At 45.8% G+C, this 144179-nt stretch overlaps 2 protein-coding genes across 3 annotated transcripts; both read left to right on the top strand.

The window, feature by feature from the left end:
• Window positions 1–14811: 14811 nt before the first annotated feature.
• On the top strand, window positions 14812–42777 carry PARP1 (poly(ADP-ribose) polymerase 1). Its single transcript, XM_040430589.1, has 23 exons — window positions 14812–15087; window positions 20468–20630; window positions 20788–20903; window positions 23266–23483; window positions 30091–30187; window positions 30379–30495; window positions 30772–30948; window positions 31989–32124; window positions 32207–32347; window positions 33606–33833; window positions 33990–34058; window positions 34275–34407; window positions 35089–35284; window positions 35478–35606; window positions 36139–36222; window positions 36349–36471; window positions 36560–36688; window positions 37014–37112; window positions 38310–38462; window positions 38583–38710; window positions 39793–39854; window positions 40027–40141; window positions 42321–42777. The coding sequence occupies exons 1-23, from the start codon at window positions 14968–14970 to the stop codon at window positions 42403–42405; spliced, it is 3018 nt and encodes a 1005-aa protein (XP_040286523.1). The 5' UTR covers window positions 14812–14967; the 3' UTR covers window positions 42406–42777.
• A 30077-nt stretch (window positions 42778–72854) lies between these two features.
• On the top strand, window positions 72855–137261 carry LIN9 (lin-9 DREAM MuvB core complex component). Of its 2 annotated transcripts, XM_040430587.1 has the most exons (15): window positions 72855–73086; window positions 81564–81596; window positions 82536–82618; window positions 89877–89981; window positions 92148–92281; window positions 92535–92660; window positions 110748–110905; window positions 111591–111724; window positions 115148–115267; window positions 115972–116073; window positions 117654–117734; window positions 121724–121849; window positions 122409–122588; window positions 122680–122777; window positions 136650–137261. In XM_040430587.1, exons 1-15 carry the CDS (start codon window positions 72987–72989, stop codon window positions 136753–136755), a joined length of 1686 nt encoding a protein of 561 aa, XP_040286521.1. In that variant the 5' UTR covers window positions 72855–72986; the 3' UTR covers window positions 136756–137261. The 2 variants fall into 2 exon arrangements, with proteins under 2 accessions (XP_040286521.1, XP_040286522.1); XM_040430588.1 differs by lacking the exon at window positions 89877–89981.
• The last annotated feature ends 6918 nt before the right edge of the window (window positions 137262–144179 follow it).

Below are 144179 nucleotides of genomic sequence, written 5' to 3'. Positions count from 1 at the left end.
CAAAAGGGAGTTTATAGTGCAGACCGTTGTCTTCCTCAGCCGTAACCTCACCCCAGCTGAGACCAGGTACAGTATAGTGGATAGAGAGTGCCTGGCTATGAATTGGGCACTAGAATCTCTCCGCTATTATTTATTGTGGAGAATATTCCGCCTGGTGACCAACCACTCCCCTCTCAAGTGGATGAGCCAAGCCAAGGACAGAAATGCCCGGGTCACCCGATGGTTTCTCTCCCTACAAAACTTTACTTTTCGGTGGAACACAGGGCAGGCCGGTTACAGGGAAACGCGGATGCCCTGTCCCGGGTACACTGTCTGGCGTGTGTCCACCCTCTCAGGGATGAACAAATAGGGGGGGGGGGTATGTGACACAGTGAGAGGTTTGGTCTGGGAAAACAGGTATTTTTCTCCCAGCATGTTCTGCTGGGCTGATTTACAGCCAGGTGAGGTCAAATACCGGACCGGATTTTAACTGGGTTTTGGCAGCACCTGGCTGTCCTTAAATAGGCAGCTGGTCTCAGAAGCGAGGTCTCTGTGTTGGGATCTGGGAGCCTTGTGTCTGGATGAAGGCTTGCTACCTGTTTGGCGTGAAAACAGGTTGGTGCTGCTATGGTCAAGGACTCTCTGAGGCAGAATTGCCGCATGGTGTGAATTACCACCAACACCGCAAGGTGACTTTTTGCTTGTTTATGACTGCTTGGCACCGGGGCTGTCAGTTATAGGGGCAGCGGGACCGTCAGTTGTGGAGCACCGGGGACGTCGGTTATGGGGGCACCGGGGCCGTCGGTTATGGGGGCAGGGGGGCTGTCAGTATATTATATTATTCCCGGCTCCGTTCCCAACTTCGTCCCCGGTTGCTCCCTGCATTTTATTGGCTTCTACTGGTTTGACCTTTGGCGTGGACTTGACTTCTCTTTGATTATCCTTTTGTACTTTAGCGACATCCTGGTTCTGACTCAGCTTGCTGACATATCTGTTGTTTGTCTTGTATGTCCCTCCGCACTTACCCAGGCTAGGGAACGTCGTCCAGTTGTACCTCGTTGCCTAGGATGAGTGGTGCAAGTAGGCAGGGACAGGGGTGTGGGTGGAGCCAGTGGTCACTACCCTCTACCCTTCTTTGTGACATTACATAGACCAAGTCGCGCAAGCGCGGCCACCTTTCATTCACCTCTACAGGACTTCCGAAAATGTTTGAGCACTGACCCGGCGATTTTGTGAAGTCCCATAGGGGTAAATGGAGTGGTGACTGCTCTTGGGCTGCTTGTTCTCCGCTCACTGCTACGGGACTTCTGAAAATAGCAGAGTCCGCTTGTTATCCAATAGCAATGAATGGAGCGGTGGCCACACGTGTGCAGCGTGCTCGCCATTAATTTAAGGGCGCTATTCCGGATATAGGAGCGGGTTCCAGAGCTGTATCCAGCACTTATAGGACATTTATGGCATTAATGTCACAGATGGAAATTTTAATTCCTTGATAAAATCATGTGTACACCCCTGAAACCAACTGCAAAGAAAAAGGGGGTCAGTCAGCACATCCCAATGAGCAGGGGCACGTTGCTATGGCTGAGAACAACACTGTAATACAAAACATGCAATGCAACAGCTCTCTGCAAACCAAATAAAGTACAAAAATGCATAATAATTGCTAGTGCTATACTTATAAATTAGAGATGCTTGGCAAATCATTTTGTACAAAATTATTTCCAGTGATAAGCCGCAGCTCAAACCAAAGCCAGCACAAGCCTCAGAGACTACACCACAGTTAAACGCTCATGCAACATCATTTTACCCTGGTAAACCTCACCCTACATCACCAGAGAACTTTCACACCCAAGGGGTTCCACAAGTTACTTTCACACGAAGGAGTGAGAGACCAGACATGAATGACTTTGCCAGATACATGGTACGCCGTGAGCTCATTAACACCAGCCTCTCAAGGTTTGACGACTGTCCAGAGAGCTACAGGGCCTGGAGATCAACCTTCAAGGCTACTATTGCCGATCTCAACCTTACTGCTAAGGAAGAACTGGATTTGCTCATAAAGTGGCTGGGACCAGAATCTGCAGGTCGTGTTAAAAGACTCAGAACAGTACACGTTGACCACCCAGATGCAGGTCTTGTTGCTGCATGGGCAAGACTTGAGCAAGCCTATGGTAGCTCCGAAGCCATAGAAAGCGCTCTATTCAAGAGACTGCAAAACTTCCCAAAAATAGGGAACAAAGACTACCGCAAGCTCCAAGATCTAATTGATCTCCTCATGGAGCTAGAGTTGGCAAAGACTGACCCACGTCTACCTAGACTAAGCTTCCTGGACACCACTCATGGTGTCAACCCAGTGGTGTCTAAACTGCCATACGGCCTACAAGAGAAATGGGCACAACAGGGCTCAAGATACAAAAGAGACTATAATGTATCCTTTCCTCCATTCTCATATTTCTGCAGGTTTATTAGTGATCAAGCCTGGATGAGAAACGATCCCAGCTTCAGTGAACCCAACTTGCCTGCTTCATCCTCACCATCATCAAGGTATGATAACATAGCAGCTAAACGTAGAGACTTAAATAGAGCTATATCTGTTAAAAGGACAGACATCTCACCCTCCACAACCTCACCACTGATCAGGGCGTTGTGGATGACAGAGATAAAGACCCTGTCCTATTCACAAGAAGCCTCACCCTCTTAAGAAATGTCGTGGGCTTAGGGCGAAGACTTTACAAGAGCGCAGGGAGATTCTCAGGAAACTTGGCATATGCTACAAGTGCTGTGCTTCTTATAGCCATTTTGCTAAAGACTGTAAAGTTGTCATCAAGTGCACAGAATGCAGTAGCGACAGACATGTTACTGGTATGCATCCTACTCCACTTCCAGACAACCCACAACAGCTTCCTACCTCCACTCCCGTCTCAAATCATGGCGGGGAGCAACAAGGTCATGCACCAACCAAGGATAATGTCTCTTCTTCATGTACAGAAGTCTGTTGAGAAGGCAAGGACCACAAATGCTGTGCCAAGATCTGCCTAGTCAAGATATACCCAAGGGATCATCCTGAGAAAGCTGCTAGGATGTATGCCATAATAGATGAACAGAGCAACAGATCCCTGGTTAAGCCTAAATTCTTTGAGATCTTTGGCATAGAGGGTCACGCAACACCATATACTCTCAGAACCTGTTCTGGTCGTGTAGAGACAAAAGGGTTGATGGATTCATGGTCTCTCATATCAACGAGGGAGAGGGCAAACCCCTACCAACGTTAGTCGAGTGCAACCAGATACCAGACGAAAGGGAAGAGATTCCCACTCCAGAAGCTGCGTATCAACATCCTCATTTAAGGCACCTTGTAGATGAGATTCCTGCAATGGACAAGAGTGCTGAAATCTTAGTCCTGTTAGGAAGGGACATTCTCAGAGTACATAAAGTACACGATCAGTGCGATGGGCCTGACAACGCCCCTTATGCACAAAGACTTGACCTAGGCTGGGTAATAGTGGGCGATGTATGCTTGAACAGGATGTGTACGCCATCTGAGATCCACTCTTTCAAGACTTACGTGTTGGGAAACGGACGTGCATCCCACTTCAAACAGTGCCCTCACCATTATGAAGTAAAGGAGAAGCTTCTTGACATCATCCAAGTACCTGATGTTACTCCTGTCCTTTGTGATGACAACCTAGGTACCACAGTGTTTTGTACTACAAGTAAGGGAAAACAAAATAGCCTTGTCAGTTGAAGACAGAGAATTCATCAAAATAATGGATAAGGAATTCTTGAGTGCTGGTATCTGCCTTTCTTCGGAGTGTATCATCCACGTAAGCCAAAACAAATCAGGATAGTATTTGACTCCAGTGCCAAGCATCAAGGTCTATCCCTTACGATGTTCTTCTCACTGGCCCGAATCTAACCAACAACCTTGTAGGCGTACTCATGAGATTTAGAAGAGAACCAGTTGCCATAACTGCTGATATTGAACAGATGTTTCATTGCTTCATTGTACATGAAGACCATAGGAACTTCCTAAGGTTTCTCTGGCACCGTGACAACAACATGGACAATGAGATTATTGAATACATGAAAGTACATGTTTTCAGAAATAGTCCCTCATCTGCTGTTACAACATACGGTTTACGTAGGACTGCCATTGATGGAGAAAAGGAGTATGGCATGGATGCTCGACACTTCGTTGAGAGAGACTTTTATGTTGACGATGGACTTAAGTCTTTACTTACAGACGAAGAAGCCATAGACCTGCTCTAAAGGACACAAGGTATGCTTTCTGAGGCAAAATTGCCTCAAATAGTGTTGCTGTTATGAAAGCCTTTCAACCTGGCGATCATGCCACAGGATTTAAGGACTTAAATCTGGGAATGGACATCCCACCTATTCAGAGATGTCTGGGCCTACAGTGGGACTTATTAAAGGACACTTTCAGCTTTCAAGTCAGCTCTACAGACAAGCTATTTACCAAGCGTGGTGTTCTGTCAGTGGTGAACAGCCTATACAATCCAATGGTATTTGTGGCTCCCATCACCATACAGCAACGTTTCGACACACAGGTCTTTCTCAAGCTACATGTAGCTTGAGAAAGACCTGTGTGTCGAAACGTTGCTGTATTTTTCGGTGTGATTAAACACTAAATTCGGATTGAAGCTCTAGAGTGCCGTGACTTTTTCTGAAGCTTTTTCTACGTTTGAGGGGTTCCTGAGGCTAGGACCTGACGCCACGAGCACCGCCGCCATATCACGAAATATTTTTTTAAGTAAGTGGTGCTGTCCTATTCCATTTTTTGTCCCATCACCATACAAGGTAAAGCCTTACTTAGACAGCTCTCAGAGTCTATTAAAGATTGGGATGCCATACTGCCATCTGACAAGCTTTCAAAGTGGGAGTCCTGGAAGCAATCTCTACACGCCTTAGATGGAATCCATATACCACGCTGCTACACCTCAGCTTTCCTTGCTACGAGCCAGAGAAAATAGCTTCACATCTTCTCAGACGCATCTACTTAGGCCACTGCGGCTGTTGCCTACCTCAAGGTGAGAGACTCTTCTAATCAAACCCACATAGGGTTTCTGTTTGGGAAAGCTAAGTTAGCACCTAAGCCTGAGCACACAATTCCTAGGCTTGAACTTTGTGGGACTGTGCTAGCTGTAGAAATCGCAGATTTCATATTACGCGAGCTAGACATTCAGATAGATGACACCAAATTCTACACAGACAGTAAGGTTGTTCTGGGCTACATATACAACCAGACTAAACGTTTCTATGTCTACGTCAGCAACCGTGTAGAAAGAATAAGGAAATCATCTAAACCTGAACAATGGCATTATGTCCCATCTGAAATTAATCCTGCAGATCATGCTACTAGGCCAGTGTCTGCAAGTGTATTTGCAAATTCTTCCTGGTTAACAGGTCCTGAATTCCTTCTGGATCACACAGAAGAGACCACGGCTGACGTCTTCAAGGATCCAGAGAACCCAACTATCCTTACCCCAGCTACCCTGCTTACCCAGAAGCTTGGGTCCGTTCCTGTTCCACCTGGAAACTTTAAAGACGGAAATCTGTGCTTTGATCAATGGAAGCGAGTACAGAACCTTGCCAACCGCTTCTGGAATCGTTGGAAGATGGAGTATCTTTCCACTCTGCAATGACACAGGAAAGGGCAACGACAGTACCCTAACATACAAGTTGGAGATCTAGTTCTGCTCAAGGACCAGCAAGCCGAAATAATCGAGTGGCCTATGGGACTTTTTGTGAAGAGCCTTCCTAGTGAAGATGGCAAGGTACGCAAGGTGGAGGTGAAAGTTGCAAGACAAGGGACTGTAAAGACTTTCCTCAGGCCTATCACGGAACTTATTCTGCTCTTGCCCTTTGGAGAATGAACTTATTTGCCTAGGCTGCTGAATCCTGCCTGAAACTTCAAGCAAGAAGTGTTTGAACTTTAATTGATTCACTTGAAGCCTTACATTTAGTTGTTGCATTATATGCCTGTTCTCTTTGTGTTTTTCAGGTCCTCGGACATCAAGCAAATTGCACTGTTTATTTGCAATTATATAACTACCCTTATGGTTTAAATAGTGACTCTTTCAATGCCAGACGGGGAGTGTGCTGCTACGCAGTTAAAATCTATGTAGTTTAATTCATATGATATTCTATATTTGGTTATATGCTCCCATCTAGTGGCCGTTTTGGTAATGCGCTTGTTTTTCGGTTAGTGAGATGTCATTCATTTCATTGCTCCACCCATTCTTCTGTGTATCTCACTTCCTGTTTCTCCATACTGCTCCGGGCATTGAACAGGTACACATGTATTTTCATGTAAGCTTACAAAAGCATCATCTTTTGACCGCACAATACCAGAATCCATCTGTTCTGCGGTACTCTGTCATCTGGCTTACAGAATAAAGCAACTTACATGGATAAACTCGGTGTTGGCGAGTTCAAGCTATCTGATAAGGATTGTCCGCAGTGATTATATCTGCTTATACAAGCCAGGCATAGAGGTGTTCACTAGGGATAAATCGCTATTACAACAATCTAAGTCAGAATACCGTGTGCATTCCATTTCCGTATGTCCGTTCTGCAAAAAAAATAGAACATGTCCTATTATAGTCCGCATTACGGACAAGGATAGGACTGTTCTATTAGGGGCCAGCTGTTCCGTTCCGCAAAATACGGAATGCACACAGACGTCATCTGTATTTTGTGCGGACCCGTTTTTTGCGGACTGCAAAATACATATGGTCGTGTGCATGAGCCCTCACGGAGAGTCACCTTCCAGCACTCAAGAGAGGAAAACCCCTGTGGAGAAAACCTCTAGGGGACCATAGCTGGATGGCCGCCCTTCCCTTGGGCCAAGAGGGTAACGCCCCCATGTGGCTGGCACACTTATAGAGGTGCAGCAGCCAGGCTAATCGGGTTGGCTAGGCGGAAGTTTCTTATTTTCCTATAGGCTTCCCCGCTAGAACCTCCAAATTTCCTCAAGGTACGGGGGAGGGGGGTGTATATGATTGGTCAAGCTCAAGACCCTCAGGCCATCAAATATGGCACCGAATGTGCGGTGCGCCCTCATTTTATAGGGGGTCTCCTCTTAGGACACGTGTTTGTGATGTCATGGTGACTACAGGCATCCATCACTAACGTTCATGATGTCATCTCAGTGTTCCGAAGGGTTAACCCTTTAGTGACCGTCAATGTGCCTTGCTACAGAGGCCATTAACCCCTTCCCAACCGGTACACCTCAATATACAGCAGAATATTTATATATAGCACACTGTATATTTTCGGTCCCCTGACGATCGCAGGGTTTCCTGCTTCGGGAGGTGGGGGAGCAGGTATGTTCTGTAACAGACAGCCACTGATCCAGATGCCAAAAACTGGAACGGTGGCTTTTATTTAACCCCTTCCAGGCTGCACCGTGCAAATGAACAGACCAACGGCAACTCTGAATCAGGAGGGAGATCTGCAGTTGATGCGGCCTGTGATATTCCAGTAATCTCGGTGGGGGCTGACAGGCTGCAGGGCGCTATAGGTCCTCCTGTCCCCGTGTAACTGTACATGACCCCGGGGAAGAGGTGCGGCTTGGTTCACAGTGGTATTTTTATTTCCATTTTTCTGCTCCATTATAGGAGCAGAACGACAAAAATAATGGAGGCTCTTCCATCAAACGACACCTGAAGGACCCCACTGACTATAACGGGATCTGCTTTCCATTACAAAACCCGGCGAGCTGCGCCATTATGTCCCATATTTTTGATGCAATCTGCCATGAAGGCTCCTCGGATCCTCCGATACAGGTGTGAACGCGGCCTGATCAGTCACAGCTCTGTTTGTCACATACGGGGGTCTTTTTGTGAGAAGTTGATCGTTCGCCCGTCTAATCCCTTCTGCACCTAATTAGTCTGTTTTATTGGTGCCGTGACCCAGACATTTACCAGTGTCCGGCTCACAGCACCTGCGGAGCACTTCTCTAGCGATGCCGGTTACACGCCACAGTAATGGCGACTATAACTGTGTTATTGGCACATGACTGGGGGGCTCTTGTTACTGGCACATGATTGGGGGGTTCTTGTTGTTGGCACATGATGCGGGGGGGGCTCTTGTTACTGGCACATGATGGGGGGGGCTCTTGTTACTGGCACATGATGGGGGGGGCTCTTGTTACTGGCACATGATGGGGGGGCTCTTGTTACTGGCACATGATGGGGGGGGCTCTTGTTACTGGCACATGATGCGGGGGGGCTCTTGTTACTGGCACATGATGCAGGGGGCTCTTGTTACTGGCACATGATTAGGTGGCACTATGGGGGCATCTACTGAGGCAACAGTAGCATTTTATACTGGGATACATTTTGGTGGGTATTATGGGGGAGAGGGGAACTATGGGGTCACCTACGGGGGGCATTAAGAAGGGGTATTTTATACTTGCAAATTATGGGGGACACTAAGGGCATCTACTGGGGCACTATATATGGGGCATTTTATACTGGTACATTATGGGGGACACTAGGAGGAAGGGGGGAGAGGAGCACTATGGGGGCTTTACAGGGGGCACTATATAGGGGTATTTTATACTGGCACATTATGGGGGCACTATGGGGACATTAGCTCAACTGGGGGCATTACAAGGGGGTATTTTTGCACTGTCACATTATAAGGAGAATTATTTCTACTGGGGGGGGGGGGGGCATTATGGTGGGCTTTATTACTCCCCCATGGTATAACCCCCTAGTAGTAGCACCAGCCTCTCCCCGCTCTGCTATCCCTCTGCCCCTTCTCCAAATCCTTATTATGAAATCTTTCTCATTAGGATAAAACACAACATCAGCTCCGCTGAGCCCCCGGCCAAGTAACTGTAAGTTACACTGTGCCCCACAATATACAGTATACCTCTACACTGTGCCCCACAATATACAGTATACCTCTACACTGTGCCCCACAATATACAGTATACCTCTACACTGTGCCCCACAATATACAGTATACCTCTACACGGTGCCACACAATATACAGTATACCGCTACACTGTGCCCCACAATATACAGTATACCTCTACACTGTGCCCCACAATATACAGTATACCTCTACACTGTACCACACAATATACAGTATACCTGTACACAGTGCCCCACAATATACAGTATACCTCTACACTGTACCACTCAATATACAGTATACCTCTACACTGTGCCCCACAATATACAGTATACCTCTACACTGTAAAACACAATTTATAGTATACCTCTACACTGTGCCCCACAATATACAGTATACCTCTACACTGTGCCCCACAATATACCTCTACACTGTGCCCCACAATATACAGTATACCTCTACACTGTGCCCCACAATATACAGTATACCTCTACACTGTGCCACACAATATACAGTATACCTCTACACTATGCCACACAATATACCTCTACACTGTGCCCCACAATATACAGTATACTTCTACACTGTGCCCCACAATATACAGTATACCTCTACACTGTGCCACACAATATACAGTATACCTCTACACTGTGCCTCACAATATACAGTATACCTCTACACTGTGCCACACAATATACAGTATACCGCTACACTGTGCCCCACAATACACAGTGTACCTCTACACTGTGCCACACAATATACAGTATACCTCTACACTGTGCCACACAATATACAGTATACCTCTACACTGTGCCACACAATATACAGTATACCTCTACACTGTGCCCCACAATATACAGTATACCTCTACACTGTGCCCCACAATATACAGTATACCTCTACACTGTGCCCCACAATATACCTCTACACTGTGCCACACAATATACAGTATACCTCTACACTGTGCCCCACAATATACAGTATACCTCTACACTGTGCCCCACAATGTACAGTATACCGCTACACTGTGCCTCATAATATACAGTATACCTCTACACTGTGCCCCACAATATACAGTATACCTCTACACTGTGCCCCACAATATACAGTATACCTCTACACTGTGCCACACAATATACAGTATACCTCTACACTGTGCCCCACAATATACAGTATACCTCTACACTGTGCCACACAATATACAGTATACCTCTACACTGTACCACACAATATACAGTATACTTCTACACTGTACCACACAATATACAGTATACCTCTACACTGTGCCCCACAATATACAGTATACCTCTACACTGTGCCCCACAATATACAGTATACCTCTACACTGTGCCCCATAATATACAGTATACCTCTACACTGTGCCTCATAATATACAGTATACCTCTACACTGTGCCCCACAATATACAGTATACCTCTACACTGTGCCCCACAATATACAGTATACCTCTACACTGTGCCCCACAATATACAGTATACCTCTACACTGTGCCCCACAATATACAGTATACATCTACACTGTACCACACAATATACAGTATACTTCTACACTGTACCACACAATATACAGTATACCTCTACACTGTGCCCCACAATATACAGTATACCTCTACACTGTACCACACAATACAGTATACCTCTACACTGTGCCCCACAATATACAGTATACCTCTACACTGTGCCCCACAATATACAATATATCTCTACACTGTGCCCCACAATATACAGTATACCTCTACACTATGCCACACAATATACACCCTGTACAGAATTATTAGGCAAATGAGTATTTTGACCACATCATCCTCTTTATGCATGTTGTCTTACTCCAAGCTGTATAGGCTTGAAAGCCTTCTACCAATTAAGCATATTAGGTGATGTGCATCTCTGTAATGAGAAGGGGTGTGGTCTAATGACATCAACACCCTATATTAGGTGTGCATAATTATTAGGCAACTTCCTTTCCTTTGGCAAAATGGGTCAAAAGAAGGACTTGACAGGCTCAGAAAAGTCAAAAATAGTGAGATATCTTGCAGAGGGATGCAGCACTCTTAAAATTGCAAAGCTTCTGAAGCGTGATCATCGAACAATCAAGCGTTTCATTCAAAATAGTCAACAGGGTCGCAAGAAGCGTGTGGAAAAACCAAGGCGCAAAATAACTGCCCATGAACTGAGAAAAGTCAAGCGTGCAGCTGCCAAGATGCCACTTGCCACCAGTTTGGCCATATTTCAGAGCTGCAACATCACTGGAGTGCCCAAAAGCACAAGGTGTGCAATACTCAGAGACATGGCCAAGGTAAGAAAGGCTGAAAGATGACCACCACTGAACAAGACACACAAGCTGAAACGTCAAGACTGGGCCAAGAAATATCTCAAGACTGATTTTTCTAAGGTTTTATGGACTGATGAAATGAGAGTGAGTCTTGATGGGCCAGATGGATGGGCCCGTGGCTGGATTGGTAAAGGGCAGAGAGCTCCAGTCCGACTCAGACGCCAGCAAGGTGGAGGTGGAGTACTGGTTTGGGCTGGTATCATCAAAGATGAGCTTGTGGGGCCTTTTCGGGTTGAGGATGGAGTCAAGCTCAACTCCCAGTCCTACTGCCAGTTTCTGGAAGACACCTTCTTCAAGCAGTGGTACAGGAAGAAGTCTGCATCCTTCAAGAAAAACATGATTTTCATGCAGGACAATACTCCATCACACGCGTCCAAGTACTCCTCAGCGTGGCTGGCAAGAAAGGGTATAAAAGAAGAAAATCTAATGACATGGCCTCCTTGTTCACCTGATCTGAACCCCATTGAGAACCTGTGGTCCATCATCAAATGTGAGATTTACAAGGAGGGAAAACAGTACACCTCTCTGAACAGTGTCTGGGAGGCTGTGGTTGCTGCTGCACGCAATGTTGATGGTGAACAGATCAAAACACTGACAGAATCCATGGATGGCAGGCTTTTGAGTGTCCTTGCAAAGAAAGGTGGCTATATTGGTCACTGATTTGTTTTTGTTTTGTTTTTGAATGTCAGAAATGTATATTTGTGAATGTTGAGATGTTATATTGGTTTCACTGGTAAAAATAAATAATTGAAATGGGTATATATTTGTTTTTTGTTAAGTTGCCTAATAATTATGCACAGTAATAGTCACCTGCACACACAGATATCCCCCTAAAATAGCTAAAACTAAAAACAAACTAAAAACTACTTCCAAAAATATTCAGCTTTGATATTAATGAGTTTTTTTGGTTCATTGAGAACATGGTTGTTGTTCAATAATAAAATTAATCCTCAAAAATACAACTTGCCTAATAATTCTGCACTCCCTGTACAGTATACCGTTACACTGTGCCCCGCAATATACAGTATACCTCTACACTGTGTCACACAATATACAGTATACCTCTACACTGTGCCACACAATATACAGTATACCTCTACACTGTACCACACAATATACAGTATACCTCTACACTGTGCCCCACAATATACAATATACCTCTACACTGTGCCCCACAATATACAGTATACCTCTACACTGTGCCCCACAATATACAGTATACCTCTACACTGTGCCCCACAATATACAGTACACCTCTACACTGTGCCCTACAATATACAGTATACCTCTACACTGTGCCCCACAATATACAGTATACCTCTACACTGTGCCACACAATATACAGTATACCTCTACACTGTGCCCCACAATATACAGTATACCGCTACACTGTGCCCCACAATATACAGTATACCTCTACACTGTGCCCCACAATATACAGTATACCTCTACACTGTGCCCCACAATATACAGTATACCTCTACACTGTGCCACACAATATACAGTATACCTCTACACTGTGCCACACAATATACAGTATACCTCTACACTGTGCCACACAATATACGGTATACTTCTACACTGTGCCCCACAATGTACAGTATACCTCTACACTGTGCCACACAATATACAGTATACTTCTACACTGTGCCCCACAATGTACAGTATACCTCTACACTGTGCCACACAATATACAGTATACCTCTACACTGTGTCCCACAATATACAGTATACCTCTACACTGTGCCCCACAATATACAGTATACCTCTACACTGTGCCTCATAATATACAGTATACCTCTACACTGTGCCCCACAATATACAGTATACCTCTACACTGTGCCACACAATATACAGTATACCTCTACACTGTGTCCCACAATATACAGTATACCTCTACACTGTGTCCCACAATATACAGTATACCTCTACACTGTGCCCCACAATATACAGTATACAGCTACACTGTGCCCCACAATATACAGTATACCTCTACACTGTGCCACACAATATACAGTATACCTCTACACTGTGTAGTCTGTTCTATAAGCACCCTTGTTCTGTGGCGGCGGACAGAAAATAATCTGGAAGGGCCCCTCCCGAGACCAGGCTCTGGATCCGCCACTGCAAACCAGCCAATCAAATCTCCTCCAAAAAATTGAGCTGTCCAAAAAACCAATGCATGCTGGGAGTATTTATATGTGTTTGCAGTAACAGGTGAAACTAGAGGATGGTTCAGTTTTTTTTCACGTGCGTTGAAAACGCATGCAATCACGTGCGCGGAAAAACGCAATAACACAACACAGTCGCATACAAAACGGACAGCACACGCAAGCAAACTCGCCCGATTATCACTGAACGCATCCGGAACAAATCCGTCACGCTCGTGTGCAAGAGGCCTTATAGTTCCCATAGGGAACTATAACAGTCATCAGATTGCTTCTGTGCCTATAGAGCCCTTCCCACAAGCCGGGGCTCCATAGAAACTAATATGTCACACAGGAGGACGGGGGCTGCCGCATACACGCTCCCTGGCAGGTGGCGGTTGGAGCACACCCAGAGGCGCGCGCTTCTTGGCTTTAGGGCATCTGCAGGGTTGAAATTCTGAGACTGGCAGTTGTGCCAGGTACCTGCTGTTTTACGGCCATGGCGCGGCTGATCATGAAAGTGGGCGCCATTTTTAAATGCCGATGTAAATTTACTATTGGCAGTCAGAAATGGGTTAAAATAAAAATCATAAGCATCGCTGTGTCCAAAAACGATTCAAATATAAAAATATTTATCCCATACGGCGAATGGTACAACAGGAAAAAAAAAAATTAAATGGCTGATTCGCAGTTTTTTCATCACTTCATCTCCACTAAAAAATATTGAATATTGAATAAAAAGTGATTAAAAAGTCACAATAAAAACTACAGATCGTCCTGCAAAATACGAGCCTCACACAGCTCCATAGACAGAACTATAGAAAAACGGACGGGGTCAGAACATGGCGATGCACAGAAAAAAAACATTTTTCCCCAGTTATTGGGAAAGTACTTGACGCAGAGAATAAAGGGAACAGGTCAGTTTTACCGCATACGGAACGCCGTAAAAACAAAACCCGTGAAACTGTGGAGGAATTGCGTTTCTTTTTTTCCAGCGTCCTACTACATCGTATGCAATATTAAATGACGCCAATAGAAAGCGCAACTTGTCCCGCAAAAAAACAAGTCCTCCATGCTACGTGAACGGAAAAATAAAAAAAAATGTAAAAAAGTTATGGCTCCAGGAAGGCGGGGAGTGAAAAACGAAAAAAATAAATAAATAAAAAAATAATGAAAATTGCTGTGTCAGGAAAGGGTTAATGTGGCCACCCTGTCTATACCTGACATATGTAATGGGTTCTCTCACCCTGGGGTGGGCTTTTTCCCAGTGGGATAAGGAACCCCTCTGACCAAGAGAGAAAGAAGGGGAGGGGCCAAGACAAGTCACGTGGTTTTGAAGAAGGAAAAAAAAAAAAACAGCAACAGCCCAAGTAAAACCAGACCACGTGACGCGCCCTGTCCCAGCCCCGTTATCTTCTCTACCTAGCAGGGGGGAGTAGTCGATGACCGATCCCTCGACAACTGTGTGAAGCGCCGGGCTGGCTCGGTGCTCGTCTTCTTCTGCCTGGTTTGTTGTGTGGCGGGCTCCTGGCTCCACGCCGCTGGTCCTCCCTGGGCTGTGAGTGAGTCTTCTGCCCGGTCATCTCCTCTCCTTTCCTGCAGTCATGGCCGACGCCTCCGAGAAGCTTTACCGGGCCGAGTACGCCAAGAGCAGCCGGGCCTCCTGCAAGAAGTGCGGGGACAACATCTCCAAGGAGTCGCTGCGGCTCGCCATCATGGTGCAGGTAAAGCATGCGGCTGCGTCTGGTTGGGTAGAGGCCTCCACATAGCAGAGCTGTGTGCCCCGGGGGATGACTTCCTGTGCAAAGTGCCAGCTGCCCCTTTAAGACATGGTATTATGTAATTATAGCCTGGGTGCTAAAACTTTTGCATGGGGACCAATGCAGACCCATTACTGTGCACTTAAAGGGGTGCTCCAGGTGCCATATATAGGGTCACTGTATGGACAAGGGTGTGTAAACTTATGCAGAGGGGTCCATACTGTGCTTTTCCTTTGATCTTGCCCCCCCCCCCCCTTTGGACATTCTCCTCTAAATCTCGGTGCATCCCTACAGCACGTTATACGTTCCTGATCCAACAGGAGGCGCTGAAAGGGTGTTTAGACTTAGACAATTTTTCAAGTGGCTTGAGGCTCAGGGAGAGTGATGGGGGGAGTAGTACGCAGCCTGTCCATAGGGTCACTGTGCGTGTAAACTAATGCAAAGTCCTCTGGAAACTGGGTTAGAGAGCGCAGTTTGCAACTGAAAGGGGGTTTGCAGGAGCAATGGTATGGAAGTCATCCCCCATAGGATTACAGCATAGACAGGGGTGTGTAAACTAACGCAATGGCACCTAGAAAGCCCACCAGAGGGGGGGGGGGGCGTTTGCATCCCAGGTCGTATGTGCTTAAAGGCAGTTTCCAAGGGTTTTAATACCTGTTCATCCATGGGCGTGTAAACTAACGCACAAGCAAGCGATCAGGACAGGAAGTAGATTTGTTTCCGCTTACACGTTGGGAGTTGTAGTCTCACAACAGAGAGCGAGACGGTGCACTGTATTGGGCTCTAAATATAATTGCAGCTGTTTCCGTTTAACACCAGTAAGCGGAGATTTTGAAATCAGTGACCAGGGAGACGACTGAATATGAATGGGCTGCTGACCCCAGGTTATAATCGAGGGGGGCTGATGTAGACACACATGGAGGTAACGGTCTCGGGGGGGGGGGGGGGGGGGATGGGATTCTGCACTTCCTATCGCTGTCCCTCCAGGTGGCTGATAACAGAGAACAATAGCCTGAAGTGCACAGGATGCAGGGGGCGCTCTGGTCATTCCTGGACCCCTGAAGCTGTGGGGGGGGGGGGGGGGTATATGACCCCCCTCCCTGTGGGACAGGGGGTTGTGTTATCAGATCTTCCTCAGGGATCTGGTGATCCCGATCAGCAGGACAGCAGGGCTCATCAATCAGTGTTGGCCTGTCTGTAATTAGCAGCTCCTCCTGCTGGCTCTATGGACTATTACCCCCATCATCCTACACTCGTCTCTACTCTTCATTTCCTGCAGATTGATTAGCATGACAGGATATAATGCACCGGCTCTTTCCTCTGCTGACAGGTCTAATACACTTGCATTATCCTGGAGCATCTATTATGACTCTAGGTTGTGACATTCCTCTATTATTCCTTCTAGAAGTTAGGAATGAATTACCAGCAGTTTGCCAGTTGTTACCAGTTGGGGGCGTGTCCCTGCATAGTCGGTGTTCTCCGCGGACAGCACACGTCCCCATTCATTTTAATTGTGTGTATTCACACTTGAGTTTTTTTTTTTTTACCACGGTCGGTGGTTTTAGCGTGGACGCATGCTCTATTTTGCCCGTCTATTGGTCCGTGATAAACACAGATGCAACACGGACGCCATTCGTGTTGCATCCGTGTTTCACGGATTATTAGGAAGAGATGCTTTGAAAATAATTTTTCAGCTGTGCAGAGTCAGTGAAACACGGATCCATCACGGAGGCGTCACGGACACGGACATGTGAATGGGGCTTTACACTGACGGCAGTGACTGGGTAGATTCAGACTGTTGCAAACGTCACTGCTACTAGAAAAAATATACCAGGTATACGTCTCAATGGTAGGTCCTGTCACGGACAGGGTGGAGGCGCTAAAATTAATATACTTTATTACTGTGGCGGCCGCGTGAGCTGCCGGTATATATGGGGGAATCGGACTCGCCCCCAGGAGGAAGGACGTATGGCCGATGACCATTAGACGGGGAGGATCTACGCTCATTAACCCATAAGTGTTGCACAAGACAAGTCCAACATCCTCCTGACAGAAGGACAAATAAAAGGGGCCAACCTAGGCGGGAGGGGGGCGTAACAGTGGTATACGAGAAGGTGACGGCAACGGCGATCAGACCTAAGACTCGCCGTTACCGCATGGTGACATATGTTATCAGGGTACTTTCACACTAGCGTTTTTGTTTTCCGGTATTGAGTTCCGTCACAGGGGCTCAATACCGGAAGAAAACTGATCAGTTTTAGGCTACATGCACACAAACGTATTTTGTTTCCATGTCCGTTGCGGATAGGATGCGGACCCGTTAATTTCAATGGGTCCGCAAAAAATGCGTGTGGTATTCGCATCAGTATGTCCGTTCCGTAGCCCGCAAAAAAAAATAGACCATGTCCTATTCTTGTCCGTTTTAGGCATTGTTACAATGGATCCACACAAAAAAACGGATGGCATACGGATCAGTTCAGTCCCTCTTACGTTTTTTTGGGCTGGAGAAAATACCGCAGCATGCTGCAGTCTTCTCTCCGGCCAAAAATCCTAAACAGATGCCAGATCCGGCATTAATTTCTATTGAAATGCATTAATGCCAGATCCGGCCCCAAGTGTTCCAGTTTCAGACTGTTCAGGGACCCCCCCCCCCCCTAAACTGGTAACACCCAGCTGGACCTGCATTGCAAACTTCTGGTAATTCATCCGTAACTTCTAGAACATGTCTCAGCAGACTCCGGCACTCCAGCAGAATCCTCCTTTAACTTCTATGGGAGTTGCAAGAATAGTGTGGAAGTGTGCATGCTGGGAGTTGTAGTTGGAGTGCCGAAGGTTGCTGATCCTTTGTTCTAGAAGGAATAATAGAGAAATTGTACAACACAGTCCAGTCATGGCCAACCTGCGGCTCTCCAGCTGTTGTTAAACTACAACTCCCACCATGCCCTGCTGTAGGCTGATAGCTATAGGCAGTCTGGGCATGCTGGGAGTTGTAGTTTTGCGACAGCCTCAGGTTGGCCATCCCTGACATAGTCGATGCTCCAGACTAGTTATTACACGGGGAACGCAAGTAGTTAGTAAATAGGACCTGTCAGGGGAGGGGACGAGTCCTTGCTGCTTTGGACGCTGTAACAAAATCAAATGCGCCGGATGTAAAATGCGGTCAGTAGTGATAATTGGGGCACTTTATTTGACTGGACAGATGAGGTCCAGTTTTTGGATTGTAGGATTTCTTCGTCAAGAAGATAGGATAGGTCATCAGTATCTGTTGGGGGTCCGACTACTGGATCCCCCGCCGATCAGCTGTTTGAAGAGGCCTCGGTGACCACCACCTCTTCCTCGGCCAGTGAAGTCCCGTTCATTGGTCACATGATCTAGGCGCAGTGAATGAGCTGCAATACCAAGAACAGCCACTACCAACGTATGGCGCTGTGCTTGGAGAGCTGTGAGGAGGCCGCAGCAATATCCGGCCTCTATAAAGAACTGATCCGCCGGGATGTCCGAGCCCCACCGATCTGATACCCATCCTGGAGATGGGTATAAACTACTGGAAAACCCCTTTTAAAGGGAACCTGTCACCAGGATTTTGTGTATAGAGCTGAGGACATGGGTTGCTAGATGGCCGCTACCACATCCGCAATACCCAGTCCCCATAGCTCTGTGTGCTCTTATTGTGATAGATATGCAAATTAGACTGAAAACCTCTACAGGCCTAATACCTTTTCACAGCTGAGGGTTTGTTACTACTGTATCCAGTCTAGACCCTCCTGTAAGCTGAACTGATACATTGTATCAGTCAGGACAGCAGAGAGGAGTGTGCTGCCCATGTGACTACTTCACAGAGGATTAATAAGGGCTCTTTCACACCTGCGTTCTTTTCTTCCGGCATAGAGTTCCGTCGTCGGGGCTCTATGCCGGAAGAATCCTGATCAGTTTTATCCTAATGCATTCTGAATGGAGAGAAATCCGTTCAGGATGCATCAGGATGTCTTCAGTTTGCTCCGGCCAAAAATCCGGAACACTTGCCGCAAGGCCGGATCCGGAATGAATGCCCATTAAAAGGCATTAATCCGGCCTTAAGCTAAACGTCGTTTTGGCGCATTACCGGATCCGACGTTTAGCTTTTTCTGAATGGTTACCATGGCTCCCAGGACGCTAAAGTCCTGTTTGCCATGGTAAAGTGTAGTGGGGAGCGGGGGAGCAGTATACTTACCGTCCATGCAGCTCCCCGGGCGCTTCAGAGTGACGTCAGGGCGCCCCACGTGCATGGATGACGTGATCGCATGGACACGTCATCCATGCGCATGGGGCGCTCTGACGTCATTCTGGAGCGCCCCGGGAGCCGCACGGACTGTAAGTATACTGCTCCCCCGCTCCCCACTACTACTATGGCAACCAGGACTTTAATAGCGTCCTGGTTGCCATAGTAACACTGAACGCATTTTGAAGACGGATCCGTCTTCAAATGCTTTTAGTTCACTTGCGGTGTTACGGATCCGGCGGGCACCTCCGGCAAATGGAGTGCACGACGGATCCGGACAACGCAAGTGTGAAAGAGCCCTTAGACTGGATACAATTGTACCAAACCCTCAGCTGTGAGAAGTACTAAGTATTGGCTTTCCCAAGTCCCTGAATGTCAGGTCCCCCCCTGGCTGTGCAGCAATACCCCTCTCCTCCTACGTTGTGGTATTAGTCGGATCTGCCAGTCAGAACCCTAGGAAAGCTGGAACGCTGCCCTTGTATGGGAGGTAACGGCGGCTGCGCAGTTCACATCACGGGGTAGTTCCTGGCAGCTCTGTGGTCGCTCCCCATTGTGCTGTGTGGAACACAGGAGAGCAAGTGGTTTCAAGGACTGGGCCGTCCCCAAAGTTGCAAACTACGGGATACGGTTGCTTGAATCAGAGGTGAACCAAAACCTTCGCCGCACAAGTCTGGGGACGTCAAGGGTTTAGAGGGGTATTCCCATCTGGCACATTCATGGCCTATCACTAGGACATGCCATCAATGCCAGATGGTTGCAGGTCCTTCTTGCTAGGACCCATCGCCATCTCCAGAACTAAAGTGAACAGAGAGCACACTGCGCATGTGCCACCACCCTCTGTTCACTACTAGAGCCTATTTCCGGCAGCCCGTAGAGGTGAATGGAGAAGGGGCTGCACTTGCTCTGCTATTAGGTGAATGGAGCAGCGCTTGCGCTGTTCACTTTCCATTCACCGCATTGGGACTTCCAAAAACAGCCGAGCATGCTCGCTCAGCTGTATCCGGAACTCCCATAGCTATGAATTGTGAGCACGCTGTTTAAACCTACAGAACCGATGTGATTGTCGTTGCTTTCTTTCCCCCGTAGTCTCCCATGTTTGATGGGAAGGTCCCGCACTGGCACCACTACCTCTGCTTCTGGAAGCGGGCGCGGGTCTTATCTCAGGCGCAAATCGATGGCTTCACCGAGCTGCGCTGGGAGGACCAGGAGAAGATCAAGAAGGCAATTGAGACCGGGGGAGCTGCAGGCGGTAGGTTGTGAATAAAGCTGGAAAGTTCTGCAACTCTTTAAAATATTTTGTTTCCTTTCTTCTGACTGTCAGTGAATGACTTCCCTTCCTTCCTTAATGTATTGTCATTACTGGCATGTTGGCGTGTTTCTGACTGATTACATGTTGATCCCCGCAGGACCTGGAGGTGATGGCAAAGGCGGTAAAGCGAATATGACACTGAATGATTTTGCAGCTGAATATGCAAAGTCCAACAGAAGCACCTGCAAAGGCTGCGAGGAGAAGATAGAGAAGGTAACGGGCGGATGATTTAACATGTTGTCCCATGACAACGGTCAGATAGGGCAGGGATGTCAAACTCGTGGCCCTCCTAAACTACAACTTCCATCATGCTCAGCCTACAGCTATTAGGGCATGCTAGGAATTGTAGTTTTGCAACCACTGGGGGGGGGGGGCCACGAGTTTGACCCTTGGGATAGGGGATAAGCGCCCAATCATCGGGGGTCTGATCACTGGGTCTCCTGCCGATCAAGAGAACAGATGCCCCATGTTCCCCATTTTAATGTAGCAGCAGCCATGCACGTGTGCTTCTGCTCCATTCATATCTGTGGGACTGCCGGAGATCGTTGAGGGCTACCAGAGGCCTCGCAGAGTTCAGTAGACTGGCAGCACACATGCGGGACTTCTGCCCCTACTGGGGGAGCTCGCAATGTGCAGTTTACAGTATCTCCTCAGCTCCCTCTAGTGGTGGCAGCAGACAGACCAATGCATCCTTAGTGTCCATTCAGACGTCCGCGGTGTTTTGCGGTACGCAAAACACTGACGCCGCACATCGCCGGTACTAAATAGAGGATTCCTATTCTTATCCGCAGCTGCGGACAAGAATAGGACATGCTCTATTTATTTTGCGGAAATGCGGCACTGGCCAAAAGGAAATTAACAACTTGAACACTTTTTTAAAAATATTGATTTAATGTTTAATTACTGCACAGGTTGCAGGAGGGTGTCAATGGGGAAGGCTGGCAGTGGTTGCAGGAGGGTGTCCATGGGGAAGGCTGGCAGTGGTTGCAGGAGGGTGTCCATGGGGAAGGCTTGCAGTGGTTGCAGGAGGGTGTCCATGGGGAAGGCTGGCAGTGGTTGCAGGAGGGTGTCCATGGGGAAGGCTTGCAGTGGTTGCAGGAGGGTGTCCATGGGGAAGGCTTGCAGTGGTTGCAGGAGGGTGTCCATGGGGAAGGCTTGCAGTGGTTGCAGGAGGGTGTACATGGGGAAGGCTGGCAGTGGTTGCAGGAGGGTGTCCATGGGGAAGGCTTGCAGTGGTTGCAGGAGGGTGTCCGTGGGGAAGGCTGGCAGTGGTTGCAGGAGGGTGTCCGTGGGGAAGGCTGGCAGTGGTTGCAGGAGGGTGTCCGTGGGGAAGGCTGGCAGTGGTTGCAGGAGGGTGTCCGTGGGGAAGGCTGGCAGTGGTTGCAGGAGGGTGTCCGTGGGGAAGGCTGGCAGTGGTTGCAGGAGGGTGTCCGTGGGGAAGGCTGGCAGTGGTTGCAGGAGGGTGTCCGTGGGGAAGGCTGGCAGTGGTTGCAGGAGGGTGTCCGTGGGGAAGGCTGGCAGTGGGTGCAGGAGGGTGTCCGTGGGGAAGGCTGGCAGTGGTTGCAGGAGGGTGTCCGTGGGGAAGGCTGGCAGTGGTTGCAGGAGGGTGTCCGTGGGGAAGGCTGGCAGTGGTTGCAGGAGGGTGTCCGTGGGGAAGGCTGGCAGTGGTTGCAGGAGGGTGTCCATGGGGAAGGCTGGCAGTGGTTGCAGGAGGGTGTCCGTGGGGAAGGCTGGCAGTGGTTGCAGGAGGGTGTCCGTGGGGAAGGCTGGCAGTGGTTGCAGGAGGGTGTCCGTGGGGAAGGCTGGCAGTGGTTGCAGGAGGGTGTCCGTGGGGAAGGCTGGCAGTGGTTGCAGGAGGGTGTCCATGGGGAAGGCTGGCAGTGGTTGCAGGAGGGTGTCCATGGGGAAGGCTGGCAGTGGTTGCAGGAGGGTGTCCGTGGGGAAGGCTGGCAGTGGTTGCAGGAGGGTGTCCGTGGGGAAGGCTGGCAGTGGTTGCAGGAGGGTGTCCGTGGGGAAGGCTGGCAGTGGTTGCAGGAGGGTGTCCGTGGGGAAGGCTGGCAGTGGTTGCAGGAGGGTGTCCGTGGGGAAGGCTGGCAGTGGTTGCAGGAGGGTGTCCGTGGGGAAGGCTGGCAGTGGTTGCAGGAGGGTGTCCGTGGGGAAGGCTGGCAGTGGTTGCAGGAGGGTGTCCGTGGGGAAGGCTGGCAGTGGTTGCAGGAGGGTGTCCGTGGGGAAGGCTGGCAGTGGTTGCAGGAGGGTGTCCGTGGGGAAGGCTGGCAGTGGTTGCAGGAGGGTGTCCGTGGGGAAGGCTGGCAGTGGTTGCAGGAGGGTGTCCGTGGGGAAGGCTGGCAGTGGTTGCAGGAGGGTGTCCGTGGGGAAGGCTGGCAGTGGTTGCAGGAGGGTGTCCAGTTTGCACTTAAAGTATGAAGCACTAATGTATAAAGAAACCGATCCTTGGACAGATATATATTTTTTTTTGGGGGGGGGGGGCAGGGAATACAGAACAACCCATCTCCTATGTGAAGAGGTGTGTGCCCCCTCGGGTTCATGGTCGCTGACCTGTGTGTTGCCTTTGCAGGGTCAGGTCAGGTTATCTAAGAAGAGCCTGGATGTGGAGCGCCCTCAGCTGGGCATGATCGACCGCTGGTATCACCCGGACTGTTTTGTGAGCCGCAGGGAGGAGCTCGGGTTCCTCTCTATCTACAGCTCCAGCCAGATGAAGGGCTTCAGCATCCTCAGTGCCGAAGACAAGGAGACGCTGAAAGCCAAGCTCCCGGCAGTGAAGTCTGAGGCCGGGTAAGTGTGTGCCACCTGTACACAGTGTATCTCCACAAGTCGTTACAGTGTGTCATGGCTCATGTTTGACAGATCAGTAGAGACGTTCTGCTTGACAACCACAATCTATTTTGCATTATAGGAGATCTAATCGGTTAGGGGGTGTGCCTTGATAACAAGCTTGTTGACTGCTTCCAATAACAATCAGCAGAATAGTGAGTGCAGCTCTGGAGTATAATACAGGATGTAACTCAGGATCAGTACAGGATAAGTAATGTATGTGCACAGTGACTCCACCAGCAGAATAGTGAGTGCAGCTCTGGAGTATAATACAGGATGTAACTCAGGATCAGTGCAGGATAAGTAATGTAATGTATGTACATAGTGACTGCACCAGCAGAATAGTGAGTGCAGCTCTGGAGTATAATACAGGATGTAACTCAGGATCAGTACAGGATAAGACATGTAATGTATGTACACAGTGACTGCACCAGCAGAATAGTGAGTGCAGCTCTGGAGTATAATACGGGATAGTAATGTACTGTATGTACACAGTGACTGCACTAGCTATTGAAAACTGTCTGACAATCCCAGTGGTCACTGTAGTGGCTGCCATAAGAGGTTGTCAACATTGAAACAGCTGAATCAAATATGTGATTATTTGGAGATAATGATTCCTGCTCGGTGCTCAGATCAGTGATGAGAGCGGCGTGTGCGCTGTGAAGTGCATGCTCCAGAAACCAGATATTATGAGGTAGATTATACAGGCAGCTAAAGTAAATTCTATATTTATGGGTCTTGGGATGCGGCGATGCAAAGAGAAAATTTATTTATAAAAAAAAAAGGGGGGGCTTTCATTTTGTAGTAAAATGTAAAAAAAAATGTATTAATAGTTATTGAGTAAAAGTTATCATGGTATTTGTGCCAAAAAAATAACTGCAAAATCTATAACCTAAAATCTCAACATAAATAGTTAATACAAGCTAATGAATAGGTTGTGTACCCCAAAATGTTGGCATTAAAAAAAAAAAAAAAAAAAACTTGCTTGATCATTAAGGCTGGCGACCAATGGGTTAAAGTTTTTTTTTTTGTTTTTTTTTGTTTGTTTTTTGTAGTTCTCTTATATTCAGGATGGGTCATTAATACCTGATCGTTGGGAGTCTGACGATCAGCTGTTTTTGAAGGGGCTGGGGAGCTCTGGTGAGCGCCGCCACCTCTTCCTAGGCCAGTGATGTCAGGGGATTGACCTGCAATACCAATCACAGCCACTATACAATGTACGGCGCTGTGCTTGAAATGATATGAACATCTGATCTGTGGGGGCGCAGAGAAACTGAACTCCAACAAACGGATATCGATGACCTAGTCGTCTACGTTGGAAAAAATTGCAACAAACCCTCAGCTGTGAGAGATATTGGGTTGGTCCAAGTTTTCAGCCTTCTTGAGTGTAAACAAGAGTGGTCTTTTTCACTGCAAGCAAGCAGAGATGTTAAATTGTGAACACAAAGGGGGCAGATTTACTATAAAAAATGTTCCACACCAAAATTGGAAATATTTTGATGCATTTTTGGTGTGAAACTGCAAACTTATAGATGGTGTCACCTTAGACCAGACAGGTGTTTGATTTTTTTGGCGTAATGACGGAATTCTAGTGTAACTCTGGCGTAGGATTTACAATACACCAAAATTTATAAAGGTCCATGCGCCAGATAATTAAATTTGTCTAATATTAAGGTTGCAACACGATTAAGAAATCTGCCCCAATGTATATGGAAAAAAATACATTCTTGCACAACAAATAAGCCTAATTTACATAAAACCAGAGGACCCCTTTAAAAAAAAAACTTGAATGAACAGAATGCCATTGGCGGGTTATAAAAGCAGCAGGGGGCGCTCAGTGCAGACGAGCAATGGAGGTCTCCTTGTGCCGTCTGGTCGGGGTGACTGCAGCCTTGCGGCACAGGAAGACTTTCTTGAAGGTGTTTCTGAAGGACTTGAGCTTGTACACGTACATGACGGGGTTGAGGGCGGAGTTGGCGTGGGTGAGGATGATGCCGATATCCAGGATGACGGGGGGGATATAGCACTGCGGGCAGAGCAGGCTGATACCATTCATGACGTGCAGGGGAGCCCAGCATAACATGAAGAAGAAAATGATGGTGAAGAGGGACGTGGCCGTCTTAAACTCCTTCATCCCTGCTCCGTGTTTGCCCGCGTTACCCAGGTGCACGCCCACCGCTGTGCCATGCAGCTGCTTTCTTACTGCCGAGTAGATCTGGGTGTAGATCACAAGCATAATGATTACAGGTAAGTAGAAGAAGACTAAGGAAAAGAAGTACACCAGGTAAGTCATGTCAATGACGTGGACAAAGAGGCAGTAGCCGTGCGGGGGCGGGGGCTTATGCCAGCCCATGAGGGGCATCAGGCCGCTGAGAAACGCCACGATCCAGGCTGTGACGAGGAGGACGAACGTGTTGCTGGGGGTCATTAAGCTCTTGTACCTCAGCGGGTTGAGAATGGCGATGTAGCGGTCCACCGAGATGGCCAGGAGGCTGAAGGTGGAGCTCATGGTCAGCATGATTAGAATGGAAAGCATCAGCAAGCAGAGCTCCAGCTTGTATCGGGGGATGCCCATGGAGGTCAGGATGGCGCAGGGGATGGCAAACGCCCCCACACACACGTCTGCCACGGACAGTGACACTAGGAAGTAGTTTGTCACTGTCCACAGCTTTCGGTCTTGCATGACGGCAATGCACACCAGGGTGTTTCCCAATGCGGCCGAGACGGCGATCACAATCTCCCCGGCTGTGTAAGGGACGTTCACGGTGAATACGAGGTCGGTGACTGCCGCGGTGCTGACGTTCATTGTGCTGGAAGCAGAAAGGAATGACGTTACACGATGTGAGTGTGGGCTCAGTTCACACCAGCATCATGGCATCTGTTTAAAACGGAGCTGGCAAATAGAACTATACTGAAAGGTGATGGTCATAGCGTATTAGGGCAAGGCCAGGACTATGCTTTCCAAAACTGGGACTGGATCTGAAAAAAAAATTGTAAAATTGCCCCCTAAGTGGAAACCAGTATCTGGGTCTGGGGTGTCATTCTGCCCCTTGACGCATAATGCCGTACATGTACAGCATTAATATGCTCCTGCAATTGTATGGAGTAGGTTCCAGCGGGTGCCGGCTGTATCATACTGCAGGCTCCCGGTTGCAATAGCTGGGAATGGCGATCATGCCAAACGCGGTCATTTTAACCCCTCAAATGCAGAGTTCGATGCCGATCTCTGCATCTGAGGTGAGGCAAAGGGAGCCTCCGGTCAGAGCTTGCTCTTCGGAATTGTGAGGCTCCGATCGGTTACCATGTTAGTCTGGACGCTGCTGAAAACTTTTCCGGCCTGCCATGGTAAGCTGTCTGCTGTGCTGTGCACGAGGCACAGCTCAGCAGGGAGAGCTTCAGAATCCTATTCACCCTAATAGATCTCTATTAGGGTGAATAGGACAAGGGATCAAAAGATCCTAAGGGGGCTAATAGTTATTGAATGAAAAGTTAATATTTTGGCTTTTTGAATATGAAAATATATAAATAATAAAAAAATAAATGTTAGGTATCACCATGTCTAAACTATTAAAATATTTTTAAAAAAATTCCTTTGTGGTGAACGCAGTAACGGAAAAAAAAATGACTCCTACAGGATTTGACGTTTTTAATTATCTTTTCCCAACCCTAAAAAAATTGAATAACGGTGATCGAAAAGTCATACGTACCACAATGGTACCATTAAGAACAAAAGTTCGTTACGCAAAACACAAACTCTCATGCAGCTCTGTAGACGAAATATAAAAAAAATTATTACTCAGAAAATGGTGATGCAAAGAAAATGTATTTTTTTTTCCCCCAAAAGGTTTTACCAAACTTATATAGATTTTTTTTATTACCGTATCGCTGTAATCATATTGAGCACACAGTGAATGCTGTGATGTCAAAACCCCCAAAAACCTTGGCTGAATTTTTTCTTTTTTTTTCTTTCAATTTTCCCCCCAATACAAGACATAGTAAATTAAATGGTGTCATTAAAAAGTGCATGTTGTCCTGCAAAAAAAATAGGCCCTCATATGGCTATGTGAACGGAAAAATAAAAGTTATGGCTACTGGAACGTGGGGAGAAAAACTCAAAAATTAAAATAGACCCAGTCTTTAAAGGGTTAAAACTGTTAGTCCACCTTTAAACATGATTTTACAGTTTTAGCCTCATGTTCTGTAAATGTAATGTACAAAAGAAACTTGTATTACATTACTTATCCTGTACTGATCCTGAGTTACATCCTGTATTATACACCAGAGCTGCACTCACTATTCTGCTGGTGCAGTCACTGTACATGCATTACATTACTTATCCTGTACTGATCCTGAGTTACATCCTGTATTATACTCCAGAGCTGCACTCACTATTCTGCTGGTGCAGTCACTGTGTACATACATTACATTACTTATCCTGTACTGATCCTGAGTTACATCCTGTATTATACTCCAGAGCTGCACTCACTATTCTGCTGGTGGAGTCACTGTGTACATACATTACTTATCCTGTCCTGATCCTGAGTTACATCCTGTATTATACTCCAGAGCTGCACTCACTATTCTGCTGGTGCAGTCACTGTACATACATTACATTACTTATCCTGTACTGATCCTGAGTTACATCCTGTATTATACTCCAGAGCTGCACTCACTATTCTGCTGGTGCAGTCACTGTGTACATACATTACATTACTTATCCTGTACTGATCCTGAGTTACATCCTGTATTATACTCCAGAGCTGCACTCACTATTCTGCTGGTGGAGTCACTGTGTACATACATTACTTATCCTGTCCTGATCCTGAGTTACATCCTGTATTATACTCCAGAGCTGCACTCACTATTCTGCTGGTGGAGTCACTGTGTACATACATTACTTATCCTGTCCTGATCCTGAGTTACATCCCGTATTATACTCCAGAGCTGCACTCACTATTCTGCTGGTGGAGTCACTGTGTACATACATTACTTATCCTGTACTGATCCTGAGTTACATCCTGTATTATACTCCAGAGCTGCACTCACTATTCTGCTGGTGGAGTCACTGTGTACATACATTACTTATCCTGTACTGATCCTGGGTTACATCCTGTATTATACTCCAGAGCTGCACTCACTATTCTGCTGGTGCGGTCACTGAGTACATACATTACTTATCCTGACTTACAGGGCTGGTCCATGTGCGGTTCACGTCCTGGGATGATCCTCCTGTGTTCTCGTTGTCGGCGGGTCCCTGGTCCTCTATTTATCAGTACCTTCCCTCCTTGCAGCAGATGCTCCTCGTTATCATTAGTGAAGGTGTTGAGCGCTGATTTGATGAATTACCTCAGTAATTAGACGCGGAGGCTCTAATGTCCCCTTATGTCCGCTCGGGAGGATACAGCAGCGTCCCTCTCCTGGTATACGGCGGTCACACCTCGCCATCAGGAAGTCTTAATTAGGGGGAGAGGCGTCACAGGTTACAGACTCCAGAGCACCGGGCTCCGTGTCACAGGTTCCCTCATTATTACTGCCGCTCGGGGTTGATTTCCATGATAGAGGCGTTATACTCAGCACCTGGCAGAAAGTATTCAACACCCCTAGATATTTGGTTTTGTTTGTGAATTTTACCTTGAATCATGGCAGAGGTTTATTTTATTTTTTTGTGTTCTTCAAAGTTGAATGCATAAGTATTCACCCCCATTCAGTTTAGGAACATTTGGCAGAATTGACGGACTGGAGTCTCTGAATAACGCTCTGTCTCCTGGAGGGTTCACCGTCTCTGGCTAGAGTTCTATGTGGTCACTAAGCTGCGGTATAACGGTGACATTACTGTATTTGGCGCGTCATTGTGTTGAAGAAATGAAATATGGGCAGACTAGTGAGTGCAGCTCTGGAGTATAATACAGGATGTAACTCAGGATCAGTACAGGATAAGTAATGTAATGTATGTACACAGTGACTCCACCAGCAGAATAGTGAGTGCAGCTCTGGAGTATAATACAGGAGGTAACTCAGGGTCAGTACAGGACAAGTAATGTATGTACACAGTGACTGCACCAGCTGAATAGTGAGTGCAGCTCTGGAGTATAATACAGGAGGTAACTCAGGGTCAGTACAGGACAAGTAATGTATGTACACAGTGACTGCACCAGCTGAATAGTGAGTGCAGCTCTGGAGTATAATACAGGAGGTAACTCAGGATCAGTACAGGATAAGTAATGTAATGTATGTACACAGTGACTGCACCAGCTGAATAGTGAGTGCAGCTCTGGAGTATAATACAGGAGGTAACTCAGGGTCAGTACAGGACAAGTAATGTATGTACACAGTGACTGCACCAGCAGAATAGTGAGTGCAGCTCCGGAGTATAATACAGGATGTAACTCTGGATAAGTGTACACAGTGACTCAACTTGCGATACGGTTTATTTGTGTATATTAATAGTACTTATTGTTTATAAGATAAGTATGTGCTTTTTGTATATATTGGGAAACCTCAGATCGTCTGCTGGTCCTGGTCGGTGTGATAACGCGTCCACCTAAGTCTTTCTTTAACATTTCTGTAGGAAAAGAAAAGGAGATGAGCTGGACGGATCTGCGGCTTCCAAAAAGAAATTAAAGAAGGAGAAGGAAAAGGAATCAAAACTTGAGAAATTGCTCAAGGTGAGTGAAAGGGATGCGCAATTACTCCTGGCTGGTACCATTCGACTTGTCAGTAAACGCCTTCCTTATCTACAAATATATGCATACATTTTCCTGAGGAATAATAGAGGAACCGTGAAATGCCATTTTTTGCGTAATCATTGACATATTTTCTTTCTTTCCATCAATTCTCTCCTTTTCTCCCGACACAGGAGCAGACAGAGCTTATCTGGAGCATAAAGGATGAGCTGAAGAAGGTTTGCAGCACCAACGACCTGAAGGAGCTGCTTATCGCCAATAAACAGCAGGTCCCATCCGGGGAGACGAATGTAAGCGGTAATACCGTAATCCAGATACATGTAGATCATCACTTTATAGCCATTTCTGGAGAGTTTACCTGTGAGCGAGGAAGAAGTTGTTAAATGGCAGCAAGCGGGGATAATGAAACCTCTTAGGAATTGTTAACGTCTATTGGAAAATAGTGTAAAAAATAAATATTTGTGGGTGCGCAATAATGTGACGTCACGGGTGTGCCTTGGGTGGCAGACTTACAGAATATATTGCTGTACAATTTCTAAAGTCTGTTCACTTCTGTGGTGCTGTAGATCCTGGACCGGGTGGCGGACGGCATGGCGTTTGGTGCTTTGCTTCCTTGTGAGGAATGTAAGGGACAGTTTGTGTTCAAGACCGATGACTACTACTGTACAGGAGATATCAGCGCCTGGACCAAATGTGTTGCTAAAACACAGACTCCTGACAGAAAGGACTGGGTGACACCTAAGGTAAAGTACTTCTATATTATCTGCTTCTTATGTAGTCCTGTCCTCAGCAGAGCAGTACTGATAAGATTGTGTGTAATCCTGCCCCATACCTGCAAGAATACTACAGTACTGCTCCTGTGTACAGGAATATAACTACTATAATACTGCTCCTATGTACAAGAATATAACTACTATAATACTGCTCCTATGTACAAGAATATAACTGCTATAATACTGCTCCTATGTACAAGAATATAACTACTATAATACCGCCCCCTATGTACAAGAATATAACTACTATAATACTGCCTCCTATGTACAAGAATATAACTACTATAATACTGCCTCCTATGTACAAGAATATAACTACAATAATACTGCTCCTATGTACAAGAATATAACTACTATAATACTGCTCCTATGTACAAGAATATAACTACTATAATACTGCCTCCTATGTACAAGAATATAACTACTATAATGCTGCCCCTATGTACAAGAATATAACTACTATAATACTGCTCCTATGTACAAGAATATAGCTACTATAATACTGCTCCTATGTACAAGAATATAACTACTATAATACTGCCTCCTATGTACAAGAATATAACTACTATAATACTGCCTCCTATGTACAAGAATATAACTACTATAATACTGCCTCCTATGTACAAGAATATAACTACTATAATACTGCCTCCTATGTACAAGAATATAACTACTATAATACTGCCTCCTATGTACAAGAATATAACTACTATAATACTGCCTCCTATGTACAAGAATATAACTACTATAATACTGCCTCCTATGTACAAGAATATAACTACTATAATACTGCCTCCTATGTACAAGAATATAACTACTATAATACTGCCTCCTATGTACAAGAATATAACTACTATAATACCGCCCCCTGTTGACTTGTAGGTGGATCTATAATAATTTTCAGGAGTTTTGATTAGCCATCTTATACATGGGCATCAGGACTGAGCTCGCCGCTCTATCTCCAGTTATAGTGACGTTTCTCCCTCTTTCTTACGTTTTCCTGTTTCTAGGAGTTCCATGAGGTTCCTTATTTGAAGAAGTTCAAGTTTAAGAGACAGGACCGCGCCTTCCCTCCTGCGGCCCCCCTCCCGGTCTCTGCTCCTGTCTCTACCGCCCCGGCTGTTAAAGAGGAGCCCTTACCTGAAGGTGAGTGGCCGTCTGCACTTTTTCTGCTGTTAGTGAATATTGAGGTGGTGACCTCCGCGGTTAAATGTTTGTTCTTTTTTAGGTAAACCGTTGACCAAAATGGTGATTCTGGTACTGGGCAAACTGTCCAAGAACAAAGAAGAGATAAGGGCTCTGATAGAAGAGCTGGGCGGAAAGACGACCGGATCTGTGAATAAAGCCACGGTCTGCATCAGCACCCAGAGTAAGTGCCAGTCACCGCTTCTATTGTTCTTTGGTCCTTCCTTTGCCCCCTCCTCCTCTCTGCATTATTTTCTGTTTGCCCCTTGATTTTTCTGCTCCTCTTGACCTGTCCCTCACCGTCTTTGCTCCTTTGTCAGTTTGCCCCTTGCCCTGTCTACTTCTCGCTCCCTGCTCCCCCATCTGCCTTCCATGGTTATGACCACCTGGCAATCCAGTAGTGGTGGTCGTGCTTTGACACTGTAGGAAAAAGCTCTGGCCTATGTGCACTCCCGCGGTCCTGGCTGACACTTTTTCTTACACGACTACTTTCTCTACTTGATAAATGCTGTTTGCTGATGTGAGACAACCCCTTTAACCACCTATTTTGCCTGAGCACTACTTGGGTGGAAGGGGAAATGGATGGTGGGGTCCTGCTTTAGCTGCTGAAATCTTCTCATTGGTATAAGCTAGAGACATGGGCCGGATCTTGTTTGAAAACTGGCATTCTGTGCTTTTAATAAAAGAGCATGACAACATGATCACAACAGAAGCAGGAGAGTCGGGAATAAATGCACTAAAACCTGTGTTTACTTTCACTTACAGCTGCATTCACCGCATCCCGATTTCTAACAGCGATATCTTCCCATTTACTGGAGATATTGCTGTCATCCTGGTAGTGTTTGAATGCTTGGAATACCGATATCTCTAGCTCCTAACGATCCAGAGATATGAGCAGCTAAAGCAGCCGCCCCCCTCTCCTTCAGTCTGGAGGAGGGGGAGGGGGCAGTTGCAGAGCAGACAGCCTGCAGGAGGAAAGGAAAAATAGTAAAAAGTCTATAGAAATGTGGTATTATCCTCATTGTAGTGACCCACATGATAAAGTTATGTTATTTATACCACACAATGAACGCCGTAAGTAAAATGTTAAAATTGCTTTTTTTTTTTTCCCCTTAAAATAAATGTATAAGTTATTTAATATGATATAATATAATATAATATATTACCCCAAAATGGTTCCTTAATAATCTACAACTAATCCTGAAAAAAAAAAAAAAAAAAACATTTAGAAGAAAAAAAATGTAAAAGTTGACTGTTGGAATACAGAGGGGAAAAATGTTACTGGTCCTAAAGTCTAAAATTAATTGTCGCTAAAGGGTTAAAAATGCAGTTGTGCGCCAACAAGATTTACTAAAAAGTGACATTTTTGGGAGGGTTTTCCAGATTTTTAGCGTGACTGTTAGGAGGTTAAGGTAACATGCTCGTGTCTTGACCATCCACAGAGGAGGTGGAGAAGATGAATAAGAAGATGGAAGAAGTAAAAGCTGCCAACGTGCGAGTGGTGAGCGAGAATTTCCTTAAGGAAGTGCAGTCTGGGAAGAGCATCCAGGAACTACTGACCCAGCACGGGATATCTACCTGGGGGGCAGAGGTGAAGATGGAAGTGGAAGCCAAGCCAAAACCCAAGTCCAGCACAGGAAAGAGCGCGGGGAAAGTTAAGGAGGAGCAGGGTGAGTAGGAAGAAATGTGTAAAATCCCAGAGCCAGAATAGATCGGATTTTATTATTTAAATTTTATTTTTTTTAAATTTTATTTTCCCCCCCCCCCCATGTTTTCATGTAAAGATCTCTGATTTGCAGATAACCAAGAATAATTTCCTGTTTTAGGGGGCAGCAAATCCGAGAAAAAAATGAAACTGACTGTCAAAGGAGGAGCAGCTGTCGACCCCGATTCCGGTAAGCCGTTCTTCAGGGTGTGTTCACATGCAGCAGGTTTTGTTGCATTGTTTTCGGCTACTGTCCGATTTTAATCTCAATGGAGTTGATTCTGCGGCAGGTGTGTGGCTTTCTGCGACAAATCTGCCGCGTCTGAATGGACCCCTGAGCTGTAGCGGGGGCGAGGACTCCCATGGATCTGCTGTGTCTGAAATGTCTAGTTTTTTTTCCTTTCAGGGCTGGAAAATTCATCTCACGTGCTGGAGAAGAGCGGCAAGATCTTCAGCGCCACTCTCGGCCTGGTAGATATAACCCGAGGGACCAACTCTTACTACAAACTGCAGCTAATTGAACACGACAGAGACTCCAGGTGTGTAATCCCTGTCTGCGCTGGTGGAGATGACTGCATTCTTCTGGGGATTACAATTTATTTTTGCTCCATGAGACACACCGGACAATAAAACGCACCTAGGTTATAGAGGAATAAAAGAAGAAAAAAATATTTTTCATCAGAACCCTAAGATCCTTCAGACCTCTAATCAGAAGCCCCCCCCCAAGATCCTTCAGACCTCTAATCTGACCCCCCCCCCCCCCCCCCCCAAGATCCTTCAGACCTCTAATCCGACCCCCAAGTTTCATGAGACCTCACATGAGACATAAACCAATAAATTAACTTACCTCTCCTTCTCCTCCGGATAGCTCCACCATTCTTCAGATCCACCGGTCTCTTTCACTCACCGCTCCCTGGTCTTCTTCTGGTGACCTGACATCGCACAGCATCAGATCATAGTGGGGCCTACATGCACTATGCCCTGAACACTGTAGGTCGTGCAGCACTGGGTCCAGAGGAAGACTAGAGAGCCTGGAGTACAGCCAGCGATGGCGGTGTTCCACTCGCCGCTCCTAGCACCTCCTGAGTGCTTTCATAATGGACGTGCTCTTAAATATATTCGCTCCATGAGGTTCACTTCCATTTCATCCCCCTATAAATACGGTACATTGCACAGGCTTGTAACAAGCGTTTTTTTTTTTTTTGTGGTGCTCTCTGCAGGTACTGGGTCTTCCGTTCCTGGGGTCGCGTAGGAACGGTTATCGGCAGTAATAAACTGGAAGAAATGACCTCCAAAGAAGAAGCCATTGACCATTTCTTGAACCTGTACCAAGAAAAGACGGGCAATGCTTGGCATTCGACAAATTTCACAAAGTACCCCAACAAGTTCTACCCCCTGGAGATTGACTACGGGCAGGTACATAATTATGGAGGGTCCAGTGTATTCCGCCTGGACCGCCGCTATTTTAGGCAATGCATAAGGGACCCACCAGATTCTGAAACTGTTAGGTAGGGGTCTGATGGGTGGGAAGCGGTGACCATAGATTGGGGTTGTATATTTGCCTTTATACCTGCTCAATTGATTAGTAATCTTTACTTGTGTTTTGCAGGAGGAAGATGTTGTGAAGAAGCTCTCCGAAGGAGCCGGTACGAAATCCAAACTCCCCAAGGCTGTGCAGGAGCTCATCAAGATGATATTTGATGTGGAGAGCATGAAGAAGGCCATGGTGGAGTTTGAGGTATTTTTTTCCCCCCTGGTCTTTAGATTTAAAATACACAACTCAGTGGGTTTCCCACACACAGATATTCATTTACTCTGTGCCCATTGCTATTGCATGCCTGTCATGTTGCCCCCTTGCTATTGCACACTTGACTTGGCGCCCCCTGACGTAAATGTCCACGTTATGTGCGCAGTGCTGGTGGTCACACGTGCTCAGTAAATCAGTCAATTTAAATAAAGTAGCAGACAGGCATGTCCGCTGCTCCATTCAAGGGGAACACAGGCCTCCGTTCTAGTGACCAGCGAGGTCCCCGGTGTTTGGACCCCAGCCGGTCAAACATTTCTTCCCTATGCTGTGGATAGGGCATAAGTTGTGGGATGTAACAGCAAGGGGGCTCCTTGAGGAGCATGTACCAAAGAGATGGGGGCTAGGGGGGGTTTGGCGTCCTAACAAGTGGGTAGCCTAGCCAACAGCTGGAGAGTCGGAGACCACCGCTGCGCTGTATGCGTCGTCTGCTTAGGCTAATAAGAAATTCTCTTCTTTATTGCAGATTGATCTCCAGAAGATGCCATTGGGCAAACTTAGCAAGCGGCAGATTCAGAGCGCCTATTCCATTCTGAACGAAGTGCAGCAGGTGAGTCCTGTCTCCTGCAATATGCTTTGTAATGTAGTGTCTAAAACAAATGTGGACGGTGTGGAGGTCTTGTGTAATTTACTGGTTTACCATTAGATGGCGCTTTTGTTTTACTCTATAATTTAGGCTGTATCTGACAGTGGCACCGAAGCCAAACTCCTGGATCTGTCCAATCGCTTCTACACATTAATACCACATGACTTTGGAATGAAAAAGCCGCCTCTTCTGGACAATGAGGACTACATCCAGGTCCGTGATTCACTCACGTTCTCTGCGCTGGTCATATGCCGGGACGGTTCATGCAATTTGCACAATGTATCTTTTAATGTGTTTCCAGGCTAAGGTGCAGATGTTGGACAATCTGCTGGACATCGAAGTGGCGTACAGTCTCTTACGAGGCGGCACGGACGACTCCGAGAAAGATCCAATCGATGTGAAATATGAAAAGATCAAAACTGACATCCAGGTATTGAAGCCTCTAAAGATGGAAACTTTTTGTAGACTTGTGTAAAATACAATATACCTATGTAACTGTGAGGGGGGGGTCGTAAGGACCACCCCTGGATATTAGTGCAATGCTAGGACCTATATGGTTTTTACAAGGGAGCTGGGTCCATTACGCATACCTCTGATTTCACCATGCATGCGATGCAACATTCATGGCACTGCTGGTAATTTGGTGGGATTTCCAGCGGTTGGATCTCCACTATCCTAGTGGGGGTCCCTGTAAGTGGAGTCTGGGAAACCTATGGCATGTGGAAAACTTTGAGGTCTTTTTCCTCTTATTACAGGTGGTTGACAAGAACTCGGAGGAGGCCAAGATAATTCATCAGTATGTGAAGAACACGCACGCTGAGACCCACAATGCATATGACCTGGAGGTTCTGGATGTGAGTATCTTACAGAAATGTTGCTTTTAAAGTGTACCTAAATCTGATGTAAAGAATATATATATATTTTTTTTTAACTTTTTCTAGAGGAACAGGCACCTGCACTTCAGATGCCTATCATGCTTTACAATCCGTATCCTGCTGCGTATAGGATTATGGATTCCGCTAGGGCCGCACCAAGCGCTGTACAGGCCGGAGCATTGCTGCCCCTCCCTGTGCCAGTGCTGCTCTGCCAAAGCCAGGCATAGGTGGGCAGTGTCGGGCTTTAGCAGAGTGGGCACTTGCAGGAAAAGCGATGAGAGTTCACATGGCACATCGCTCCTCCTGCCTGTGTCTGCTCTGCTAAACCAAGACATAGCCCATCAATGCCAGGCTTAAGCAGGGCAGCGCTGGTACAGGCAGGAGGAGCAGTGCTCCGGTCTGTGCAACCTGCAGTGCGGCCCCGGGAGAATTCACACACGGCGTTATACAGGTGTACACATTGCAAAGCGCACTGCAGGTCCCTATTCCTCTAGGAAAAGTTTAAAAAAATAAAGTATATTATAAACATTCTTTACATCACATTTACACTAGGTTTTAATTAAGTATAGATGAAAGCTTGAGTACACTTTAATTAAATGCTATGAACACCCTTGGAGCTGTTCTTTTAATTGGGCTGAACATTTTGTAATAGGGCTTATATTAAAGAGGTTGCGTTGGCTTCTGCAGCTTCTGTGTATCACCGTATATTGCAGCTGCCAAAGGCCATTCTATAATAAATACGTCAGACTCGGTCCCTCACTCTTTTTTTCCATTATGAATGAACTAAGCTGATTTATGAGAAAATCAAACCCATGAATCTGCTTTGAACAGGAAAGAGAGGCCCTGGAGCCTGAGCGGATTTCATGGGAAACGGCAGCTGTGGTGTACAGTGAAACATAGAAGCCAAATTAAGCAAAAAAAATGTTGTATAAAGACCTATTGCAAAAAAAATAATCTCATACTAGCCCCAAATATGTCCAAATCTACATAAACAATGACTCCAAATGTGTCCACCGCCTAACGTGTGTGTTTCAGTGACACACCGCTAAGGGCACGTATATGTGAACAGGAATTCTCCTGTTCTCCATCTCTCGATCCACAAAAATAATAAATTTTTTGGGTCTTTCATAAATGTTAAAAAAAAAAATCTCGATTCCTTTGTTTCCTGTATAAAAGATTTTCAAGATTGCGCGAGAAGGAGAGAGGCAGCGGTACAAGCCATTCCGGCAGCTCCACAACCGCCAGCTGCTGTGGCACGGGTCCCGCGCCACAAACTTTGCTGGAATCTTATCCCAGGGTCTCCGAATCGCTCCACCTGAAGCACCTGTTGTGAGTACACATGTTAATGCTGCGAAGATGTTAGAAATAACAGGGGAATTAATTTAAGTTCCTATGCCACACATCGGTGTCTATATGGCGGTGACGTCATGTCCTTGTTTCTTGTTGCAGACCGGTTACATGTTTGGTAAAGGTATCTACTTTGCCGACATGGTGTCTAAAAGTGCAAACTACTGTCATACAATGCCTGGTAATCCGATAGGCCTGATTCTGCTGGGAGAAGTCGCTCTCGGAAACATGTAAGTAAAATCTGTTATTTTATTTTTCCTTTAAAGATTAAAGGGGTTGTCTCATCATGGACAATGGGGGCATATCGCTAGGATATGCCCCCATTGTCTTATAGGTGCTGGGACCCGCACCTATATCGAGAACGGAGCCCCGCAAGGCGGTGGCTGGAGGACTCCGGTCAGGCCACCAACAAGCACCCTGTTTCTGTGATTGGTGGTGGTCGAATCAGTCAGACCCCCCCAATAATTATATATTTATCACGAGGCTTGAGCGAATCGACCTTTGCATCATAGATCCGACGTTGATTTGTTCTAAAACTTCATTTTCAATGCTGTTTCCATACAGCATTAAAATGTATTGGTTCTGTGGAGCCAAAGTTCATATCGCCCGAAGTCGCGCAAGACTCTTTTAATGTGGTTTTGTCGCATTGGTACATTCCATGTCCATGTGCGCTACAAGGACCTATACATGTCAGGCTACGTTCACATCATCGTTTTCTTTTGCGGTATTGAGATCCGTCCTAGGATCTTAATACTGGAGGAAAACACTTTAGTTTTGTGCCCACTTATTTTGGGGACAAAACTCGGCAGAGTGCACCAGCATGCGTTCCGTTCCGTTTGGTTGCGTTCCCATGCCAGACAGAAAAAAAAACTGAAAGCGGTGTTTTTTGAAATGCCTCGTGGGATGCGGAACAAGATCCGGCTTGAAATTCGATGCAAGCCCATGGTACAAGATCCGTTTTCTCGGACACAAAAGAAAACCGATCCGGCACCCATTAACTTACAATGGTTGTAGTGACGGACACGTCATGGCTGTTTGAGAGATAATACAACCGGATCCATTTTATAACGGATGCAGCCGGTTGTATTATCATAACGGAAGCGTTTTTGCTGATCCATGGCGGATACAGCAGAATTGCAGATGTGAAAGTAGCCTTATAGCGGGGGTGGTGCATGATTGTAATTCACAATGTAGAGGCTCAACCTGCCGCGGATTATCCCACTATGTTATCCGTACGATCTAATGGGCACCATAGGAAGGGATTGTCCAAAGCAGCCATTACTCCCCTAACCTCTTATATCTTTATTTCCAGGCATGAATTAAAAGCTGCTGCTCACATCGCGAAAGTACCTAAGGGTAAACACAGTGTGAAAGGTAAGTGCTGAGGGGCGCACGCCGCTAATGTGTATATGTACGCGCGGTATGTGTAGCGCCCTGCCTCTGCGTGCTATGTAAGCCCAGTCCTGACCCGGCCGCAGTCATTCCAGTTTTCCTCTTCTGCGTCTTGTCAATGTGTTCGTCTGACTTTTTTTTTTCTCTTTTGTAGGTTTGGGTAGAACGGCCCCGGATCCTGCTGCCACCGTACAGCTGGAGGGCGTGGACGTTCCTTTGGGGAAGGGCGTTTCCACCAACGTCCCGGACACCAGTCTGCTCTATAACGAGTATCCTTTTTTCTGATGCTTTTCCTTACGGACACAACAGTCTGCAGGGGATGGATCTCCATAGTCGCCCGGCTGCCTTTAAGAATATGCCGCTGAAAGTGGCGATTCCAAGGCCGCCGGGGGGCAGAATCTTAGCTGCGACGGCGAATTTGTCGTGTCTGTGTTGTACGTCTATAAGGTTTGCGACGTCCCAAAAAATACCTGCAATTTGCCATCTACACTACACGGCGACTTCGGACGCCCGACACGCAGATGGCAAGTAATGTTTGAGAATGTGGTTGCGTTACTATGCGACGGCGGCGAAAAGTCACATTCTGCTAGGTGTTTGGTCGCGGATCACACATGGCTTTTCCTGCATAAAGTTCAGTGTGTGACTTATTCACGCCATAATTTTTTTTTAAAAAATTGTGTGTGTGTGTTGCGCACAGGCAAAAGTTCGTGAATTTAACCCCTTTAGCCCTGGAGGATTTTCTCTGCCTTCCCAGTACCATAACTTATTATTTTTATTTTTTCTGGTCCCATATGAGGGCTTGTTTTTTGCGGGACAAGTTGTACTTTTTTAACTGCACCATTTACCGTTACAGATCTAAAAGCCCTGCTTTCAGAGCAAACCAATGGCTCCCGGGTTTTTTCCGTGGTCATAATTGACCACAGCATCTGTAGGGTTAAATGTCTGCAATCGGCATTATTGCCTACACAGCAGACACCCTGTATCTATGACGCTCGCAAGCAGTTGACGTTTTTATAGACCAGACGTCCGCGTTGCATGTACAATAGAATTCCGGGGGGAATAAAAGCGTAAAAGGGTCTCTCCGGGACTTCAATGTTGGTACAACTCCCAGCATCCTCTCCGATCAACTGTTTGAATAAACCACAGTGCCTGGACTTGGGCTTGCAACCTCTTCATAGTCTGCCGAGGTACAGCTCCGTCCATTGTATAGTGGCCGTGCTTGGTATTGCAGCCCACGCCCGTTCACTTAAATGGGACTGGACTTGTGACCGATGAATGTGACCTCACTCCCGTAAGTGCTGCAGACAGTCAGCAGGGGGCGCTGAGGGTCAGACCCTGCACTGACCAGCTATTGATGACCTATCCTGAGAATGGATTGTCCGTATTTAACTCGCAGAAAACCCCTCTAACGCATTTGTAGTCTCCTGGCCTAAGGGTGCATTCACACGAACGTGCTTTTGGTTCCTCACCCGAGCCGCTTTTTTTTTTTTTTTTTTTTTTGCGGAACGTTGCTCCGTTGATAGATTAATGTCCTATTCTTGTCCATTTTGCGGACAAGAATAGGCATTTCTATAACGGTCCGCCCGTTCCTCAAATTGCGGAAGGCGCATGAGGGCATCTGTGTATTGCGGACCGCAAAACACGGCACGTAAAGCAGATTATTGTGCTGCAAATGAAGCATTATCTAGACTGAATGCAGCAGCAACAAACCCTCAGCTGTAAAAAGTATTTTAGTTCTCTGAATGTAACCAAGAATTTATCCGGTAGGGGTATGTCCACACGGGATGGCAAAAATCTGAATCCGTGTATGTTGATGTTTGTTGCGGAGTTCACCCGCAAAAGGTGAAATCCGTGGTAAATTCGAAGGATTCATTTGCCGCAGCCACGTATCAATGAGATTAGTTCAGGTCCTTTCCGCTTTGCTGCAGCCGTATCCCACTGCGTTTTTTTTTCCCGGATGGTTAACCTGCAGCATTTCCGCATCGTATAAACCTACCCTTACTGACAGCAAGCAGAGATCTTGAAAATGGTGAAACAAAAGTATACAAGAAACCTGCAGCCGTGCAAAAAAGGCCTCATGCACACGACCGTATGTATTTTGCGATCCACAAAAAATACGTTTGACGTCCGTGTGCATTCTGTATTTTACGGAACGGAACAGCTGGCCCTTAATAGAACAGTCCTATCCTTGTCCGTAATGTGGACATTAATAGCACATGTTCTATTCCTTTGTGGAACAGACCTACGGAAACGGAATGCGCATGGAGTAACTTCCGTTATTTTGCGGACCCATTGAAATGAATGGTTCCGCATACGGTCAAAAAAAACAGAACAGACACTGAAAGAAAATACATCCGTGTACATGAGGCCTAAAGCTGTTCTGATCAGGCTAAGCTCGTCATTGCTGACCAGATCCGTTTTTTTCTGCCTTAACTCTTCCCCTTTCAGATATATTGTTTACGACATTGCCCAAGTCAATCTGAAGTATCTGCTGAAGCTGAAATTCAACTATAAAGGGGGGATGATGTGGTGATGATCCCGCTGCCCACCTCGACCTTTTGTGGATATTCTAAACCTTTAGACCTAGTACTGACATATAAAGGGTCCTCCCGTGCAGATCTCACTTACATATATTCCTACACTGGCCAGCAGGGGGCGATACAACAAACACGCACTGATACCTTGGTATGTCCCGTCTGCTTCCTGGCTTCAGGTTGTTGTATAGTCGGAACGATTATCCTGTCAAATAGCCGATGGGGAAGCTTCCCAGAGGTGACGGGTAGACCCCTCCTCAGATGCAACCCACCGCCCCAGTTGAATAAGTCTCTAAAGCCTCCTGCGCGCGAACGTGTGCTGCCCGTTGCCGTATTGCAGGACCGCATTTGCAATACACGGGCGCCGTTCCGCATCACGGATGCGGACCTATTCACTTCAACGGGTCCGCAAATCCGGAGATGCGGAACTGAAGCACTACGGAGTTTCGTCCCATACTTTAGTTCCGCAAAAAGATAGGACATGTCCTATCTTTTTGCGTAACGGTCGATTCGCGGATCCATTAAAGTGAATGGGTCCGCGATCCGCTGTGGCTGCCCCACGGTCGTTGTTCGTGCATTGCGGCCCGCAGCATGGCCACGGGGTCGTACACGTTCGTGTGCAGGAGGCCTAAGTTTGTAGGTTTTAAGAGGTTGTGGTCCTTCCCTGGAGACTGGTTCAGGCCATTATGACGCTGGGGGGCGCCTTGTCTCTGGAGGGCTGTTATAGATCTGTTCTTGTTGGATTCGTTCTTCCAGATTTTTTATTTTAATTTTTTTCAATTTTTTTTTTTTCTTTTTGTAAGGACTGCCGACATTTTTTAACGTCACTGATGTTTTAGTGATTTTGCTCACTGAGGCTGCTTCTACTGTGTATCGTCCAGGATGGACATGAAATAAAGCCGCTCTCTCCCTCCCCTAATTGTGTCCTTTTTTTTTTTTTTTTTTTTTTAAATTATTTTTTGTCTCAATGCATCTAAAATGAAACATGGACCAGCCTTGCAACAGTGTTTCTTTAAAAATGTCCTGTTTTGTCTATACAGCTCCTACACTGATCTGTTCGTACCCATGGTAACAGACTACAAACAAACCCTGTGTAGTCTGATCCAGCAGTTATACTTTATTTTACCTTCTTAACCCACAGACCTATGTTATCGTAAGATTGGGTGGGAGGATGCCTGGACGGTCGGACTACTTAGGTTATCTGTTACCATGGAAACACAGATCTGCTTAACCCTTTCTGAAACTCCGGTCTTTAACCACCTCAGCCCCCAGTGCTTAAACACCCTGAAAGACCAGGCCACTTTTCTCGCCCATATTCCTTGGGGGACACAGGAAACCATGGGTATAGCTCTGCTCCCTAGGAGGCGTGACACTAAGTGAAAGCTGTAAGCCCCTCCTCCATCAGCTATACCCTTCAGCCTGGAGAAGAGACTGCCAGTTTTTTGCTTAGTGTCCAAGGAGGCAAGACACCCCCTGCTTATGCAGGGTTGTTTTCCTATGATTTTTTATTTTTACGTTATTTGTTGTTTTTAATTCGGTTTTTTTCTACTTACAGGGACAACAGAGGCGCATTAGACCCCTCTGTTTCTCCCGGGGTTGAGTTGCGCCAGTGCCGGTAATTCCGCACTGCCGCCTCCCCCACAGAAGACAAGGTGGACCAGGGCAGCCTCGCTCCCCTGCGTCCCGCCAGCTCAGGGTCGCCCGCACGCCAAGTCCCTCCCCCGGCTTCCTGCCACTGCGGTGCCAGGAGCTGAAGGGGCGACCCCGCTGGATGGATTGAGGGTGAAGACAGCGTATGGTGAGACAGGCTGCTCCAGCCTCCCCTTCCTCCCTCCCACCGCTGCTACAGGCCTCCTGGGCTCCCATGGCCACTGTTACTACATGGCCACTGCTACATCGTGCGCCCACCCCTCCCCCCCCCCCCCCCCCCCCCCGATATCGGACCGTTACCGGGCAGGGGAGTTTATCTGGGCAAGTCCTTGGCAGGGACGCTGCCTTCTGCCACATCCAGGCGCGGAGGGGGCCGCTTTCTTGGCGTGAACGGCGCCATTTCAGGCCGGCACTTCATTATCCTTGGGGGTTAAGTTCATTTTGCCGCGCGCGCGCGGCTCTGCTTCAGAGCGGCAGGGAGGGGGCGGAGCTTCCTACATGCGCTCCGCTACTTCCGGGTTCATCGCACAGTGCTGCGTGGAATCCTCTCTGCAGTGCGATCCGAAGCCGGTGCTGCTGCCTCTCCTCCACAGCCTCCTCAGTCTGTTCCCCCTTACCGCTGCCGCTTGCATCATCCGGGTCTGGTAGGACTTTTAACCCCCTCCGTGCCACAGTACTGTCGCTTGGGTGTTATCCCCGTTTCTTTCCTTGGGGTCTCCCACTTTAAGTGCAACATCTTTGTTCCACCATGTCAGACCCTTCTGCAGCCGCCAAGCCTTGGTACCATGCCTGTACTGCTTGTAGGGAACCCTTTCCCCGGGGGCAGTCTGATCCGCACTGTACTGCATGTCGGGCTCCACCGCAGCCTCAGTCGCCCGCTGTGTCGCTCCCTGCTGCCTCTGACCCGCCTGACTGGGCTAGATCCCTGTCCCAGGCCGTGGAAAGCCTCACTCATGTCGTGGGCCGCCTAATAGACAGGCCGCCTACCCCGCAGGACGCCACTCTTACTGTCGCGCCCTCCGGGTCCACCGCTTCTGCCGCTGCAGCGGGTTCACTCTCCTTTAGTGACCCCTCCCGAGCTAGGCACTCTCAGAAGCGTATTAGAGTAGAGCGAGCCTCCTCCTCGGATGCCTCCCTCTCCCCGCCACGCGTGCGCACCCAGACGAGCCTCTCCTCCCCAAAGGATTCGCTCTCTGAAGGTGAATTGGCGGTTTCAGATTTGGAAATGGACTCGGCCCTGCCGTCCAAGCTAGCCTCAGCGATGGGTCAACTCATCTCTGATATTCGTGACACCTTTAAGGTGCAGGATGATCCCCCTAGCTCGGACGCAGCTAGCGTCTCATTTATCAGACCCAGGCAGGTCTCAAAAGTCTTCCCAATCCACTCTGATTTCTCCTCTGTGGTGTCTAAGGCTTGGGCTCGACCGGACGCCCGTTTTGTCAACCCCAAGAAGCTGGACATTTGCTATCCTTTTCCAGCAGATGTCGTGGCCACATGGTCTTCCCCACCCAAGGTGGACCCCCCTGTGGCCCGGCTGTCGAAGAACACGGCCATCCCTGTTCCCGACGGGTCCTCTCTTCAGTCAGCGGAGGACCGTCGCATGGAGACCCTTTCTAAGGGCATTTTTGCTGCCTCCGGTTCTGCTCTCAGACCGGTTTTTGCCTCTGCTTGGGCAGGGAAAGCAATCTCTGCTTGGGGTGCGCAGCTGGAACAGGAGTTGGACTCGGACGTCCCTATCCAGGACCTGCGTTCCTTGGCCCAGCTTATTGTTCGGGCCGGGAATTTTGTTTGTGAGGCCTCCCTTGATGCGGGAGCCCTTATTGCACGCTCCTCCGCCCTGGCAGTTTCCGTCAGGAGGGAGCTCTGGCTGAAGGTTTGGAAAGCGGACGCTGCCTCCAAACGTTCCTTGGCGGGGCTACCGTTTGCGGGTTCCCGCCTTTTCGGGGTCCGCCTAGACGAACTTATTTCGGAGGCCACGGGTGGTAAAAGCACCCATCTTCCTCAACCCCAAGCCAGGGGCGCCCCCCGCGGACGCCCTGGTGCGTCTCGTTTTCGGTCCTCCCGCAGGGCCTCTGGGGCTCCCACCACAGCTGCCGCTTCGGCTCCTCCCCAGGATAAGCATAGGAAGCCGTTTTTTCGGGCGCAGCCCTCCTGGCGCAAGCCGCAGGCTGCCCGCACACCCGCAGCAAAGCAATCCTCTGCCTGAAGGCGCGCCCCCACCCACCCGGGTGGGGGGCCGGCTCCTCCTTTTCAGGGACGTCTGGTTGGCTCACGTCTCCGACGCCTGGGCCCTCGAAATTGTGTGCTCCGGATACAAAATCGAATTTGCATCCTTCCCTCCAGATCGGTTCTTTCGCTCCCGCCTGCCACGGGACCCGAAACGCGCGGTTGCGTTCTCCGCGGCCGTTCAAGCCTTACTGGACAGGGGGGTGATTACCCCCGTTCCTCTAGAGGAAAGGTTCCAAGGGTTCTACTCGAACCTCTTTGTAGTTCCCAAGAAGGGAGGTTCCATGCGGCCCATTTTGGACCTCAAAAAGCTCAACCGTTTTCTCCTCCTTCGACGGTTTCGGATGGAGTCCCTCCGTTCCGCGGTGGCTTCCCTGGAGCAGGGAGATTTCATGTCTTCCATCGATATACAGGATGCCTACCTCCATGTTCCGGTAGCCCGGTGTCACCATCGCTTCCTCCGGTTCGCCGTGGGGGACCTCCACTTCCAGTTTGTCGCCCTTCCCTTTGGGCTGGCAACAGCCCCCCGGGTGTTCACCAAGGTTCTGGCCCCGGTTTTGGCCTTACTCCGTTCCAGGGGTGTTTTTCTGCTACCGTACTTGGACGATATCCTCATCAAGGCTCCGTCCCTTTCTCAAGCGGTTGCCAGCGTGGATCTCACTCTAGAGACTCTGACGAGGTTCGGTTGGGTCATCAACTTCCCCAAGTCCTCCCTTCCCCCCTCCAGACAACTGGTCTTCCTGGGAATGCTTTTAGACACGGGAGCGGCGGAAGTACGTCTTCCCTCGGAAAAACGTCTGATCCTCCGTGGGGCGGTTCGGGGTCTCCTTCTCCACCGTCGACCGTCCTTCCGCTTCTGCATGCGGGTCTTGGGGCAGATGGTTGCCTGCTTCGAGGCGATCCCGTTTGCGCAGTTTCACTCCCGCCCTCTCCAACGGGCGATCCTCTCCTCCTGGGACAAATCGCCGCAGTCTCTGGATCATCCCTTCCATCTATCGCCTCCGGTGAGGTCATCTCTCCGCTGGTGGTTACAGTCCCCTCTTCTGGGCAGGTCTTTTCTGCCACTCAACTGGTTGGTGGTTACAACCGATGCCAGTCTCTTGGGCTGGGGAGGCGTGTTTCCTCCCCGATCCGTCCAGGGCATTTGGTCTCCATTGGAGTCCAAACTCTCGATCAATGTCCTGGAGCTGAGAGCGGCCCTTTTGTCTCTACGACACTGGACTCATCTGTTGAAGGGTCATCCAGTTCGTGTACAATCGGACAACGCCACGGCTGTGGCGTACATAAACCACCAGGGGGGCACTCGCAGCGCTGCTGCAATGAGGGAGGTCTCCAGCATTCTCCGTTGGGCGGAAGCCCACGTCCCGGCCCTATCGGCAATTTTTATTCCAGGGGTGGACAATTGGGCGGCGGACTTCTTCAGTCGCACCACTGTCGACCCCGGCGAGTGGTCTCTTCACCCGGAGGTATTCGAGGCCATTTGCCTTCGTTGGGGCATACCGGACGTGGACCTCATGGCCTCCAAGTTCAATCACAAGGTCCCCGCCTATCTGTCCAGGGCCAGGGATCCGGGAGCTTGCGGAGCCGACGCCCTCGTTCTTCCTTGGCGAGGCTTCGCGCGTCCATACATATTCCCTCCCATCCCACTCCTGCCCAAGGTCCTTCGGAAGATCGCGGCGGAAGGCGTCTCGGTGATTCTGGTCGCTCCGGACTGGCCCCGCCGGTCTTGGTATGCCGACCTCATGCTGCTCCTGGCAGACGCGCCCTGGCCGCTGCCCGCCAGGGAAGATCTTCTCTCTCAGGGACCGATCTTCCACCCGCGTTTAAGGTCCCTACGTTTGACGGCGTGGTTGTTGAGACCACCGTCCTGACACGTAGGGGTTTTTCTGCGGACGTCGTCCGCACCATGATCCGCGCCCGTAAGCCGTCCTCTTCTAGGATCTATTATAGGACCTGGAGGACCTATTTGGGGTTCTGTGCCGATCTAGGGATTCCTCCGCTCCGCTTTTCTCTCCCCACCGTTTTGTCCTTCCTGCAGAGCGGACTTGCCCAAGGTCTGGGTCTTAGTTCTTTGAAGGGTCAGGTGTCTGCGCTGTCCATTTTGTTTCAGCGCCCACTGGCCCCCCTTGGTCCTGTCAAGACCTTCCTTCAGGGCGTGGCTCACGCGGTTCCCCCGTACCGGCCTCCGGTACCGCCCTGGGACCTGAACCTGGTTCTCTCAGCGCTCCAGGCTTCTCCTTTCGAGCCTCTGCGGACGGTTTCCTTGCGACTTCTGTCCTGCAAGGTTATTTTCCTTGTAGCAGTCACCTCTCTTCGGAGGGTGTCCGAATTGGCTGCACTCTCCTGTCTGGAACCTTTCCTAGTGTTCCACCAGGACAAGGTAGTTCTTCGTCCGGTCCCTTCCTTCCTTCCTAAGGTGGTCTCCGCCTTTCATCTGAACGAGGACATCGTTCTCCCCTCTTTGTGTCCTTCCCCTTCCCACCCTAGGGAGAGGGAACTTCATCGCCTGGACGTTGTCAGGGCGCTCAGGGCTTACCTGGAGGTAACCGGCTCTTTCAGGCGTACTGACTCGCTCTTTGTGGTTCCGGAGGGGTCGCGCAGAGGGTTGGCGGCATCCAAAGTCGCTATCGCCCGTTTTGTCAAGATGGCTGTTACTGAGGCTTATCTCGCCAAGGGCAAGGTTCCGCCCCTCGGTGTTACCGCTCATTCCACTAGAGCGGTCGGGGCTTCCTGGGCTCAGAGAAATCGGGCTTCTACGGAGCAGATTTGCAAGGCGGCCACTTGGTCCTCCTTGCACACCTTCACCAAGTTCTACAGGGTGCATACTCATGCGTCGGCTGACGCTGCTTTAGGCCGTCTGGTGTTGCAGGCGGCAGTTGATTGATGCCTCCGGTGTTGGTCTAGTTTGTTCTGGTCCCTCCCTTCTGGGACTGCTCTGGAACGTCCCATGGTTTCCTGTGTCCCCCAAGGAATATGGGCGAGAAAAGGAGACTTTTGTATTACTTACCAGTAAAGTCTCTTTCTCGCTCTTCCTTGGGGGACACAGCACCCGCCCTTCATTTGGGTTTACAGTTGTGGTTCCGGCTTGGTTGCCCCCGTTGGGGCTTGACGGTTCTTTTTCCGGTTGGTGGTTATCTTTCACTACTTGGACACGCAACTGGCAGTCTCTTCTCCAGGCTGAAGGGTATAGCTGATGGAGGAGGGGCTTACAGCTTTCACTTAGTGTCACGCCTCCTAGGGAGCAGAGCTATACCCATGGTTTCCTGTGTCCCCCAAGGAAGAGCGAGAAAGAGACTTTACTGGTAAGTAATACAAAAGTCTCCTTTTTACACTTCTGCACTACACTACTTTCACCGTTTATTGCTCGGTCATGCAACTTACCACCCAAATGAATTTTACCTCCTTTTCTTCTCACTAATAGAGCTTTCATTTGGTGGTATTTCATTGCTGCTGACATTTTTACTTTTTTTGTTATTAATCGAAATTTAACGATTTTTTTGCAAAAAAATGACATTTTTCACTTTCAGTTGTAAAATTTTGCAAAAAAAACGACATCCATATATAAATTTAGCTCTAAATTTATTGTTCTACATGTCTTTGATAAAAAAAAAATGTTTGGGTAAAAAAAAAATGGTTTGGGTAAAAGTTATAGCGTTTACAAACTATGGTACAAAAATGTGAATTTCCGCTTTTTGAAGCAGCTCTGACTTTCTGAGCACCTGTCATGTTTCCTGAGGTTCTACAATGGCCAGACAGTACAAACACCCCACAAATGACCCCATTTCTGAAAGTACACACCCTAAGGTATTCGCTGATGGGCATAGTGAGTTCATAGAACTTTTTATTTTTTGTCACAAGTTAGCGGAAAATGATGATTTTTTTTTTTTCTTTTCTTACAAAGTCTCATATTCCACTAACTTGTGACAAAAAATAAAAACTTCTATGAACTCACTATGCCCATCAGCGAATACCTTGGGGTGTCTTCTTTCCAAAATGGGGTCACTTGTGGGGTAGTTATACTGCCCTGGCATTCTAGGGGCCCAAATGTGTGGTAAGGAGTTTGAAATCAAATTCAGTAAAAAATGACCTGTGAAATCCGAAAGGTGCTCTTTGGAATATGGGCCCCTTTGCCCACCTAGGCTGCAAAAAAGTGTCACACATCTGGTATCTCCGTACTCAGGAGAAGTTGGGGAATGTGTTTTGGGGTGTCATTTTATATATACCCATGCTGGGTGAGATAAATATCTTGGCAAAAGACAACTTTTCCCATTTTTTTATACAAAGTTGTCATTTGACCAAGATATTTATCTCACCCAGCATGGGTATATGTAAAAAGACACCCCAAAACACATTCCTCAACTTCTCCTGAGTACGGAGATACCAGATGTGTGACACTTTTTTGCAGCCTAGGTGGGCAAAGGGGCCCATATTCCAAAGAGCACCTTTCGGATTTCACTGGTAATTTTTTACTGAATTTGATTTCAAACTCCTTACCACACATTTGGGCCCCTAGAATGCCAGGGCAGTATAACTACCCCACAAGTGACCCCATTTTGGAAAGAAGACACCCCAAGGTATTCCGTGAGGGGCATGGCGAGTTCCTAGAATTTTTTAATTTTTGTCACAAGTTAGTGGAAAATGATGATATTTTTTTTTTTTTTTTTTTCATACAAAGTCTCATATTCTACTAACTTGTGACAAAAAATAAAAACTTCCATGAACTCACTATGCCCATCAGCGAATACCTTGGGGTGTCTTCTTTCCAAAATGGTGTTATTTGTGGGGTGTTTGTACTGCCCTGGCATTTGAGGGTCTCCGCAATCATTACATGTATGCCCAGCATTAGGAGTTTCTGCTATTCTCCTTATATTGAGCATACAGGTAATGAGTTTTTTTTTCCGTTCAGCCTCTGGGCTGAAAGAAAAAAATGAACGGCACAGATTTCTTCATTCGCATCGATCAATGTGGATGAAAAAATCTCTGCCAAAAAAAGAAAAAGGAGGGAAAAGGCGTCTGCCAGGACATAGGAGCTCCGCCCAACATCCATACCCACTTAGCCCGTATGCCCTGGCAAACCAGATTTCTCCATTCACATCAATCGATGTGGATGAATAAATCATTGCCGGGATTTTTTTTTTTTATATATACAAAGTGTTTGCCAAAGTATATGAACACCGCCACCTCCTCAGCTCATATGCCTCGGCAAACATATCTTTTACTGCAGAGGAGAAATCTCGTCTTGCAGCGCCGCATACACCGACTTGCGTGTAATCTGACAGCAGCGAATGCACATCAGTGCTGCAGCTGGTCGATCGGTTGGTCCACCTGGAAGGTAAAAAAAAAAAAGAAAAAACCAGGCCGCAAAGCAATAACTTTATTAACTTTAGAACAGAACATATTAACTTTTTTAAACTTTTTTACTTACCGGTAATTTTTTTTTTGTTTAGTTTTTTTTACCTTTATAGAACAAACCTCTCCTTCCCCATGGGACAATGTGCAAAGCGCAAATCGCCCAAAGATGTGGCGAAGTACGTTATGCACTTTATCCCAGGTGAAAGGAGAGGTTTGCAGCAGCTGAGAGTAAAAGGGCCCTAATAGCCCTGTGTGCCTGTCCTGTGAGATGCAATCCCTATGCTAGGTGTACCTGTGTGTGGTACTTCCGGAAACACTCACCTAAGCATAGGGCAGGGTGGTCAGGACAGAAATAGCGGGTGTCACGCCTTATTCCACTCCTGCTACAGACACGACATCTTTTTCGGGGTGACGGTTGGGTTGAGGTACCAGGAACGACACTGGGGAAATGTCGCTCGTGTAGACGGCTAACTACACTGGGGGATGGGGCCACGGAACCTCCTGGGTAAAGGAGGTTCTCGATGATCTCTTCCTGGAATTTGAGGAAAGATCTTGTTCTCCCAGCCTTACTGTAGAGAACAAAACTATTGTACAGCGCCAATTGAATTAAATATACAGACACCTTCTTATACCAGCGTCTGGTTCTGCGGGAAACTAAATACGGAGACAACATCTGGTCATTGAAGTCCACCCCTCCCATGAGCGCATTATAGTCGTGGACACAGAGGGGCTTTTCAATGACACGGGTTGCTCGCTCAATTTGGATTGTCGTGTCTGCGTGAATGGAGGAGAGCATGTAAACGTCACGCTTGTCTCTCCATTTCACCGCGAGCAGTTCTTCGTTACACAAGGCAGCCCTCTCCCCCCTTGCAAGACGGGTGGTTACAAGCCGTTGGGGGAAGCCCACGCGACTAGTTCGCCCGGTGCCACAGGCGCAAATCCGTTCTAGAAACAAATGCCTAAAGAGGGCCACACTTGTGTAAAAATTGTCCACATAAAGATGGTACCCCTTGCCGAATAAGGGTGACACCAAGTCCCAGACTGTCTTCCCACTGCTCCCCAGGTAGTCAGGGCAACCGACCGGCTCCAGGGTCTGATCTTTTCCCTCATAGACACGAAATTTGTGGGTATAGCCTGTGGCCCTTTCACAGAGCTTATACATTTTGACCCCATACCGGGCACGCTTGCTTGGGATGTACTGTTTGAAGCCAAGGCGCCCGGTAAAATGTATTAGGGACTCGTCTACGCAGATGTTTTGCTCAGGGGTATACAAATCTGCAAATTTCTGGTTGAAATGGTCTATGAGGGGCCGAATTTTGTGGAGCCGGTCAAAAGCTGGGTGGCCTCTGGGACGGGAGGTGGTGTTGTCGCTAAAATGCAGGAAACGGAGGATGGCCTCAAATCGTGCCCTGGACATAGCAGCAGAGAACATGGGCATGTGATGAATTGGGTGCGTTGACCAATATGACCGCAATTCATGCTTTTTTGTCAGGCCCATGTTGAGGAGAAGGCCCAAAAAAATTTTAATTTCGGAAACTTGGACTGGTTTCCACCGGAAAGGCTGGGCATAAAAGCTTCCCGGGTTGGCGGATATAAATTGTGTGGCATACTGGTTGGTCTCTGCCACGACTAAGTCCAAGAGCTCCGCAGTCAAGAACAGCTCAAAAAATCCCAGGGCCGAACCGATTTGAGCCGTCTCAACCCGAACTCCAGACTGGGCCGGTGAAAGGGGGAACTACAGGTGCGGCTGAAGTTGGTGACTGCCAATCAGGGTTTGCCAGCACCTCAGGGATTCTAGGGGCTCTACGGGCCTGTCTGCGCGGTGGCTGCGACGGGGTAACTAGTGCACGTGCCACCGTACCAGCTTCAACTGCCCTTCTGGTGCTCGCCACGTCACCATGTTGTACGGCAGTGCTGGTACTAGGTCCAGGGAGGGCTGCGCTGCTGGTGTATGCCTCACCACGTAATCCGGCAGCGACAGCCCCACTCTGCTGCCCTTGAAGCGGATCCTGCGTAACCTGTGGTCTAGCGACACGGGGCCGGGTACGCCTGGTGCTGCCAGGGACCTCCACCTCCTCGTCCGAACTTTGGGTCAGAGAGCCACTGCTTTCCACAGGTTCATATTCTGACCCGCTAGATTCGTCAGATGAGGGTTCCCACTCCTCATCCGACTGGGTCAGAATCCTGTAGGCCTCTTCAGAAGAATACCCCCTGTTTGACATTTGGACTACTAAATTTAGGGGTATTCCCTGAGACTACCCAAGAAAAAAAGCAAGCCTGTCTTACAAAGGGGAGGCTAGCGAAGTACCGGAGGCCGCTGCGGTTGATAAAAAATATCAAAACTGATTTTTTTATCGCCGCAGTGCGTGTAAAATGAATGTGCAGTGATCAAAAAATATATATTTTTTGTCACTGCGGTGGGGCGGGCGTGGGTGAACGCACGTGTGGGCGACCGATCAGGCCTGATCGGGCAAACACTGCGTTTTGGGTGGAGGGCGAGCTAAGGTGACACTAATACTATTATAGATCTGACCGTGATCAGTTTTGATCACTTACAGATACTATAAAAGTACAAATGCTGATTAGCGATACGCTATTCAGCGAATAAAAGTGACTGCGGTGCGGTGGGGTGGGCGCTAACTGACGCTAACTACCTAACCAAGGGGCCTAAACTATCCCTAAAACCTAACAGCCAATACTAGTGAAAAAAAATAAGTGACAGTTTACACTGATCACTTTTTTTCCTTTCACTGGTGATTGACAGGGGCGATCAAAGGGTTAATTGGGGTGCAGGGGGGTGATCTGGGGCTACAGTGAAGTGTTTGGTGTACTCACAGTTCAGTCTGCTCCTCTGCTGGATCCAACCGACGAAAAGGACCAGCAGAGGAGCAGAGAAGCCATATAACAGATCATATTTACTAATATGATCTGTTATATGGCTTGTGATTGGATTTTTTAAAAATCGCCAGCCTGCCAGCCAATGATCGTTGCTGGCAGGCTGGTGACGAACTTGTTCTTTAACTTTTGCCGGCCCGCGATGCGCATGCGCGGGCCGGCTTGGAGCGAAATCTCGCGTCTCGCGAGATGACGCGTATATGCGTGACTGTGCGCAGCGCTGCCACCTCCGGAACGCGAATCTGCGTACAGCGGTCCGGAGGTGGTTAAAAATAGATGGCCGCCTGGTTTCTGCTGTTTCATACAGCAGACACCCGAGGATAATGTCTGCGAGCGGCGATAATGCCAATTGTAGGCATTTAACCCCCTCAGATGCCGTGGTCGAATGTGACCACAGCATCTAAAAGCACAAAACTCTGTAGCGCTGCGCTTCCGCACTTGGAATGGTTCCCCCCACTCGGCAATCGGAAGAGCCGTTTGTTTGTTGTCAAAGGCCAGAGCCTCCAGTGCCTTTCACAGGTATATTCCAATGTAGGCCTGCAGGCGGCAGCGCAACATTGGAATATACTGGATCTTCTATTTATCAATGGATCTGTTCTCCTAGCGATATGCCACCAATGTGCAAGATGATCTGCCGATGAAAATGAGCATTGCTGAATCCCAGAAGAGATGCTGGCTTTCATTGACAACATTTTTAGAAAGGGCGTGTATACTTCTGCATTTCTCCAATGCAGCCAAAATAAAAAAGCAACTTTGTAAATAAACTTAAGTTCACCTACCTTTTCTACCTACTGCTCCTGTACAGACGTATGACTCTCCATGGTAACGGACAACAATCCCTGTGTACAATCGTGGCCAAAAGTTTTGAGAATTACATAAATATTGGAAAAGTTGCTGCTTAAGTTTTTATAATAGCAATTTGCATATACTCCAGAATGTTATGAAGAGTGATCAGATGAATTGCATAGTCCTTCTTTGCCATGAAAATTTAACTTAATCCCAAAAAAACCTTTCCACTGCATTTCATTGCTGTCATTAAAGGACCTGCTGAGATCATTTCAGTAATCGTCTTGTTAACTCAGGTGAGAATGTTGACGAGCACAAGGCTGGAGATCATTATGTCAGGCTGATTGGGTTAAAATGGCAGACTTGACAGGGTGATGCTTGAAATCATTGTTCTTCCATTGTTAACCATGGTGACCTGCAAAGAAACCCGTGCAGCCATCATTGCGTTGCATAAAAATGGCTTCACAGGCAAGGATATTGTGGCTACTAAGATTGCACCTCAATCAACAATTTATAGGATCTTCAAGGAAAGAGGTTCAATTCTTGTTAAGAAGGCTTCAGGGCGTCCAAGAAAGTCCAGCAAGTGTCAGGATCGTCTCCTAAAGAGGATTCAGCTGCGGGATCGGAGTGCCACCAGTGCAGAGCTTGCTCAGGAATGGCAGCAGGCAGGTGTGAGCGCATCTGCACGCACAGTGAGGCAAAGACTTTTGGAAGATGGCCTGGTGTCAAGAAGGGCAGCAAAGAAGCCACTTCTCTCCAAAAAAAACATCAGGGACAGATTGATCTTCTGCAGAAAGTATGGTGAATGGACTGCTGAGGACTGGGGCAAAGTCATATTCTCCGATGAAGCCTCTTTCCGATTGTTTGGGGCATCTGGAAAAAGGCTTGTCCGGAGAAGAAAAGGTGAGCGCTACCATCAGTCCTGTGTCATGCCAACAGTAAAGAATCCTGAGACCATTCATGTGTGGGGTTGCTTCTCATACAAGGGAGTGGGCTCACTCACAATTGTGCCCAAAAACACAGCCATGAATAAAGAATGGCACCAAAACACCCTCCAACAGCAACTTCTTCCAACAATCCAACAACAGTTTGGTGAAGAACAATGCATTTTCCAGCACGATGGAGCACCGTGCCATAAGGCAAAAGTGATAACTAAGTGGCTCGGGGACCAAAACGTTGACATTTTGGGTCCATGGCCTGGAAACTCCCCAGATCTTAATCCCATTGAGAACTTGTGGTCAATCCTCAAGAGGCGGGTGGACAAACAAAAACCCACTAATTCTGACAAACTCCAAGAAGTGATTATGAAAGAATGGGTTGCTATCAGTCAGGAATTGGCCCAGAAGTTGATTGAGAGCATGCCCAGTCGGATTGCAGAGGTCCTGAAAAAGAAGGGCCAACACTGCAAATACTGACTCTTTGCATAAATGTCATGTAATTGTCGATAAAAGCCTTTGAAACGTATGAAGTGCGTGTAATTATATTTCACTACATCACAGAAACAACTGAAACAAAGATCTAAAAGCAGTTTAGCAGCAAACTTTGTGAAAACTAATATTTGTGTCATTCTCAAAACTTTTGGCCACGACTGTAGTCTGATTCTACAGTAACGTAACTCTAATCGTCGTCTTCTTGGTAACACCATAGACTATATATGAATAATAATGTAACTGTGGAGCCACATAAGTCTGCATGTGAGCTGTGAACATGAAACGGTAGTTTTTTCTTTTGCAAGTCAGTGATTTACTGAATTGGTCCTATTGTAACTAGGATGCAGCAGTGGAGCAATGAAATTAATGGTCGTTTCCCAAATTGTATGTACACATTTTTCATTCCATAAGACGCTCTGATATTGAGGAGGAAAATAATGTTTTTCATCAGACTTCAGATCAAGATCCTTCAGATCTCAGGTCAGACATAAAACTAATAAACTTCAGTTTGCTGCTCCGGACGGTGCCACCACTCTCTAGCATGCTCTTCCTGTACTCGCCGCCCCCTGGTCGTCTTCTGGCCCCCGCTGCACTGTGACCTGACCATACAACGTAAGGTACTATTGCCCGCCTACGTGCGCTACGTCCAGACACTGTAGGAAAAGTGCAGAGCGGGCCGGAAGAAGCCCAGGGAGCCGTGAGTACATCCAGCGCAACACTTGTCGCTACTAATGATCACTAGTATTTGCTCCATAAGATGCACTGCCATTTGCCCTCCACTTTTGGGAAAGGGGGGGGGGGGGGGGGGAGTGCGTCTTATGGAGCGGAAAAATACAGTCCAGCTCTTTCTGTACAGTTCTTTCTGAAGTGGATCCTGCCCAAGCAAATCATATAGTAACATAGTACATAAGGCCGAAAAAAGACATTTGTCCATCCAGTTCGGCCTGTTATCCTGCAAGTTGATCCAGAGGAAGGATCACCGCCAGACCTCATCACTATGGGTATGGTTACTACAAGATGTCCTAATGCAGCACAGTCACAAATGGGTTAAAGCCCTGTAGGTACAACTAGACAAAGGCTAATAAGCAGTAATGATCAATTAACCAATCACAATGACCCTTAGGCCTCTTGCACACGGCTGTTGAGCTCCCGTGGGTGTATTGCGGGCCGCATACAATACACATGGGGCACCGGCCATGTGCATTCCGCATCACGGATGTGGACCCATTCACTTGAATGGCTCCGGAGATACGGAAGGACTACGGAGTGCTTCCGGTCTGCAAAAAAAAATAGAACTTGTTCTATCTTTTTGCGGAACGGATGGACCACAGACCCATTCAAGTTGAATGGCTCTGGATCTGTCCTGACCGCCGCACGGACTTGCCTGTGCATTGGGAACCACAACGGCCGTGTGCAGGAGGCCTTCTAAAGCGGAGCAGGAGGTAGGATCCAGTGTGTCTACCTGCACGCCCCTATGTTACCCAGCCAGCAGACATTTCTCAGAACCTCAGTATATACAGACTTTAGTTTCATTAATTTGCTGTACTTCAGTTGCCTTCCCGTCAGCATTTTGTCTACTGCCACCGTTTTACCAGGATAACAATAATTCTGACAGGTTCCCTAAGGATGCAAGGTGTGACTTCCATCCGATGATGACTGGTGGGTAAAGGTAGCAGTCCCATCTGCAGCAAGCTGATCGGGCGGGACCAAAAAAAAAAAACGCTGCGTGCAATGCATTTATGCTGGAGAGCGGCCGGATCACCGCCAGACCTCATTACAGTCAATGGCGATCCAGCAACTCCGAAACAGCCTGCCGGAGATGTGAACGTGGCCAAAGAAGTCCTCTCAACAGCTTCTGATGATTCTGCACATAACCATGCAGCTGCTCCAGAATCATGGCTTCTGGATCATCTATACAGATTGTCCAGTCTCAAGAGCTCAAATAACTGGTTTCATCACGAAGTGGAGACGAGTTGGCCCTTCCTTCACACCAAAGCTGCTATGCTATGACATGAAAGTGTTGGATGTCCTATGTTCATCATACATACTAGGGGGCATATCTCATAGAGCAGTGTTCCTCAACTCCTGTCCTCAGCAGGGGTGGACTGGCCAAAGACCCTACAGGAAATTTTCCCAGGGGACCACCCAAGCCCCCCCTCATGGCTGCCGGCCAGGTACATAAAGTTCTGATGCTCTCAGCATTAATTTATTTAGGAGCCTCAGGTACTTATGGACCTGAACGGAGGTACTGTGTTTGGTTCTGCTGAGGCAGTATATTTTTTTTTTGCTGCACTGTGGTACTGGGTTCTGCTGGGCTGTATTTTGTGCTGCACTACGGTCTTGCTGGCGTCACCTTCTGTTGGCCCTGCCTACTTGCGTTGGCTCACTTTCTGGCAATTTGGACCTGCCTACAAATGGCCCCCGAGGACTGGAGTTGAGGAACACTGTCAGAGACCATCTACACCCTCCGTAGAACACGTTTTAAGAGCCTAAAGATGGGGCTTTTTGGAGGTATCCATCAGCTCACAAAGAGATAAAGTTGTGGCTAAACCCCACCATCTGCTACATGGCAAGTTTCTGAGCCCTATCCTCAGTGCCTGAAAACTCGGGTGCACATGTGGGTCCAGAAAATGTGGCAGAAGAAAAGGTTGTAGTTGCACCTGAAAGATCTCATTAATGTTGCTAATGCAGGTCCCACAAACCTACCTTAAAGGCTATGTACACCTTTTGGTGGCATTTTTTTTTAAATATATTATTGCATTATACTAATTTTGAGCTGAAAATCATTTTTTTAATTGGTCTTTATTAAAAATATTGAGCGGTTTTCCCTGCAGAGCTTTGAGTTTATCTAGTAGCTGGTTCTGAATTTTCTCTCTGCTCTAGCTGTGGCCTACGCTTGTGCAGCTCCCTGAGGCACTTACCCACAGAAGGGAATGTAATGGTCAAAGCGGCGGAAGCGCAGCACATGGCGCCTGCGCGAGATATGGATCTGCATTGGAGTGATGTCAAGGGAGGGCGCCTTTGGGAGGTTAGAGGAGGAGATGAAAGCGGGAAAGACTGGCGGTTCTGGACACTTTGAAAAGGAAAGCCCGTCCGGCTGGGCACTTGGGAGCCAATTTGCAATAACTGATTGATTTGTCATTTTGTGGGAATGTCACGTGTTGTCCACACCAGTGGTTCTCAACCTGCCGGTACGGATACCCCAAGGAGTACGCGGGACTGCCCTAACAGCCATTTATGTTTCACTGCTGTTGCTAGGGCCTTTCAGTATTCGGGGCATTTCACATGGCTTTGTGCACCCTGCATCTTCAATGGGTCCACGATTAGCACATGCTATCTTTTACGGCGCAGCCACATGGACCACATTACATCATGTGGATGACCGGGAGCATGTGCATCAGTGACCTGGAGAAGAGATGGCACCAGGTGCAGTATGGGACGAAGGCGGCCTTGTCTGACGAATTGGGTTACATCATGTAGACGGTCGGGTGCATGAACGTCACTCACCTGGGAAAGAGATGGCACCAGATAGACTATGGGAAGAAGGCGGTCTGGTCTGATGAATCACGTTAGAGTATGTGGGCGGCCGGGGTGTGTCTGGGGAAGAGATGGCATCACGTGCACTATGGGGAGAAGGTAGCCTGGTCTGATGAATCAGGTTACATCATGTGGATGGCCAGGTGTGTGTGTGTGTGTCACTTAGCAGGGGAATAAAAGAAGATGCAAGGGGCTGATTGGCCATAGACCCTACAGATAAATTTCCTGTTGGGCCGATGCCCCAGGGGTCCAACCAGGTCCTTCTCTCTGCCGCTGACCGGGTACATAATGAGCTCTCAACAGTAATTAACGCTGTGAGAATCAGGTACTCATGTACCCGGCCAGCAACCATACATGCCATCCTGAATTCATCTGCTGTGGCCCACGTCTCACCTCCTAAGCCCCCTGCTCCATAGACAACTGGAGGAGGAGGACAGAAGATGTTAGCTGTTGACGGCCACCACGGAGGGTCAGCTTTGGAGAAAGTATATTGTGCTACACTGTGTTCAGGGGCAGACTGGGAACTTAAAGAGGCCCTGGAAAAAATACTAAAAGTGGACCCATTTTGTAGTCGGGTCCAAATTGATGGAAAGCAAGGCCAACAATACCATATTGTGGCACATTATACCACCCAAACAGAGCCAAATACCATAGTCCATCACAAAATACCGCCCCAAAAACTTCCATTGGCTGGCTGTGAGGAGAGTCCAGGAGTCCCCCTGGGCATAGGCCTACCGGGACATTTCCCTGTTAGGTCTATGGCCAATCCGCCCCTGACTGTGTTATTTGGTTCTTCTGGGATGGTATTGTGCACCATGGTATTGTTGACCGCCACCTACTTGTGTTGCCTCGCCTTTGAACTTGCCTAAAAAATGGGGCCACTTTAAGTTCCCAGGCGCAGCAATGTGTGAATCCATGACCACGATCTCCACTAGGCCCGATATAGAAAGCCGCTCACCAGAGGCCCCTACATCCCTTCTCACCATGACTCCATTTGTGAAGTTGGGTGGCTGAGGGTGACTATTTGAAGTCTTTATTTAGTTGTCAGTTAGGCCTGCTCGTATTGGTTGGGCCTGTTATGCAGTTCTAATCTTAAGTTAGACCAGCAGTCTTAATATGTTACGCTGGGAGGAGAGGTATCTCATTCTGTCGTGGCGTTCACTCTGCTTAACAGAGTTCAATGGCGGAATCACAGTCCATATATTCCGCTGAATTATTTGGTATTATATTGGGTTTCTTTCTTCGTTGTTGTCTGTTCCGTGCCTGTCTGTCGTGTTCCCTTTTGTGCTTACCTTCCCCTTCTCTCCCTCCCTCCCCCTTTTTGTTTCCTTATATATCAATATATCTATATATGTTGTCATGCATTTTCATAAGTGTACAGTCTTATCTGAAGATATTATAGTCTAAATATCAATGCTCATTGCCTTTAAGTGTAAATACAGACTGACCCAGAGTCTAAAATCTCTCTATAGGAGTGAAATAGGCCGAGATGAGTTCAGTTTGGGTAACATGTTTGTAACGGACATAGAATGTATTATTATTGTGAGCAGATGTGGTGTATCTGTTAATACTATAATGGGTCCTACAGACAGGTATCTGTGAGAGAGAACCATTTGAATAGCAATGTATTATTTTACTTCCTTACAAAGTCATTAAGGAAGTCTGCCCGACCCGGGTTTCACATATAGCTTCGTCAGGGGCGAGAATCTACCACGCCTAGGGTAGGCGGATATCTAACCCCCTCCCCCCGTGTTGCACAGCTAATGATTACATTACCCTTCCAATTACAAAAAGGAGTTCTTCAAAAATGATCATATTACAAATAAAACACAGATAAAAACACATTCTATTCCTATTCCAAAAATCCACATACAAAATATCGCAATTATAAAGCTTTTTCATGCTGACTTCCCCCACTGGGACTTATATTACAAACACGGCTAGGTCAGCCAATGACCGGCTTCCAGGTACTTCATTCCTAAAATCACACGTCCATGTTGGTCCCCTCCCCCTGCTGGACAGTCAATGACTCCACACTTTCACTGCTCCGGCGCACTACAATGCCAATGTTTAAAGTAAATTCAAACTAGACAGGGCTTGAGATCGAATTCAATGTTCATCCCTTTAGGTTGAAGGGTGCTTAGTTTATATATCTATTCGATCTCTCTTCTATTTATTTGCATAACTGGATCCCCCCCCCCCCCCCCCCCCCGCCAATGAGGCCTGACTAATTCCACTCCCATGAATTTCAAACCCTTAGGGTTCTTCTCGTGGTGCTCCTTAAAGTGCATAGAGACACGATGTGTAGTTAGACCTTTTTTGATATTCCGGATATGCTCCTGTATTCTACCTTCCAGTTTCCTGAGGGTTCTTCCCACGTACTGGAGGCCACAAGGGCACTCCAGTACGTATATCACCCCCTCATTCTTACAGGACAGACCCCCTTTCACTTTAAACTCTTGTCCACTTGCTGTGGATTTCACTACCCCCACATGCTGCGTTCTCGCTTTCAAAATTCTATTTTTGCAGCCTATACAAAAGCCGCACCATGTGAATTTCTGCGTATATCACTCTTTTTGGGGACAGTCGAAATTGCGCTGTGTACTAGACGTGTGTTTAAATTAGGAACCTTCTTATATATAATCTCTGGCCTCCTAGGTATCTCTTTCCCCAGGATGGGGTCGTTCTTCAATGTTGCCCAATTTCTTTTGATCACATTTTTCAAAAACCCTGCATTGGCATTGTATTGCGTCATGAACATGAAGCGGAAATCCCTATCTTTCTTATTCCTTTTTCAGCATCCACCCTCTACTTTGCAAACTTCCAAATTATTTTGTCACTCTTCCAACTCCTCCTCCTCCTCCCCTTTTTCCACAAACCTTTCTTTGATCACTTTGCTCTGCTTTCTATAATCTTCTACTTTTGTACAGTTCCGTGCTATTCTTTTAAACTGCCCCTTTGGGGTTTTATTTAGCCATACATCATGATGGCAGCTGGTCCTGTCAATATATGCGTTCACGTCTGTTTCTTTAAGGTAAGTTCTCGTAGTCAACTTTCCATTTGCCAAGGAAATACACAGGTCTAGGAAATTAACCTCCACATTGCTTATATTACTGGAATCTGCACTTTACCAGTAATATAAGCAATGTGGCAGTTTAAAAGAATAGCACGCAACTGTACAAAAGTAGAAGATTATAGACAGCAGAGCAAAGTGATCAAAGAAAGGTTTGTGGAAAAAGGGTATGAGGAGGAGGAGTTGGAAGAGTGCCGAAATAATTTGGAAGTTTGCAAAGTAGAGGGCGGATGTGGAAAAAGGAATAAGAAAGATAGGGATTTCCGCTTCATGTTCATGACGCAATACAATGCCAATGCAGGGTTTTTGAAAAATGCGATCAAAAGAAATTGGGCAACATTGAAGAATGACCCCATCCTGGGGAAAGAGATACCTAGGAGGCCAGAGATTATATATAAGAAGGCTCCTAATTTAAACACACGTCTAGTACACAGCGCAATTTCGACTGTCCCCAAAAAGAGTGATATACGCAGAAATTCACATGGTGCGGCTTTTGTATAGGCTGCAAAAATAGAATTTTGAAAGAGAGAACGCAGCATGTGGGGGTAGTGAAATCCACAGCAAGTGGACAAGAGTTTAAAGTGAAAGGGGGTCTGTCCTGTAAGAATGAGGGGGTGATATACGTACTGGAGTGCCCTTGTGGCCTCCAGTACGTGGGAAGAACCCTCAGGAAACTGGAAGGTAGAATACAGGAGCATATCCGGAATATCAAAAAAGGTCTAACTACACATCGTGTCTCTATGCACTTTAAGGAGCACCACGAGAAGAACCCTAAGGGTTTGAAATTCATGGGAGTGGAATTAGTCAGGCCTCATTGGCGGGGGGGGGGGGATCCAGTTATGCAAATAAATAGAAGAGAGATCGAATGGATATATAAACTAAGCACCCTTCAACCTAAAGGGATGAACATTGAATTCGATCTCAAGCCCTGTCTAGTTTGAATTTACTTTAAACATTGGCATTGTAGTGCGCCGGAGCAGTGAAAGTGTGGAGTCATTGACTGTCCAGCAGGGGGAGGGGACCAACATGGACGTGTGATTTTATGAATGAAGTACCTGGAAGCCGGTCATTGGTTGACCTAGCCGTGTTTGTAATATAAGTCCCAGTGGGGGAAGTCAGCATGAAAAAGCTTTATAATTGCGATATTTTGTATGTGGATTTTTGGAATAGGAATAGAATGTGTTTTTATCTGTGTTTTATTTGTAAAATGAGCATTTTTGAAGAACTCCTTTTTGTAATTGGAAGGGTAATATAACTATCAGCTGTGCAACACGGGGGGAGGGGGTTAGATATCCGCCTACCCTAGGCGTGGTAGATTCTCGCCCCTGACGAAGCTATATGTGAAACCCGGGTCGTGCTGTGCAGAAGACTATTGCTGTATTGATATGCTGAAAACTCATTTTATTTCTGTGAGTATAATAAAGCAGAATATTTTAACTGTGCCGGAGGTGCTCTCACTATGACATCTTGCAGAGATGCCTACGACGATCCAGCATAGACATGCTGAGTTTCAATCTGCGTAGAAGCACACTGCGATCCAACTGAAAGGTGTCTATCTTGGGCCAGAGAAAGTGAATACCTGCATTCGTGGAAAAACGCTCTGTGTGAATGAGGAGCAGCGCGGTCCCACTATATTAACATTTTACAATTGTGAAGAACCCACTTTATCTCGGGAGACTAGCAGCGCAAGTACCATTGAAACCTAGTGACTCATTTTATCTTATTTATTGCATATCTTAACCAATGATTTATATAATGTGTCATTTATGTGTAACAGTGTGTCGATATATATATATGTATATATAGTACCATGCATGTGTCATTTAGAATATATATGTTATGCCGTGTGTATCTCACTGACTGAATTAGAAGGTCTTGAAAGTAATGAAGTGGTCTTCCTATTAATTGGATTTCATGAGGAGAGCTGAATGTTATTAGTCATCCATGTTGACAAGTTAAATATATAAACCCGGATGCCAAATAAGAAGGCCCATTGTTCCGTTGTCCATTATCATGAATTTAAAAAGACAGTAGAAGATGGTGACTCCAACATGTCTAGATTATGGGTAATTAAAATGTCAGGAAGAAACCCTTATTACTGATGTGTATTGGAGAGGTTAAGAAGGTCATGTGAACGTATTATTAGGTATTTAGAATTAATGTTTAAGGTTGTGATATTCATCTGCAATACCACAGTGCCATCTAGAGGCAGATGGACAATAGTATATTATCTTAGAACTTGTTCTCTATTAGCATATCAAGTGTTAAGATGACATCATAATAGTATTAACATACGTTACACCCTCCTCAGTTGATTGGGAAATCATAATCTAGGAGGAGGTAACGTAAGATATCAGGGAGGATAAGTACTGCTGGGGTGAGAACATCAGATCAGAACATCAGATCAGATCATCAGATCAAGGAACAGGGTCCTCACAAGAAAGAAAAGATCCATAAAGCTGATCAAAGGAAAGATACATCAGAAGAAACTTGAATTATATTTTGACTACTAGAGAACTCCTGAGAACTGGTCCCATCCGACACTCTGCCCATCCTTGACTTGGTAACGTATGTTATACTCATTGCTTGTGATATTAATAAGATACTTCTATCGGTATATAGATAAAAATCCCCATATTGTGGGAATATATTGTGTTAAGCGCCTCCTTAATGTTTAGTATTCTATTAGCAAAGATGCATATTGCTAATGGAAAATCTGCCATTATTTTAAAGGGGACTAAACCTTTGGAAAGTTATATTTATATATTAAAGTTGTAATATATATTTATATTATATATATATTTTTGATTGTCATAGGCTGAGACAGAGTCAAGGGACAACATTTATTGTTCCTGTATTAATCTGTGTTTTGTCATGTTATAACCTGTTGGTAAACAGAAGATCCTGAGTTTCTCTTGATATATTAATTATTGGTCTGTTTGCTAAAAATATAGCAATTGCATTTTAACCACCTCCGGACCGCTGTACGCACAGACGCGTCCTGGAGGTGGTTGATTGATTCTGAGTGGACGCGCCGGCGCGTCCTCCCGCGAGACGCGAGATTTCCTGTGAACGCGCGCACACAGGCGCGCGCGTTCACAGGATCGGAAGGTAAGCGAGTGGATCTCCAGCCTGACAGCGGCGATCGTTCGCTGGCAGGCTGGAGATGTGATTTTTTTAACCCCTAACAGGTATATTAGACGCTGTTTTGATAACAGCGTCTAATATACCTGCTACCTGGTCCTCTGGTGGTCCCATTTGTTTGGATCGACCACCAGAGGACACAGGTAGCTCAGTAATATGTTGCACCAAGCACCACTACACTACACTACACCCCCACCCCCCCCCCGGTCACTTATTAACCCCTTATTCACCCTTGATCACCCCTGATCACCCCATATAGACTCCCTGATCACCCCCCTGTCATTGATCAACCCCCTGTAAAGCTCCATTCAGACGTCCGCATGATTTTTACGGATCCACTGATAGATGGATCGGATCCGCAAAACGCACTCGGACGTCTGAATGGAGCCTTACAGGGGCGTGATCAATGACTGTGGTTATCACCCCATATAGACTCCCTGATCACCCCCCTGTCATTGATTACCCCCCTGTAAAGCTCCATTCAGACGTCCGCATGATTTTTACGGATCCACTGATAGATGGATCGGATCCGCAAAACGCACACGGACGTCTGAATGGAGCCTTACAGGGGCATGATCAATGACTGTGGTGATCACCCCATATAGACTCCCTGATCACCCCCCTGTCATTGATTACCCCCCTGTCATTGATCACCCCCCTGTAAAGCTCCATTCAGATGTCCGCATGATTTTTACGGATCCACTGATAGATGGATCGGATCCGCAAAACGCACACGGACGTCTGAATGAAGCCTTACAGGGGCATGATCAATGACTGTGGTTATCACCCCATATAGACTCCCTGATCACCCCCCTGTCATTGATCACCCCCCCTGTCATTGATCACCCCCCTGTCATTGATCCCCCCTTCCCCTGTAAGGCTCCATTCAGACATTTTTTTGGCCCAAGTTAGCGGAAATTATTATTTTTTTCTTACAAAGTCTCATATTCCACTAACTTGTGTAAAAAAATTAAATCTCACATGAACTCCCCATACCCCTCACGGAATCCAAATGCGTAAAATTTTTTAGACATTTATATTCCAGACTTCTTCTCACGCTTTAGGGCCCCTAGAATGCCAGGGCAGTATAAATACCCCACATGTGACCCCATTTCGGAAAGAAGACACCCCCAGGTATTCCGTGAGGGGCATATTGAGTCCATGAAAGATTGAAATTTTTGTCCCAAGTTAGCGGAAAGGGAGACTTTGTGAGAAAAAAATAAATAAAATCAATTTCCGCTAACTTGTGGCAAAAAAAAAAAATTTCTATGAACTCGCCATGCCCCTCATTGAATACCTTGGGGTGTCTTCTTTCCAAAATGGGGTCACATGTGGGGTATTTATACTGCCCTGGCATTCTAGGGGCCCTAAAGCGTGAGAAGAAGTCTGGGATCCAAATGTCTAAAAATGCCCTCATAAAAGGAATGTGGGCCCCTTTGCGCATTTAGGCTGCAAAAAAGTGTCACACATGTGGTATCGCCGTACTCAGGAGAAGTTGGGGAATGTGTTTTGGGGTGTCATTTTACATATACCCATGCTGGGTGAGAGAAATATCTTGGCAAAAGACAACTTTTCCCATTTTTTTATACAAAGTTGGCATTTGACCAAGATATTTATCTCACCCAGCATGGGTATATGTAAAATGACACCCCAAAACACATTCCCCAACTTCTCCCGAGTACGGAGATACCACATGTGTGGCACTTTTTTGCAGCCTAGGTGGGCAAAGGGGCCCACATTCCAAAGAGCACCTTTCGGATTTCACAGGTCATTTACCTACTTACCACACATTAGGGCCCCTGGAAAATGCCAGGGCAGTATAACTACCCCACAAGTGACCCCATTTTGGAAAGAAAACACCCCAAGGTATTCCGTGAGGGGCATGGCGAGTTCCTAGAATTTTTTATTTTTTGTCACAAGTTAGTGGAAAACGATGATTTTTTTTTTTTCTTACAAAGTCTCATATTCCACTAACTTGTGACAAAAAATAAAAACTTCCATGAACTCACTATGCCCATCAGCGAATACCTTGGGGTGTCTTCTTTCCAAAATGGGGTCACTTTTGGGGTAGTTATACTGCCCTGGCATTCTAGGGGCCCAAATTTGTGGTAAGGAGTTTGAAATCAAATTCTGTAAAAAATGACCAGTGAAATCCGAAAGGTGCTCTTTGGAATATGGGCCCCTTTGCCCACCTAGGCTGCAAAAAAGTGTCACACATCTGGTATCTCCGTACTCAGGAGAAGGTGGGGAATGTGTTTTGGCGTGTCATTTTACATATACCCATGCTGGGTGAGAGAAATATCTTGGCAAAAGACAACTTTTCCCATTTTTTTATACAAAGTTGGCATTTGACCAAGATATTTATCTCACCCAGCATGGGTATATGTAAAAAGACACCCCAAAACACATTCCCCAACTTCTCCTGAATACAGAGATACCAGATGTGTGACACTTTTTTGCAGCCTAGGTGGGCAAAGGGGCCCATATTCCAAAGAGCACCTTTCGGATTTCACAGGTCATTTTTTACAGAATTTGATTTCAAACTCCTTACCACACATTTGGGCCCCTAGAATGCCAGGGCAGTATAACTACCCCACAAGTGACCCCATTTTGGAAAGAAGAGACCCCAAGGTATTTTGTGATGGGCATAGTGAGTTCATAGAACTTTTTATTTTTTGTCACAAGTTAGTGGAATATGAGACTTTGTAAGAAAAAAAAAAAATCATCATTTTCCGCTAACTTATGACAAAAAATAAAAAGTTCTATGAACTCACTATGCCCATCAGCGAATACCTTAGGGTGTGTACTTTCCGAAATGGGGTCATTTGTGGGGTGTTTGTACTGTCTGGGCATTGTAGAACCTCAGGAAACATGACAGGTGCTCAGAAAGTCAGAGCTGCTTCAAAAAGCGGAAATTCACATTTTTGTACCATAGTTTGTAAACGCTATAACTTTTACCCAAACCATTTTTTTTTTACCCAAACATTTTTTTTTTATCAAAGACATGTAGAACAATAAATTTAGAGCAAAATTTCTATATGGATCTCGTTTTTTTTGCAAAATTTTACAACTGAAAGTGAAAAATGTCATTTTTTTTGCAAAAAAATCGTTAAATTTCGATTAATAACAAAAAAAGTAAAAATGTCAGCAGCAATGAAATACCACCAAATGAAAGCTCTATTAGTGAGAAGAAAAGGAGGTAAAATTCATTTGGGTGGTAAGTTGCATGACCGAGCAATAAATGGTGAAAGTAGTGTAGGTCAGAAGTGTAAAAAGTGGCCTGGTCTTTCAGGGTGTTTAAGCACTGGGGGCTGAGGTGGTTAATCATATGTAACTTTAAAGCGAACCTTTCACCTCATTTTCACTTTATAAACTAGCAACAGTACCTTATAGATTATCTTAAGTGTGTTGTTATCCATGTTAGTGCCGCTTTCCTGGGCTCTTTATACTTCAAAAAATCGTCTTATAAACTTCACATTCGGTGCTCCAACAGTCATGCAACCAGTCAAGGGGGTAGCCCTTCCATCTCCTCTGGCCGTACCGCCCCTGCCCTAACCCCTCCTCCATGCTCCTTAACTGACAGCCGGCTCAGTCGCCGGGACGGCGCTTCCGAAACCTGCGCATGCGCCGTCCTCCTGATTCGCCGCGCGATCCTGTCTTTCTTGCTGACAAAAGCGCGATCATGTAAGAGAATCGCGCATGCGCCTTACGCGATGCCGGCCTGTCTGCTCTCCCTCCCGTGCGCGCGCACGGGAGGGAGAGCAGACAGGAGAGCAGACAGGCCGGCATCGCGTAAGGCGCATGCGCGATTCTCTTACATGATCGCGCTTTTGTCAGCAAGAAAGACGGGATCCCGCGGCGAATCAGGAGGACTGGTTGACTGGTTGCATGACTGTTGGAGCACAGAATGTGAAGTTTATAAGACGATTTTTTGAAGTATAAAGAGCCCAGGAAAGTGGCACTAACATGGATAACAACACACTGAAGATAATCTATAAAGGTACTGTTGCTAGTTTATAAAGTGAAAATGAGGTGAAAGGTTCGCTTTAAGTCGTTCTGTATTGGTGAAGTGATGGTGTTTGGTTACAGCACCATCTAGTGGTGGTGAGTGGTATCACAGTTTACAATCTGTATGTCTTAAAATTGTCTGTATTTTTATTGCATTTATATGCATTCTGTAAATAAATTTTATATTTTTGCACAATTGATTGCCCCTTTTTTTCATTAATTGCATAAATTAAATTTAGAGTCTCAAGATAAAAGAAAAGGCGTTTTTATGTCCGCTTAGTGGATTTCCTGACTGATTTCCATATTTTATTGACATTTTATCTCTTATATAAGATATTTATATTTTATATAAAAGATAAAGTTTTGACAATGTTGGTATGATAGGTTCATACAATGCTAATGGTCTCAATGAGCCCTGTAAGAGGAACCAAATCCTGTACAGTCCTCGTAAACATTGCAGCTTTGGATGGCTTGCCGATCGTTCTTGGATGAGGATCTCAACATCCCTCTGGGTGCTTCATTGGACACATCCTTGGGTAGGTCCTCTCATTCCTTGGGGGGCGGTTCATAGATTCCAGAGACACCTACATTCCCTACAGCTGGTTGATATCTGGCAGATCCTGTTTCCTTCCACGAAAGACTTTACCTTATTTTTTTTTCTACTACTCACAACTCATATCATCCCTAAAATGTGTGGTGAGGAGTAGGCTCGTGTCTCATGCCTCCAGGTTGGAAAAAATGCTGACTTGCGCGATTTATGTGGAACTATTCATCACCACCACTTACCCAAGAGTGCAGACCTCAATCTTTATTATTTGATACGGTTTAAAGGCCAACGACACCTTTTTTTTTTTTATTGTATTGTGCTTATTTTGAGATATAAATCATTTTTACAATTGGTCTTTATGGCAAATGTTGAGCCCCTTTCTCTGTGCAGCCTTGAGATTCTCTAGTAGCAGGATTGGAATTTTTACCCTGTTCCGTCAGGCAGCTCAGCTCAAGGAGTCCTTATCTCTGATCTTATAAACCAGGGATCAGCAACCTCTGGCTGTTCATGGAACTCCTATATAAATGAATGAGGCATGCTGGGAGTTGTAGTTTCACAACAGCTGGAGTGCCAGAGGTTGCTGACTCATTATAGCTCCAACGTAGAATCACCAGGTAAAACTTGAGATGTCTCCGGGTCTGCAAGTTGTGATCTTTTATCCGCAAGGTACATCCATTTATCCATAACTACTAAAGTTCCACCTTTATCGGAGGGCTTAATAATGTCTTCGTTGTTGCTTAGTTCTTCAAGGGATACTCTCTCCTCTTTGGAAAGCTTGTTGAGATGTTTAAAGGCTACATAGACCTTTGGGGACATTTTACTTTATTATTATTATTGCACTGTACTCATTTTGAGCTTAAAATCATTTTTTTATCAATTGGTCTTTATTACAACTATTGAGCCCCTTTCCCTGTGCGGCCCTGAGATTCTCTAGTAGCAGGATCTGAATTTTCTCTCTGACCTTATAAACACTACAGCTCCATTCTTATCGTAGTGATGGTTTAGATAAGTGTTTATGACCTCTTAGAATTTAGAGATCGGGGTTATTAGACGACTGTCACCCGTCACACAGCTAGGCAGTTAACCCTTTATGACAGAACGGCTCAATATTTTTAATAAAACCAATTGGAAAAAAAAAAAAAAGATTTTTAGCCTAAAATGAGTAAAACAAAGGATTACATAGCCTTTAAATAGATGGCCGATCATTTGCATCGTTACATCGGAGGAGTGAACCCATTAGGGTACGACCACGCTGCGTGCGGCGTTCAGGATGTGGTTGCGCTGCGATCAGGAACCGCGCAGCCGCAAGGGCCGCACCGAGACCTAAACTATTGACGCCGCGCTGTTTAGCCGACCTGCGTTGTTAATGACGACGTGGACCATGCAATCCCACGCGGCCAGTGACGCTGCGGACCGGCTTAAACAGCGCAGATGGGATCCAGCTGAAAAACCGGAGAAGCGGACGAATTCCAACTTACAGGGAAGCCTACACACTCCGAGGCAGGCGGATCTAATGTCCCACCTTTAATATTGATGACCGATCCCCAGGATAGTCCGCCAATACCTGATCGCTCACACTGCACTTAAAATAAAAAATTTCCTGTAAAGAAAGCGCCCTTGCCGTAATAATATATTTATTATTTGACGTCATCATATCTCTCTCTGTAGCCACAGAAGAAGCAGCTTCTCGCCTCCACAGCCGCAATCCTCCTCACACGTACTCGGGAAAGCGTCTCTCTACTTTGGACGGGAAGCGCATGCGTGACCCCCCCCAGTTCGGTGGCGCGTCCCCACGCACGCGCACGCACGGCGCGTCGTGTGTTTGTGGTGACGTCACGTTCTCGCCCAGCAACGCGAGCGGGATCGCGAATGGCGGCGCAGAGAGGGGAGTTCAAACCCAACGGAGGCTCGTCCTGCCCGTGACTCGGCAACATGAAGCGGATGAAGACGGCGCGTACCGCCGCGGCTACCGGAGCCGAGGCGGAGGACGAAGACGACGTGCTGCAGGGCCCGGATCTGGCGGACGTGGAAGGTAAGCGACAGAAGGCAGAGTGACAGACAGAAGGGAGAGACAGCCGCCCCGGAGCGGAGAAGACCGGGGAAGGGGGCCGGCTCCTGTCACTGAGAGCCCCGGGCGCCCGGCACAGCGGCGGCGGCGGCTCTGTCACCTGAGCGTCCTCAGCAGCTCCGGACACTAGAGGGCGCTGCCGCTGTAAACAATAGGTGGAGGGCGGCGCTGCGCAGTGGGGGGGTCCTGCACCCCAAACCTGACTGGACCCCAGAGGGGGCGTGCCATAACAGCCCTGTGCATCCTGCTAGAGGGAGCTGGACCCCTCAGCCCTGTTCACCCTGCTAGAGGGAGCTGGACCCCTCAGCCCTGTGCATCCTGCTAGAGGGAGCTGGACCCCTCAGCCCTGTGCATCCTGCTAGAGCAGGGTTTCTCAACTCCGGTCCTCGGGACCCACCTGCCGGTCAGGATTTGAGAATATCCCACAGAATGAATACCTGTGGTAAGTCCTGATGCATGGACACTAATTATATCACCTGCTCAATACTAAGGAAATCCTGAAAACATGACTGGTAGGTGGGTCCCGAGGACCGGAGTTGAGAAACCCTGTGCTAGAGGGAGCTGGACCCCTCAGCCCTGTGCATCCTGCTAGAGGGAGCTGGACCCCTCAGCCCTGTGCATCCTGCTAGAGGGAGCTGGACCCCTCAGCCCTGTGCATCCTGCTAGAGGGAGCTGGACCCCTCAGCCCTGTGCATCCTGCTAGAGGGAGCTGGACCCCTCAGCCCTGTGCATCCTGCTAGAGGGAGCTGGACCCCTCAGCCCTGTGCATCCTGCTAGAGGGAGCTGGACCCCTCAGCCCTGTGCATCCTGCTAGAGGGAGCTGGACCCCTCAGCCCTGTGCATCCTGCTAGAGGGAGCTGGACCCCTCAGCCCTGTGCATCCTGCTAGAGGGAGCTGGACCCCTCAGCCCTGTGCATCCTGCTAGAGGGAGCTGGACCCCTCAGCCCTGTGCATCCTGCTAGAGGGAGCTGGACCCCTCAGCCCTGTGCATCCTGCTAGAGGGAGCTGGACCCCTCAGCCCTGTGCATCCTGCTAGAGGGAGCTGGACCCCTCAGCCCTGTGCATCCTGCTAGAGGGAGCTGGACCCCTCAGCCCTGTGCATCCTGCTAGAGGGAGCTGGACCCCTCAGCCCTGTGCATCCTGCTAGAGGGAGCTGGACCCCTCAGCCCTGTGCATCCTGCTAGAGGGAGCTGGACCCCTCAGCCCTGTGCATCCTGCTAGAGGGAGCTGGACCCCTCAGCCCTGTGCACCCTGCTAGAGGGAGCTGGACCCCTCAGCCCTGTGCACCCTGCTAGAGGGAGCTGGACCCCTCAGCCCTGTGCACCCTGCTAGAGGGAGCTGGACCCCTCAGCCCTGTGCACCCTGCTAGAGGGAGCTGGACCCCTCAGGGCTGTGCACCCTGCTAGAGGGAGCTGGACCCCTCGTGGCTGTGCACCCTGCTAGAGGGAGCTGGACCCCTCGTGGCTGTGCACCCTGCTAGAGGGAGCTGGACCCCTCGTGGCTGTGCACCCTGCTAGAGGGAGCTGGACCCCTCGTGGCTGTGCACCCTGCTAGAGGGAGCTGGACCCCTCGTGGCTGTGCACCCTGCTAGAGGGAGCTGGACCCCTCAGGGCTGTGCACCCTGCTAGAGGGAGCTGGACCCCTCAGGGCTGTGCACCCTGCTAGAGGGAGCTGGACCCCTCAGGGCTGTGCACCCTGCTAGAGGGAGCTGGACCCCTCAGGGCTGTGCACCCTGCTAGAGGGAGCTGGACCCCTCAGGGCTGTGCACATTCCTTGTTTGTGCCTATGTAATCAAAGGTAGGACCCCCAAATCGCATGTACAACAGTACCCCAAAATTAAAAATGGCGCCCAGTCCTGTATCAGTCTATTAATAGTTATATCCGTATGTGGGGAAGCTGGGTGACAACCGATATAGGGTCCAGTCAGCATTCCTAACGTCCTGTATGACCAGGACCCCCACATTAGAGCGGAAGCCCCCAATCGGTGGAAATACTTGAAGCTCGGGGGCCGCTCTCCCCAATACTGTGCCTGGGGACACCTCAAAATTGGGCTTTATTGCGCTTACGTTTCAGGATCAGACTACGCGGTGTTTGTTTGTAGTCTGTAACCATGGAGACGCATTGTCTTGCATAGGAGCTGAAGGCACAGGGTGATTTATTTTTTTTATTTTTTTGGTAAGGGTCTGTGCCCGCTTCTACACTGGCACCCCTGGTAGATGCCCCCCAGGCCCCTTGTCTTCCTCACCTGCTGCAGGACCCCAGCTAATGCTGTATGACAGGTGAGACCCCCCCCCCCCTCTGTAGTCTGTCAGGAGATGCCTGCACTGTAAATCAGAGGGGTCAGTCTGGGGACTGCACAAGTACCGTTCTAGCACCCACTTCTGTAAGGGGGGATATCATGCCTTAGCCTCGTGGATCCTGTCATACCCGCACCCGACCTAGCGGACACCGCCGCGCAGTGTATTTATCACCGTCGGCAGATTCCGCATAGGTGGCTTTTTATTTGTGCGGTGCGTTTGCTTTTCGGTTGTTATAGTGCCCCCTATAGTGCAGTTTTATTTTTTCTGATTATTATTATTTTTTCTTTTGCGCTGAGATTGAGTTTCTTTTCATCGCTGTAGAAATCGCCCTCACAGACGGGAGTGTCCGTAACGAGGAGAATCATTGTGTCGTGCCAAGTCATCATCATCCTCATTAGGGTGGATGTTCAGAGTTGTAGTGTGTAAGCCCAGCCCGTATAGCTGTCACTGCTCCTAGCACGAGGGGTCGACCTGTTTATCCCCCCTCCCCCGATATGAATAGTCCTCTGCTGAAACCCAAAACATCCCTCCCCGGGGTCACTGCTGCTGTTTATGGTAGGCTGTGCTGGCACCGGAGCATACACATTTCACTGCTGCAGATTTGGCCGGGTTTGGAGACGTGCGCTGCTGTGTGGACAGGGACTGTTCTCCTGCTGTCCTTTCAGCACCAGGTGGTCGCTCTGATCCCGGCTGATGCCCCCCGGCTGTTTACCCTAACCCGGGGTTTGATGTTTTCTTCAGTTTTTCACATTTTAATGCAATTATAAAAGTATTCCCATCCAGGTTTGAAAAATTTAGAATATTTTTTTGTGAGACAACCCCTTTAAAGCTAAACCTTCCCTTTAACAACAGAGAGGTTTCCTGCAATCTTCAGCCTTAGGGCTCATGCACGCGACCGTTGTTGTTTTGCGGTCCGTTTTTCCGTATCTGAGTTTTTTTCTTCTTCTCTGATTAAGGCCTCATGCACACGACCGTTGTTCTGGTCCGCATCCGAGCCACAGTTTTGGCGGCTCGGATGCGGACCCATTCACTTCAATGGGGCCGCAAAAGATGTGGACAGCACTCGGTGTGCATTCCGTTTTTTGGGGAACTAAACATTTGGCCCCTAATAGAACAGTCCTATCCTTGTCCGTTATGCGGACAATAATAGGACATGTTCTATCTTTGAACGGAAATACAGAAACGGAATGCATGCGGAGTACATTCCGTGTTTTTTTTTTTTTTGCGGACCCATTGAAATGAATGGTTCCGTTGACGGAATGCAAAAAACAGAACGTAAGGGGGAAAAAAAAAACGTCCGTGTGCATGAGGCCTAATAGGACATGCACTACTTTTTTGCGGAACAGCCGTGCGGACAAACTGAATGCACACGGAGTAACTTCTGTTTTTTCCACAGCCCCATTGAAGTGAATGCATGCGGCCCGCAAAAAAAAAGGAACGGAAGCGGAATGAGGCCTTAAGCTCATTGACTTAAAGGGCTTCTCCGAGATTTTTCTAATTTGGCAGGGGGCGGTGTAAAATAGAAAAATTAAAAATGACCTTTACGTTGTCCTGCTGCCCCCAGTCCGATCCCCCCCGATCACTGTTGACATGCTGTTCATGCACATTTGATTGGCTGCAGAAGTCGCATGAACGGGACATCATCACTACAGGCCCAGCGGGGACAGAAGTGGCGGTTCGTGGCATTTTAAAGTAAAAAAAAATATAATAAAAAAATCTTGTGGACCCGCAGCTGGCCAAACACATTCGATAAATGTCGATCCGTCCCGCTCATTTCAGGTCGAATGTGGATGGCGGCTTCTCAGCTCTGACTCCTGTGTTCAGGGGAGATGGGGATCAGGCGGTCGGATTTCAGCATGCACGATTGTCCTCAGGGAATAAGCCACCACCGGAGGAGGTGTCTGGCGGCAGCTTCCTCCGCAATCACAGCTCGCGTATGCTCAGCGAGCCAAGCGTCGGGGGATCAGGCAGCCTGGCGCCGTCAGTCCTGTGTGTGCGGAGCGGCCACGGTCCTCTATCTGCTCCTGCACCCCGCTGGGACCATCAGTCCTTCAAAGTCTGATAGAGGAGAAAGCGCATTTAACATATTTTTTTTTTTTCGGGACAAGTTCTAGTTTTTAAAGCGGTCATCTCACCTCGGTAGATGGCATTTATCATGCAGATAAAGTTAATATGAGGCACTTACTAATGTATAGTGATTGTCCATATTGCCTCCTTTGCTCGTTTCCAGGGGTTACGACCAATGCTGCTGCAGCGCAGATACGAGGTGGCTGGAAGGGCAGTTATGTGAAGTCCCAGGCACCAAAGAGGCCGACACTTTTTCCCTATACTGTGGAAGCACGACCACCGCTGCAGGATTACAGGGTGGTCATGACCCCTGGATAAGAGCAGTGTATAATGTGATGGAAAAATCAATCAATCCAGCCAGCCAGCAAAGGAGACAATATGGAGAATCGTAATACATTAGGAAGTACCTTGTATTAAAAGGGTTTTCCCGAGATATCGCGCTCAGCCACATTCACTTCAGTGGGGCTGAGCTGCTCCTAGGCCACGTGACTGAAGAACGTGATGTCTCTTGGCCTACAGAAAGCAACGAGAAGGCCACGGTGATACTGCGAGCTCCACTGCCTTCTACTACAGCTGATTGCCGGGGGTCCTGGGTGTCAGACCCCCACCAATCCAGAGGAAAGGTCATCATTAATTAAAGGCTCTGTACACCTTCGGGGACAATTTCTTTTATGATTGCATGTTACTCATTTTGGGCTAAAAAATCATTTTTTCAGTTGGTCTTTTTTAACAATATTGAGCCGTTCTGTCGCAAAGGGTTTACCGTTTTTCTAGATGTGTGACTGGTACTTGCCCTTTGTGCCCTCATCTAATAACCCCGATCTGTAATTTACTAAAAGCCAAAGGTCATAAACACTTATTTAAGGCACATTGTTATCAGTAAGGTAAGAACTGAGCTCTAATGAGTGTCTCTAATGTCAGAGATAAGGAGCCTGTCAGCTCCCTGCCTGACGGAGCAGCGAGAAATTTCAGATCCTGCTTGTAGAGAAACTCAAAGCTGTGCAGGGAATACGACATAGAAAAGCATGGTGTTTAGCTCAAAATGAGTACAAAGCAATCCTAAAAAAAATATTGCCACCAAGGGTGTACACAGCCTTTAAAGGGGTTGTCCCAAGTTCAGAGCTGAACCCTGACAGATCCCCTTCTTCACCCAGGCAGCCCCCCTTAGATGAGCATCGGAGCATTTCATGCTCTGATGCTCTTCTTTGCCTTGCACTGGCCAAGGGCTTTTTCATCAGATCCGGTGACGTACCTGACGTACCGGGTCTCACTATGGGAATGCTAGGCAGAGGCTTCCACCTAGCAGCGAGCCCAGTGACGTCACTGGACCTAATGGATGGGCTTTAGCGATGCCCTAGCCTGTAAAACAGCACGCCCATTAGTTCCGGTGACGTCACTGCTAGGTGGAAGCCTCTGCCTGAAATGCTCATATTAGGGAGGGGGGGGGGGGGGGGGGTGCTGACTACAACCCCTTATATAAATAACATAACTTTATTCTCTGGGTCAGTACGATTACAGTGATACCAAATACGTACCGTTTTTATTAGGTTTTGCTACCGTTGTACAATAAAAGCCCTTTTTAAAAAGGAAAATGTTTTTACATCACCACATCTCAAGATTAGTGTTGAGCGAACTTGTGTTCTAAGTTCGACGTCTAAAGTTCGGGTTATCGAAGAATCGCGTTATGGATTTCCCTACCACGGACCATAACGGAATTTAGAATCCATAACGCGATTCTTCGATAACCCGAACTTTAGACGCCGAACTTAGAACACAAGTTAGCTCAACACTAATCTTGAGATGTGGTGATGTAAAAACATTTTCCTTTTTAAAAAGGGCTTTTATTGTACAACGGTAGCAAAACCTAATAAAAACGGTACGTATTTGGTATCACTGTAATCGGGTTAAAGGAGCATCCCACCTGTAATCATATTTGTTGTACAGACCATAAATGCGTGGGCCCCTCATCCAGAGAATCATCCATCCAGATAACGGCCTGGTCCCTGATGCCTGTGTCCTCCCGGATCCCTCCACGGGCGTCGTGCAGACCACATCTGGCGACAGAGGGGTGCAGCCAATAGCATTGGAGACGCAAGCGGAGCGGGTCACCATCGCGGCCTGCTATTGGCTGCACCCCCCCCCCCCCATCGCCGCATGTTGTGATCTGCACGACGGGGAGATTCTGCAACAGCTGCGCCGGGATTCGGGATGACACGGGCATCGGGGACCAGGTAAGAGTTCTCTGTATGAGGCATTGTGGCGGGGGGGGGGAGGCTGGGGGTTTTACAGGTTTGGATAACCCTTTCATTTCAAGTCATTTATTTTCATAGTATAGCGCCATCTGGTGTTCAGGGTGAATGGCAATGTGTACTTCCACCTAATGAGCTAAGTGCTGGTGGTCGCACATGCTCAGTCTCCGCATTTCACAGTAAGGCTGGAGCTACACGGCGACATGAAGATCGGTGTCACATTGTGTCATTGCATCTACGGATTGTCAGCCGCCCCCCGAGGCCTCATCAAGGACCTGATATTATTCCCCTGAATACCCGATTGCCTGTTCTGCTTGGAAAGAGAAGCGACCACCAGGCAGGATCTGAGCGATGGGAGACGTCGGGTGGAGACCTGACATAACGGTCACCTGACCTCCCACAATGCACTGCTCTCAGGGAACGGGAAGCCAGCAAAATGCAGAATTTATCTTTAGGAGTGAATAGAGAAGAACATATCTTGGGGGGGAGATTTATCATCTTCTTTGCGCCCGATTTTTGGCGCAAACCTTGTGTTGATCGCCATTGCTGTCCTTCAGATCTGCAGCGACCAATGAAATTTTTTTTTACATTTTTTTTTTTTTTTAATCGTTCCTCTACCTTTTGTAGTTTATCTTCCGTCCGTGCGCTCTGTGGTGCATCGGTCGCACTTTTAAGCCCATGAAGAAAAGGCCCCGGAGTAACCTCCATTTAGGGAGGGGGAACCACAGTGATTATTCTGCATTATTCTTCAGCGTAACAGAGATTCATCAGATTTAAAACTGTTGATTCTTGAACAGAAACCTCTGCACGGAAAAAATCGTTTTGTCCACAGGGAGGCGATACTGGATCTTCCGTATGCTTACCCTGGTGGCTGAGGGGTTAAATGAAGCAGTCTGGAATTGTGTAGACTGCCTCTATGTCATGTCTTGTTTGTACCTGGCCCACCTCCGAAACGCGTTCTATGGTTGTTTTTTAATACATTTTTAAACTAGTTCCCTGCGCTCCAGAGCCTTTATTTTTATTTTTTTTACATATTTCACTCCTCTAATGTTTGATCCCTTTTTTTTTTTTTTTACTTTATAGTTTTTTCTTCTACATTATGTATTGCTCACGGATTTGTAGCGGATTTATAATTTTGAAATATGGATGGCCTGTATCATCAGTATCTAATCAGTGGGGCTCTGACTCCCGATTCCCCCCACAGTCAGCCGGGGCCGGCCAAGCTCTGCGACCTCTGCATAGGAGACCAGGCACAGCGCCGTACATTGTATAGTGGGTGTTTTTGGTATTGCAGCTTTCGTCCTGTTCACTCGAATGGAACCGAGGTGTACAAAGGCCACGTGTTCAGAGAGGAAGAGGCCGCAGCGATCGTCCCCCTCAACAGCTGAGGAGTGGGGGTGCCAGGAGTCTGATCCCACCAATCTGATATTCAGATTACAACTACATTGTGACGTGTGTCACACCAATGTTGTGTGACATTCTTTGAAATGATAGTCTAACCTGAGGCTCTCCAGCTGTTGCAAAACTACAACTCCCAGCATGATTAGACTGCCTATAGCAGGGCATGGTGGGAGTTGTAGTTTTACAACAGCTGGAGAGCCGCAGGTTGGTGTCGCACTGCGTCATGATGCTGCAACTGCAGCACGACAGTCGCACAAAAATCCAACGTGGATGGACACGTGTCGCAGTCGTAGCGTGACACCATAGATTATCATTATAAAAAATGTTGCGCGACATTATATTCGCACAACAAATGCCTTATGATCTGCGCTGAACATTTCCCTTCATTGTATTATGTTCTGATTGTGTTTTTTTGTCTCCTCAGATTCTTCAGCGAAGGCGCTGGTCAGTCTGAAAGGTGAGAGCCTCCATACACCCATAGATTCATTAAGGGCCCGTTCACACAGACGGGTGCTCTGCCCATAACGAGCGCCGATCAACAGGATTGCAAGCCGATCGCCGTCCATTATGACATTCATTCTCACTGTTCAGTGATGATGGGGAAATGAATGAGGGCTGGTTAATCCGATTGCTCGTATCCCCCTCCTCTGTCACCAGCACATCCCTATTGACATGGGAGACATGCTGCTGACAGCATAGATGCGCATGCGCTGCAATCAGAAAACTGCAAAAAGATATTCACTGCAATTTGGGTTCCACACCTGTTTCCAAACAGGGGGACTCCCATGCTGTATAAAGTTGTGGCACCCAAATCTGTCAAATATTAATGGCAGACAAGGGTCTGTGGTGGGAATACCCCTTTATGCTGGGGCAACACGGCAACAAGTTGTGTGACAGGTAGAATCAGAAAAATCACGTGAAACGGAGTCGTGTGACTACTACTGTCAGCCATGGCATATCGGTTGCCCCCCTACAGACTCCTGCTCTTCCCTCTCTTATGTCCTCCAATGCCCTGATACTCCCCTCCCTCTCATGGTGCGGAGCTGTCCTCCTCAGATCGGCCCCATAACGTCCTGTGAATCCAGCCTTATGTATTCCCGGGGCCAGTTATTATCAGGGAGGAGTAAAAACCAGGACTATTGGACTGCATCGGTGTAAGCGCCACGTCTATGACGATGCAGTCCAGCAGCGCATGCGCAGTAAACATGTGCTGAGACATCTGGAAGCCCTTGTTAAAAAGTTATATGTGAAATTACATTGTAAAATGACGATTAGGACCAGTGCTTCAGTATAAAGCATGGGCACTTGCCCACACGCAGTCACTGTGTTATCGTGGGATTACTAGGACTCGAATCTCATTGTAAATGAACCCGCAGCCCGGCTTGTTTTTCTACAGAAGGAAGTTTATCAAGTACGTGGAATGAAAAGTTCTCTCCTCAGAAAACCCTGACGTGGAAAGGCAACCCAGTGACCGAGCTGGTGAGTGCTGACACCCTATGAGGGTGAAAAAAATAATTTTAGATTTAATTTGTCAGAACGGTCATCATGAAAAAGTTAGACTTTTGTTTTCATTGGTTGGATAAACCCCTTAAAGGGGATGTTTCATCTTAGACATTGATGGCATATGTCAGGGATCGCCAACCTGCGGTTCTCCAGCTGTTGTAAAACTACAATTCCCATCACGCCCTGCTGATAGCTGTAGGCTTTCTGGGCATGCAGGGAGTTGTAGTTTTGCCACACCTGGAGGGCTGCAGGTTGGGAACTCCCTGACATATTTGTAGGATAGGCCACCAAAGTCAGATAGGTGCGAGTCCCACTGAGACCTACACCTATCTCCAGAACAAGACCCCCGCAGAGAGCAGCTGTACATGCGTGACCCCCCTCCATTGGTTTCTATGGAACTGCCAAAAATAGCTAAGCCAGCTGGGTTGAGCTATCTACAGCAGTCCTATAGAAGTGAATGGAGCGATGGCCGTGCATGCAAGGTGCGCTCTCCATTCATTTCTATGGGACTTCCAAAAATAGCCCAGCACGCTCGCTTGACTATTTTCGGGCCTCCCATAGAAATGATTGAACAGCATGCTGCGCACCAATCTTATGTTGGTGGCATATGCCACTGATATCAAAGGTAAGACAACCCCATTAAAAGCAGCAATTTATACATTTTATAAAAAATATCTAGAAACACACTGGAAAGTAAATTTACCACTAGACCCAATTAGAGTTGCACCGGGTATCGAAGTATCAATACCCAATCGATACTTTTAGACCCGGATCGATGCGATTCCGGGTCTTGCTATTTAACGATACTAGGCTGTGCTGCTGCGCAGCCTAGTGTCTGTTAGAGAACATGGCATGCGCCGCTCTCAGCGCGCGCCATGTTCTCAGCTGCTCCCTCCATCCCCACTGTGCCGCTGCCGCCAATGGTGGTATAGCAGGGAGGAGGAGTGGAGGGACTCTGGTCACTGCGCAACCAATTAATGTAATTAACAGATTAATTCAAGTGTAGGCAGTGGGTGCCGGCAGCGGTGGTATCACAGACCCGGCACCTGAGGGGTTAATTGCAGCATTGCATGCCCTTTTATTGATGCTGGGTATGTGATACCGCCGCCAGTACCCACTGCCTACACGTTAATTAATCTGTTAATTAGATTCATTCGGGGTGCAGTGAGCCCCCCAGTATAATAAATCATAACCATTGGGGGCACAGTGCGCCCTTTCCAGCCCCCCCCCCCCCTTCCCCCAGTATTAGAATCATTGGTGGCCACAGGTGCCCCCTCATTGTTATAGTCATTGGCTGCAGTGGCTCCTCTCCTCTTCGATGGTGGTTCAGTGGCTGCTGCCGATCGGGGCCCCAGCAGTGTAATCCTGGGGCTCCGATCGGTTACCATGGCAGCCAGGACGCTACTGAAGCCCTGGCTGCCATGGTAATCTCCCTGCTGCTGAGTGTAAGATCCTTTTCACCCTAATAAAGCTCTATTAGGGTGAATAGGAGAAGGGTTCTAGCCTCTAAGGGGGCTACCAGTTATTAACCACCTCCGGACCGCCTAACGCAGGATCGCGTTCCGGAGGTGGCAGCCCTGCGCAGAGTCACGCATATATGCGTCATCTCGCGATGGCCGAGATTTCCTGTGAACGCGCGCACACAGGCGCGCGCGCTCACAGGAACGGAAGGTAAGAGAGTTGATCTCCAGCCTGCCAGCGGCGATCGTTCGCTGGCAGGCTGGAGATGTGTTTTTTTTAACCCCTAACAGGTATATTAGACGCTGTTTTGATAACGGCGTCTAATATACCTGCTACCTGGTCCTCTGGTGGTCCCCTTTGTTTGGATCGACCACCAGAGGACACAGGTAGCTCAGTAAAGTAGCACCAAGCACCACTACACTACACTACCCCCCCCCCCCCCCCCCCCCGTCACTTATTAACCCCTTATTAGCCCCTGATCACCCCATATAGACTCCCTGATCACCCCCCTGTCATTGATTACCCCCCTGTCATTGACCAACCCCCTGTAAAGCTCCATTCAGACGTCCGCATGATTTTTACGGATCCACTGATAGATGGATCGGATCCGCAAAACGCATCCGGACGTCTGAATGAAGCCTTACAGGGGCGTGATCAATGACTGTGGTGATCACCCCATATAGACTCCCTGATCACCCCCCTGTCATTGATTACCCCCCTGTCATTGATTACCCCCCTGTAAAGCTCCATTCAGATGTCCGCATGATTTTTACGGATGCACTGATAGATGGATCGGATCCGCAAAACGCATCCGGACGTCTGAATGAAGCCTTACAGGGGCATGATCAATGACTGTGGTGATCACCCCATATAGACTCCCTGATCACCCCCCTGTCATTGATTACCCCCCTGTAAAGCTCCATTCAGATGTCCGCATGATTTTTACGGATGCACTGATAGAAGGATCCGATCCGCAAAACGCATCCGGATGTCTGAATGAAGCCTTACAGGGGCATGATCAATGACTGTGGTGATCACCCCATATAGACTCCCTGATCACCCCCCTGTAAAGCTCCATTCAGATGTCCGCATGATTTTTACGGATGCACTGATAGATGGATCGGATCCGCAAAACGCATCCGGACGTCTGAATGAAGCCTTACAGGGGCATGATCAATGACTGTGGTGATCACCCCATATAGACTCCCTGATCACCCCCCTGTCATTGATTACCCCCCTGTAAAGCTCCATTCAGATGTCCGCATGATTTTTACGGATGCACTGATAGATGGATCCGATCCGCAAAACGCATCCGGATGTCTGAATGAAGCCTTACAGGGGCATGATCAATGACTGTGGTGATCACCCCATATAGACTCCCTGATCACCCCCCTGTAAAGCTCCATTCAGATGTCCGCATGATTTTTACGGATGCACTGATAGATGGATCGGATCCGCAAAACGCATCCGGACGTCTGAATGAAGCCTTACAGGGGCATGATCAATGACTGTGGTGATCACCCCATATAGACTCCCTGATCACCCCCCTGTCATTGATCACCCCCCCTGTCATTGATCACCCCCCCTGTCATTGATCACCCCCCCCTGTCATTGATCACCCCCCCTGTCATTGATCACCCCCCCTGTCATTGATCACCCCCCCTGTCATTGATCACCCCCCCTGTCATTGATCACTCCCCCTGTCATTGATCACCCCCCCTGTCATTGATCACCCCCCCTGTCATTGATCACCCCCCCCTGTCATTGATCACCCCCCCCTGTCATTGATCACCCCCCTGTAAGGCTCCATTCAGATATTTTTTTGGCCCAAGTTAGCGGAATAATTTTTTTTTTTTCTTACAAAGTCTCATATTCCACTAACTTGTGTCAAAAAATAAAATCTCACATGAACTCACCATACCCCTCACGGAATCCAAATGCGTAAAATTTTTTAGACATTTATATTCCAGACTTCTTCTCACGCTTTAGGGCCCCTAGAATGCCAGGGCAGTATAAATACCCCACATGTGACCCCATTTCGGAAAGAAGACACCCCCAGGTATTCCGTGAGGGGCATATTGAGTCCATGAAAGATTGAAATTTTTGTCCCAAGTTAGCGGAACGGGAGACTTTGTGAGAAAAAAATTTAAAAATATCAATTTCCGCTAACTTGTGCCAAAAAAAAAAAATTTCTATGAACTCGCCATGCCCCTCATTGAATACCTTGGGGTGTCTTATTTCCAAAATGGGGTCACATGTGGGGTATTTATACTGCCCTGGCATTCTAGGGGCCCCAAAGCGTGAGAAGAAGTCTGGTATCCAAATGTCTAAAAATGCCCTCCTAAAAGGAATTTGGGCCCCTTTGCGCATCTAGGCTGCAAAAAAGTGTCACACATCTGGTATCGCCGTACTCAGGAGAAGTTGGGGAATGTGTTTTGGGGTGTCATTTTACATATACCCATGCTGGGTGAGAGAAATATCTTGGTCAAATGCCAACTTTGTATAAAAAAATGGGAAAAGTTGTCTTTTGCCAAGATATTTCTCTCACCCAGCATGGGTATATGTAAAATGACACCCCAAAACACATTCCCCAACTTCTCCCGAGTATGGAGATACCACATGTGTGACACTTTTTTGCAGCCTAGGTGGGCAAAGGGGCCCATATTCCAAAGAGCACCTTTAGGATTTCACAGGTCATTTACCTACTTACCACACATTAGGGCCCCTGGAAAATGCCAGGGCAGTATAACTACCCCACAAGTGACCCCATTTTGGAAAGAAGACACCCCAAGGTATTCCGTGAGGGGCATGGCGAGTTCCTAGAATTTTTTATTTTTTGTCACAAGTTAGTGGAAAATGATGATTTTTTTTTTTTTTTTTTTTTTTTTTTTCATACAAAGTCTCATATTCCACTAACTTGTGACAAAAAATAAAAACTTCCATGAACTCACTATGCCCATCAGCGAATACCTTGGGGTCTCTTCTTTCCAAAATGGCGTCACTTGTGGGGTAGTTATACTGCCCTGGCATTCTAGGGGCCCAAATGTGTGGTAAGGAGTTTGAAATCAAATTCTGTAAAAAATGACCTGTGAAATCCGAAAGGTGCTCTTTGGAATATGGGCCCCTTTGCCCACCTAGGCTGCAAAAAAGTGTCACACATCTGGTATCTCCGTACTCAGGAGAAGGTGGGGAATGTGTTTTGGGGTGTCATTTTACATATACCCCTGCTGGGTGAGAGAAATATCTTGGCAAAAGACAACTTTTCCCATTTTTTTATACAAAGTTGGCATTTGACCAAGATATTTATCTCACCCAGCATGGGTATATGTAAAAAGACACCCCAAAACACATTCCCCACCTTCTCCTGAGTACGGGGATACCAGATGTGTGACACTTTTTTGCAGCCTAGGTGGGCAAAGGGGCCCATATTCCAAAGAGCACCTTTCGGATTTTACAGGTCATTTTTTACAGAATTTGATTTCAAACTCCTTACCACACATTTGGGCCCCTAGAATGCCAGGGCAGTATAACTACCCCACAAGTGACCCCATTTTGGAAAGAAGAGACCCCAAGGTATTTCGTGATGGGCATAGTGAGTTCATAGAAGTTTTTATTTTTTGTCACAAGTTAGTGGAATATGAGACTTTGTAAGAAAAAAAAAAAAAAAAAATCATCATTTTCCGCTAACTTGTGACAAAAAATAAAAAGTTCTATGAACTCACTATGCCCATCAGCGAATACCTTAGGGTGTGTACTTTCCGAAATGGGGTCATTTGTGGGGTGTCTGTACTGTCTGGCCATTGTAGAACCTCAGGAAACATGACAGGTGCTCAGAAAGTCAGAGCTGCTTCAAAAAGCGGAAATTCACATTTTTGTACCATAGTTTGTAAACGCTATAACTTTTACCCAAACCATTTTTTTTTTATCAAAGACATGTAGAACTATAAATTTAGAGCAAAATTTCTATATGGATCTCGTTTTTTTTGCAAAATTTTACAACTGAAAGTGAAAAATGTCATTTTTTTGCAAAAAAATCGTTAAATTTCGATTAATAACAAAAAAAGTAAAAATGTCAGCAGCAATGAAATACCACCAAATGAAAGCTCTATTAGTGAGAAGAAAAGGAGGTAAAATTCATTTGGGTGGTAAGTTGCATGACCGAGCAATAAACGGTGAAAGTAGTGTAGGTCAGAAGTGTAAAAAGTGGCCTGGTCTTTCAGGGTGTTTAAGCACTGGGGGCTGAAGTGGTTAAAGGGGTTCTGCAGTTTTTTTTAAACTGATGATCTATCTTCTGGATAGATCATCAGCATCTGATCGGCAGGGGTCTTACACCCAGGACCTCTGCCGATCAGCTGTTTGAGAAGGCATTGGCGCTGGCAGTAGTGCCGCATTCTTCTCGTTGTTTACCGCAGGCCCAGTGACGTCACGACTAGTATCACTGGCCTGGGCGGGGCTAAGCTCCATTCAGGTGAACAGAGCTTGGCCCCGCCCAGGCCAGGTGATACTAGTCGTGACGTCACTGGGCCTGCGGTAAACAGCGAGAAGGCCACGGCGCTACTGCCAGCGCCGCTGCCTTCTCAAACAGCTGATCAGCAGGGGTCCCGGGTGTCGGACCCCTGCCAATCAGATGCTGATGATCTATCCAGAATAAAAAATACCAAAATACTAAAAGTTTAAATCACCCCCTTTCCTAATTTTACATATAAAATTTATAAACAATAAAAAATATTATAAAACAATATAATATAATTAAAATATGACATATCGCCACGCCAGAAAAAGTGTGAACTGTTAAAATATTTAAAAATATTTCCTATGCAGTGAAAAAATCAAAACCGTGAGATTCGACAGTTTTAGTCACCTCGTCCCCCACAAAAAATAGTATTGGACTGTTGTTCTATTATGGGCCGGACGTTCCATAAAATGCGGAATGCATGTGGCTTTTTTTTTTTTTTGGCATTTAATTTTTTCTGCGTGGTATCGAGTATCGCAATACTTACCGTATTTATGGTTTCGAAATCGAATCAAAATCTTGGTATCATGACAACCCTGGACCCGATATCGTATATTTTTTAATTACAAAGAGCAAGATGGGGAAAAAATCAAACATCTCAAGTCCCACAAATAATCCATGCCGTACTAAGTAGCTAAAAAACGTATTATGAAATCGTGGATACACCAGACAAACCCCACAACCTCAGAAGTGATATCCCAAATGAAGTATATGATGTGTATGGAGAGAATGGGTACATTAAATAACAAAGACAAAAAAAAAACACATGATTTCTTTAAAAAATAGAAAACTTTTATCGAAACTCGCCTACAAATTCAAGAAATAGAAAATCCGATGACTCCATTCCAACGCACAGAATGTAGAAAAATTAAAAGGCACCCTAGGGAAACTAAATAATTAGAACATCTATAAAATACGGGTGAGTATATGAATAATACACACCATTTACAATACATTTATTGCAGCCGTCTTAACATCAATGTTCTATATTTAGATATATTTTTGTTTCATAACTTAAATTTATTATACCTATAATTTTATATGTATGTATTCGACAAAAAAGAACAATGGACTACGATCCCAGAAAGGCTTGTAAAAAATCAAATGTTCTGATTATAATAGGAAGCTTCAATAAAAGGATAAAAAGCGGGAATCCCCCCCCCCCCCCAACCCCCCAGGCCTGTCCTAGGCATTGACCATGATGCTAGCTCACAGTATCCCCCTAACAAGTGCCAACCGGATGCACTGTCTTTTCCGTAGCCCCACCGGAGTTCGAAAAGGAGCAGACTTATTAGTGATGAAGAAGATCACCAGATCAATACCCGATCACCAAAAAGGAACCAGAAGGCGACCATGACACCACAGGTAACGTGCAGCCACCTGCAGAGCCCTGACCCGATCGTGTCTGTTAAATCTCTTATCCCCTGCATCCAACGCTGCTTATATTCTGTGTACCAAAGGGGTCCTCCAGCAGATTATCTTGGATGTGTGTTAAAGGGTACGGTTTAAAGCTCTGTTCACACTGGCGTCATGACTTCAACCCTTTCTAGGCCGGAGGTTTTTTAACTTTGCGTTTTTGTTTTTCGCAGGGGCGTGTACGGTTTTTTGATCACTTTTTTTAAATTTTTTTGTGGGAGGAGAAGCGACCAAAAAATGAAAAATCGTCCATTTTGCCCCTTTTTTTCGTTTTTCCGTATGGGATTAATACTTTTATATTTTGATGGTACAGGCATTTACACACGCAGCGATACCCGTGATGTGTGTTTTAAAAAAAAATATAAATTTATTCTTATTTTCGAGAAAGGGAGAGTGATTTGAACTTTGTATTTGTAAAAACGTATTTTTTTTTATTTATTTTTTTACACTTTTTTTTTATTTTTTATAGTTCCCGTAGGGAACATCTGATCGCTGTTATAGACTCCAATGCACTTGCATTGGAGTCTATGATCATTTTACTACTTTCCTATGGAGCCCCATAGGAAATACTATGCAGCAGACTCCTGTCATTCACAAAGACAGGGGCTTCTGCACACACGCTCCGACTGCTCCTATCACCACATGGGGGGAGCCGGAGCATAACCTGAAGCGCACGCTTCCGGTTTTCAGCGCGCTCAGATGCCGTGGTCAGGTTTGACTACGGCATCTGAGGGGTTAAATGTTCGCGAACGGCATTAATGCCGGTCGTAGACATTAGCCGCAGGCACTGCGTTGCTATGGCACCCGCTGTGCTTGGACACGTAATAGTACGTCACATGTCGGGAAGGGGTTAACCCCTCGGCTGCCAATATGTCCCTGGCCTTAAAGGGGTTTTCCAATACCCAGCAGCTCAGGCAAAGCCGCCTTGTTTACACATAACACAACTGTAGGAGGAAATTTGTAATAAACTTAACGTCCTAAAGTTGCTTGAACCGGCTGCATAGGGATCTGGTCACGTGACACCCCCGTTCTAAAAATCCTGTTTCTGTCGACGCCATGTTTTTTTCCGACCTGGACTGTGGACAGGGCCACAACTGTCTTCCTTGATGCATTTACAAACTCTTAGATCCACTGATGTGCCTCTGTGAACAACGCTAAGAGAACAAAGGGTGCGCTATTTTAGCCTTTCACTTTAAAGGGTAATGCACTTCAAGAGTCGATGGGAAGCTGTTGCTGGCGATTTGATAGTGGACGTTATAAAGGCCAAAATGCAGATTGGAAAAAAAAGGTCATATTTAGGGGGCCACAAAAGACGTGTTCATTAGAGGATTAATTATAGAGCCACGACCACTACGAAGGAAGCAGAATAGAGCTTCAGGGGTTTTCTGGGATTTCCATATTGATCACCTATCCTCAGTATAGGTCATCAATATGAGATAGGCGGAAATGTGAGTCGGACCCTTAGCAATCAGCAGTTTGAGTATACCGCGGCGCTGACTGGCGCTCCTGACAGCTGACCAAGCACAGCGACCTCAATTTGCTAGTGGCTGTGCTTGGTATCGCAACTGAATGAGGGCTGAGCTGCGACTAACCCATGTGACCGATGAACGTGATGTCACTTGGCCTAGGGAGAGGCACAAGCCCTCACAAAGTGCAGCTGATTGTCAGACCCCCACCAATCGGATATTGATGACCTATCCTGAGGATAGGTCATCAATATAAAAATTCCGGAAAAAACCCTCTAAATCTCTTTCACACATCGGTGACTCTGACGTGTACTGTCCGTGGTCTCCATGACTCCTCATGTAACAATTCACCTTAAGGTCCATTCACACGTCACGGATCCCTCACGCACATCATAGTCTATGGGCCTTGATGCAATCCGTGTTCTGTCAGCGATTATCACGGACCATCGTTAGGAGACGCCCTTGAAATTAATTCTCAGCCTAGCAGTGTCCGTGGAATACGGATCCTTCACTGGTGAACCACTGCCCGTCTCGTCACAGACGTCCTCACAGGCGTGTGAAAGAGGCCTTAGTTTACCGTTTGTATGTGGGATTTTTTTACTATATTTCTTTGTTTTACATTGAAAGTTGCTCCCTTTTTCTGTTTTAGAAGTTAGCAGCCGCCACAACCACACCGGTGAAAAAAGCCTCGCAGAAAATAGGCTACAGGCTCCGGAATCTACTGAAACTCCCCAAGGCGCATAAATGGTGTATATACGAGTGGTTTTATTCCAATATTGACAAGTGAGTGCCAAAAAACGATTCCTTTGCTGTTGATTTTTATTTATTTTTTATATTTTTATTTTTTTTCACAAAAATTCATAAGATTAAACAGAGGTTACTACGCAGTCATCTTACAGCCGACATCATATATTCTTCCGTGCATGATGTCTGCTTTACCTCAGGGCACAATCGTACAGTATATATATATATATATATATATATATATATATAATTTTTTACATTTTGATATTTTTCCTCTCTTTCTCCATTTCAGGCCTCTTTTTGAGGGGGATAATGATTTCTGTGTTTGCCTAAAAGAATCTTTTCCAAATCTTAAGACAAGAAAACTCACCAGAGTAGAATGGGGAAAAATTCGACGACTGATGGGAAAACCTCGAAGGTAATTTGCTAAAGTCTCAGCACCAACTGCTTGGTGAACAAAGGAGCGTGAGGCAAGATACACGTGGATAAGTGCGAATGTCTGTGCCGTCACAGGGTGGAATACAGTGCTGCACTAAGTATATGTACTGCAAGGAGCCATACAGAGCCTCGCACTAGGGGCAACATTAAAGCTGTTATATTCTTGTACATAGGAGGCAGTATTATAGTAGTTATATTCTTGTACATACAGGCAGTATTATAGTAGTTATATTCTTGTACATAGGAGGCGGTACTATAGTAGTTATATTCTTGTACATAGGAGGCAGTATTATAGTAGTTATAGTCTTGTACTTAGGAGGCAGTATTATAGTAGTTATATTCTTGTACATAGGAGGCAGTATTATAGTAGTTATATTCTTGTACATAGGGGGCAGTATTATAGTAGTTATATTCTTGTACATAGGAGCAGTATTATAGTAGTTATATTCTTGTACACAGGAGGCAGTATTATAGTAGTTATATTCTTGTACATAGGAGCAGTATTATAGTAGTTATATTCTTGTACATAGGAGCAGTATTATAGTAGTTATATTCTTGTACATAGGAGCAGTATTATAGTAGTTATATTCTTGTACATAGGGAGCAGTATTATAGTAGTTATATTCTTGTACATAGAAGCAGTATTATAGTAGTTATATTCTTGTACATAGGAGCAGTATTATAGTAGTTATATTCTTGTACATAGGAGGCGGTACTATAGTAGTTATATTCTTGTACATAGGAGGCAGTATTATAGTAGTTATATTCTTGTACATAGGCAGTATTATAGTAGTTATATTCTTGTACATAGGAGGCAGTATTATAGTAGTTATATTCTTGTACATAGGGGGCAGTATTATAGTAGTTATATTCTTGTACATAGGAGCAGTATTATAGTAGTTATATTCTTGTACACAGGAGGCAGTATTATAGTAGTTATATTCTTGTACATAGGAGGCAGTATTATAGTAGTTATATTCTTGTACATAGGAGCAGTATTATAGTAGTTATATTCTTGTACATAGGAGCAGTATTATAGTAGTATATTCTTGTACATAGGAGGCAGTATTATAGTAGTTATATTCTTGTACATAGGAGGCAGTATTATAGTAGTTATATTCTTGTACATAGGGGGCAGTATTATAGTAGTTATATTCTTGTACATAGGAGCAGTATTATAGTAGTTATATTCTTGTACACAGGAGGCAGTATTATAGTAGTTATATTCTTGTACATAGGAGGCAGTATTATAGTAGTTATATTCTTGTACATAGGAGCAGTATTATAGTAGTTATATTCTTGTACATAGGAGGCAGTATTATAGTAGTTATATTCTTGTACATAGGAGCAGTATTATAGTAGTTATATTCTTGTACATAGGAGCAGTATTATAGTAGTTATATTCTTGTACATAGGAGGCAGTATTATAGTAGTTATATTCTTGTACATAGGAGCAGTATTATAGTAGTATATTCTTGTACATAGGAGGCAGTATTATAGTAGTTATATTCTTGTACATAGGAGGCAGTATTATAGTAGTTATATTCTTGTACATAGGAGGCACTATTATAGTAGTTATATTCTTGTACATAGGAGGCACTATTATAGTAGTTATATTCTTGTACATAGGAGCAGTATTATAGTAGTTATATTCTTGTACATAGGAGGCACTATTATAGTAGTTATATTCTTGTACATAGGAGCAGTATTATAGTAGTTATATTCTTGTACATAGGAGGCAGTATTATAGTAGTTATATTCTTGTACATAGGAGCAGTATTATAGTAGTTATATTCTTGTACATAGGAGCAGTATTATAGTAGTTATATTCTTGTACATAGAAGCAGTATTATAGTAGTTATATCCTTGTACATAGAAGCAGTATTATAGTAGTTATATTCTTGTACATAGGAGCAGTATTATAGTAGTTATACTCTTGTACATAGGAGGCAGTATTATATTAGTTATATTCTTGTACATAGGAGGCAGTATTATAGTAGTTATATTCTTGTAGATAGGAGCAGTATTATAGTAGTTATATTCTTGTACATAGGAGGCAGTATTATAGTAGTTATATTCTTGTATATAGGGGCAGTATTATAGTAGTTATATTCTTGTACATAGGGGCAGTATTATAGTAGTTATATTCTTGTACATAGGGGGCAATATTATAGTAGTTATATTCTTGTACATAGGAGGCAGTATTATAGTAATATTCTTGTACATAGGAGGCAGTATTATAGTAGTTATATACTTGTACATAGGGGCAGTATTATAGTAGTTATATTCTTATACATAGGGGCAGTATTATAGTAGTTATATTCTTATACATAGGAGCAGTATTATAGTAGTTATATCCTTGTACATAGGAGCAGTATTATAGTAGTTATATTCTTGTACATAGGGGCAGTATTATAGTAGTTATATACTTGTACATAGGGGCAGTATTATAGTAGTTATATTCTTATACATAGGGGCAGTATTATAGTAGTTATATTCTTGTACATAGGAGCAGTATTATAGTAGTTATATCCTTGTACATAGGAGCAGTATTATAGTAGTTATATTCTTGTACATAGGAGCAGTATTATAGTAGTTATATTCTTGTACATAGGAGGCAGTAATATAGTAGTTATAGTCTTGTACATAGAAGCAGTATTATAGTAGTTATATTCTTGTACATAGGAGCAGTATTATAGTAGTTATATTCTTGTACATATGAGCAGTATTATAGTAGTTATACTCTTGTACATAGGAGGCAGTATTATATTAGTTATATTCTTGTACATAGGAGGCAGTATTATAGTAGTTATATTCTTGTACATAGGAGCAGTATTATAGTAGTTATATTCTTGTACATAGGAGGCAGTATTATAGTAGTTATATTCTTGTATATAGGGGCAGTATTATAGTAGTTATATTCTTGTACATAGGGGCAGTATTATAGTAGTTATATTCTTGTACATAGGAGGCAGTATTATAGTAATATTCTTGTACATAGGAGGCAGTATTATAGTAGTTATATACTTGTACATAGGGGCAGTATTATAGTAGTTATATTCTTGTACATAGGAGCAGTATTATAGTAGTTATATTCTTGTACATAGGAGCAGTATTATAGCAGTTATATTCTTGTACATAGGAGGCAGTATTATAGTAATATTCTTGTACATAGGAGGCAGTATTATAGTAGTTATATACTTGTACATAGGGGCAGTATTATAGTAGTTATATTCTTGTACATAGGAGCAGTATTATAGTAGTTATATTCTTGTACATAGGAGCAGTATTATAGTAGTTATATTCTTGTACATAGGAGCAGTATTATAGTAGTTACATTCTTGTACATAGGAGCAGTATTATAGTAGTTATATTCTTGTACATAGGAGCAGTATTATAGTAGTTATATTCTTGTACATAGGAGCAGTATTATAGTAGTTATATTACTGTACATAGGAGCAGTATTATAGTAGTTATATTCTTGTACATAGGAGGCAGTATTATAGTAGTTATAGTCTTGTACATAGGAGCAGTATTATAGTAGTTATATTCTTGTACATAGGAGCAGTATTATAGTAGTTATATTCTTGTACATAGGAGGCAGTATTATAGTAGTTATATTCTTGTACATAGGAGCAGTATTATAGTAGTTATATTCTTGTACATAGGAGCAGTATTATAGTAGTTATATTCTTGTACATAGGAGGCAGTATTATAGTAGTTATATTCTTGTACATAGGAGGCAGTATTATAGTAGTTATATTCTTGTACATAGGAGCAGTATTATAGTAGTTATATTCTTGTACATAGGAGCAGTATTATAGTAGTTATATTCTTGTACATAGGAGGCAGTATTATAGTAGTTATATTCTTGTACATAGGAGGCAGTATTATAGTAGTTATATTCTTGTACACAGGAGCAGTATTATAGTAGTTATATTCTTGTACATAGGAGCAGTATTATAGTAGTTATATTCTTGTACATAGGAGGCAGTATTATAGTAGTTATATTCTTGTACATAGGAGGCAGTATTATAGTAGTTATATTCTTGTACATAGGAGGCAGTATTATAGTAGTTATATTCTTGTACACAGGAGCAGTATTATAGTAGTTATATTCTTGTACATAGGAGCAGTATTATAGTAGTTATATTCTTGTACATAGGAGGCAGTATTATAGTAGTTATATTCTTGTACATAGGAGGCAGTATTATAGTAATTATATTCTTGTACATAGGAGGCAGTATTATAGTAGTTATATTCTTGTACATAGGAGGCAGTATTATCGTAGTTATTTTTCATCCGTATAATTGGAGCACACAGTCTTGACCTTGGGTATAGCTTTTGCCACTAGGAGGCGAAACTAAGCAAAAAAAAATAAGTGTTCTCTCCTCCTCTCAGCTATATCCCTCCTGCAGACACTGAGCTAATCCGTTTTAGCTTAGTGTCTGTAGGAGGCAGACCTCCCTGCTTTGCAGGTCTGCTGAATTTTTTTTTTCTTTCCTTTAGCTGGGCTGTGGGCAGTCTCCAAGCTGCCTGCTTTCCACCCAGGAGACGGGAGTTCAGGGGGTCCCCAAGCCCGCTGCACTTTCCTGGTCTCCAGAAGGCAAGGAGGACCAGAGGTTCCTGTAAAAGCCTCTGTCTCCCGCAGGGTAGTTTTGATTTATATCACGATTTAAATCACTAGTCAGTAAGGCTTGATTTTAAATCATAGTTTTCTACATAAAGACAAATTCTTGCTGGTATAACTTATAATATGCAAGTAGATGAAGATTTTTAGAATAACAACTTTTCATATTAGTTTGATTAGGTTGATTCTGCATTCATAGGTTTGTAGAAGTTAGGATTAAGGTCTTTTTCTCAACTCTGTTCATGTTATAACATTTTTGCTGTTAAGAAGAGGCATATGATCTCTGCTGAGTCAAATTCAGTTTTGAGAACTGCAAAAGTAAACCAAGCATCTGTGATAATATCTTGTAGGCAGAGAAACTGCCCAATAATCTTACAAAAACCCCTGGAAGAGCATGACATTGTAAATGGATTAATGGAATTTATTTACCAAAAAAATTACACATATAGAAACATAGAATGTGTCGGCAGATAAGACCCATTTGGCCCATCTAGTCTGCCCAATACACTGAGTACTATGGATAGCCCCCGGCCCTATCTTATATGAAGGATGGCCTTATGCCTATCCCATGCATGCTTAACCTCCTCCACTGTATTTGCAGCTACCACTTCTGCAGGAAGGCTATTCCATGCATCCACTACTCTCTCAGTAAAGTAATACTTCCTGATATTACTGTTAAACCTTTGCCCCTCTAATTTAACACTATGTCCTCTTGTAGCAGTTTTTTTTCTTTTAAATATTCTCTCCTCTTTTACCTTGTTGATTCCCTTTATGTATTTAGCAGTTTCTCTCATCTCCCCTCTGTCTCGCCTTTCTTCCAAGCTATACATGTTAAGGTCCTTTAATCTTTCCTGGTAAGTTTTATCCTGCAATCCATGTACTAGTTTAGTAGCTCTTCTCTGAACTCTCTCCAAAGTATCAGTATCCTTCTGGAGATATGGTCTCCAGTACTGCGCACAATACTCCAAATGAGGTCTCACTAGTGCTCTGTAGAGCGGCATACTGGTAATGCCTCTCCCTATACACCCCAGCATTCTGCTAGCATTTCCTGCTGCTCTATGACACTGTCTGCCTACCTTTAAGTCTTCTGAAATAATGACCCCTAAATCCCTTTCCTCAGACACTGAGGTTAGGACTGTGTCACTGATTTTATATTCTGCTCTTGGGTTTTTACGCCCCAGGTGCATTATCTTGCACTTATCAACATTACATTTTAGTTGCCAGATTTTTGACCATTCCTCTAGTTTTCTTAAGTCCTTTTCCATTCAGTGTATCCCTCCAGGAACATCAACCCTGTTACAAATCTTTGTGTCATCAGCAAAAAGACCCACCTTACCATCGAGGCCTTCTGCAATTTCACTGATAAAGATATTAAACAATATGGGTCCCAGAACAGATCCCTGAGGTGCCCCACTGGTAACAAGACCTTGGTCTGAATATACTCCATTGACTACAACCCTCTGTTGTCTGTCCCTCAGCCACTGCCTAATCCATTCAACAATATGGGAGTCCACGTACAGCCTTATTCTACATAATTAAAAAACTAATCTTTATTTCATGATGGAATAACCTTTGGATGGTAATATATTTTATATTAAAAAAAAAACATTCGGGTCACCAAGTCCGGTCTCTGCCAAAGTCCCTTCTGTTACCAGTGTAGCTACCCTCACCAAGGGGTAACGCACTGAAGCTGGTGACCCGGCTGGAGCCAGGGGGGCAGAAAACGCCAGACGGGTGAGTATTCTCTCATTCTTTAAGGCCCCCATTCCTCCTCCCTCTCCTCCTCAGGTTTTTTTCATGTGAATATCCCCCATGGAGGCCTACTTGCCTCCGTTTCGGCAGGTGTCCCTTCCCTGGGGGGAGAGACTTCTGCTTATTCCCAGACTTTCTCCAGTAGCTCAGTGTGTTATTAGGTTGTCTCCTAAGGCCTCATGCACACGACCGTTGTGTGTTTTGCGGTCCGCAAATTGCGGATCCGCAAAACACGGACAGCCATTAATAGATCTGCCTATTCTTGTCCGCAAAACGCGGACAAGAATAGGACAAGTTATATTTTTTTCGCGGACCACGTAACGGAGTACGCATCTTTTGCGGCCCCATTGAAGTGAATGGGTCCGCATCCAAGCCGCAAAAACTGCGACTCGGTTGCGGACTAAAACAACGGCCCTGTGCATGAGGCCTAAGAAAGGATGTGTTGTTGATGAGAGTCCAACCTGGTGTAGTAATTGCTCTAGTCCCACCAGCTGCCAATAAGCTCCGCCACTGCCTTCTGCTTAACCCCTTCCTTGCCTCAGTGCCACTGTGCTGAGGAAGGTGCTTCTGGGCTCTCTGCTGAGGCTTGCGGTGCTGGTTATTAGTACAGATGGATGTGGGTGCAGTTCCCTTAGGTCTGTTTGGTTAGAATTGAGCTGTATATATAAAAAAAAAAAAAGTCTATTGGTGGAGTAGTTGCACAATCATGGCCTCCTTCCATAGGCGGAGTAATTGCACGTGCTCTGGATGCCGTGCAGCCTGTAGCATTACCCTCCTTTCACAAAAGGCGGAGTAATTGTACTTCCAATGGGTACCGTGCAGCCTGTAGCATTATCCTCCTTCTGTAAAAGGCAAAGTAACTGCACCTGCACTGGATACTGATCAGCTTATAGCATCACCCTCCTTCCATAGGTGGAGTAATTGCACTTGCACTCGATGCTGTACTACCTGTAGCATTACCTCCTTCCATATGCAGTGCTCCAGACAAAAAAAAAAATACCTAGTAGCCATTGGCTCCTGAACTGAAAAATTTAGGAGCCAAATTGAAACCGAATCAAAATTTTGGTATCGTAACAACGCAACGCCGATCAGATCAGCGTAGGGTTGTTTCGATACAAAAATTTTGATTCGCTTTCGTCACCATAAAAAAGTATTGCGATACTTTATACCACAAAAAAAAAAAAAAACACCCAAAAAAGCAGCGTGCATTTCGCATTTTATGAAACGTTCGGCCCATAATAGAACAGTCCTATCCTATTTTTTGGGGGGACAAGGTGACTAAAAAATGGCAAATCGCATAGTTTTTATTTATTTATGTCTGTTAGGGCGCTCACCGCATAGGAAATATTTTTTAATAATTTAATAGTTTGGACTTTTCGGATGCAGCGCTATGTAATATGTTTATTTATTTATTGTTTATATATTTTATATGTAAAATTGGGAAAGAGGGGGATTTAAACTTAGTATTTTAGGGTACTTTCACACTAGCGTTTTTCATTTGGGGCATAGAGTTCCGTCACAGGGGCTGAATACCGGAAAAGAACTGATCAGGCATATCCCCATGCATTCTGAATGGAGAGTAATCCGTTCAGGATGCATCAGGATGTCTTCAGTTCAGTCATTTTGACTGATCAGGCAAAAGATAAAACCGCAGCATGCTACGGTTTTATCTCTGGCGAAAAAAACTGAAGACTTGCCTGAATGGCGGATCCGGCATTTTTCCCCATTGGAATGTATTCGTGCCAGATCCGGCATTCAAAATACCGGAATGCCAGATCTGTCCTTCCGGTCTGCGCATGACAAGCAGAGAGATGGATTCGTTCTTGCAATGCATTTGTGAGATGGATCCGCATCCGGCTGCGTCTCACAAATGCTTTCAGTCACATCCAGATCGGCGGATCCGGCGGGCAGTTCCGACGACGGAACTGCTTGCCGGATCACACTGCCGCAAGTGTGAAAGTAGCCTTAGTGTTTGTGTTTTTTTTTTTACTTACTATTAGCCCCCTTAGGGGCTGGAACCCTTGTCCTATTCACCCTTAGGCCCCTTTCACATGGGCGAGATTTCTGCGCGGGTGCAATGCGTGAGGTGAACGCATTGCACCCGCACTGAATCCGGACCCTTTCACTTCTATGGGGCTGTGCACATGAGCGGTGATTTTCACGCATCACTTGTGCATTGCGTGAAAATTGCAGCATGCTCTATATTGTGCAAGCAAGTGCGGATGCGGTGCGATTTTCACGCACGGTTGCTAGGATGACAGTCTTTTCACTGTATTATTTTCCCTTATAACATGGTTATAAGGGGAGATAATAGCATTCTTTAAATACAGAATGCTTAGTAGAAGGTCAATTGAGGGTTAAAAAAATATATAAAAAATCCTGAAGAAAGAACAGGAGACCGGCAGCTACGCGATCAATTAAAGGAGGTGAGTTAATATTTATTTTATTTTTTAACCCTCATTGGCACTGCCCCCTGTGCCACCAATGTTTATTATACTGGGGGGTGGGGGGGGTGCGCACTGCGCCACCAATGAAGATTACTGACCTGTTAATACAAATACAGGAGGTGGGTGCCGGAATCAAATAGCCAGCAGCCGACCTCTATGACAGGGAGCTGCGATCCGCTGCAGTTAACCCCTCAAGTACCGCAGCTCCCTGTCATAGAGGTCCGGTGCCGGCTATTTGATTCCGGCACCCGCCTCCTGTATTTGTAATAAGAGGTCAGTTATCTTCATTGGTGGCGCAGTGGCCACAGCCCCTCCCCTCCTCCTCCCGTCTCTCTTCTCATTGGCGGCAGCAGCAGCACAGGGGGAGGGAGAGACTCCTTCTCCTCTGCGTTGCTGAGAAGAACAGCATCGGCGGCAGGGCAGAGAACTGTCTTCTCCTGTGCTCGCCGCTGTATTCAACTGCAGAGCTGCGGCGGCGGGTCTAGTCGCAAATGGCGACAAGACTAAAAAGTCTTGTCGCAATTTGTAAATTCTTAGTCGCGTTGGCGACCATTTTGGTTGCCATCTGGAGCCCTGATAAGGCGGAGTAATTGCTGTTGCACTGGATACCGTGCAGCTTATGGCATCACCCTCCTTCCATAGGTGGAGTAATTGCACTTACATTGGATGCTGTACTACCTGTAGCATCACACTCCTTTTCATAGGCGGAGTAATTTGCATTTGCACTGGATACCGTACAGTCGGTAGCGTTACACTTCCTCCTTAGGCGGAGTACTTGCACTTCCATTGGGTACTGTATAGCCTGTACCATTACCCTTCTTCCAAAGACAGGGTAATAGCACTTCCATGGGGTACCGTACAGTCCATTCCATTATTCTCTTTCCATAGGCGGAGTAGTGCCACTAACTTTGGACATGGTACAGCCGGTAGCTTTACTCTCCTCCCATGGGCGGAGTAATTGCAATTCCAATGGGTACCGTTCGACCGGTAGCATTAACCTCCTTTTTTAAAGGACGGTGTGTTTGCACATTTCTTAGGCAGAGTATTGGCACCTTCGGTGGGCTCCTGTACTTCAGGTAGCATTGTTCTCCTTCCATAGGCAGACTATTTGCACCACCACGGGATACCAGAAGTCCTGTAGCACTACCCTCCTTCCATGGCGGAGAAGTTGCACTATCACTGGATGCTATGCTTCTGCTAGCATTCCTCTCCTTCCGTAATAGGAGTATTTGCACTTGCTCTGTATACTGTACATTTTGTGGTATTACCCTCTTTGTATAGAGTAGTTGCTCTACTAATGCTATTGCATTACCCTCCTTCATTGGGCAGGTAACTGCACTTCCGCTGAATACCATACGTCCTGTTGCATTACCCCCTCCGCAGGCGGAGTAATTGCACTTATACTGGTTGTCCTCTGTCCTTTCTGTTTTCCCCTTCTATAGGTGGATTAGTGGCACCACAATTGCATACTGTAGATCCGGTAGCATTACCCTCCTTCTATCGGTGGAGTAGTTGTAGTACCAGTAGTGCTTGCACTCCCCGTAGTACCTGTAGTGCTTGCACTCCCCGTAGTACCAGTAGTGCTTGCACTCCCCGTAGTACCAGTAGTGCTTGCACTCCCCGTAGTACCAGTAGTGCTTGCACTCCCCGTAGTACCAGTAGTGCTTGCACTCCCCGTAGTACCAGTAGTGCTTGCACTCCCCGTAGTACCAGTAGTGCTTGCACTCCCCGTAGTACCAGTAGTGCTTGCACTCCCCGTAGTACCAGTAGTGCTTGCACTCCCCGTAGTACCAGTAGTGCTTGCACTCCCCGTAGTACCAGTAGTGCTTGCACTCCCCGTAGTACCAGTAGTGCTTGCACTCCCCGTAGTACCAGTAGTGCTTGCACTCCCCGTAGTACCAGTAGTTTCCCTACACTCCCCGTAGTACCAGTAGTTTCCCTACACTCCCCGTAGTACCAGTAGTTTCCCTACACTCCCCGTAGTACCAGTAGTTTCCCTACACTCCCCGTAGTACCAGTAGTTTCCCTACACTCCCCGTAGTACCAGTAGTTTCCCTACACTCCCCGTAGTACCAGTAGTTTCCCTACACTCCCCGTAGTACCAGTAGTTTCCCTACACTCCCCGTAGTACCAGTAGTTTCCCTACACTCCCCGTAGTACCAGTAGTTTCCCTACACTCCCCGTAGTACCAGTAGTTTCCCTACACTCCCCGTAGTACCAGTAGTTTCCCTACACTCCCCGTAGTACCAGTAGTTTCCCTACACTCCCCGTAGTACCAGTAGTTTCCCTACACTCCCCGTAGTACCAGTAGTTTCCCTACACTCCCCGTAGTACCAGTAGTTTCCCTACACTCCCCGTAGTACCAGTAGTTTCCCTACACTCCCCGTAGTACCAGTAGTTTCCCTACACTCCCCGTGGATTGTGTCGGGTTTCCCTCTTCAGTCAGCGAAGTGATGCTCTACGCATTTTCCGTCTTTCTTAGGTGGGACGGTAGCTGCCAGGCTGTGGACTCAACACAATCGACATCCATTCTCTGTCAGTAGCTGGAACAGATGCGCAGCTTGTCAGTTTCCTTGCTCCTGAAGTGGAGGATGGCGCTAGCACCATATTCTGGGTGTTTACTGCTCATTCTCAGTGGGGGCCTTCCCTCTGGTCCTGGAAACCATAGTTGGGCTATGGCCTCCCCCCTATGAGGCAGCTTTGCACTGGCCATAGATTCTATGGCTACTCTTGTTCCGTGCCCCTACTGTGTGACTCCGTCCCAGGGGGAGTATTTCTGGTTCATCGTCCCCCTTCTAGGGGTGGAACCTTCTCGCTAGTTGTAGCTGTGATTGTGCCTACATTTCCTCATCACAGGTGGCGCTGTGCTCATGTTCTGCCATCACCGATAGATCCTCCAGGCCTTATATGTATGGGTTTGCTCACTTCTTCGTGGGAATTAGTACGGCTTTCGGTGCATGGTATAACCTGACGCTTTCTAGGGCGCGGGCTCCCATTGCCTCTACCTTCTACTACGGTGACAGCATCAGCGTTGCCTCCGTGTAGTTTTGGGTATGCACTTATTCAGTTTGCATATGTGGGTTGTCTATATGACTCCCCTCCCCGGGTAGAGCGGTCGTACTGTCCTTGTTGTCACCCCTAGGGGCTGGTTCCCTTCTGAGCCGCATCAGCCTTTTCTACTTCTTCTCTTTCACAGGGCGAGTAGTTGCCATCTGTAGGGTGTCGGATCTAGCGGCTCTTGCCTGTCGGACGCCCTTCATCAGCGGGCATCTGGTTTGGATTCGCATCTTTCTGTTTCACATGTCCTCTTTCCGACGGACAGATTCATTATTCATCATTCTGGAGGGACCGAGACGAGGGCTGGCTGTTTCCAAAGTTTCCATTTCCCAATGGATTTGTTTGGCCATGGTGGAAGCGTACCGCATCAGTGACCGGGCTCCACCCTTCCGGGTTACAGCTCATTTTGCTCGGGCAATGGTTGGGCAGTACATCATGGGGCTTCGGCCCTTCAGGGGTGCAGGGCGGCTGCCTGGTCGTCTGGGCACACTTTTTTCCAAGTTTTACAGAGTGCCCACCTTTGCATCTTCTGACACTTCTCTTGGGGGTAGAGTTTTGCAGAAAGCGGTCCTCTGATGGCTTCTTCATTTATGACCCACCCCGGGGACTGCTCTGGAACAGGTCAAGACTGTGTCCCCCAATGATACGGATGAGAAAACTAGATTTTTGTACTTGTCGTAAAATCTGTTTCTCTTCCGTTCATTGGGGGGCACAGCTCCCACCCTGTATGTACATTACTGGTTCTCCTAGATGGGTCCTTCTGGTTCTTCAGGAGGACCCCATCTCTGGTTTTCTTCATTTTTATTATTTGCTGTTGCCTTCTCCTGACTGCTCCTACTGCTTTTGTACAAACTGATTAGTGTCTGCAGGAGGGATATAGCTGAGCAGAGGAGCTAACACTTCTTTTGCTTAGTCGCTTCCTAGTGGCAATAGCTATAACCATGGTCAATGCCTGTGTCCCCCACTGAACGGAAGAGAAACAGATTTTATATAGTATTATAGTAGTTATATTCTTGTAGATAGGAGGCAGTATTATAGTAGTTATATTCTTGTACATAGGAGCAGTATTATAGTAGTTATATTCTTGTACATAGGAGGCAGTATTATAGTAGTTATATTCTTGTACATAGGAGGCAGTATTATAGTAGTTATATTCTTGTACATAGGAGGCAGTATTATAGTAGTTATATTCTTGTACATAGGAGCAGTATTATAGTAGTTATATTCTTGTACATAGGGGCAGTATTATAGTAGTTATATTCTTGTACATAGGAGCAGTATTATAGTAGTTATATTCTTGTACATAGGAGGCAGTATTATAGTAGTTATATTCTTGTACATAGGAGGCAGTATTATAGTAGTTATATTCTTGTACATAGGAGGCAGTATTATAGTAGTTATATTCTTGTACATAGGAGGCAGTATTATAGTAGTTATATACTTGTACATAGGAGGCAGTATTATAGTAGTTATATTCTTGTAGATAGGAGCAGTATTATAGTAGTTATATTCTTGTACATAGGAGGCAGTATTATAGTAGTTATATTCTTGTACATAGGAGGCAGTATTATAGTAGTTATATTCTTGTACATAGAAGGCAGTATTATAGTAGTTATATTCTTGTACATAGGAGCAGTATTATAGTAGTTATATTCTTGTACATAGGAGGCAGTATTATAGTAGTTATATTCTTGTACATAGGAGCAGTATTATAGTAGTTATATTCTTGTACATAGGAGGCAGTATTATAGTAGTTATATTCTTGTACATAGGAGGCAGTATTATAGTAGTTATATTCTTGTACATAGGAGCAGTATTATAGTAGTTATATTCTTGTACATAGGAGCAGTATTATAGTAGTTATATTCTTGTACATAGGAGCAGTATTATAGTAGTTATATTCTTGTACATAGGAGCAGTATTATAGTAGTTATATTCTTGTACATAAGAGCAGTATTATAGTAGTTATATTCTTGTACATAGGAGGCAGTATTATAGTAGTTATATTCTTGTACATAGGAGCAGTATTATAGTAGTTATATTCTTGTACATAGAAGCAGTATTATAGTAGTTATATTCTTGTACATAGGAGCAGTATTATAGTAGTTATATTCTTGTACATAGGAGCAGTATTATAGTAGTTATATTCTTGTACATAGGAGCAGTATTATAGTAGTTATATTCTTGTACATAGGAGCAGTATTATAGTAGTTATATTCTTGTACATAGGAGCAGTATTATAGTAGTTATATTCTTGTACATAGGAGCAGTATTATAGTAGTTATATTCTTGTACATAGGAGCAGTATTATAGTAGTTATATTCTTGTACATAGGAGCAGTATTATAGTAGTTATATTCTTGTACATAGGAGCAGTATTATAGTAGTTATATTCTTGTACATAGAAGCAGTATTATAGTAGTTATATTCTTGTACATAGGAGCAGTATTATAGTAGTTATATTCTTGTACATAGGAGCAGTATTATAGTAATTATATTCTTGTACATAGGACGCAGTATTATAGTAGTTATATTCTTGTACATAGGAGGCAGTATTATAGTAGTTATATTCTTGTACATAGGAGCAGTATTATAGTAGTTATATTCTTGTACATAGGAGCAGTATTATAGCAGTTATATTCTTGTACATAGGAGCAGTATTATAGCAGTTATATTCTTGTACATGGGAGCAGTATTATAGTAGTTATATTATTGTACATAGGAGGTAGGGATCGACCGATTATCGGTTTGGCCGATATTATCGGCCGATATTGAGGATTTTGAACGTTATCGGTATCGGCATCTATTTTGCCGATATACCGATAACGTATTGGGAACACAGAACGCGCTGCTCTCAGCGCTCTCTGTGTTCCCTCCGCAGCACAGGGGAGAAGGAAGCAGTGTCTCCTCCCCCTGTGATGCTTCTGCCGCTGCCTCCAATGACAGGACGGAAGACGAGGAGGGGAGGGGCTGTGGCCGCTGCGCCACCAATGAAGATGAGTCTTTCATTAATTCAAATACAGGAGGCGGGAGCTGGCTGCAGAATCACATAGCCGGCTCCCGACCTCTATGAACGGCAGCTGCGGTCCGCGGTAGTTAACCTCTTACGTGCCGCGGATCGCAGCTACCGCTCATAGAGGTCGGGAGCCGGCTATGTGATTCTGCAGCCAGCTCCCGCCTCCTGTATGTGAAAGAGAGGTATCTTCATTGGTGGCGCAGTGCGCCCCCCCCCCCCCTCAAGCAGTGCGCCCCCCACCCCAATAGTAAAAACATTGGTGGCGCAGTGCGCCCCCCCCCCCCCCTCAAGCCCCCTAGTATTAGTCATTGGTGGCGCAGTGCGCCCCCCACCCCCATCCCAATAGTAAAAACATTGGTGGCGCAGTGCGCCCCGCCCCCCCCAGTTCTAATCATTGGTGGCAGTGGCCACAGGATCCCCTCTCCCCTGCTCCTCCGATCGGAGCCCCAGCAGTGTAAGCCTGGGGCTCCGATCGGTTACCATGGCAGCCAGGACGCTATTGAAGCCCTGGCTGCCATAGTCAGCTCCATGCTGCTGTGTGCACAGAGCACAGGGCAGCAGGGAGAGTGCGAGATCCTATTCACTCTGATAGAGATCTATCAGGGTGAATGGGACAAGGGTTCTAGTCCCTAAGGGGGCTAAAAGTTAGTAAAAAAAAAAAAAAAAAAAACACAAAAATATTAAGTATAAATGAAAAAGATTTACAAAAAAAATAAAATAATAATACACGTTAACAATAAACATTAAAATTTTCAGCAGATTTGTGTAGGAAATTTATTTTTTTCCTCAAAAATAAAAATACCCAGAATATCGGTATAAATTATCGGCTATCGGCCTGAAAGTTGACAAATTATCGGTATCGGCCCTAAAAAAACAATATCGGTCGATCCCTAATAGGGGGCAGTATTATAGTAGTTATATTCTTGTACATAAGAGCAGTATTATAGCAGTTATATTCTTATACATAGGAGGCAGTATTATAGTAGTTATATTCCTGTACATAGGAGCAGTATTATAGTAGTTATATTCTTGTACATAGGAGGCAGTATTATAGTAGTTATATTCTTGTACATAGGAGGCAGTATTATAGTAGTTATATTCTTGTACATAGGAGGCAGTATTATAGTAGTTATATTCTTGTACATAGGGGCAGTATTATAGTAGTTATATTCTTGTACATAGGAGGCAGTATTATAGTTAAATTCCTGTACATAGGAGCAGTATTATAGTAGTTATAGTCTTGTACATAGGAGCAGTATTATAGTAGTTATATTCTTGTACATAGGAGGCAGTATTATAGTAGTTATATTCTTGTACATAGGAGGCAGTATTATAGTAGTTATATTCTTGTACATAGGAGGCAGTATTATAGTAGTTATATTCTTGTACATAGGAGCAGTATTATAGTAGTTATATTCTTGTACATAGGAGGCAGTATTATAGTAGTTATATTCTTGTACATAGGAGCAGTATTATAGTAGTTATATTCTTGTACATAGGACCAGTATTATAGTAGTTATATTCTTGGACATAGGAGGCAGTATTATAGTAGTTATATTCCTGTACATAGGAGGCAGTATTATAGTAGTTATATTCTTGTACATAGGAGCAGTATTATAGTAGTTATATTCGTGTACATAGGAGGCAGTATAATAGTAGTTATATTCTTGTACATAGGAGCAGTATTATAGTAGTTATATTCTTGTACATAGGAGGCAGTATTATAGTAGTTATATTCTTGTACATAGGAGCAGTATTATAGTAGTTATATTCTTGTACATAGGAGCAGTATTATAGTAGTTATATTCTTGTTCATAGGAGGCAGTATTATAGTAGTTATATTCCTGTACATAGGAGGCAGTATTATAGTAGTTATATTCTTGTACATAGGAGGCAGTATTATAGTAGTTATATTCTTGTACATAGGAGCAGTATTATAGTAGTTATATTCTTGTACATAGGAGCAGTATTATAGTAGTTATATTCTTGTACATAGGAGGCAGTATTATAGTAGTTATATTCTTGTACATAGGAGCAGTATTATAGTAGTTATATTCTTGTACATAGGAGCAGTATTATAGTAGTTATATTCTTGTACATAGGAGCAGTATTATAGTAGTTATATTCTTGTATATAGGAGCAGTATTATAGTAGTTATATTCTTGTATATAGGAGCAGTATTATAGTAGTTATATTCTTGTACATAGGATCAGTATTATATTAGTTATATTCTTGTACATAGGAGGTAGTATTATAGTAGTTATATTCTTGTACATAGGAGGTAGTATTATAGTAGTTATATTCTTGTATATAGGAGCAGTATTATAGTAGTTATATTCTCGTACATAGGAGCAGTATTATAGTAGTTATATTCTTGTACATAGGAGCAGTATTATAGTAGTTATATTCCTGTACATAGGAGCAGTATTATAGTAGTTATATTCTTGTACATAGGAGCAGTATTATAGTAGTTATAGTCTTGTACATAGGAGCAGTATTATAGTAGTTATATTCTTGGACATAGGAGGCAGTATTATAGTAGTTATATTCTTGGACATAGGAGGCAGTATTATAGTAGTTATATTCTTGTACATAGGAGGCAGTATTATAGTAGTTATATTCTTGTACATAGGAGCAGTATTATAGTAGTTATATTCTTGTACATAGGAGCAGTATTATAGTAGTTATATTCTTGTACATAGGAGCAGTATTATAGTAGTTATATTCTTGTACATAGGAGGCAGTATTATAGTAGTTATATTCTTGTACATAGGAGCAGTATTATAGTAGTTATATTCTTGTACATAGGAGCAGTATTATAGTAGTTATATTCTTGTACATAGGAGCATTATTATAGTAGTTATATTCTTGTACATAGGAGCAGTATTATAGTAGTTATATTATTGTATATAGGAGGCAGTATTATAGTAGTTATATTCTTGGACCTAGGAGCAGTATTATAGTAGTTATATTCTTGGACCTAGGAGCAGTATTATAGTAGTTATATTCTTGGACCTAGGAGCAGTATTATAGTAGTTATATTCTTGGACCTAGGAGCAGTTGTCTATTCTTGTCTATTGGGGCAGTACTCTAGGAGTTGTCCTAAGAAATCCTGCTTTTTGTGGATACAGCTGTAATAAAGTTCAATATTCTATACTATTTGTAGATGCTCTGCTGCATTCTTTGAAGAAGAGAGGTCGGCACTAGAGCAGAAGCGACAAAAGATCCGGCTTCTCCAGCAGAGGAAGGTTGCAGACGTTTCACAGTTCAAAGACCTTCCAGATGAAATCCCACTTTCCCTGGTAATTGGAACAAAGGTTACAGGTAGGGATATTCTTTAAAATTGTTTTGTGGGACTAAAATATTGATCATTATCAGAGATCAGTGGGGAACTGACACCCGGCGCCCCGCCGATCAGCTGTTACCTGCACTTATGGTTCCAGGACGTAAACAATGTATGGAGTCAGATCACCTCAGTGCACCGTGTAGTGGCCGTTCTCTGGTACTGCACCTCGGCTCCTATTCTCTTGTATCTGGGGAGTCCTGTCTACGTTAATTACTTTCTTGAACCGCACCAGCAGGTAAAATTTTATTGGTGGGTGTGCTGGTGTCCAGCCCCCACCAATCTGATAATTAGGACTTATCTCATGGAGTGGTCATTAATATGTTAGTCTTTGAAAACCCTTTTAAGGGTGCTACCTTTGTCCAGCTTCCTAGAAACAGGGATTGGCTCTGTATGGGCAGCTCATGCATCGCCTTACACACGTTGACTCCATACAGATTCCTCTCTTGCTGAGCTGCAGACATAGAAATTATCCGACATGGCAGCCGTATGGGGTGATCAGTCACTGTGCCCATAGAGATCTTTTACCGAGATGGTTTTTAATGCAATAAAATGCCTATATGTCACCTCCTTTTAAGCGGCTGGTAATGTAGTTTTCCAGGAGTAAGTATAGAAGGGAAGACTTTGTAATGCACTAGTCAGTCTCATTCTTCTGTTTCTCCACAGCCCGGTTGCGTGGTATGCATGACGGCTTGTTCACTGGCCAGATAGACGCTGTAGATACCCAGAACTTCACTTACAGGGTTACTTTCGATAGAAATGGTCTCGGCACTCACACTATCCCAGATTATGAAGTCCTGGTAAGTGTAATAGTTTCACCTAATGTCGTCTATACACTGATACTGCTCATACAGTGCTTACCCTGCTTTGGAGCCTGTCGCTGATTGTCTTGTTTGAATGACAAAAATAACCCTGCATCCAGGGCATAACCCAATAGTCCACATTAGGAGTCAACGTGGTCTGTTGGGCAACATCAGTGTCCATCTTTCATCATACCTAACACTAGAGGTTGCAATAACACATGTACAAGCGTCATTGATGCCTTTTCAGGCCATATTACTCCCTGGAAAAAGTCTAAGGTGTAACCAATACGCCTTAGACTTTTCACCCACATTCATCAGCGCAGGGTGCGCTGTGAACGGCATGCGCAATGATGCTGCCTGTGCCTGAAATGACCATTAGCAAAGCTCCATACAGTAAGGAGCTTTGCTATTGGTTGGTTTTGGCGGGCGCCCGAACGATACAGCGCCGAGCAGCAGAGGAAGCTGGCGGGAGATGGGAGGAGGGGCCGGCTCCCCGGAGTTTCTACAGTAAGGAAAGCGGGCACGCTGGACAAGGACTCCGGGAAACATGGCGGCGGAGGAGCTGAAGAGGACTCCTCAGAGGTGACAAACAGCCCCGGACATCAAGATGACAGCAGTGTGTGATCATCACTGCACCACAAACACATCACACACTGATGTGTGTAGTGTGTGTGATGTATGTAGGGCAGTGTGTAGTGCAGGCAGGATAATATAGCCAAGTGATAAAGTACAGGGTTAAATCCACTATATTGGACTGGACTTTATCACTTGGCTATAATTGCCTGATGTTATTTAGACCAGTAATTGTTCCCCCGCATAAATATCCACCTCTTAGGCCACGTTCACACCAGCGCTATTTATTTCTGTTGTTCTGCTCCGTTAGATGAGCAGAGCAACAAAAATAGAAGTGCTGGATCGGGCATGCAAGGCTGGGTTTTTGTGATACATTTAATGTACACAAAAAACGTATACATTAACGGACGCCTCAGACAGATGCAATACTGTGGCATCCGTCACTATGGAGTTCCATTGTAAAAAAACGCTGTGTCTTTATTCACACATGTGACACAAAATAGGCAACGTTTCAATCCCCTTCCAGGATCCTTCTCTTGGCTTGAGAAGGATCCTGCAAGGGGATTGAAGCGTTGCCTATTTTGTGTCACATGTGTGAATAAAGACACAGCGTTTTTTTACAAGAAGAGTGCTGCGTTGATTTTTCAAGATTATATAAGCCTATTGTCAAGGTGAGACGCGTGCACCGGTTAATCCTTTAAAGTGAGTGCTGCCGGATTTCATTATTTATATATATATATATAGAATAAAGAAGGACACCGCAGCACATCCGTTTGGTGAAAAAAAGTGGGACCCTTTATTCACCTGTGCGACGTTTCGGTCCGCTTACTGGGACCATTCTCAAGCAATACGTCCCAGTAAGCGGACCGAAACGTCGCACAGGTGAATAAAGGGTCCCACTTTTTTTCACCAAACGGATGTGCTGCGGTGTCCTTCTTTATTCTATATCGTACACCTAGGTAAGGTGTTTATCGCCGCTGGCACCCACACCCGACCACCAGGAGTGCTGCCCTGATTTCTTTTCCTATATATATATATATATATATATATATATATATATATATATATATATATATATATATATATATATATATATATATTTTTTTTTATATATATATTTTTTTTTTTCAGAACTCTGCAGGATGGGAAAGCGTAGTGTCCCACGTTTTTCCATCCTGCAAAGTTCAGCAAAAAAAAAAAAAACATGTAGGCCTAACTGACAGGAAAGAAGCTGAACAGACTCCGCCGACCTATGATGGGATCTGTTCAGTTTCCGTTCAGGATCTGTCTTTTTACCAGACAAAAAAGTCCTGCATATATTGCTTTTTTTGTCTGGTCTTTCAACAGAATCTGCAACAGAGGATCCAACGCAGATGTGAGCAAGTGTAGGCGTATATATTATGTATTTGAATTACCACAACTTTCGTACTCCTCGGGTAAAAATACTCCTCAAAAATGGGCAGAGGAGTATTTTTATTCTTCTGGAAAAAACGTAGTGCAACCTCTACCCAACACAGCATTTTAGCTTCCTTTATAATCAGAAACCACAACACTGATGAGAACAGAGCCTTAAAGGGGTTTTCCAACCCCCATTACATGTTTAAAGATGGCTCACAGTGGTTTAAAATAACAAAAACTTAGAGTGCTACTCCGGTACCAACGCTTTCCTGCTCCAATGAAGGCATGTCGACATGGTCACGTGGTTAACATCTCATCATATGCTGCAGCCAGGTGTTATAGGTTGGCCAGTGGGAAATTCTAAAACTCCCTGTAAACGCTGCTTTTTTCATAATGACACTTTAAAACCTTAAGTTGTTTTTCCTCCTTGGCGTGTGTTTCAAAATCACAGCATGCTTTGGGAGCGGCACTTTTTAAAGGGCATCTGTCAGCAGGTTTGTCCCTATGACACCGGCTGACCTGTTACATGTGCGCTTGGCAGCTGAAGGCATCTGTTTTGGTCTCATGTTCATATGTGACCATATTGTTGAGAAAAATTAAGTGTTAATATATGTAAATACACTTCTAGAAGCAACGGGGGCGTTAACATTACTCCTGGGGGCTCAGCTCTCTCTGCAACTGCTACGCCCACTGCCCTTTGACAGGGTCAAGCAATGAAAACATCATTACACCTGGCCCAGTCAGAGGGCGCGGCAGTTGCAGAGAGAGCAGAGCCTCTAGGAGTAACGGCAACGCCCCCATTGCTCCTAGAGGCTCATTTGCATATATTAAAACATCATTTTTCTCAGCAATATCGGGCACATAGGAACATGGGGCCAACACAGATGCCTTCAGCTGCCAAGCGCACGAGTAACAGGTCAGCCAGTGTCATAGGGACAAACCTGCTGACAGATGCCCTTTCAGACATTTTCCTGTAGACTATTCCATACGAAAATATGAGGTCTTAAAAAGCTGCAAGAAAATGATACAGCTGAAAAAAACGACACGTCAGACAAAAAGATGGCAGAAAAAATGTAGTGCGACGGCACCCATGACAATGTAATTAATCGAAAGAAGCTAAACAAAAACATTTGTGAGAAACCCTTAAAATTTGTGCTTTGTAAGTGTCTGTGTGAGGAGTCCTTAAAGGATTTTCAGAGTTGTCACTGTAGACAATGTATACGGTATGTATGGAGTTATGGCGGAGTAGATTTGTCTAAACGGGGTGCCCCTCACTTTAAGACATTGATCCAATGCTTCTACAAAGTAAGTGACGCATAGCAACCCATTTAACCTGTCTTTTAGATACTTCCCCTACTGCTCGAGCTCCCACTGAGGTAGTTGTGTATCGATGGGTCACTTGGCCCCTGTAACCTCTGCTGATGTTGGATTTTCTGCTTTGTCTTGCAGAGTAACGAGCCCCATGAGACTATGCCCATTGCTGCCTTTGGTCAAAAACAGCGGCCTCCCCGAAGCTACATGACTCCTCCACGGTTACATCATCCGTCTCATGCTCAATCGCCCAGCCTGGTGAGAACACTTACATTCTGTGCTGCAAATCCTCCCAAAAAAGTTGAAAAGTTTGACATTAAAGGGGTACTCCCATCCCAATGATCACTGTTAAATCTGTTAATGATTTGACAGTCATCATTTTTGTAAATACATTTAATTACCCAATTCCCACCCTTTTAGAGAAAATAAGTCCCCTCTTACCTGATCGTGGTCTTTGGTCTCCCCTGGTTACGGCCACCTCTCCTGTCGAAACCCGCCGGGCCGCGCTTGCGCAGAAGATTGAAGTTTTTTTTACCCGGCCAGGCCGCGCAATGTCCTGAACGCGCATGCGCCATGATGACTTCTTCCTTGCCGGTATAGTACAGAGCCGCGAACACGCATGCCGGCTCTGTACTATACAGGCCAGGAATAAGTCACCATAGCGAATGCGCGGCGGCGTGCGCGTTCAGGACATTGCCCGGCCGGGAGAAAATCTTCAGTCTTCTGCGCACGCGCGGCGCAGCGGGGAGAAGAATCCAGGAAGTGAACGTCGCGCTCAAGAAAGGCAAGTATGAAAAGGGAAGATGGGAATACCCCTTTAAGAGACTATGCTGCAATACCAGTCACAGCCTATAGTTGTGCTGTCTACTGAAAAACAATAACTTTTTTTTTTTTAACCCCAAAATGTCAACCTCCATTTTTTTTTCCATGTTCTGATTGTATTATTTTATTACTGGTTTAAGGAAATGGATGCCTTGTTGGCACAATCATCTTGGAAAACAAAATCTTCCAGTTCGGACGGTGACACTATAGGAGGTTTTCCTGTTGAATTCCTTGAACAGGTGGTAAGTGGAAATGACTGAGAAGTATCCTGCCTCAATATCCCCACCATAAGTGACGTGTCATAGCGTATGATGTCCACAAATAATGTATTAATGTCCACAGGCTCTATGTAGTCTCCATGATTTTTTTATTGCTCATAATATTGATGATCTCAATATGACGACCACTTGGCGTAGTAGCCGTGCGGCTGTGCTGTGGTCGAGTAATGCACAGACATACAACTTGCGATGGGCTATAATTAAACTAATTAGGACTGCACGGTTTAGTTTGTCTGCATTGTTAATGGCCGCACGGCACCTGCATTACCGTGCGCCCAATAACAATACAGACTGACTAAACACTGTGATCATATGGCTATGCTATTCGCCCACGCAGGACTTGACTGCTGCATGGCTGTGACACAACCACACTATGTGGTTGCACCCTAAAAGTGGGTTGGCGGTATCACATGGGTGGGGGTATGACTTCTTGCACTCCCACCAAACAGCCTGTCCCAATGGGCTGTTGCCACACCACAGAGCCTTACGTTGGGTAGTGGCCATGAATGGTACGGCAGCTCTGCAGTACCACTGATAACCGCTACCCATCACAGTCCTGGAAAACCCCTTTATGAACACCATATTCTGCTGGAACCCCCAACGATAAGGAGAACGGGGGTCTCTGAAGGTACCCTGTGTGAGTAGAGCGCTGGTGCACTTGGGTGATCAGAGGACTGCCAGAGATAGCCGGGCGCTCTGCTATGAAATCCCATGAAAGTGAATAGAGCTATGGTCACACACGTGCACTACTCCTCCATTCACACAGAGGTCCCCAAGACCTCCATTCTGATCGCTAGGGGTATCAGAGGGCAGATGCCCAGCGATTTATACATTTATTTATTTCCTTTCCTTTTCCTCTTTAAAGCGTCACTGGCCTTTAAACGAACTTTGCATTAATCCGTAGTACAGTGTGTGAACAGGATGCCTAACACTTTCTGATCACTGTATTACTAGTATCTGGCATCTTTTAGCAGTTTCCTACTGTGCTTGCTGAATATCTGGTTTCCAGTTCTCTCAGACATGGTGGGTGGAGATCAGCTTCCAGCCACAGCGCAGACAGAAAGTAGAGGAAAATCTCCTTCCTAACTCAGTCACTTAGAAGCAGCCCCAGGATAATGGAGGACATTACAGAGACGTACTGACCTGTATGCTTGTGAATGAAGCTCTTGTGCTGAGCTATAACCTTCCTATGTAGCTGTGCAGTCCTGCTGTGTGTCGCCGCAGTTCTTCCTCACTCCCCCCCCCCCCCCCCCCCCCCCCCTCTCCTCTCCTTAGACTTGCATTGACATGTGTAATCGGATCCTACTGTAAAGATGATCCATCCTGGATGGGGAAAAGGGCATTTTTTTCCAAAGTAAAAAGCAATTAGAGGGGGGATGGGATTGGTAAACAACTGATAAAACATATTACAAAGTTTCTTGTGGTCGCTTGGACTTTTGATTTATGCAAACCTGTGTAAAAAGTTAGTGACCATTTAAATATATTTAGGTTTTCTATTACATAATTCATGATTTCATTAGATTTTTTCTTTTTTTTTTCTTCAGACCCGATTATCAAAGATCTTGATGGTCAAGAAAGAACAGATTAAAAAGCTAAAAGACATGAATACAGAAGCTGAAAAGCTGGTGAGTATAGTTTTAGTTTTTTATTTTCTTCTGTAGGTGGCCTTCATATTGAATATTGCACATGCACGCTGAGCTTCCTGTGCATACTTTGGCTACTTTCACACTGGCGTTTTGGTTTCCGTTTGTGAGATCCTTTTCATGGCTCTCACACGCGGTCCAAAACGGATCAGTTTTGCCCTAATGCATTCTGAATGGATAAGGATCTGTTCAGAATGCATCAGTTTGCCTCCGTTCCGCCTCCATTCCGTTCTGGAGGCGGACATTGGTGTCCGCCTGACGATGCGGAGGCAGACTGATCCGTTTTCACTGACACAATCTGGCACAATAGAAAACAGATCCGTCTTGAACACCATTCAAAGTCAATGGGGGACGGATCTGTTTTCTATTGTGCCAGATTGTGTCAGTGAAAACGGATCAGTCTGCCTCCGCATCGTCAGGCGGACACCAATGTTTTGGCTATGTTACAGATAATACAAACAGATCCGTTCTAAACAGATGCAGACGGTTGTATTATCAGTGCAGATCCATGACGGATCCACACCAAACGCGAGTGTGAAAGTAGCCTTTGTGGTACTCAAGCCTAATAAGCCATGTATTGATGGTCAGAGCGGACAGTTCATTGACTGCATGAGCTGGGCATGGCGTCATTCCTGTTGAAATAGGAACAACATTTTTTATTTTTCTTCAGGCAATTGTTTTGTCCCCCCATCCTTCTCCACTTTCTGGAGCTTTGACTGTGATCGGAAACTTTGGGAAATGGGTTGTGTGACTTCACCAAATGGCATTTTTATGTAGAGAAAGTGAATACAAGGCTTTTACTAATGTATTGTGTTTGTCCATATTGCTTCCTTTGCAGTCTGGATTCATTTTTCCATCACATTATACACTGCTCTCATCCAGGGGTTACAACCACCCTGTAAGGCCTCTTTCACACGGGCGTTGCGGGAAAATGTGCGGGTGCGTTGCGGGAACACCCGCGATTTTTCCGCGCGAGTGCAAAACATTGTAATGCGTTTTGCACTCGCGTGAGAAAAATCACGCATGTTTGGTACCCAAACCCGAACTTCTTCACAGAAGTTCGGGCTTGGGTTAGGTGTTGTGTAGATTTTATTATTTTCCCTTATAACATGGTTATAATGGAAAATAATAGCATTCTGAATACAGAATGCTTAGAAGGTGATCAATTGAGGGTTAAAAAAATAAAATAAAATTAACTCACCTTCTCCTCTTGTTCGCGTAGTTCCCGGTCTCTTCTTTACTTCTTTAATGATGAGCTGTGGGCTAAAGGACCTTTGGTGACGTCAGATCACATGCTCCAATCACATGGTCCATCACCGTGGTGAAGGACCATGTGATCTGACGTCACCACAGGTCCTATCCGATAGTTCATCTTTTAAGAAGTAAAGAAGAGACCGGGAACTACGCGAACAAAAGGAGAAGGTGAGTTAATTTTTTTTAAAAAAATTTAACCCTCAATTGATCACCTACTAATCATTCTGTATTCAGAATGCTATTATTTTCCCTTATAACCATGTTATAAGGGAAAATAATACAGTGAATAGACTGTTACCTAGCAACCATGCGTGAAAATCGCACCGCATCCGCACATGCTTGCGATTTTCACGCAACCCCATTCACTTCTATGGGGCCTGCATGGTGTGAAAAACGCAGAATATAGAGCATGCTGTGATTTTCACGCAACGCATAAGTGATGCGTGAAAATCACCGCTCATCTGAACAGCCCCATAGAAATAAATGGGTCCGGATTCAGTGCGGGTGCAATGCGTTCACCTCACGCATCGCATCCGCGCGGAATACTCGCCCGTGTGAAAGGGGCCTAATCCAGCAGTGGTGGTCTTGCTTGCACGCTAGGAAAAAATGCGCTTTCCCACAGTCCCAGCTAACAAGGAGGCAGGCGCTGTTTCCTGTAGTGTGCAAGCACAACCAGCAAGGGAGGCAATATGGACAATCCAAATACATTAGGAAGTGCCTTGTATTAACCTTGTCTACATATAAATGCCATTTGCTGAAGTGAGAGGACCCCTTTAAATGGATTTGGACGGCCAGAAAGGCCAATCAGACCGTTTTCTGCCGACCACTGGCGTTTTTTTCATAACCAGTGGCAGATGGCTACTGAAAAGCTGATCCGTTGTGTTGTATTTTTTTTCGGTTGATGAGTCCTTTATGCTGAACCAATAGCTCAGTGGAAGCCCAGACCAGGCCGCAAATCCTGTCGGAGATCATTGAGCGATTTTGCATCTTCCAAGATGACAACCTTCGCACACCAGCCATGAATGATGAGTTCAGAAAACAGGCGTCTAAAGTACCCAAATGTGGCTGGCTGATCCAGGCCCGTCCCTTTCTGACACCATGTGCTGTGGAAGAAAGAAGCTATAGAAACTGAACAAAGCAGTATTTGTAAATAAAAAGAAGCCCTATTACATTCGTTTTTTGGCCCAAATATACCTGAAGCTGTAAAAGTAGCTTGAAAGGTGTCCATAGTATTTTTACAAAATTAAGTGGTCATTTTGGTTTAGATTATGAATATTCCCAGGAAACTTTCTTTTGTATTTTGTAACCAAGAAAACCTAAAACCTTTAAGATGTTTGAGCATTGCTGCATCTTTCAAGAGGTTGTCCCAGGAAAATCACACGATCCCACAAAATAGAGCTGCTCTATTCAGAGGGGAACCCCTCGTTCTCTGGATCACTGGGGGTTCCAGCAGGCTGACCTACTGAGATCCCTTTGTGAGCGTAGCCAGGTTACCGCTATAGAGCCATTTACAGTTTATGGTGGTTCTCCTATAGGATGTCAGAACTGTACCATTGACACATTTATGGGCTGTGCCAAACGTCCGTGGAGCCACGCCACATGCGCAGTGTGTTCCCTGAAGCTGATGCCAGTACAGGGATGGAAGACTGCGCAGGCGCTTACATGAGGAGTACAGGAGTTGTGTGAGTCCTCTGAATGACATCGGGGGATCTAGGAGGGGACTTTAGAATGCTGCGCGGTGCTGGGATCTCTCGCAATGGGCGGCCAATGCTCCCATTTATTTTTATGGGGCCGACAGGAATAGCTGAGGGTTCGGCTATTTTCGACCGCCCCATAGAAATGAATGGAGGACGTGCGCGCGGTGCACCTTCCGGGACTTCACCGGCTCCGTTTAGGACATAGGTGCGCATCCCAACTCTGAGACCCACGCCTATCAGACAATGGGTGCATATCCTAGCGATACGTCCCCATTGTCTGAGATGGGAATACCCTTTTAGGCCAGGTCTACACAACGACATTTTGTTGCACCAATGTCGCGCGACAATTTTTATAATGGCAGTCTATGGTGTCGCACTGCAACATGCTGCGACGCAACAGTCGCAGAAAATCCATTCGAGATGATGGATTTTTCTGCGACTGTCGCGTCGCAGCATGTTGCAGTGCGACACCATAGACTGCCAGTATAAAAATTGTCGCGTGACATTGGTGCAACCAATGTTGCAGTGTAGTTGTGCCCTATCTGTCGCGCGACCTATTGTCGTCGTGTAGACCTAGCCTTAAGGCTGTAATAGACAGCCCAATTTAACAAGCGTTCCTTCCCGGCAATCGTCTGCTCGCTAGCAGAGTAGAATGCTGCTATTACATGCAGTGATCTCCTCCTCCTCTGTATAGGGAGGAGCGATCGTTATACCATTGTTCTTCCCTATACTGAATCATTGTTTTCCGGCAGCAGATTGTGATTACACACCCCGATCTGCCGCCTGAAAACGATAATTTTTTAACCTGTCAAAAGATTTGGATTGCCCGTTAGCGATCATCTGCCAAAAAATCGTCAGGTGTAATACAGGCTTTATATGTATGGCGGTTGTCCTTAAGGGGTTAAAGTGTGGTAAGGACTGGAAGTTTACAGTTTTAGTAACGGATATGACCTAAATGTACATGAGAGAGAATGTGATCTCCCCTCCCTTCTATAATGCGTTATTTTTTATTTTTTTTAGAAATCCTACTCTGCACCAATCAGCATAGAGTTCCAGAGGAGATACGCGACCATCGTCCTAGAACTGGAGCAGCTCAACAAGGACCTTAACAAAGTCCTCCATAAAGTCCAGCAGTTTTGCTGTGAGGTAATGAGCCCTCCTGTAGCTTTTCATTGCTGAAGTTTTAGGACTTGGTTCCATTTCCAAAGCTATCCAGTCCGAGCTGCCAAACTATTAACACCCAGTTGCATAATTATTCATTTATAATATGAATAACTGAGGAGCAGAACAACTTAGTCATAAGAATAGATGCACCAGAATTGTTGTTACCCGGGGAATGCAAGTAGCACTAAAACAGACCTGTCAGGTAGGATGAAGAACAGTTTTCCTTGAGAAGGAAGCGGTGGCAGCATTATCCAGAGCAGGCATCCTCAAACTGCGGCCCTCCAGCTGTTGCAGAACTACAACTCCCAGCATACCCGAGCAGCCTACAGCAGGGCATTGTGGGAGTTGTAGTTTTACAACAGCTGGAGGGCTGCAGTTTGAGGATGCCTGATCCAGAGCATTGCTGCTGCTCCGACTAGGAAACTAGCGGCCTTTTGTAATCCAAAAACATAGGTTATAGGGGAAAAAATGTAAATGTCAGGGAAGACATGCACGTCATGTTTTATCTATGTTTTTGTTTTTTGCTTTTGTATTTTTGTAGCTTGCTCAAGATCAGGGACTTCAGCCAGCGAACCAGCCAACCGACATGAGACGGCGCTGCGAGGAAGAGGCTCAGGAGATGGTCCGTCAAGCAAACACGTCCAGCGGGCAGCCATGTGTGCAGAACGAGAGCTTAACAGACCTCATCTCCAGGCTCACAGCGATCCTTCTGCAGATAAAAGTACGACCCCCGCACTGTAGCCTCAGATCCGACTGCTGCACTTGTGTTGTCAGGGCGTCTTGTAACCAGGGTCTTATCCTTTCTCCTGCAGTGCCTCGCGGAGGGAGGAGACCTGAATTCGTTTGAGTTCAAGTCGTTAACAGAGTCGATTAATGACATAAAGAATTCAATAAACCCTTCGAACATCAGGTAAGTGGTCGGATAACATGGAAAGCTACATGGTTTTGTTGTTGTTGTTTTTTTTTTTTTTTTTTTTTACCTATTTCGATGTTGCTTATTCTTCGGTTTTGGCACAAAAATAAAGAAAACGAAGGGCAATAATATACATAGCTTTTGAATATACTATATGGGCCTGTTCACGCGGTGGACATAACGCCAAAATTTTGACACAGGCCGCGTGTCTTCTTCTTCCCTTTGTCCCTTCCTGGCGTGGTGTGCGGCTAGTCACTGTGGGTGTCCTCTCGCAGTTTAGCTCCATTCAGTGGCACTAACCTGCGAGCAGGTCCGCAGCATCCAAAGAGAACAACCACGATAGAAACCACTGCGGAATTTGATAGCGCTGAAAACCGCTGTGTGAACAAGGCCCCTAAATGTGTCATTGGTAGGAGTCCAGTGGGTGGGACGACCACTAACCCTGAGGAGGTTGGTGCCCTATTGCCCATTTCCGAACCAGTTGGTTACACCTGTACACCTACTATCCTTTTATGATGCAGTTTTTGCGCCAAAGCCAGACCTGCATCCAGCAGGAAGTAGTAGTAGAAGTCCTTCCTTTATAGTTCTCATTCCTTATGAATCCACTTTTGGCTTTGGCTCCTAAAACTGCACACGAAACTGCCTGTGCGATTCCAGCCTTATAGTGAGTGAAACAATGGAGTGCATTTGCCCAGTGGATGTTATTTTAAATCACATCATTACAGAGCTGTGATTGCTTCTCGCCCAAGGACCAGTCGCCGTGGTCCAGCATCAGCCATCTTGGTAGCTGGTCAGTAAGTGCTGACCGGCCAGTCACTTTTCAGGCTGTTGTCTCGTGACCACCCGCTCTGAACTTCTGAGTGTATATAGTTTCATAAAGCTGTACATACATACAACGACCTGTATTTAGATATACATGTACACACCTAAACTTTTTAAAAAACCAGGTTTATTATACTAAATTGTACAAAGCTTTTCGTTTTTTTTTTTTTTTCTTCTTCTTCTTTTTTGTGTAGTATAGTTTTTGTCTGTACAAAAGGTACACGTACATATAATGAAAATGTCCCACAGGTCATTTTCTGCTGAAGAGGCATATGCATTTCTTGCCTCCGACGTGGAGCCTGCAAGCGAGAATGAGACCTCAATTATCCTGTCGTCCTCCTCATCCAGCGAGGAGGAGGAACCCCCAAGAAGGAGCCCCAGGACAAACACAGAGGCAGCCACCGAGACTAGTGACCCCATATGGACGCCCCTGCCCGAGAGTTACAAGCCTCAGATTCCTCAATTTACGGGCAACTCGGGGATCAGATTTGACACCACAGGGTTCAAAAAGATAGACTTTTTCAAGATCTATTTCACCGATGAGTTGATTAAGTCAATGGTGGCCCAGACCAACCTGTATGCCCAGCAATTCATTGCCCAGCACCCCACATCAGTTTATGCCCAGCCCCGCAGATGGACCCCTGTAGACGCAGCAGAGATGGTGAAATTCTGGGGCCTTTTGTTGAATATGGGGCTATTAAAGAAGCCATCTGTCAGGGCCTATTGGAGCGTGGACATCTTATACCACACCCTCATGTTCTGCATGGCCATGTCTAGGACCCGCTTTGAGGCCATACTCCATTTCCTCCATTACAATAATAATGATCGGTGCCCATGCCGAGATGACCCCAGTTTTGACCGTTTATTCAAAATCAGACCCCTCATAGACCATTTCAGTGCCAAGTTTGCCCAGACGTACGCCCCTGTGAAGTGTCTATCAGTCAGCGAGTCCCTGATACACTTTAAGGGGCGGCTTCATTCTGGCAGGGCACAGTATGGCGTGAAGATGTATAAGCTGTGCGAGAGTGCATCAGGATATATCCACAGGTTTAACATTTACGTGGGGAAGGACTCCAGAATTGAACCCCCAAAATGTCCCCCCTCCCTGGGAATTAGAGAGAAAATAGTCTGGGACCTGATGAACCCACTGTTGGACCAGGGTTACCACCTCTACCTGGATAATTATTACGCGAGCGTTCCACTGCTTAAGTGCCTTGCATCCAGAGATACTGTAGCGTGCGGCACAGTCAGGAAAAAACAGAGAGGCCTTCCTAAGGCGCTGCTCAGGCAAACGCTCGAAAAGGGCGAGAGCAGGGCAGTATTGAGCGAAAATGTATTGTGTGTCCAGTATAAGCACAAGAGGAATGTACTGGTATTGACGACAATGCACAGCCACGATGGCGCCCCCACCCCAGTACAAGGTGCCAGCCCAGGAGCGTCTATGCCAGTATGTATCCAGGAATACAATAGGTACATGCGAGGGGTCGATCTGTCGGAACAAGCGCTGAAGCCGTACAGCGCCATGTGGCAGTCTAGGGTCTGGTACAAGAAGCTGGCAGTGCACATGGTACAGGTGGCGTTGTATAACGCTTATGTGCTGTCCCGATATGCAGGCCATGGGGGAACCTTCCTGGAATTCCAAGAGGTGGTCATAAAGACCCTAATATTTGGGCATTGGGAACAGTGTGGCCCCAGCACACCTTCCGGCAGCGAGGCTGCCCGTATCGTCCCAGGGCAGCATTTTCCAGGAGAAGTTCCCCGAACGAGTAAGAAGGGAAGGAGCCAGAAGAGGTGCAGAGTGTGCTCCAAGAAGGGGGTGAGAAAGGAAACCATTTATCAGTGCGACACCTGCTCCATCCGACCAGGACTGTGCATGAAGGACTGTTTTAGACTCTATCACACCTCCCCAATATTTGGGGTCCAGGAGGGGCAGGGCCCGAGCACGTCTTCTGGAAGTGAGGAAACCCGTATTGTACCCGGGCAGCATTTCCCAGCGGAAGTTCCTCAAACTGGGAAGAGGGGAAGGTCCCAAAAAAGGTGCAGAGTGTGCTCCAAGAGGGGCATCCGAAAGGACACCATTTATCAGTGCGACACCTGCCCCGTAAAACCAGGACTCTGTATGAAGGATTGTTTTAGAATTTATCACACGTATCTTCAATAGTTTTTTTTTACTTAAATCCTGTTTTTGTACCCAGCACAGCCAACATACCCCCCCACCCCCGACTTAGAAACTGAAAATAATAAAAAAAAAAAAAATCTCGTTACCCTTGCATAGATGTTTTTTAATATTATGCCACATCAGAGGCTGTAAGAATATAAAAGAAATGTGCCATGTGGAAGTGTGTGGGTACAGCTGGACCCTGGTTTTGGGGGTGCCTGATCTATCCTATGGTGGTAGTTTTGAAATAAGGGGGCGTTAGGACACCATGCTCACCAGAAGACACCGAGTAACCCGGCTAAGCGGTGATGCCGGAGGAGCTTCTGATGATGCATGGTCCCAGGAAGAAGAGCAAGGATGCTCAAACTGTGGCCCTACAGCTGTTGCAAAACTACAACTCCCAACATGCCCTAATAGCTGTAGGCTGTCCATGCATGCTGGGAGTTGTAGTTTTCCAGCTGGAGGGCCGCAGGTTGGGCATCCCTGGAGGCTTACTCACCTCACGCCTAACCCAGGGTATTGCCCCCAACAGAGGGCTCTGACGTGCGCTACTGTTTATAGGCATACATACATCACCCACTGACTCCCACTGTAACAGTAATATGTATACTGGTGCCATCTTCTACTGTGCTATTCCATACAGCAAAGATAAAAGCTATACCAACCTAACGGAGGCAGGAAGACCCCTCGTTTGGCCTCGGGCACCATTCCCCGTTTTTAGCTATATGTACACCCCTCTGCCTGACACCCTTCCTCCAGATCCATAGGGGTGGAAATATCTGCTTTAGGGACCCATTCTTTTTTTATTTATGGTGACATACACACAAGCCATTTTGCCCGGCCTGGTCTGCAGCTGTATCTCTTGGCTGCGCACTGGTATAATAATCACCGTACCAAGAAGTCCTCGCCTTCTGCCTAATAACAGTGGACAGCTGACATTAGTCACGGGCGTCTCCTTGGAGTCATGCCCAGAGCCCACACATCCATTACAAGCTTCTCTCGCCGCCCACTGCCAGCACACAACCGCTGTCTGAACAGTTTTTCTAGCAAGCAATAGTCTATGAATTTCCCACAGCAGTTGCGCAGAAATCTGCAGCGGCCGATCCAAACCAAATGTGGATCCTGGTGCAGATTTACTTGCGGATTTCACCCTTTGAAACCCACCGGGTACCATAAATAAAAAATTATAATTCAACTCACGTCTGATCTCCTGGCGCCCTCTGTGCATCCAGCCTCCTGGGATGATATCTTGACTCACGTGACCACTGTGGTTGGCTGCAGTGGTCACGCGTGACAAGAAGTCATCGCAGAAACTAGCAGGCGACCCACAAAAGGGCAGTTCTGTTACAGTGTGGAAGTATTTCCACTGCCTGTGGATCACATTTGTTAGTCCTATTGACTTTGCTTTTACTGTAATACACTGCAGTTTTTCCACCATGTGTGAACATACTTTTATATTCCAGGAGCGCAGTACGTGGATGTCTTAAAGGGCTTGTGCCATTAATAACATTCTACATTTTTCAAACCAGCTCCTGGATCTGAACACTTCTGTAGTTGCGTGTATTTAAAAATGTAGCATAGCCACTGAGCTATTCAATAAAATGTATCTGGATAGCGCCACCTGCTGTTTATTCTTTTCCTTATTTTTCTGTCCAGCTCACTGAGGTGATCGCACACGCTCAGTTTAAGGGTCCATTCACACGTCTACAAAATGAGTCCGCAATTTTGCGGAACGGGTGCCGACCCATTGGGACCGCAAAAGATGCAGACAGCACACTGTGTGCTGTCCGCATCCGCACTTCCGTTTCGCAGCCCCACAAAAAAATAGAACCTGTCCTATTCTTGTCCTCAGCCATGGACAAGAAAAGGCATTTCTATTATAATGCGAAATGCACATGGCCGGTGTCCGTGTTTTGCGGACATGTGAATGGACCCTAAATCTTCAGCTGTCACCAGCCATATCTTCTGTTAGAAGCTGTGGCACTTACAAGGAAAATTAGATTTTTTGTACTCACCGTAAAATCCTTTTCTTGTAGTAGGCATTGGGGGACACAGCACCATGGGTATATGCCCAGCTGCCACTAGGAGGCTGACACTAGAAACAAAAAAAGTGTTGGCTCCTCCCAGGTGGGCTATACCCCCTCTGCCAGAGCCGAGAGAGATCAGTCGGTACAAAAGCAGTAGGAACGGCACACCTGAACCAAAAAACTGAAAGCCAACAAGTCTTCAACTGGGAAAACCCGACAACCAAACTAGGCAAAAGCCGTAACTTCAAACAAGAAGAAACTCAAGAAGGGAGGGATCTGTGTCCCCCAATGCCTACTACCAGAAAAGGCCTTTACGGTGAGTACAAAAAAATCTAATTTTCTCGTGCATGGCATTGGGGGACACAGCACCATGGGATGTCCCAAAGCAGTCCCCGAGGGAGGGAAGCAAGAAAAAGCGCCATGCAACCAATCTAAAGCACAGCCGCTTGCAGAACCTTGCGTCCCAGACTGGCATCAGCAGAAGCCAAGGAATGAATATGGTAGAACTTAGAAAAAGTGTGAACCAACGCCCAGGTGGCGGCACGGCAGACCTGGGAAGCTGATGCCTGATGACGCACCGCCCAAGAAGCCCCAACCGCCCTAGTCGAATGTGCGGTCAACCTGGAAGGGGGAGCCCGGCCCTTCGCGACATAGGCCTCCTTGACGGCCGACCGAACCCAGCGAGAAATAGTGGCCTTGGAGGCAGGCAAGCCCTTACGAGGGCCCGCCGGGACCACAAAAAGACAGTCCGAACGACGGAAGGGTTCCGTGAGGCGAAGATACAGGCGAAGAGCCCGGACCACATCCAGGCAATGGAGGGATTTCTCCCTAGAGTGAGAAGGATTGGGGCAGAAGGAAGGAAGGACGATCTCATTAATATGAAACGAGGAAACCACCTTCGGGAGAAAGGAGGGAATGGGACGCAATACCACCTTGTCCTGATGGAACACCAGGAATGGCGAACGGCAAGAAAGTGCCGCAAGTTCGGAAACCCGGCGTATGGAGGTGACAGCCACGAGGAAGGCCACCTTAGGCCAGGGCTCGAAGGGCAATGACTGAAGGGCGTCCAGGACGAGATTTAGGTCCCACGGCTCCACGCGAAAGGGAGGGGCTCGGCGAGCAACACCAAGGAGAAAAGTCCTAACCTGGGCCCGCGAGGCCACAGGACGCTGGAAGAGGGCCGAAATCTGCCCCCTGGGAAGCCAGGCAAAGACCCTTATCAAATCCGGCCTGAAGGAAGGCCAGAATGTTAGTGATAGAGAAACGGTGAGGGCGAAAACGACCAGATTCGCACCAGGCAAAATACGTTCTCCAGGTCCGATAGTAAATGCGGGCCGACTGGGGCTTGCGAGCGTGAAGCATCGTCCGGATGACTGAATCCGAGAGACCACGGGACTTCAAGACCGCGGTCTCAACAGCCACGCCTTAAAACGAAGCTGAAGTAAATTCGGGTGGAACAGAGGGCCCTGGGAAAGGAGATCGTGGCGCGGAGGAAGTCGCCACGGAACGTCGGCGAGCAGAAAAACCAGATCCGCGTACCACGCCCTGCGGGGCCAATCCGGAGCCACCATGATCGCCGGAACTCTGGCTGCCTTGAGACGCTTAAGCACTCGGGGAAGGAGAGGAATGGGGGGAAAAAGATACAGAAGGTTGAACTGAGACCAAGGCAGAACTAGGGCGTCGACCGTGAGAGCCTGAGGGTCCCTGGACCGCGCAACATAGCACGGGAGCCTGTGGTTGAGGCGCGACGCGAAGAGATCCACGTCTGGAGTTCCCCAACGGTGACAAAGTTGGAGGAACACCTCTGGGTGGAGAGACCATTCGCCCGGGTCGACGAGCTGACTACTGAGAGTCTGCCGCCCAATTGTCGACCCCGGGAATGTGTACGGCGGAGAGGACCGGAACGTGGTGCTCCGCCCACCGCAGGATACGGGAGGCTTCCTGTAGGGCCATCACACTCCTGGTGCCCCCTTGGTGGTTCAGATAGGCCACGGCGGTGGAATTGTCCGTCTGAACCCGGATCAGGAGACGGGGAGTCCAGTGAGACAGTGCCAGGAAAATTGCCCTGAGTTCGAGGACGTTGATCTGCAGGGAGGACTCCTGAACAGACCAAAGACCCTGGACAGTGAGGGACTCTAAGACCGCCCCCCAGCCCGAGAGGCTGGCATCTGTGGTGATCACCCGCCAACTGGGGGGAAGGAAAGACCGGCCCAGGGACACCGTCCAAGGATTCTACTAGAACTAGACTGATCTCTCTCGGCTCTGGCAGAGGGGTATAGCCCACCTGGGAGGAGCCAACACTTTTTTTTGTTTCTAGTGTCAGCCTCCTAGTGGCAGCTGGGCATATACCCATGGTGCTGTGTCCCCCCAATGCCATGCACGAGAAAGAGCTACAGCAGAAAGGACACTCCCCCTGAGCTGTGCTAGGGAGAGAGCTGCCGGAGAAAGGACACGTCCACTGAGCGGCCATCTTGAAATAAATCTAGCAGAATAACTACAATACCAAATGCAGTGCTAACCAACTGACAGTGTTTAGGGCCTCTTTTCAGACTTGTATGACAAGTGGGTGTGACCTATTATACAGGAGGTGTAGCTTGAGATGCCAAAATTTTGGCTCAATATTCTGGCGTAACGTTAGACTAGACCGTCTCAGGCTGGGAGAGATTTATCATCCACTGTGACAATTCCGGAGCATTTTTAGACTTCACTGTCTTTAGTTTACACCAGGGGTCAGCAACCTCCGGCACTCCAGCTGTAACTACAATTCCCAGCATGCTCCATTCACTTTTATGGGAGTTTCAAGAGCGGCTGAGTGAATGTGCATGCTGGGAATTTTTTATATTCAAACTATAGGCTGCTGACCACTGCTTTACACAGTGTAATGTTTTGGTTTTTTTCCCACCGATTTTTGTGGGGAAAACCCGTAGCTTAATAGAGTGCAAGCAAAGTCTACACAAATCTCTTGTGCACTTTGCTTTTTTCTGCTTCCACGCAGAAATTGATCTTCCGCACAGAGTTTGAAATCTGCATCATGCAAAGGGTGAGATTGGGGAAAAGTCCCAACAAAATCCGCTTGTAACACATGCGGATTTGGTGAGAAAAGGCGCAGAGATCTGCATGAAAATCTGTTTTTGTACCTGCATCGGTGTGGAGGTGGCAGAACGCATCTCCTGCCTATTGTAATGAAAAGACACAAAGAACAATTGCCCTTCTGTTGGCTTCGAATGAAATGTGGGGCAACAGGAAACCGGTATTCCACACACATTGCGGCCCTCGTGTCCTAGTCACGTCACTGTAGCCGGGCTTATTGCAGTCTTTCCCATCTTGGTTTTTAAAAAGTCACTCATCAGTTCTTTACTCTGTTCCACAAAATGGTTTTAAAAAATCTGAACTTCAATATGAACTGGCATTTATAAAGAGTATGTCTACCATAGCTTTATACGCAAGTAATCTACATCAAATGTTGAGTCTTCTTGTAAATGGATCACTTATCCTGTACTGATCCTGAGTTACATCCTGTATTATATTCCAGAGCTGCACTCACTATTCTGCTGGTGCAGTCACTATGTACATACATTACTTATCCTGTACTGATCCTGAGTTACATCCTGTATTATACTCCAGAGCTGCACTCACTATTCTGCTGGTGGAGTCACTGTGTACATACATTACATTACTTATCCTGTACTGATCCTGAGTTACATCCTGTATTATACTCCAGAGCTGCACTCACTATTCTGCTGGTGGAGTCACTGTGTACATACATTACATTACTTATCCTGTACTGATCCTGAGTTACATCCTGTATTATACTCCAGAGCTGCACTCACTATTCTGCTGGTGGAGTCACTGTGTACATACATTACATTACTTATCCTGTACTGATCCTGAGTTACATCCTGTATTATATTCCAGAGCTGCACTCACTATTCTGCTGGTGCAGTCACTGTGTACATACATTACATTACTTATCCTGTACTGATCCTGAATTACATCCTGTATTATACTCCAGAGCTGCACTCACTATTCTGCTGGTGCAGTCTCTGTGTACATACATTACATTACTTATCCTGTACTGATCCTGAGTTACATCCTGTATTATACTCCAGAGCTGCACTCACTATTCTGCTGGTGCAGTCACTATGTACATACATTACTTATCCTGTACTGATCCTGAGTTACATCCTGTATTATACTCCAGAGCTGCACTCACTATTCTGCTGGTGCAGTCACTGTGTACATACATACATTACTTATCCTGTACTGATCCTGAGTTACATCCTGTATTATATTCCAGAGCTGCGCTCCCTATTCTGCTGGTGCAGTCACTGTGTGCAGACATTACATTACTTATCCTGTACTGATCCTCAGTTACATCCAGGGTGGATTTGATTTAAATCAAACCGATTTAAATCACGATTTAAATCACTAGTCAGTAAGGCTTGATTTAAATCATAGTTTTTTACATAAAGATTCATATTTGGACAATTTTTCTGTTGTACTTAGGAATGAGAAAAATAATCATTACCTTAATAATAACAATTTAAATAGGATTTATTCAAAAGAAACAATAACATTACAGCATGTTATTTGCTTAAACATCCATGTTTGTTAACTAATTTGGCTAAAGAAAATATATATACATTCTGTATTTATAGGTTTGTAGAAGTTAGGATTAAGATCTTTTTCTCAACTCTTTTCATGTTATAAATTCAGTTTTGAGAACTCCAAAATTAAACCAAGCATCTGTGATAACATCTTGTAGGCAGAGAAACTGCCCAATAATCTTACAAAAACCTCTGGAAGAGCATGACATTGTGAATGGATTAATGGAATTTAACCAAAAATTAAACATTTACAGCCTTATTCTATATAATTAAAAAAGTAATCTTTATTTCATAATGAAATAACCTTTGGATGGTAATATATTTTCCTCAAAAAGCATTTTATATTAAAAATCTGATTTAAATCAAAAAAATCCGATTTTTTTTTTTTTTTTTTTTTAAAATCATTGATTTTTATCCACCCTGGTTACATCCTGTATTATACTCCAGAGCTGCGCTCACTATTCTGCTGGTGCAGTCACTATGTACATACATTACTTATCCTGTACTGATCCTGAATTATACCCCAGAGCTGCACTCACTATTCTGCTGGTGGAGTCACTGTGTACATACATTACTTATCCTGTACTGATCCTGAGTTACATCCTGTATTATACCCCAGAGCTGCACTCACTATTCTGCTGGTGGAGTCACTGTGTACATACATTACTTATCCTGTACTGATCCTGAGTTACATCCTGTATTATACTCCAGAGCTGCGCTCACTATTCTGCTGGTGCAGTCACTGTGTACATACATTACTTATCCTGTACTGATCCTGAATTATACCCCAGAGCTGCACTCACTATTCTGCTGGTGCAGTCACTGTGTACATACATTACATTACTTACCCTGTACTGATCCTGAGTTACATCATGTATTATACTCCAGAGCTGCACTCACTATTCTGCTGCTGCAGTCACTGTGTACATACATTACATTACTTATCCTGTACTGATCCTGAGTTACATCCTGTATTATACTCCAGAGCTGCACTCACTATTCTGCTGGTGCAGTCACTGTGTACATACATTGCACTGCTTATCCTGTACTGATCCTGAGTTTCATCCTGTATTATACTCCAGAGCTGCACTCACTATTCTGCTGGTGGGAGTCACTGTGTACATACATGACTTATCATGAACTGATCCTGAGTTACATCCTGTATTATACTCCAGAGCTGCACTCACTATTCTGCTGGTGCAGTCACTGTGTACATACATTACATTACTTATCCTGTACTGATCCTGAGTTACATCCTGTATTATACTCCAGAGCTGCGCTCACTATTCTGCTGGTGCAGTCACTGTGTACATACATTACATTACTTATCCTGTACTGATCCTGAGTTACATCATGTATTATACTCCAGAGCTGCGCTCACTATTCTGCTGGTGCAGTCACTGTGTACATACATTACATTACTTATCCTGTACTGATCCTGAGTTACATCCTGTATTATACTCCAGAGCTGCACTCACTATTCTGCTGGTGCAGTCACTGTGTACATACATTACATTACTTATCCTGTACTGATCCTGAGTTACATCCTGTATTATACTCCAGAGCTGCGCTCACTATTCTGCTGGTGGAGTCACTGTGTACATACATTACTTATCCTGTACTGATCCTGAGTTACATCCTGTATTATACTCCAGAGCTGCACTCACTATTCTGCTGGTGCAGTCACTGTGTACATACATTACTTATCCTGTACTGATCCTGAGTTACATCCTGTATTATACTCCAGAGCTGCACTCACTATTCTGCTGGTGCAGTCACTGTGTACATACATTACATTACTTATCCTGTACTGATCCTGAGTTACATCCTGTATTATACTCCAGAGCGGCACTCACTATTCTGCTGGTGCAGTTACTGTGTACATACATTACTTATCCTGTACTGATCCGGAGTTACATCCTGTATTATACTCCAGAGCGGCACTCACTATTCTGCTGGTGCAGTCACTGTGTACATACATTACATTACTTATCCTGTACTGATCCTGAGTTACATCCTGTATTATACTCCAGAGCGGCACTCACTATTCTGCTGGTGCAGTCACTGTGTACATACATTATATTACTTATCCTGTACTGATCCTGAGTTACATCCTGTATTATACTCCAGAGCTGCACTCACTATTCTGCTGGTGCAGTCACTGTGTACATACATTACATTACTTATCCTGTACTGATCCTGAGTTACATCCTGTATTATACTCCAGAGCGGCACTCACTATTCTGCTGGTGCAGTTACTGTGTACATACATTACATTACTTATCCTGTACTGATCCTGAGTTACATCCTGTATTATACTCCAGAGCTGCACTCACTATTCTGCTGGTGCAGTCACTGTGTACATACATTACTTATCCTGTACTGATCCTGAGTTACATCCTGTATTATACTCCAGAGCTGCACTCACTATTCTGCTGGTGCAGTCACTGTGTACATACATTACTTATCCTGTACTGATCCTGAGTTACATCCTGTATTATACTCCAGAGCTGCACTCACTATTCTGCTGGTGCAGTCACTGTGTACATACATTACATTACTTATCCTGTACTGATCCTGAGTTACATCCTGTATTATACTCCAGAGCGGCACTCACTATTCTGCTGGTGCAGTTACTGTGTACATACATTACTTATCCTGTACTGATCCGGAGTTACATCCTGTATTATACTCCAGAGCGGCACTCACTATTCTGCTGGTGCAGTCACTGTGTACATACATTACATTACTTATCCTGTACTGATCCTGAGTTACATCCTGTATTATACTCCAGAGCGGCACTCACTATTCTGCTGGTGCAGTCACTGTGTACATACATTATATTACTTATCCTGTACTGATCCTGAGTTACATCCTGTATTATACTCCAGAGCTGCACTCACTATTCTGCTGGTGCAGTCACTGTGTACATACATTACATTACTTATCCTGTACTGATCCTGAGTTACATCCTGTATTATACTCCAGAGCTGCACTCACTATTCTGCTGGTGCAGTCACTGTGTACATACATTACTTATCCTGTACTGATCCGGAGTTACATCCTGTATTATACTCCAGAGCGGCACTCACTATTCTGCTGGTGCAGTCACTGTGTACATACATTACATTACTTATCCTGTACTGATCCTGAGTTACATCCTGTATTATACTCCAGAGCGGCACTCACTATTCTGCTGGTGCAGTCACTGTGTACATACATTACTTATCCTGTACTGATCCTGAGTTACATCCTGTATTATACTCCAGAGCTGCACTCACTATTCTGCTGGTGCAGTCACTGTGTACATACATTACTTATCCTGTACTGATCCTGAGTTACATCCTGTATTATACTCCAGAGCTGCACTCACTATTCTGCTGGTGCAGTCACTGTGTACATACATTACATTACTTATCCTGTACTGATCCTGAGTTACATCCTGTATTATACTCCAGAGCGGCACTCACTATTCTGCTGGTGCAGTTACTGTGTACATACATTACTTATCCTGTACTGATCCGGAGTTACATCCTGTATTATACTCCAGAGCGGCACTCACTATTCTGCTGGTGCAGTCACTGTGTACATACATTACATTACTTATCCTGTACTGATCCTGAGTTACATCCTGTATTATACTCCAGAGCGGCACTCACTATTCTGCTGGTGCAGTCACTGTGTACATACATTATATTACTTATCCTGTACTGATCCTGAGTTACATCCTGTATTATACTCCAGAGCTGCACTCACTATTCTGCTGGTGCAGTCACTGTGTACATACATTACATTACTTATCCTGTACTGATCCTGAGTTACATCCTGTATTATACTCCAGAGCTGCACTCACTATTCTGCTGGTGCAGTCACTGTGTACATACATTACTTATCCTGTACTGATCCGGAGTTACATCCTGTATTATACTCCAGAGCGGCACTCACTATTCTGCTGGTGCAGTCACTGTGTACATACATTACATTACTTATCCTGTACTGATCCTGAGTTACATCCTGTATTATACTCCAGAGCGGCACTCACTATTCTGCTGGTGCAGTCACTGTGTACATACATTATATTACTTATCCTGTACTGATCCTGAGTTACATCCTGTATTATACTCCAGAGCTGCACTCACTATTCTGCTGGTGCAGTCACTGTGTACATACATTACTTATCCTGTATTATACCCCAGAGCTGCACTCACTATTCACCGATCTGGAGGCCTAAACCAGTGTGTGTCTCCTTTTGCAGGTGTTTTCAGGACAATGTGGAGATCCACGTGGCGCACATTCAGAGTGGTCTGAGTCAGATGGGAAACCTCCACGCCTTCTCTGCCAATAACACAAACAGGGACTGATGATCGGCCGCGGTTTCCTCGTAGACGGACTTGTCTATAACAGATGACAAACTTGTTTCTATAAAAAAAAAGAAAATAACAAAAAAGGACGAGAACCAGCATTACGGACCTCACCTATTTTAATTACTTTGTCCTATGGATACAGAACTGCACCAAGTGTCTATCAGCATCGCCGAGCCACTACCAAAATCCCGCCAATTTTCCGAATGGAGCGGAAATAGAGCATTCAGCGCCCCCCCGCAGACGTCCCCCCGGTCATCGGGCTGACTTGTCTTTATCCTGCTTTAGCTTCTCATATCTAGATGACATTGTAGCTGTAAGAGCCATTACCAGGGTCTTCTAACTGAAGGATACACACGAGAAACCTAGGAACCTGCCACATGGGGGGTGCCCCTTAAAGTACTGCGCTGTCACCATAGTAACTTTTAACACCCCGTTTTGTTCATTTAAAGGGGTTTTCCACAGTTGATCTGCTTAAAGGGGTTCTCCAGGGTTTTATTTAAAAGGAAAAAAAAAAAAACATGGCTGCCTCTCTATGCAGGTCGTGCATGATTTGCAGCTCAGCTGTACTGAAAAGCAGCCATGTTTTTCTGCTCCTTGCCCCTTTAATCATCTTCCAGTGGGGAATTTTTTTTTAACTTTCTCATATATGCTTTGTGTTTTATTTCTTTCCATTAAGACCTGAGCTGCCTGCTCCCACCACTAGGGGGAGCTGTATAACTACGTACAGTGGTCTCCCCCCTAGTGGAGGCTGCAGATAAAAAGCACTCCGACCCCCATACAGATCTGCAAAGAATTTTGGACCGAAAAGAAAAATGATGATCCACCTTTGGGGGGGGGAGGGTAAACTTCTATCAGAGTGCTTCGGGGTAGAGGCGCTAAGCCAGAAATGTTAAAAGTAATTGCTTAACTGGCAGTCGCCCTGATAAAATGTCATGACCATTGATCCCCTCTGCAGCCGGAGATGCTCAAATTCCTTGTGGTCTCCCCTCCATCCTCAGCGTTCAGGCTGCGGTATGATGGCTACTTCGGGGAGCCTTCAAGGAAAGCGATTGCCCCCTACAGTAGCTTCACATCACTCCAAGAGGGTCTGAGTCCTTCTGAGATCATGGTTGACATGATCTGCACCGCGCCACTCAAGCTTGACTCATGTCCGGTTGCTAGGGATTTGCTGTCTGACAACTGGTCTTGTCAATAAGGTTGTCGGGGTGTAAAGGCCTAGCAAGCAGTCCGGTTCAGGTTACTTGGGTATTTGGACCGTGGCGGTATTGGCTGACGTGAGGGCAAAGAAGGGTCCAGAAAACTTCAGTGCTTCCCCTGACTCCTGGACACGGGATCGCCCACCACCACCACCTATGATGGCCATACGTCCTTTAAGAAATGGCTGGATATAATCTACAGCGTTCTTCCATAGACAATAGTCTCGTAGGCACAGTCCATCCATAGGTATAGGTATTACTCCCCCCGACCGTGATGCAGGACCGGGGCAGCGGTCCTACCATGTTGCTGTGTTTAGCCGTTACCTTGATCCATGGCACATAGCAGTTCCCGAAGAATTACTGCAGAGCGCACCCCCCTGGATGGTATGTTCTGCAGGCCTGGGTATCGGGGTGCCTCCTAGAGGTGATCGGTGATATAACATTTCAAATTTGTTTTAAGAGCTAGATGTAGGTAAAGTTCCCCAATATTTTAGAGCCCCCCCCAAATGATGAAGTATTTTATGGTATTGTACAGAGCAGAGACGCCCGGGGCCCCACCCTGAGGTGCTTGTATAGTTTAAAAAGAAAAAAAAAAATATTCTACAAGTTCTGGAGTACTTTGTATCTTCATTTCACGTGCTGCACGAGGGCTGATATGTAACATGTATGTGTGGACTTGTTATGAAAGGTTTTTATTTTAATAAAGCAGTGGATGGTAGAGAGACCTCTTACCGAGCGTGCGGGATTGTGTAGCGTCAGCTCTGAGCCCCATGATACAGGTTACCTATAGAACATGGTGTGTGTGTCTATAAACCTATAGAAACGACTTATCAGGGCCCCACGGAAACTATACAAAACCTGCAAACTAAATGTGCGCACCCAGGTCATGGAGACGCACACGACCATTTAGTGGACAAAGAATCTTTATTAAATACAGTTAAAAAGAGAACATACAATGGAGTCGACATGATTCAGTGGACTAAAAATGTACACAAAGGGGGACAATGGGTATTAGTTATGTACAGTGGGGGAAATAATTATTTGACCCCTCACTGATTTTGTAAGTTTGTCCAATGACAAAGAAATGAAAAGTCTCAGAACAGTATCATTTCAATGGTAGGTTTATTGTAACAGTGGCAGATAGCACATCAAAAGGAAAATCGAAAAAATAACTTTAAATAAAAGATAGCAACTGATTTGCATTTCATTGAGTGAAATAAGTATTTGAACCCTCTAACAAAAAAAGACTTAATACTTGGTGGAAAAACCCTTGTTTGCAAGCACAGAGGTCAAACGTTTCTTGTAATTGATGACCAAGTTTGCGCACATTTTAGGAGGAATGTTGGTCCACTCCTCTTTGCAGATCATCTCTAAATCCCTAAGGTTTCGAGGCTGTCTCTGTGCAACTCTGAGCTTGAGCTCCCTCCATAGGTTTTCGATTGGATTAAGGTCCGGAGACTGACTAGGCCACTCCATGACCTTAATGTGCTTCTTCTTGAGCCACTCCTTTGTTGCCTTTGCTGTATGTTTTGGGTCATTGTCGTGCTGGAACACCCATCCACGACCCATTTTCAGTTTCCTGGCAGAGGGAAGGAGGTTGTCGCTCAGGATTTCACGATACATGGCTCCGTCCATTTTCCCGTTTATGCGAATAAGTTGTCCTGTGCCCTTAGCAGAAAAACACCCCCAAAGCAAAATGTTTCCACCCCCATGCTTGACGGTGGGGACGGTGTTTTGGGGGTCATAGGCAGCATTTTTCTTCCTCCAAACACAGCGAGTTGAGTTAATGCCAAAGAGCTCTATTTTGGTCTCATCAGACCACAGCACCTTCTCCCAGTCACTCTCTGAATCATTCAGGTGTTCATTGGCAAACTTCAGACGGGCCTGCACATGTGCCTTCCTGAGCAGGGGGACCTTGCGAGCCCTGCAGGATTTTAATCCATTGCGGTGTAATGTGTTTCCAATGGTTTTCTTGGTGACTGTGGTCCCTGCTAATTTGAGGTCATTAACTAACTCCTCCCGTGTAGTTCTAGGATGCTTTTTCACCTATCTCAGAACCATTGACACCCCACGAGGTGAGATCTTGCGTGGAGCCCCAGAGCGAGGTCGATTGATGGTCATTTTGTGCTCCTTCCATTTTCGAACAATCGCACCAACAGTTGTCACCTTCTCTCCCAGCTTCTTGCTAATGGTTTTGTAGCCCATTCCAGCCTTGTGCAGGTCTACAATTTTGTCTCTGACATCCTTGGACAGCTCTTTGGTCTTTCCCATGTTGGAGAGTTTGGAGTCTGCTTGATTGATTGATTCTGTGGACAGGTGTCTTTTATACAGGTGACTAGTTAAGACAGGTGTCCTTAATGAGGGTGACTAATTGAGTAGAAGTGTCTAACCACTCTGTGGGAGCCAGAACTCTTAATGGTTGGTAGGGGTTCAAATACTTATTTCACTCAATGAAATGCAAATCAGTTGCTATCTTTTATTTAAAGTTATTTTTTCGATTTTCCTTTTGATGTGCTATCTGCCACTGTTACAATAAACCTACCATTGAAATGATACTGTTCTGAGACTTTTCATTTCTTTGTCATTGGACAAACTTACAAAATCAGTGAGGGGTCAAATAATTATTTCCCCCACTGTATATAAAAGGAGCAAAAAAAGCATAATTTTAATCAAACTGCATTCAGAGTAATTCTCAACAGTATCTACTGATGGTAAGTAAGTAAAATACAACAAAAACCTTCCAAACAGGCAGTACATATCCCATCCCAGTGCGCGCAACCCCCCCCCCCCCCCCTTACCCAACGCGTTTCACCAGATTGCTTTCCCTGACACTCTTGATCTCCTTTGCACTATTATGCACTTTAATTGATGGGACGTCTTCATATGTAGAAACATAGAATGTGTCGGCAGATAAGACCCATTTGGCCCATCTAGTCTGCCCAATATACTGAGTACTATGGATAGCCCCCGGCCCTATCTTATATGAAGGATGGCCTTATGCCTATCCCATGCATGCTTAAAGCGAACCTGTCACCATGATTTTGTGCATAGAGCTGGGGACATGGGCTGCTAGATGGCCGCTAGCTCATCTGCAGTACCCAGTCCCCACAGCTCTCCGCGCTTTTATTGTGTTAAAAAACTGTTTGAGTGATATGCAAATTACCTGATATGAGTCCTGTAGCCGGAGATGAGTCAAGCGGAAAGGAGCCCAGCACTGCCCCGCGTCCTCCGAATCTCCTCCTTGCCGGCTGACGTCACAGAGCTGGAGCGTCGAAATCTCGCGATGCGCGAGCTAGCGCATGCGCAGTGTCAGCATCATGTTCATTCCCTGTGCTGGCATCAGCACAGGGAACGAACTACGCATGCGCTAGCTCGCGCATCGCGAGATATCGGCGCTCCAGCTCTGTGACGTCAGCCGGCAAGGAGGAGATTCGGAGGACGCGGGGCGGTGCTGGGCTCCTTGACGCTTGACTCATCTCCGGCTACAGGACTCATATCAGGTCATTTGCATATCACTCAAAACTGTTTTTTAACACAATAAAAGCGCAGAGAGCTGTGGGGACTGGGTACTGCAGATGAGCTAGCGGCCATCTAGCAGCCCATGTCCCCAGCTCTATGCACAAAATCATGGTGACAGGTTCTCTTTAAACTCCTCCACTGTATTTGCAGCTACCACTTCTGCAGGAAGGCTATTCCATGCATCCACTACTCTCTCAGTAAAGTAATACTTCCTGATATTACTTTTAAACCTTTGCCCCTCTAATTTAAAACTATGTCCTCCTTGTAGCAGTTTTTCTTCTCTTAACCGCCTCACGTCCGCCCATAGACTATAAACGTCCTATGGGTGGACGTCTATTTCTGACAGCACGTTTTAAAACGTCCTGTCAGAAATAGCAGCTGCACGCTAATCGTGCAGCTGCTGATCGGGTTGCCCGCTGTCAGTGACAGCAGGGCAACCCTAAGACAAGGCAGGGACAGGGCCCAGGTGTCCCTGCCTTCACGATCGCTGCAGACACAGCGCTCACCGAGCGCTGTGTCTGCAGAGCAGGAAGCGCTGTGCGCTTCCTGTTCCGGCCCGGCGGTCATGTGACCGCCGTGACCGGAGTGCGCAGGAGCTGTGTGAGGTCTCTCAGAGACCTCGATCAGCCCTGCTGTGAGGCTGTACAGCGCTGGATTGCTGCTGTACAGCCTCTCTAGGGGTGCATTTGTCCTGTAACTGGGGCTACTATGTCAGCCCCAGTTACAGGAGAAATCAACTGTGAAAAAAAAAAGAAAAAGTGAAGTAAATGTCCCCCAGAGGTCTTGTATGACCTTATGGGGGACGAAAAGTGTAAAAAAAAATAAAAAAAATAAAGGGTTGAAAAAATAAAATAAAGTTTCACATGTAAAAAAAAAAAAAAAGTTCCCAATTTAGGAATAAAAAAAAAAAATTAAAAATAGAAAAAATAAAATAAAATAGACATATTTGGTATTGCCGCGTCCGTAAAAACCAGCTCTATAAAAATATCACATGACCTAACCCCTCGGGTGAACACCGTAAAAAAAAAAAAAAAAAACTGTCAAAACAAGCAATTTTTGTCACCTTGCATCACAAAAGGTGCAACACCAAGTGATCAAAAACGCGTATGTCCCACAAAATGGTACCAATAAAACAGTCACCTCATCCCGCAAAAAATGAGCCCCTACATAAGAAAATCTCTCAAAAAATAAAAAAACTATAGCTCTCAGAACATGGACACATTAAAACATAATTTTTTTGTTTCAAAAATGCTATTATTGTGTAAAACTTTAATAAATGAGAAAAAGTATACATATTAGGTATCGCCACGTCCGTAACAATCTGCTCTATAAAAATGTCACTTGACTGAACCCCTCAGGTGAACGCTGTAAAAATAAATAAATAGAAACTGTGCTAAAACAACCAATTTTTTGGTCACCTTGCCCCATAAAGTGTTATAATGAATGATCAAAAAATCATATGTACCCAAAAATAGTACTAATAAAACTGGCACCTTATCCCCTAGTTTCCAAAATGGGGTCACTTCTTGGGAGTTTCTACTGTAAGGGTGCATCAGGGGGCTTCAAATGGGACATGGCATCTAAAAACCATGTGGAGTTCCTTTTCTTCTGCGCCCTGCCGTGTGCCCATACAGCAGTTTATGACCACATGTGGGGTGTTTCTGTAAACCGCAGAATCTGGGTAATAAATATTGAGTTTTGTTTGACTGTTAACCATCGATGTGTTAAAGAAAAAAATTGATTAAAATGGAAAATCTGCCAAAAAAGTGAAATTTAAAAATTTGATCTCCATTTTCCTTTAATTCTTGTGGAACGCCTAAAGGGTTAACAAAGTTTGTAAAATCGGTTTTGAATACCTTGAGGGGTGTAGTTTCTACAATGGGGTCATTTATGGGGGTATCCACTATGTAGGCCCCACAAAGTGACTTCAGACCTGAACTGGTCCTTATAAAGTGGGTTTTGGCAATTTTCTTAAAAATTTGAAGAATTGCTTCTAAACTTCTAAGCCTTCTAACGTCCTAAAAAAATAAAATGACATTTCCAAAATGATGCCAACATAAAGTAGACATATGGGGAATGTTAAATAATAAATATTTTATGAGGTATCACTTTCTGTTTTAAAAGCAGAGAAATTGCAATTTAGAAAATTGCGAATTTTTCAAATTTTTGGGTAAATTTGGGATTTTTTCATAAATAAAGGTGAAATATTTTGACTCAAATTTATGACTATCATGAAGTACAATGTGTCACGAGAAAACAATCTCTGAATGACTTGGATAAATAAAGGCGTTCCAAAGTTATTACCACATAAAGTGAGATATGTCAGTTTTGCAAAATTTGGCCTGGTCAGGAAGGGGGCAAATGGCCCAGATGGGAAGTGGTTAAGGATTTTCTCCTCTTTTACCTTGTTGATTCCCTTTTATGTATTTAGCAGTTTCTCTCATATCCCCTCTGTCTCGCCTTTCTTCCAAGCTATACATGTTAAGGTCCTTTAATCTTTCCTGGTAAGTTTTATCCTGCAATCCATGTACCAGTTTAGTAGCTCTTCTCTGAACTCTCTCTAGAGTATCTATATCCTTCTGGAGATATGGTCTCCAGTACTGAGCACAATACTCCACATGAGGTCTCACTAGTGCTCTGTAGAGCGGCATGAGCGCCTCCCTCTGTCTACTGGTATTGCCTCTCCCTATACACCCCAGCATTCTG

This window comes from Bufo bufo, chromosome 4 (assembly GCF_905171765.1).
Source record: "Bufo bufo chromosome 4, aBufBuf1.1, whole genome shotgun sequence".
Classification (NCBI taxonomy): Eukaryota; Metazoa; Chordata; class Amphibia; order Anura; family Bufonidae; genus Bufo; species Bufo bufo.
This window is presented reverse-complemented; position numbering and strand designations above follow the sequence as displayed.

Excerpts from the sequence above, each read along its gene's own strand:
- PARP1 (XM_040430589.1), top strand. The coding sequence starts at position 14,968 with ATGGCCGACGCCTCCGAGAAGCTTTACCGGGCCGAGTACGCCAAGAGC. Across the intron at positions 32,125-32,206 it reads AGAGGAGCCCTTACCTGAAG|GTAAACCGTTGACCAAAATG; the intron begins GTGAGTGGCCGT and ends GTTCTTTTTTAG. Across the intron at positions 34,059-34,274 it reads AGCTGTCGACCCCGATTCCG|GGCTGGAAAATTCATCTCAC; the intron begins GTAAGCCGTTCT and ends TTTTCCTTTCAG.
- LIN9 (XM_040430587.1), top strand. The coding sequence starts at position 72,987 with ATGAAGCGGATGAAGACGGCGCGTACCGCCGCGGCTACCGGAGCCGAG. Across the intron at positions 111,725-115,147 it reads TCCCAGATTATGAAGTCCTG|AGTAACGAGCCCCATGAGAC; the intron begins GTAAGTGTAATA and ends TTTGTCTTGCAG. Across the intron at positions 122,778-136,649 it reads ATAAACCCTTCGAACATCAG|GTGTTTTCAGGACAATGTGG; the intron begins GTAAGTGGTCGG and ends CTCCTTTTGCAG.